Here is a 142,350-nt window from a genome sequence, read left to right as displayed (position 1 = left end):
CTTCAACATCTGCAAATTCTTTCTTAAACACCTGAAGCCAATTTATAGTTTGTACAAGAAAGCAAATAAAAGTTATTTTTTTAATTGTTAAAAAAGGTTTCTTCTTGGTTGACATGCTTGGAAGAAATGTACCCCAATGTGATACAAAGACTGGCCGTGGGGACAGAGCTGCCCCACAGATCGTATTAGCTCACAGCCCCTTGGCTCAAACGTGGTCACATCACCACGTGTCGTTACAAAGGAGTTTGGGAAATGTAGTCACTATTCGAGTGCTCACACATCCAGAAAGAGGGGAGCAGGGGGCAGTTTGCCATAATGTCATACCTTGTCAACACCAGCAGAGGCCTGGAAGAGGAAGATAAAGTCACCAAATGGCATCCTAGCTGTCCAGCCCTGCCGCGGTAATCATGGAATGCTGCTATTTATTGTAGGATATAAATCACTTTAGTTACAAGGCGGAGGGGGTAATGCTGTAGACTCCTGAACCAAAGAGAGGCTTTTGAATGATGTTACGCTGAAGAAAGATTTTAGAGTGTGCACTCTTCTAAGTAAAATAAGGTTGCTATTGCGCTGTGGGTACGGCCCGCCCCTGCCCCTCAGCTACACAGCAGGGCTTGAAGCTTCTTTCTACTAGTCTGTAACGGGAACAGAAACTGCACTGTTCCCTAACCCAAGGTGTTGGCATCCTTTACACATTTTTGGCAAGTTTTTTTTAACTGTTAACACAGCGTGGTTTTGCCATTTGCGCGTGCACACAACCCACCTGAGCTGGTTGTGAAGCCGCACATTGTTGGAATTCCCCTCGGAGACTCGGTCCGAGGCAGGGGGTCCGAGGCAAGCCCCAGGAATAGCCTCTGAGCAGGAGCTCCCACCGAGGCAGAAAACCCCGGGGCACATTCTGAAAACCTCAGGTACAGCCAGGTCTGCAAACCTGTTTTCCAGTGCTCCAAGAAAGACTGTTCTTCTGGGCCGCAAACCCCGGCCTCGACGAGTTCCCTGCGTTACCTACCGTTCTCACTAAAACCGTCCATCACCTCCGGCTGGAAAACTGGGGACAGAGAGCTGGTGTGATGAGGTGATGATGCGGCAAACACTTTGATCCACTTAAGATTAGGGTTGTTCTGCTGGTAGATGTTTGTATTAACGCTTCTCACCTTGTCTGTAAGTTGTGTGCCTGATAACATTGAAAAGATGTCCTTTGGGCCCTGGCTGGTGTAGCTCAGTGGACTGAGTGCGGGCTGTGAACCAAAGTGTCGCGGGTTCGATTCCCAGCCAGGGTACATGCCTGGGTTGCAGGCCATAACCCCCTGCAACCCCACATTGATGTTTCTCTCTCTTTCTCCCTCCCTTTCCTCTCTAAAAATAAATAAATAAATAAATAAATAAATAAAATCTGAGAAAAAAATGTTCTTCCATTTTTCTTTTTTTTTTTTCTGCTTTAGAGCATCTATTTTCTTTTTTCTTTTTTTTTTCATTTCAATCATTGTTCAAGTACAGTCTTCTCCCCCCTACTCCTGTTCCAGCCCATCCACCCAACCCTCCCCCCTTCCCCCCATTACCCCCCACCCCTAGTTTTTGTCCATGTGTCCTCCAAATTTGTTCCTGTAATCCCTACCCATTCCCCCCTGAAATTCCCTCTTCTCTCCCCTTTGGCCACTGTGAGACTATCCCCTATTTCAGTGTCTTTGGTTATATTTTGCTAGTTTTTTGTTTTGTTTTGTTTTGTTGTTTAGATTCCTGTTAAAGGTGAGATCACATGGTATTTGTCTTTCACTGCCTGGCTTGTTTCACTTAGCATAATGCTCTCCAGTTCCATCCATGCTGTAGCAAACGGTAGGAGCTCCTTCTTCCTTTCTGCTGCATAGAATTCCATTGTGTAAATGTACCATAGTTTTTTGATCCATTCATTTACTGATGGGCATCTAGGTTGCTTCCAGCACCTAGCTATTGTAAATTGTGCTGCTATGAACATCAGGGTGCAAAGGTTCTTTTGTATTGGTGTTTTAGGGTTCTTAGGATAGAGTCCCAGCAATGGAATTGCTGGGTCAAAAGGCAGATCCATTTTTAGTTTTCTGAGGAAGTTCCAAACTGCTTTCCATAATGGTTGTACCAGTCTGCAGTCCCACCAACAGTGCACTAGGGACCCCCTTTCTCCACATCCTCTCCAACACTTGTTGTTTGTTGCTTTGTTTATGATGGCCATTCTGACTGGTGTGAAGTGGTATCTCATTGTGGTTTTAATCTGCATCTCTCTGATGGCTAGCGATATTGAGCATCGCTTCATGTGTCTTTGGATTTTCTGTATGTCCTCCTTGGAGAAGTGTCTGTTCAAGTCCTTTGCCCATTTTTTAATTGGGTTACTTGTCTTCTTAGAGTGGAGTCGTGTAAGCTCTTTATGTATTTTGGAGATTAAACCCTTGTCTGAGGTATCATTAGCAAATATGTTTTCCCATACAGTTGGTTCTCTTTTTATTTTGATACTGTTTTCCTTAGCTGTGCAGAAGCTTTTAATTTTGATGAGGTCCCATTTGTTTATTCTTTCCTTTATGTCCCTTGCTCTAGGAGACAAGTCAGTAAAAAAGTTTCTGCGTGAAATATCTGAGATTTTCCTACCTACGTTCTCTTCTAGGACTTTAATGGTGTCACGCTTTATATTTAAGTCTTTTATCCACCTTGAATCTATTTTTGTATAAGGTGTAAGTTGGTGCTCAAGTTTCATTTTTTTGCACATAGCTGTCCAGTTCTCCCAACACCATTTGTTGAAGAGGCTATTTTTATTCCATTTTATGTTGCTGCTGCCTTTGTCAAATATTAATTGACCGTAGAGGCTTGGGTTTATTTCTGGGCTCTCTGTTCTGTTCCATTGGTCTATGTGCCTGTTTTTATGCCAGTACCAGGCTGTTTTGATTACAGTGGCCTTGTAGTATAGTTTAGTGTCAGGTATTGTGATTCCTCCTACTTTACTCTTCTTTCTCAAAATTGCAGCAGCTATTCGGGGTCGTTTATGGTTCCATATAAATTGTTGAAGTGTTTGTTCTATGTCTGTGAAATATGCCATTGGTACTTTAATAGGTATTGCAATGAATGTGTAAATTGCTTTTGGTAGTATGGACATTTTAATGATATTAATTCTTCCAATCCATGAACACGGTATATGTTTCCATTTGTTTGTGTCTTCCTTGATTTCTCTCCTCAGTGTTATGTAGTTTTCTGAATATAGGTCTTTTACCTCTTTGGTTAGGTTTATTCCTAGGTATTTTATTTTCCTTTTTGCTATTTCAAATGGGATTTTTTTCTTGATTTCTGCTTCTGCTGTTTCATTGTTGGTGTACAGAAATGCCTTTGATTTCTGGATATTGACTTTGTATCCCGCTGTTTTACCAAATTCATTTATTAGGTCAAGCAGTTTTTTGGTGGAGTCTATAGGATTTTCTATGTACACTATCATGTCATCTGCAAACAGTGACAGTTTTGTTTCCTCCTTTCCGATTTGGATTCCTTTTATTTCTTTTTCTTGTCTGATTGCTGTGGCTAGAACTTCCAGTACTATATTGAATAGAAGTGGTGAAAGTGGACATCCTTGTCTTGTTCCTGTTCTTAGTGGAAAAGATTTTAATTTTTGCCCATTGAGTATAATGTTGGCTGTAGGTTTCTCATATATGGCCTTTATTATGTTGAGGAATGCTCCCTCTATTCCCACTTTACTGAGTGTTTTTATCATAAATGGGTGCTGTACCTTATCAAATGCTTTTTCTGCATCTATTGATATGATCATGTGGTTTTTGTCTTTGCTTTTGTTTATGTGATGTATTACATTTACTGATTTGCGTATATTGTACCATCCTTGCATACCTGGAATGAATCCAACTTGGTCATGGTGTATGATCTTCTTAATGTACTGTTGGATGCGGTTTGCCAGTATCTTGTTGAGGATTTTAGTGTCAATGTTCATCAGCGATATTGGCCTGTAGTTTTCTTTCTTTGTTGTGTCTTTATTGGGTTTGGAATTAAGATGATGTTGGCCTCATAAAAAGAGTTTGGTAGTCTTCCATCTTTTTGGATTTTTTGAAATAGTCTGTGAAGGATAGGTGTTAGTTCTTCCTTAAATGCTTTGTAGAATTCTCCTGTGAAACCATCTGGTCCAGGGCTTTTGTGTGTTGGGAGTTTTTTGATTACTGCTTCAATTTCTTTTGCTGTTATTGGTTTGTTCAGGCTTTCTGCTTCCATTTTATTGAGTTTTGGAAGGTTATATTTTTCTAGAAATTTGTCCATTTCATCTAGGTTTTCAAATTTCTTGGCATACAGCTCTTTGTAGTGATTTGTTACAATCCTTTGTATTTCTGTGGTATCTGTTGTAATCTCTCCTCTTTCAGTTTTGATTGGGTTTATTTGGGTTTTCTCTCTTTTTTTCTTGATGAGTCTGCTTAAAGGCTTGTCGATTTTGTTTATCTTTTCAAAGAAACAACTCTTGGATTCATTGATCTTTAGAATTGTGCTTTTAGTCTCTATGTCATTTAATTCTGCTCTGATCTTGGTTATTTCCTTCCTTCTGCTTGCTCTGGGCTGTCTTTGTTGTTGTTCCTCGAGTTCTTGTAGACGTAGGGTTAGGTTGTTTGTTTGAAATGTTTCTAACTTTTTTAGGTGGGCCTGTATCGCTATGATCTTCCCTCTCAGGACTGCCTTGGCTGTGTCCCATAAGTTTTGGGTTGTTGTGAGTTCGTTTTCATTTGTTTCCAAAAACCGTTTGATTTCTTCCCTAATATCATTCTTGACCCATTCATTGTTTAATAGCATCCTTCCATTTTTCAAAATGTTCTTTTTCTTTGCTCCCTGGCTAAGACTTGAATGTTCCCTCAAGCCTCCATCCTGAAAGGGTCAGTCCAGGTCCCCCGCCCCGGACTGCTCACGACCCCATCAGGCCAGTTTCCACCCCGCTGGACTGCCCAGGACTCAGTTGTCCCCCACCTGCTCGGCAGATGGCAGCTCCATTGGAACTCTCTCCCACCGCGCCCAACAGACACCTGGCACCAGCCACAGTGGCCAGTGGCCAGGCTGACCCTTCTGCACCTGGGAACAGCCTGCCTTTTACCTAACCCATTGTCCCAGCTCACATCCTGGAACCCTGAGGCACCCGCCTGGAAGAACAAGAGACTTACCCCTCCCCTATCCCCTATCCCCCCCTGCAAACCCCTCACCTCTAATATTTAACACCTGCCACACTTCCCACAGTGGGTGGGAGGAGGGATGAAGCAAGGGAGGAGGAAATACTGCTAATACCAGGCACATCAGTTAATAGTACAGGTATCCTCCTGTCACCCCAGCAGGCTGAAATGGGGGACAGAGTGGCCAGAGTGGCTTGAGGAAGGGCGGCGTTAAGGGACAGGCCGAGGATCTGAGAGGTGCAGGGTCAGAGGATGGAAGGAGAGGAGGAGGCCCGAGTGCTGCGGTGGGTGGGTGTGGGCGGGTGTGGGCGGGCGTGTTCCCAGAGGACTGCAGACTGCCGGAGGCACTGGATCAAATTGGAACCAGTTCCCCAATCTGTGGGCCAGACCTCCTTTTCTGATGCTTGTACGATAAAAGGTGAGATGGAAATTTCAGAAACTTAAGAGACAGACCTGTCAAAGGATGATTCTGTCGCCTCTGTGCTCTGCCCAAACCGTATTTAGAGTTATCCAAATATGACTCAGAGAGTTTCCGTCTGGGGCAGGCGTGGGCGTGCCCTCTGGCTCCTCCCTTCACCCCGGATCGTGCAGTGAGGATGCAGCTGCGCCCCCGCCCCCGCCCCCGGGCCCCGCAGCTGGCCCCCGCCCCCGCCCCCCCCAGCTGGGCTGCCCCGCGGATCTCAATTCAGTGCGGAGTTCCAGACGCCGCATCCCGGGCGAGCTGCTCTGGGCCGGCGCCTGAGCGTGCAGGGCACTGGAGCGGGGCCAGGCCTCCCCACGAGGGGGCTCCACCAGGCAGTCCGCGCTCCGGGGCTCCTCGTGGGTCTCCGTCTGGGAGCGGCGCTGCAGCCGGACCCTTCCTCCCCAGCCCTGGGGTCCCTGTCTCTGTTCCCTTCCCAGGTGTCCGACTGGAGGCTCTGCGAGCTCTCCCCACCCTCCCCGGCTCCCTCCTCCCTTTCGGCTTCACCGGCTGCACCTGCCCTTGAACTCTGTCTCAGCAACTGCCTCCTTGGAGGACCTGCGCGGGCACAAGTTCTTTGTGAAAAATGTTTCTTTTTTTTTTTAATTTATTTTTAGAGAGGGAAGGGAGGGAGATAGAGAGAGAGAGAGAAACATCAATGTGCGGTTGCTGGGGGTTCTGGCCTAGCAACCCAGGCATGTACCCTGGCTGGGAATCGAACCTGGGACACTTTGGTTCCCGCCCGCGCTCAATCCACTGAGCTACGCCAGCCAGGGCGAGAAAAATGTTTCTTCTTTTACCAATGTCTGCCACCCCCCTCCGCCCCCCACCCAGCGCCTCTGTGTGAAAGCAGACCCCGGGGAGTATGTCCACAGCTCTGAGAGTCTGCTGCCAGGAGGGACTTGCCCCACGGGCTGAAATCCGAGGCGGGGGGGCCCCGGAATCCGCCCGGTGCGCTCCCGCCTCCTCCCAGCTTCTCCGTGCTGGAAGGGTGAGGTCTCCTCCGCTCGTTCCTCAGTGCCTCGCATCTGGTCATCTCAGATTCCCTTAAAAGAAGAGAACATAAGAACAGGGACAATCTGTATAATTTTCAGATTTTCCTACTGCAATTTTCTCTCTAAAGTTTAGGAAAAAGCATCCTTATATTGCCATCTTCTGGGTCTTGAGAATGCCAGCAGGGAGCCACAGATACTTACGTCCGGCTCTGTTCACCTCTCTCCCATCTGGGGCTGACGTATTAAATACACTTCGTATAATTAAAATTATTTATTGAGTTGATTTGGAAAAGTTCTGCAACAACTTAATACATATCTAATATATCCAGAGGTCAGTTGTTTGTGTTTGCAGAAGATGGAGGCAAACATATATGGTTAAAATTTACAAGGCATTTGGCAGTCACCTTTGGCCATTAATTTCAGACTCTTCCAATGAAAGTTTCCGAGATTAATGCTAATAGAGGCATTGAGTAAAAAAGCTTTTTCATTGCTGGTGGGGGAGTAAATTAGTCCAGTCCTTTGGGAAAGCAATTTGACTGCATGTATAAAAAATAAAATAAAGCCCTGGCTGGCGTAGCTCAGTGGATTAAGCTCGGGCTGCGAACCAAAGTGTCGCAGGTTCAATTCCCAGTCAGGGCACATGCCTGGGTTGCAGGCCATGACCCCCAGCAATCGTACATTGATGTTTCTCTCTCTCTATCTCTCTCCCTTCCCTCTCTAGAAATAAATAAATAAAATCTTCAAAAAAATCTCTGTAACTTTTACTCTAGTGAATTTACTTTATATATTCATCCTACACCTATTCCTGTTAATGTATGCAAAGATGCATATGTGTAAAAATGAACATTCTTATGTTGTTTTTGCAAAGGGCTAGAAAAACCCAGAATGTGTAAGAAAGTGATGGTGCTATACCTATGCAATGTAGTTCTCTGAAGTTGATGAAAAATAATGTAGTTCTAAATATGCTGGTGATAATAACTGATACTTTTTACTGGCATATGTTTATGTGGGAAAAATGACATTTGGATTTCAGCCACTAGTCGAGTGACACAGTCAGATTTTAAAACTAGCACAGGAGGCAGTAAAGTACACTTTTAGCTTCATAACCTATGATACAATACATAAAATGAAGTAATTCCAGTGTAAATAATGTTGGGTGGTTGCTCCTCAAGAAACATTTAAACTAACAGGAAGAAAAACCATAGTGCTCTGTGAAACCCACATCATGGGGCGAAATTTACTGGCCAGTGTCATTTACTTACATCGACTATTTAATAATCAGGCATTACATAGTCATAGTGATCGTGCCTGGTATTGGTTGGGCCCTTTCCCTGATGATGTGCTGTCCTACACGCGTGGCGTGTGAGCAGTCAGCCGGTCCTCCCCGTGACTCTGGACAGTCGGAACACCGTATTCCTGTCTCCCGAGACTGAGAGCGAGGAAGACCGCGTGAGTGAGTGCTGGAGATGACACAGCCAGCCAACGGTCCAGTCGGCCGTTGTGTCCAAATCTTCTGCACTCGTGTGCCATGCTCTTTCTATCACAGCCAAATGGGGCCACGGAGGAACATTATTGGTGCCCATGCTGGCATTAGAATGCTTAGTAATGTACGTGAAGTGCCAATCACTCAGCCTGGCACATGGGAAGCACCCAAAAATGTGAACTCTATTTCTCATTGTTATTATTCTTACGTGGAGTGGAAAGAGGACAGGTCTTTTTCCTAGCGACAAGCGTCCTTCCCGCCCAGCACTCCCACTGAGCCCTCCCAGCTGCGTCGCTGCGCCCTGGCGCTGACCTGCAGCAGAAGCCCCGTGAAGGTGGGGGTTGTGTCCGTTCTGCACACTACTGTCGTCCTGAGGCCGAGGAGAGAGCTCCTGCTAAATGCTCAGCAGACATTTGGCAACTTGATTGAGAAATCATAAGATTCTCTTGTTCCTTTTTTTTTTTTTTTGACGGTGATATTGGTATCATTGACCTTCTCTTGGCCTCCTGGTCTCTAGAACTGGCGTGCTTTGAGGTGGTGCTTCTCAAGTTCCAGTGGTTACGAAACCTCCTGGATCTTGTGAAACACGTAGCTGCCGGCGAACAGTGAATCCCCAGAAAGCTGTACTGTGAATTTTCTCACCCTGTTGCGTGGCCTGCCACCCTGAATTTGGTTTGCACGTCAAGACTGGTGATGTCACACACATACCGCAAGGGTATAAAAATGCATCATGAAACTTTCTGGACTAGAACACCTCGAGGGCAGGCTTCCCAGCCGGTCCGAACGTGGCTCCAGAGAGCAGGGAGGGAGCGCTGGCGGGGGGTGGGGGGGGTGCATTGTAGTTCCGGGTGGGACTGGGGTAAGGCCAATGCCAGGCAGTGGCACACATCACTTTTGCTGATATCCCTTCAGGGGCAGTTAGCAATCCGGTCTCACCCAACTGGGAGGGAAGGTGGAAAATGTAGGCTTTATTTCCACACCGTCATGTGCCCAGTTCAACATCAGAGCTCCGTGACGACAGCACATGGGACAGTGAGCATCGGGGCTGAAACCAGCCTGTGCTCCAGTTACTAAATAGGCATTGGATGGGATAACACCAAGGGTGTGAAGTCATCTGCGTATGGTTTAGCACTGTTACAGGTTCTGGCTCCGGTGCCGCAGGTGGCTGTAGCTGTACCTTATGTAGGGGTTTTCATATGTTCCGTAGCATGCCAGGTGGGCTGAAGGTGGCCCTTAGTGGACAAGGCAAGCAAAGTGACATTTATTTCTGGCAATCACCAGGCACCCGATGGGGCACCTTCACACTGATTTTCTCATTCAGAAGAGGCAAGAGAGGGAAGAAGAAAGGGTTCTGCCCGCCAGGGCCAACCGTCACTGAAATGGCAGGGAGGGTAGTTTTCCGTTCCTAATGCGTGCTTCTCCTTCCAACAAGGCTTTGCCAAGGAGTGCTTTACGTGTGTGCGGTTTTGCAACGGAATGTGGAACACAGAACATACACGAAAATATTCATCTGTGCTGAGTGCTACATAGGGCTGAAGGACAAACGGAAGTGTAATTTGTTAAAATAAATACCTACACATCCTTTGGGGCCTTCCAAAACCTGGATTCACCTGCATGGTCTGTAAATCTGATTGGTTCCGCTGCCTCACCGCTGGACCCCAATTAACAGTCATTTTTTCTCTGCCCAAACTGCACTAATAATCCATACGTGAAGGCAAAAAAAGCCAGGGATCGGGTGAGATCACAGTTGATTCCTTTTCCTAGAGCTTTTCCCAGCACCATGGAAATATGACCTGCTTCGGATTAAAAGATACTAGAAATTTCTCGCAGGCCAGAGGCTCCTGTGGGAAGTACTCTCGAGTGTCCCCCATGACCCCTCCGTCCCCATGTCTAGTTAGCCTGCATCCAGGTGACTTTCTTCAGGGTACCCTGCAGCACGAGCGCCAGGGTTCCACCCAGCTGCTGACGGTTTTGCATCATTCTCCTGGAACAAGGCTCTGTCTACCCAACGATGTCTGCTACTCTTCCTCCAGCCTCCGACGGTTCTAGCAAACACAACGTCAGCTCCTTCGAGCCCACACTGCCACATCAACCACTGGCTCACAGAAAATTCTGCTTACTTGGAATATTTTTCCAGCATCAGCTGCCAAATGGATTCTGGGAAAATCTAATAAGTAGATGAAGGAGAGTGAAGTGGCTACAGCTGCTCCATGAGAGATCGCGTTGCCAGCAGAACACCCCGGGCGCATCGCGTGCCTGCCGGTTCTTCCCGGGAACAGCTGCTGGCTAGCCAGATGGGCGAAGGGAAGCGTTTGAGCGGGGGAATATCTGTTGACACTTGTCGTGACGCCATTCCAGAAGAAAAACACCTGCTGCTTTTCGGGAAGACAGAATGTACAATCCACGAAGCTCGTCCAAGAAACCAGGAGCAACCTGTTTGTTCTTATGTGGCATCCGCCACCGCAGCCTCGGCCACGTGTCCGGACGCAGCAGCCCTGGAGACGGCAGTGATGAGGCCGCGGTGGAGAAGTCCCTTGGGGAGTCCGTGACCTGGCGGCAGAGTCCGCTGGGGGAGGGGCGAGGCCCGAGGGGGAGCTGTGACAGCCGAGAGGGTGGGCATCACCGCCTGGACCCTACCACGGACCGAAAGACCAATATGCAGCTTAATTTCTTTCCCATTTCTTTTTCCTTAGCCTTTTTTTTTCCCTTTTCCTCCACAGAGTCTGCGCTCTTTTCCAGTAGGACTTTTTTCCCCTTTAGCCTGGAGGGTTGTTGGAGGCCAAGAATACATTGTTAACGCTCCACTGCCAGGCCTCATGACAGATAAATACTTGGGTTAAGGGCATATAAAAAATACGCCCTGAGCCCTGGCTGGCATAGCTCAGTGGATTGAGCGCGGGCTGGGAACCAAAGTGTCCCAGGTTCGATTCCCAGTCAGGGCACATGCCTGGGTTGCAGGCCATGACCCCCAGGACCTGCACATTGATGTTTCTCTCTCTCTCTCTTTCTCCCTCTAAAAATAAATAAATAAAATCTTAAAAAAAAAATACGCCCTGAATAAGTGCACGAAAACTGGCATGTGGAACTTTCTTGGTTGAAAGAGAAGGGCAAAAGGAGAGAGGGCAGAAGACGGGGGCTGGGCACGGGGAGAAGCCTCCGCGATGTGGCAATGGGGTGCGTCGCCCGATTCCTGAGAAAGTGCTTCGCTGCTCTGACTCTAGACAAGAAGAGACAGGCCTAACAGCTCCTCCTTCCCCGGGAGCGGAATCCATCCTTGGCACTCCTCCCATATAGCTTCTGAAGGCTTCTCCCAGATGGAATATAACATGCTTTAGAAACCCATTTTCATTATCGGCAGCACCCTGTATTTCATAGGCTTGTTGGAGGGACTTAGGGTGAACAGAAGGTCAATTTTATCTTTTTTTGTTTTTTTAACCAGAAGGGACACATCACTCCACAGAGTACTTGATGGTTCTGGGAGTGAAAAAAAAGTTGCCCTCGGCATCCAGTGCGGGGGAATCTGGTGGATTAAAAACTAGACGCTCTCTTCATTGAAATAGGCCCAATCAATATAGTTGATCGTACTTCGCTGGGACATCGATCAAAAAGGGATCAAACACTAGGCTGAAGCTGTTCCTGAGAGGGTTGGAAACTCTCCGGCTGGAGTCATACCTGGGGGCTGCAGTTGCATCTAGGAATGTTATTTGTTCTGCAAAATGCTCCGAGCGCCCATTGTCAGGCCAGATGCAGCCTGTCCTTGGGTCTTGGGGATGCACTTGTCTGAGGAAACATCTAAATATCTCGGCTGGCACAGGGCCACACAGTGAGTCCATCCTGCAGTGCTCCGTTGCAAAGCGGGTGGAGAACATGCAGGCACTAAGTGCAGGGTTCTTCCTAAGCAGAGATATTTTTAAGGCCGCGAAGCCTGGCTCCTCAGGTTTCCACTGGGAGTGGACAGGATGGGCGCCGGGCAGTGAGTGGGGGGGGGGGGGCTGGCCTTAGTCAGGGGTGTGTGGAGGCTGTCTGCGGTAACACAGGCTGAGGCAGAGTGTCCGGGCACAGGTGCGGGCAGGTGGGCCGATGCACAATGGAGGGTGTAGAAGTCCTCTTACAGTGGATTCCGTTTTACCCGTGGAATAAGAGTCCTTGGTTAAGAATGGATGTGAGACAGCAGACGTTGGCGGAAGGAGGGGAAAAGTAAGCATGAGACGGTTATTCCCAAGTCTCTCCATGTAAGAATTCTTGGATTCGTTTACTCTGTTAAACTCATCAACTTCTTCCATTCTACCCCCTACCTAGCCCTAGCATTCCAATTATTATTATTAAGTAGAAACCAGTGAGGACAGATTCACGCCAAGATTAATGAGGTGAAATGTCTCCGGAGACAGTGATGTGAGACAAACATCAGTTACGCCCACTATTGTTTCTACTAAGGCCCATGGGCCTGGGAGGGAGCGCTGCTCCTGCCGCTTAAAACCTCGGTAGCATCACCCTGGCTGGCGTAGCTCAGTGGATTGAGCACGGGCTGCGAACCAAAGTGTCGCAGGTTCGATTCCCAGTCCGGGCACATGCCTGGGTTGCAGGCCACAGCCCCCGCACGGCCACGGCACATTGATGTTTCTCTCTCTCTCTCTTTCTCCCTCCCTTCCCTCTCTAAAAATAAATAGATAAAATCTTAAAAAACAAAACAAAACCTCGGTAGCATCAACTCACCCATCTTCGCGTCCAACCCTGTGCTCCTGAAGACACCGCTTCAGTTCCGGGGGTGAGGGGGGGGGGAGAGGCTCCTTGCCTATCTGAAAGTTCTGCCCAGGAGCATTCTGAACCACGTTGCTCTGACAGGTATCCCAGCGCCTACAGTTATGCCTTTCCTTCTCTTCAGGGGTTCTAGCAGAGAGACGGGAGGTAGAATTTCTAGCCACTGAGTTTAGAGTATAAAGACACAAGGTCTATAACCCGAGGGAAAACAGAATGCGTTGGCTCAGTGGGAGTGCATGGAAGCTCTCCTTTTTGGTTCAGTTTGTTCAGTGAAGTGGAGATCAAGGGTATTAGCGGAGAGTGAGTTTGTGGGAAGAGGTCTGAAAGAACAAGTGTGAAATAGTCATAGTGAACAAGTGAACAGACTTAGGCAAAATAGTGTGATTACCACGTAAAGGCCCAGCTGAGGTTCATGGTCATGAATTTAAAGTAAGACCAACCACAGAGGATATAACTGGATTTAACTAGGGTTGTGACTTTGACAAACATGTATATATGCTGTTACATACACACTAGGAATAAGTGATGGGGTACAGTTGGGAGAACTGGGACGAGTAGCTTCAACGAAAAGAATCCAAAAATTCTTACGCTGAAAGACTTGCAGGTAAGTGTTTCATCCTTCTCTCTTCTCATACATTCAGTTTCTCTCTTCTTCTCAGCACACAATTTACGTATGTAAACTGCAAATAATGTATAAGTAATAAAGAGAGAAAATAATAACATGTATTTGTATTTTCTTCTGTTTGCATGAAGGAAACACTGGAAATATACCCCAAAACTAACACAAATGGTTACTTATACAAATGCTTACTAATAGAAGGTTAGGGGTCAGAGATGGGACCCTTCTAACCCTTCACAAACTCTTCCAAAAATAGGAGAGGAGCAAACAGGTTGCCAGACATTCTATGAGGTGAATATTACCCTGGTCCTAAAACCATAGAGAGATATTACAAGAAAAGAAAACTACAGATAAATAACCCTTATTAGTATAGACACAAAGTTCCTCAAGGAAATACTAGCATCATGAAAAAAGGATTGCATATCAGTGACCACATGGGGATTTATGCCAGGAGATCGAGATGGATGCGACATATGAACATCGATTAATGTAGTACACCATTTTAAAAGTATAAAGGGCAAAAAGCACATGATCATTCCAGTAGATTCAGAAAAAGCTTCTGACAAAATCCAACATGCTTTCATGATAAAACACTTAACAAAATAGGAGTAGGAGGGATCTTCCTCAACATAAGAAAGAGCATTTATCAAAATGCACAAGTAACATCACACTTGGTGGCAAAGGACTGAAAACTTTCCTTCAGGATGAAGAACAAGACAAGGGTGTCTGCTTGCCACTTCTCTTCAATATTGTACTGGAGGCTCTAACCCCGGCAATTAGGCAAGGAAACAAAGGCATCCAGATTGGAAAGGAAGAAGTAAAATTATTTCTATCTGCTGATGATATGGTGTTACATATAGACAATTATAAGGAATCTATAGGGAAAAAACCTGAAAACTAAAGAAATCGACTAATTCATCAAGGCTATGAGATACAAGATTTAAATATAAAATGTATTGTATTTCCACAAACTGACAATAAGCAATCTGAAAAAATTTTAAAAGTCCATTTACAATAGCATTAAAAAGAATAAAACACTTTGGAGTAAATCTAACCAAGAAGGTTCCAGATCTAGACACCGAAAATTTCAAAACATTGCTGGAGAAAAAACCCCAAAAAACCCAAGACCTAAAGGCCTAAGTAAACAGGAAGGCACACTGTGTTCATGAATTGGACGCCTTGACACTGTTAAGATGGTGATACCACCCAGAGCAGTCTGATGATTCAATACAACCCCTATCAACACCTCCCTGGCCTTTGTTGCAGCAATGGGAAAGCTGAATTGAAAATTCACATGGAATTACAAGTGATCCAAAATAACCAAAATAGTCTTGAAAATGAAGAACAAAACTGTGAGACATATTTCCTGATTTCACAACTTGCTACAAAGCTACAGGAATCAAAATAGTGTGATACTGACCTAAAGATAGATCAATGGTTTAGAATCAGGAGTCCAGAAATAAATGCAACCATCTGTAGTCAACATATTTTCAACAATATTGCCAAGAGCATTCAACAGGTAAATAAGAATTCTTTTTTTTTAAGATTTTATTTATTTATTTTTAGAGAGGGAATGGAGGGAGAAAGAGAGAGAGAGAGAGAGAGAGAGAGAAACATCAATGTGAGGTTGCTGGGGGTCATGGCCTGCAACCCAGGCATGTGCCCTGACTGGGAATCGAACCTGTGACACTTTGGTTTGCAACCCGCGCTCAATCCACTGAGCTACGCCAGCCAGGGCAGAATTCTTTAACAAATAGGACTGGGACAACCAGATATCCATATGCAAAAGGATGAACTTGGATCCCTACCTCACACTGCCATACACAAAATTAACTCTCAGTTAATGAATACCTAACGAGAGCTATGAAACTCCTTGAAAAAAACAGGTCTAAATCTTCACAATTTTGGATTTGGCAGTGGATCCTTAGATATGACACCAAAATCAAGAGAACAAAACCAAAAAATGATAAATTAAACTTCAAAATTATAAGCTTTTGTTCATGAAAGGACACTATAAAGAAAGTGAAAAGACAACTTACAGAATGGGAGAACATATTTATAGATTATATTTCTGATAAAGGTCTAGTATCTAAAGTATAAAAAGAACTCTTACAACTTAATAACAAAAAGACACAAGAAACCCAATGAAGAAAATGTGTAAAGGACATTCCTCCAAAAAACCCCCCACAAATTCCCAAAGGTACATGAGAAGATGCTCAACATTATTATTAGCATGATGAAAGTTAAAACCTCAGTGAGATACCCTTTCACCCTCCCTTGTAGCTATAATGAAAGAGATGGACAGCAAGAAGTATTGGAGAGTGTGTGGAGAAATTAGCGCTCCCATACATTGTTAGTGAGAATATAAAATGGCACAGATGATTTTGAAAACAATTTGGTGATTCCTCAAAATGTTAATCAAAGAGCCACCGTATAACCTCGGAACTCTGTTCTTAGGTATATGAATTGAATAGGTGTATGTCTTCAAAAGAATTGAAGACATATGTGCATACAAAACTTGTGTGTAAATGTTCAAAACAGCATTATTTACAACAGCCAAAAAGTAAAACACTTAGATGTCCATCAGCTGGTGAATGGATAAAGTGTGGTTTATCCATAGAATATTATTCTGCCATGAAAAGGAATGAAATACTGACACATGTCCCAACATAGATGAAATTTGAAAATACGATGCTAAGTGAAGTCAGACACAAAAAAACGCCACATTGTATCACTCTCTTTATACCCAATGTCCATACCAGGCCAATCCATAGAGACCAAAAGTAGACCAATGGTTGCCAGAAGGGAGGGGACATGGGGACTGACTGCTAAAGGGTATAGCATTTCTTTTGGGGATGATGGAACTATTCTGGAATTCTTTAGAGGGTGGCGATTTCACACTCCTGTGAATATTCTTTAAACACTGAATTATACACTCTAGAAGGGTAAGTTGTATGATGTGAGGATTCTATCCCGATAAACAAATACACCAGACAGGGGCTCGGGGAGGGCCTGGCTATCCACTGACCGTAGACTGGAGTGAGCTGAGGTATGAATCACAAGTACCTTCTCCATGCCTTGACTGATGACGTGTGGGAAGCACAGGGGTGAAGGAAAAATTCAAGAATGATTCAGAGGTCCCTGATCACCTTGGATTCCATTGATGTGTTATATATTTGCCCACTTCATTAGAATATATGTTCCTTGACATACATTGACTAAAAATATAGGGCTTCTTGTGGGGGGAGCAGAGGTGGCAACCTCAGATATACTTCAGACAAAACGTCCAGTATGCCCCCTTCCAACAGTCTGTTTTATACACTCCAATTGCTCAATTTCCCCTGTAAACACAAAGGTTACTTCCTGTGTTCGGACGGTTTTGAAAGACTACTTCCCCTTTTGAGTTGGTTTCCCCATTTTAGTTGCTTTTTAAAAAAAATTTTTAAAATATATTCTATTGATTATGCTATAACAGTTGTTCCAATTTTTCCCTCTTTGCCTCCCTCCACTTGGTACCTCCTTCCCTCCAGCAATCCCCCCTTAGTTCACATCCATGGGTCAAGCAAATAACTTCTTTGGCTTCTACATTTCCTATACTATTCTCGACCCCCCCCGCCCCCCCCCCCCCCCCGTCTATTTTGTACCAATTATGCTTCTTAATCCCTGTACCTTTTCCCCCATGATCCTCCTTCACCTTCCCAGGTGATAACCCTCCAAATGATCTCCATAGCCATGACTCTGTTCCTGTTTTGCTTGTTTCCTTTGTTTTTTTTTTTTTTTTTTTTTTTTTTTTTTTTAGATTCAGTTGATAGTTTTGCATTCGGTTGCCCTTTTAATGTTCATAGATTTGATCTTCTTCTTTTTCTTAAAATAAGTCTCTTTAACGTTTCATGTAATAATGGCTTGGTGATGATGAATTCCCTTAGCTTTACCTTGTCTTGGAAGCACTTTATCTGCCATTCCATTCTAAATGATAGCTTTGCTGGATAGAGTCATCTTGGTTGTAGGTCCTTGCTCTTCATCACTTTGAATATTTCTTGCCAGTCCTTCTTGCCTGCAAAGTTTCTTTTGAGAAATCAGCTGATAGTCTTATGTAACTCCTTTGTAGGTAAATCTCTGCTTTTCTCTTGCCAATTTTAAGATTCTTCATCTTTAATCTTTGCATTTTAATTATGATGTGCCTTGGTGTGGTTCTCCTAGTGTCCAACTTGTCTGGGACTCTCTGTGCTTCCTGGATTTACACGTGTATTTCCTTCACCAGGTTAGGGAAGTTTTCTTTCACTATTTTTTCAAGTAGATTTCTAATTTCTTGCTCGTCCTCTTCTCCTGGGACCCCTATAATCCAGATGTTGGCACATTCAAAGTTGCCCTGGAGGTTCCTAAGCCTCCCCTCGTTTTTTGAATTCTTTTTTCTTCCTGCTGTTCTGAATGAATGCTTTTTCCTTACTTATGTTCCAAAACGTTGTTTTGATTCTCAGCTTCATCCTCTCCACTGTTGGTTTCCTGTAGATTTTTCTTTATTTCACTTCATGTAACCTTCATTTCTTCCCTTATGTTTTTGTTGCACTCAATGAGTTCTTAGAGCATCCTGACGACCAGTGTTTTGAACTCTGTATCTGATAGGTTGGTTATCTCCATTTCGTTTAGTTCTTTTACTGGGGTTTTGTAATGTTCTTTTGTTTGGACCATATTTCTTTGTCTCCTCATTTCAGGGCCTCCTTGTGTCGGTTTCTGTGTATTAGGTAGAGCTCCTTTGACTCCCTGTAAAAGGCACCTGTAAATTGTGTGGGGTGGAGCCTTAGGGAATCATCCGGTGGGACAACCCACTTCCCTGGCTTGTGGTTCTGTGTAGGGAAAGGGCTCAGAGAGGGGACAATGCCACTGCCTGGCTTCTGGAGGTTTGTCTGGCACTCACCCCATTTCCAGTCATTTCACTCATTTTCCATACGCGACGGGCACCTTTTTAGCTGCTGCCCTGGTGGTGAATCCCAGAGTGGGTGGGTTTGCGTCCATTCTAAGTCCATGCAGGCCCTTTAAATGAACTCTCCTGCAGCTCTGGCAGCTTCTTCTGCTGCGCCAACTCCCACTCGTGTTTACAGCCAGAAGTTATGGGGATTTATATGCCTGGTGCTGTAATCCTGGCCTTCGTGGTCTGGCCTGGGGCTGGGATCCCTCCTTCCCAAGGCATCCCTCCCAATGTGTATCCACCACACGTGAGTGTGGGACCGCCCATTCCATTGCCAGTGCCTCTCTCTCTGTGCCACTCGGCATCTCTGTGACTCCACCCTTCCCGCCTGTCTGGGTGCATGCGGCTTCTCTAAATCCTTGGGTGTCAGACTTCCACAGAGCCCAGTTTTCTCATGGTTCTTGTTGTTATTTGTCCTGAGAAAGAGTTGTAATTCTCTCTGCGGTTGCGTGAGGAGGTGAAGCGCGGGCACCTATGCCTCCACCTTCACCGGAACCCCCGTTTTAGTCCTGATGAGAGGAGCCACTCACCTCTGCCGACTCTACATTCAGAGTTCGCCGTTCTGCGGAGTTCTCGTCGTTTTCACAGACGGGTGGGCGCCTCTCGCCCTGAATTGGGGCCACAAGTTTTGAAATATTTTTTCCAGCAATAAAAGCATTTGTTAACATAATCGGTTTCACTTTTTGCCCACCAGAGTCGTCCTAAATGCAGCTGTGCGTTGGATGCCCTCCTTGGCGTGCGTGGGCTGTGCCGCCACCAGCTCGGAGATGGCGGGTACGATTTCAATGCGAAGACAAGGGCCTTGACACTTTGATAAGCCTGCACCTTGTCATTGAAGATCGGGTGCAGTTAGGGCAGTAAGGGAGCTCCAGGTGCCCCAGTGACTGTCTCCGAAGGCCCATGAGAATCTAAACTCACATAGTCAGTGTTTGTTAACCAGGCTCATTCTGGACTCAGTGTCTGCAAGTGGATTTCTTCTCCTCGGGAAGTCTGGCACCCAGACTGTGTGTCATTCAAGGGATATCTTTGGATAAACTACTTCGCTGACATTCTTCTTTGGCTCACATTCACTTACAAGTATTTTTCGAAAAACTCATTTATTGTTCACCGGTGTGGAGGGTGTGGAGCCTGTGTGTGTTCAAGACACTGCAGTGTGAATTTTATACACATTGAATTTCATCAACCCTTTATAAAATGTTTCATTTTTTATTTTATTTTTTAAAAAAGATATAAATAAAATCTCTCTAATTTGATGGAACGCCTGTGTCCGTCAAGTGCCGGTGTGATCACTAGATGGCACTCTTGAGCTAGGAAAGGTAAATGGGCTTTTTTAAAAAATTCAAACTTTTTCATTATTTACTTTTTTAATTTCAATTTTAATTGAATTTTGGGGGCGACATGGATAAATGAAATTATGTAGGTTTCAGATCTGTACACTGCATTGTGTGTTTGCCACCCCGAGTCACGTCTCCTGCGTCACTGTTTATCTCCCCTTTACCGTCTCCTTCCTCATTATTTTTAAGTAAGAACATTGAGGCTTAAAAGAATAACACAGATAGAAAATGGTAAAGCCCAGCTTCAAGACAAGATTCGAAACAAGATTCATCTGATGTTTCTTCCTGGTAAGCCATACCGTATTTTTCCGATAAGACACACCCCTTGCAAATTTGGGGGGGAAAGGGGGTGCGTCTTATAGTCCGAATGTAGCTTACCTGACTTGCTGTGGGGTGGCGGAGCAGGGTCATAGGTTATTAAATATTTTACCACATTTTTTGCTTCAAAAAATGTTCCCTATTTTCCTCCTCTAAAACCTAGGTGTGTCTTATGGTCTGGTGTGTCCTATAGTCCTAAAAATACGGTCCTTTCTCCCAGAAAGCAGGCCCACACACTATCAGAAGCTTAAGAAGGAGCAAGAAGATAGTGGAAGTAATCTCTGCATGAGTCTGGGTAAACTTCATACATCTTCGTGTATGTGTAAACACACGTGGTCAGTGCACTTCACTCAACTGCTCACTCTGGAAGAGCGTGCATTTAGAAACGTGGCCACATAAAAAATCGAGGACCTGTACCAGCAGTCACTAAAGTGGGCATCTTTGTATCCCTAGGCCTGCCTTGCCGCCAGGTCGGCCTTTCAAGAAGCCCTGCAGCAAGATCTGTTGCTGCCACGCACATCCTCACGGTATCACCTGGTTCCGCCAGACGAACGGATGGGCAGAGAAGCAAACAAAGGATGGAGAACCTTTAGAATGCTTGTTCTAGCACACCTGGAATGACACAATAACAGCAGCTAACAAACTAAAATGAAATAGTTCAAAATTTTATTTTTAAATAGGTAATATGTTCATTAATGCATTAAAATATAAACCGTTATAAGGTAAAAAGTCCTGGTTCCATCTCCTTTCCCATCCATCCTGTGTCCATCTTTTCACCCAGCCCCCTTCTGGCATGCATGCCCAGTCAGGCTACGTGTTTGCTGGTTCCCTGGGCGTCCTTCCAGACTTTCTTCATGAAAATGTGAACGTATATAAATGTATATTCTCCCCATCCTTCCTCCTTTTAACTCTGAAGCAACTTACCGTTCTGTATCTTTCTTTTTTCTTCTTAACAATATATTCTGTAAATCTTTTCATAACAATGCATAGAGAACATCTTCATTTTTTATAAGTGTATAAGATTCCATTTAATTGTCTACTATCGTTTACTGAACCCATCCATGATGGAGGCACATTTGGGTTGTTTCTCATCTTTTGCACAATAGCTCACATTTATTGAGCTGAGCTTACCATATTCCAGGCACAGTGCTAACTGCTTTCCTTGGACTCACTTCCTGTAACAGCCCTGTGAGTTCCACAACATTATTTCTGCCTTTTAAGGAAGGAAGAAAGAGCATCAAAGTAACAAAGCAACTTGCCTAAGATGTGAACCCAGACTTTCTCCCCTTAGAGCACATTTTTCTACTACTGAAACATAAATCAGTACCCTTCATTGATCTTAGAAAAGTTCCTTCTTTTAAGAAGTTTTTACTTATGTGTTTGTGACTAAACACCACTTGCTTCCAAGATTTTTTCACAGGCGTTTGAAGGGTTTGTATGATTCAGGATTCTGCTTCTTTCTACCGCTCACTCTCCATTCCTTCATGGCCTGTAGACTATGTAAAGATGAATCTGACATCAAACTGCGTCTGTTAGAGGGAGTCTAAGGAGGAAATGCCTAAAATTACGGAGCAGACTGATATTACCTGAGACTGATTAATTTTTATTTCGGGGCTACAATATGCTGAACGCTTGATCTGGAAAAGAAAAGCAAAAAGGCCCCAGACAGTCCCAACCGTCTTTGCAGGCACCACAGGTTTAAAGTGTAGCATAAATAGACGGCCTTGTCCTTTGCCACGCACCCTTCCTCTGCAAGGAGCCAGGGAAATCTTTGCATTTAGTGTCTTCCGTCTCAGGGCTGTCTGACTTCATTCCGACGTGAACCAGATGATGTGTGTCTTGGACTTGCAGGCTGCTGCTACTGTGTCCATCGCAGAGAATGGGAAACCCCAGATGGCAGTTAGACACCCCAACAAATGGGGCCTTCTCCTACATTTAGCAAGCGCCGCCCGCCACTACTGAAAATCTTAAGACAAACCCGTCTTACTGCCTCCTGATGGTAGTTGGATCCTTGTTTGGGGGTGGAAGGAGGGAGGGAAGTCAAGTGTAATGTTGCCAGGGGCAATGACTTCTGTCTAAAAGAGGAGTGTGAGGCCCTATAAATATCCCTTACTCCATTTCAACCTTAAGCAACTTCCATGGGAAGGACTGGATGCCAACAGAGGCTAGTAATAGCGACCTCACTTTAAACTAATGCGCCAATTACAGTATTTAATGCAGTGTTGCTGGCAGAGATGGGCGGAGTCTTATTAGGTATAGTGATAAAACGTTTAACAATCATTATTTTGCTGAAATACTGATTTGTAGAAGGCATTGCCTGAAAGTCATTTTTCACTATTCACACAGTGACACTTCAATGGAAAAGGAGACACCACGTGGAGCACTTATCAGCTTACCAAGCGCTTGACTGGGAGCCTCAGAAGATTCCGTGTTTCTCACCGCTTCCAAGTGGTTTAACTCCAGAGCCTCATGTTCTTTTACCAGAAGGGACTGAGCACACCGGCCACTAGGGGGTGCTGTTGCTTCTTTGCTCCAACCCCTGGCAGTTTTAATTCTGATCTTACCAGTCTCAACAGAAGAGAGAGAAGGAGGCTTTGTCCTTCCCCAGTGAGTTCATTGCTCCCGTGCCTCCAGAGTCAGCGGAATCTGTTGGAACGCTTCACAACAAAATGCAATGACTAGTAAATGAAACGGGCTTGTTAAAATGAATGTTTTCAAATATCTCCCCTTAGATGAACCGGAACAGCTTCTTGGTATCATCAGTGGTCTAATAGTTTTACTAGGGTCTAGGGCTGTTGACAGATTTTGGGGTGCCACCAAGCAAAGTGAAGACTAACTGGGAAAAGGGGGTGTGTTGTAGCAGGAGTTGGGGAAAGCGCTGGACTCCTGAGGACCCTCCCCCAGACCAGGAGAAATCTGCTTTCCCCTCTACCCATTCAGTTTGGGCAAAGATACCACTTGCTGGAGCATGATACAGAACCAGTTTTAGGGGGTTATTAGAAATGCAAGTTCTGTGGCCACATGAATCCGGGAAACTCTGGTCTGAGAAAAGTTAAAAAAAGTATTACTTGGTGTCGAACTTTCAGGACATTTAAATGGCCGTGCATTTAATTTGCAAAACTTCCCGAACATTTGCTCTGTAACGCACTGTGCACTGTGCTTGTGACTCGAAGGCTGGGCATTTGCCAGGAGGAGACACATTCCAGTGTTCCTCAACGGAGGCCGGTGTGACCTTGCCCCCAGGGGACTTCCGGCAGTGTCTGGACACATTTGTGATTGCAGGGACCGTGGAGGGTGTTCCTGTCATCTCGTGGGAAGCTGCCGAGTGTCCTCTGTGCACTGCGCAGCTCCCTCTCACCCCCTCCACCAACAGGGGATGATAAGGCCCAACGGCCCCATAATTCAGCTGCCGAGAAACTCTGCTCCGTAATACACACAACCTCTTAATCTTGGTTAACTTCAAAGTTAATGATTCTCAAGTGCCTTGCAGCACAGAGCAGGAAATACATGAGGGAATTCTGCCCTCAGTTCAGGCACGATGCTGTACATGCCGGGCGGGGTGGTCTTCGTCGGCACTCCCTCTCTCTGACCTCCGCATAGTGCCCCCACGCTTCTCCCGAGATTCCCCCCAGTGGGCTCCATGTGCACTGCGCTCCTTTTCCTTCTCGTCTGCACCCTCTCCCTCTCCCCTGCCTGGCTTTTCCCCGTCTTCTCGCTCCCCGAGTAGCAGCATTTCTTGTGGTTTTGTACTTCACTGTGATCAGTCTCCGGACCCTCCAGCCATGTTTCCTCATGCCCGTGGCTTTCCCTCTGTCCCTTTCCGTGACACTTCTTCCCGAAGATGCTTCCATTCCCAGTTATATGTGGGATGTCTTCTCCCGCTTAGCACTTCCGTCTCTCCTACTCCTAACACGCCACAGCAAGTGTCAGATTGTCGAGCCAAACCACGCAAAGAAAACTGTAGCTCAGCTTCCTAGAAAGCCGAGGAGCTCTTACCAAACACGCAGTGTTTCATGAAACCTGTGAAAGCGACGCTGGAGAGCTGCTGGAATAATGCGAAGCCACGAACAATGCGGATCCGGCAGAGTAAGGCAAGGCGACAGCTGAGGAAGAGAAAACGGACTTGGGTGGCGACCGTGAGAAGAATTTTCAGACAGAGTGGTCTGGCTAGCAAAGGGTTATGGGAAGCTCTTGGAAAAATTAGTGGTGCCTTTTAACATATTTGCAAAAAACCCCACAAAAACCAATGTTCTTTTTGATCATTCTGTGAACCTCAAGCATGGAGGATGGGGATGGGTATCATATTGTTTTAGACCATATATACTTTTTTTGGGGGGGTGGGGGGAGGCTTCCACTCCAGAATGTTCCATTTACATTTTGAGTGACAGAACTGAATTTAGATCTTTTCTCCCACAAAGTGTTTAATCTCTAAGTCTGGCGTGTAACACCCTTTAAAAAAAATCATGTAAATGTTTGCTTAGTTTAGTAGATTGAAACAGGATGAAGGCTTATTCCTTATCTCACACACAGCCTCCTTTGGTTGAGAAGCTCATAAACGCTGAACAGAGAACATTTTTTGCCTTTCTTGATTTACAGATGTTTCTTCAAAACTACATATGCAACCAGCCCCAGCTGGCTGGAGCTAAGCCTCTGCAGATTGATACAATGCATCTGGCTTCAAGACCCGGACTAATCCCAGGGGCAGGCTCCTCTCTCCCGGAGAGTCTGGCTGGGGTGGGAGCTGAGTCTATATAAGTGGACCAGACGCAGCCCTAACCCAGCCCAGCGGAGAGGGCGAGCCTGGGAGGGCGCGCTCTGCTGGGCTCCTCAGCCGCTGAGAACTCACCGGGCACTCACAGGAGAAGTTTCCATCCTCTCTCCTGCCCTGAATGTTTTCCCCAACATGGAGGTGAGATCATTATTTCCTTCCTTTTGTAAACAGAGCTATCGCACGAAAGACTAAGGCTTAGTGGGAATAACTCAAATAAGGAGAGGACATGGGAAACAGGGAAGATAGAGGTGATTTTTAACATCCTTAAATACATTTAACACTTCAGCCAAAGCGGGTTCCTTTTTCTTGACCTGGGATTAAATGATTGGTTCAGAGGTCTGGGAGTCAGAAACTAGGGACAATGTTTATGAAAGACCCGAGAAAGCCATTAGGAAATACAATAGTACTACTGTTATTTCTTAGGGAAAAATTCCCTCCAGTGTATTTTTGTGTGTTTGATTTGGAGTCAGGCAGCGAGCCCTTGTGATCCGACTTCTGTGAGAGCTTCATTGAAAAAAGAGACTTCAGAGACTCGGAATCTCAGAGGGTCAGGACTGTGACAGCGGACGGCACAGGTAGATGGAATGAAACTAAAGGTTTAGCAAATACATGTGTTGGCCCAATGCAAAATGGCCACATGATGAAAAAAAAATTCCTACTCAACCAATGAGGGGACCAAAGACAGAAATCACTCTCCGACTATATTTCTGGGATGCAAAAATAACTGGAAATTGCTATTATACTTTTCTTATTGAAAGCTTTGGTATTTAAACTTTAAAAGTTTTGCAATATAATGCCGACACAAGAATTCCTCAGTCCTACCAGCTGCTAGGTTGCCTTTGTGGCTGCTATGCTGTCCATTTGTGATGGTGAATCTGTGTTCAGTTTCCGATGGGGCTGGAGCAGGGCAGGACGATGGGCCTGGGGGAGCTCAGACCTGGACTTAAGTGACTAAAAATTAAACACAATCACAAAGTTAATTTGCCTAATGTGATGATGCTGGAATACCAAGTAACCCTACAAAGTTAGAATTATGGTAAAATCTAATTTTTATTAATGTCTTGTATTTTTTGTTTAAAATTTTAGGATATTTGTTAGCTCAGAAAGAATATGATGCTTTTCTTAGGGTCAGTTAGCTAATATATCTCTTCCTAATATTTGTATTAGCCATAAGCCAATTTCTTTATTTATTTTCTAATGAGACAGCTTAATAATTGTTTTGTTTTTAAAAATTTGCCCAGAGTCATTGATTATTATAGTATTATTCTGCCATGACAATAAAGTAATTATTTCCCTGCAAGTGGTATACAAAATTCTATATTTGAAAGTATTTGTTCATATTTTTTATGAACAAACCTGAAGGGAATACTTTTGCGATACAAAAGTTCCCCCCAAGGGGAACTTGGGCTGTGAAAACAACACCAAAAATGATTTCCAGGTCTGGCCTTTTAAGGGGCAGCATGTGCTTTTGCCCTGTCCTCCCAGCCATGGGAACGAAATTCAGGGAGGTCGTCCCAGAATCCCCTGGTTCTTTCTGTGTCCATTGGTTAGAAGACAACTTGAGTCTGAAGTGCTTCAGAAGTGTTTCAGAGCAAAAAGGGCTTCCCTTTGACCTGGCTGTGGCCCAGCCTTTTACGATCTCCTCCCCCAATGGAGATGAGCCCAGGGTTTATGAACCTCAGGCCTCATTCTCCTGGGGCTGGCATGTGGTCCAGCACCACGATGTCTCAGGTCAGGGCCTCTCCCTTCTCTCTCTGCACCCGGGGCTGATCTGATGTTCTCAGCTGTCTTTGCTCAACAGATGGTGTTGGTATGTGTGCCTTTAAAAAACATGTCTTTCCTGGCTTGTGTAGCTCAGTGGATTGAGCGTGGGCTGCGAACCAAAGCATCGCAGGTTCGATTCCCAGCCAGGGCACGTGCCTGGGTTGCAGGCCATGGCCCCCAGCAACTGCACATTGATGTTTCTCTTTCTCTCTCTCTTTCTCTTTCTCCCTCCCTTCCCTCTCTAAAAATAAATAAATAAATCTTTAAAAAGAAACATGTCTTTCTCCACATTACAATACTACCTTACTGGGAAAAATAAGTTAAAAGAGAAGATAACAGATATTATTTCTCCACCCAGTGGTAGCCACTAGTAGCATTTCAATCCATTTCTTTTCAGACTTTTATATGAACATGTTCAAAATATACTTTATTAAATTGCTGTCAAAACAAATCTGTGTCTTCTTACTCATTATATCATGAGCCTGTTCTCCTGTCATTAAAATCTATCACATCCTTCCAATGGCTGTGGAGTACTCAATCGTATTATTGGACCATTGTGCATTTATTGTTAGAAGAGTTGCAAATTGATATTTATTTCTAATAAAGATGTAAGTAAATTGATGTTAAAATCTACCTTCTTCATTTAAATGGTACCCTGTGTTCAAAAATGTACTGACCAAGATATTAAATATTAGGAAATGCTAATGAATTAAGTTTGATTTTTTCCTACTTAAAAGAGTGGACATTGAAACCCAGTGTATGCTACAGAAATTATTTTATTTTTTTACCCCAAATGTGCTCATGGTTCAATAGACAAACACACATGCCCAGACTTGAAGAAATTAGAAGGATGAAGATGATGGCTGTAGCTGGAACAGGTTAGAAGAAGGAAGTAGCACTAATGCTCAGGCACTGATAAGAAAGAACAAAAGAGAGAATTCTGGGAAATGTAGTTCCAACTTCACCATAACACACAGAATAAGGACACCACATCTTTTCGATTAGGTAATTTTTTTATAGAGTCAAAGCAGCTGTATGTCTATCTTTGTCTTTAATGTGTCTTCTAATGTGTCCCTTTGGTAAGACTCTTTCCCAAGGCAAGAAATGACAATTGCTTCATTTTCAGGTCCGCAGCTAGCAAATTCTTAAGAAATTCTTTTGGTCGTTAGGTTCAGCTTATGTCACTCACGAACAGAACCTGACTTTGTAATAAGCCGGTGTTCGTGGGTTATAATAAGTAGTATGTATATGAGGAAGGTGGTGTCAAGGGCATTTTTGATGGAAAAAAAAGATATTCCCTAAAATACAGTTGAAATCCTTTTAAGACATATGTAACAGAATCTGAAAAAAATGTTTTTTTTTTTCATGGTTCCTGGTTTGGCTGGAAGTCAGAGGCCAAGAACAGTAAGTGCTCAGTGACCCCACATGTTAAAGTGAAATATCAGACATTCAGTGCAGTCTTACAGAAAGAGGAGCCCTGACTCTGTCTAGTGTCCTTCAACCACCTCCATCCTCGAGACTATGTAAGACTGTGTCCCTTTGAGTATGAAGGATATGGAGAATGACACCTCCTCATGTCTGAGAAAATCTAAAGGCACGGGCTGGTTGACCGACCTGCCTTTAGCAGAACAAGCTACCACGGCAGTAGCAGGTGCGTCGTGGCCGTTGAGCACCAGTGAGAACGAGAGCCTGTTGCAGCATCTCTCGGGCCAGATGTGGCCTCTGCCCGAGAGGCTGTCTGTGGGTAAGGCGATGCCCACAGACAGCGTCAGCACTGGAGCGGCCCCAGGGAGCAGCACCGGTGAGAGTCAGCAGTGACAGCCAAGAAGATGAGTCATTTCTGCCGGAGACCAGTGGTTGCAGATCCCCATCTCCGGTGGGGGTGGGGGGAGGGGCGGCATCCAAAAAACCACGAAAACGCTGCGAGAGGTAAAGAACTGGTGTTTGAACATCCAACACCCCCCGATTTACCATCACCAGCCTCCCGCTGAATGAGTCAAGCAATGTCACCCCAATGACTCTAATAATTCAAAGAAGTTTGGGGAGGCTCTCTCCTCTTTCACTGCTGCGGCTCTGACTTTGAAGAAGAAAGAGGCAGCTTGGGGAGGGGGCAGGGCGGGGTGGGGAAGACAAGCGGATGGTCACTCCTCCCCCTTTATAAGCATCTAGGAACTGGGGCTAGGCGAGGAATTTAAAATCGGATGATACATTGAAATTTGACTATTCAGTTGTTCCACAATTTTTATTTTCTGAAAATTTGTTCATCCCTGGAAGTGACTCATAAAGCTATGAGATAGGCTTCCCCAGGGGGAGGAAAATTGAGAACACAGAGACATATTGAAAAAAGAAAAAAAATGTAGTTTATAATTAGGGAAGAAAACCTTTAAGAGGTGTTGCTTTATATTCTGTGCTTCCCACGTTTGCTGAAAACTCAGGATGTGTCCCAGCCTCCCCCCTGTACCCCCCGCCCCCCAGCCAATTTACTCATCTCCATAGTGCTCACAGCTACTCCGCTGTGCCAATCAGAATGAGAGGCAAGAGGGCGTGCAGAAGTATGGAAGACAGAGGTAGAGGTAGGTGAGAAGGATTCTTAACTGAAGAAAGATACCTAACATGAGGACAGGGGGTCTCGGAGGGTGAAAGGAAGGTCCTGAGAAAAATGTTGGGAAGCCACTCCCCAGCAGCAGTGACAGAAAAGAGTTTGGGGGCAGAAGAGAAAGAATATTGGCCTGTTAACCTGAGGGGATAAGATGATTTTAAATTGGTTATGCTGGGTTATGAACAGAATGCATTTGATAGGCTTAGGGCATCTCCAGTAAAGATGTGAATTGTATTCCCTGCATCTTCAGTTGTCACATGAAGTAGGAAGATATTTAAAAGGAACGGTAAGGTGATAGAAATCACCTGCAATTTCACAACCGGAAATAAATGATTATTCTGTGTTAGATTTCTTTTTAGATTTCTTCTCGATACACGTCTGATTTTTCAAACAAAATGTGTCTGCCGGTAGTGAGGTTTTACCCACAATATTTAGCGGGTGTTCTCAGGGAAAGACGAGGATCAAAGGCCTCAGAGGCTTTCAAAGGCCAATAAGGAGTAGGATGCACATGGCTGCCTTTCTGGACGGGGCTGTGTCTCCAGTTCTGCTTCTTCGTTGATGAAGTTTATTCCCCCTCTAACTCCTCATCCCTGGGCACTGCACTGTCTTCTGGAATTTTCCCCTTTGGCTGTGGTTATGGGTGTTGAAGTTAGAGAGATGGACAGTGGAGAAAGGACTTCCGAGATCATGGGACCGTAATGAAATGCTTGCGACAGCTTCTCGCTCTAGTGAGAGTCTTTAATTTGTGCGTGACATCGCCCAGCTCCTAGCTGTTCTTATAGAAATGAATCGCGGAGGTGAGATGCACAGAATTACATTAAACGCTTATTTTTTTTCCTTGCTCCCAATCTTTTTTTTTAAATTTTATTTTAATTGTTCTTCAAGCACAATTTTCTATCTTTTACTCCCATCCCAGCCCACCACTCACCCAGCCCTCCCCACCTCCCTCCCATTTCCACCCCCTGCCCCCAGTTTTTGTCCATGTGTCCTTTATACTTGTTCCTGTAAACTCTTCCCATTCTCCCCTGAAATTCCCCTGAAATTTTCTCCCCTCTCCCCTCTGGACACTGTCAGCCTGTGCTCTATTTCAGTGTCTTTGGTTATATTTTGCTTTTTTCTTTGTTTTGTTGTCTAGGTTCCTGGTAAAGGTGAGATCATATGGTATTTGTCTTTCACCGCCTGGCTTGTTTCATGTAGCATAGTGCTTTCCAGCTCCATCCAAGCTGTTGCAAAGGGTAGGAGCTCCTTCTTTTAAAATGGGAACTTAAAAGACAAGTTGAGTCATCAAGCCTTTTCTGTGGCTCTCTCACTCTTTGTATTCCTGAACCACAAATCTTGACTTGCACAAAGGAATTTGCCTTCAACTCATGAAAGTAATGCAAACTAAAATAATGCATTTATTTTCCCCAGGCAATAAGTTTATTCATCTTGGTGGGATTTATAGGAGAGTTCCCAGTTTTTTCAAGGTAAGAATTTTTTGAATTGTGTGTGGAAATCATTAAAAAATATTTGTTTGTTAGGAAATTCTTTAGCATGGCTGATTTTTACATTGCAGCCTGAGTATGTTTATCTTTTCAACAGGCAAAAGCTTGTTTTATTCTTATTCTTACTTTGTTTTATTCGCTGTAAGGAAGAAAGCTGAAGATGAAAACCACCTCAAGGTTTTGTGCTTGTCCCAGTTGCACGGTTTTACCTGCATTTCGGAGAAGCGCAGCTGCACCACACAGCTCGGAGCAGGGTCTGATCTTTACATACAGTCTCTGCAAAACATCCTTTGCATTTTAAAGGTTGAGAGATTTTTAAGAAACTAGTTGCATTGGCTCTTGAAACCTGGAAAAAAAGCAGTGTCGTTTACCGATGGCCTTGCTTTGCTTTCGTGGTCAGTTTGGTGGGACCAGATCGGGTCAGTTCACTTGATCAAACATTCCGCATATGTGTCTGGCTCTGTGCTAGTGACTGGGGACGCAAGGAGGGCTGAGCCAGCGCTGAGAGTCTGCCATGCGACTCAGAGCTGGAAAGCGGTGGTTTCAGCACAAACGTGCTCAGGGATCTCTCCATAAGGGGCCTGGACAAGGTGGGGGGCGGGGAGAGCACAGAGAGGTTCCGGCCAAGCCAGCATCGCTCATTAAGCCTCGGTGTTTGCGCTGCAGCCGTGCCTGGGGCCCAAACCAGAAAAAGAGCGAGTTCAGATTGTTTAAGGGTCCATGATTCCAAGGCATTTGGGTCACTGGTGCCACGTCAGGACTGCAGGTCAGCAAGGTCGGCTCCACAGAAGCACGGAGGCACACGGATGGCACAATGGGACTCCTTACATTTAAAGTTGCCTGATGGCCTGAGACAAGCGCAGATCGCCTTAACTTGAGATGTTTCCAAGGCTAGAAATGTGCTAGAACTCCAGAAGTCAGGAGGCTTCTTTCCTTTACCTGTTGTCAATGTGCTTTAAGGTGAGGCTGCGTTAACTTCTTCGGCCTAAGCCATGCCACAGCCGGAATTTCATCTTGCATGAGCATCAACTCCCATTTTCCACATGCATTTTTTTTTTTAGTGAAATTATTTAAGCTCGAATTTCCCCTCTGTGGATGTGTGCTTCAGAAGTGACCTGAATGAACAGGGGAGCTTTTAAAAATACATTTCCGTCCACTCAGCCTTGGCCAGGTTTCAGTACCCCATTTCTCACTTAGTGCTCCTGGTGTGAGCACTCCTGGAAGAGTTTCTGAAGAACTCTCCCATTCATCACCCAGAATCCTTTTGAAGACCATAACTCCTTCCTCCTTCATGTTCTCCCTTGTACCTCTGAACTCTGGACACTCCCATGTCTATGTTTCCTTGAAACATCACAGTGTCCACACTTGCTATGGAATCTTTCAAATTAGGTATACTGTAGTATGAAGTATGGCTGTGTTATTCTATCATGGTTATTTGTTTATATATTTATATCTTAGTCCTCCCCTCTGCCCGTGGTTCATGACCTATCTCTTTTAATATGTCTACAGCTCCAGCGTCTAAATAGTGCCTGGTGTATTATAGGTGTTCAGTAAACATTAATCTCCAAAAAAGGGGGTCCCTTTTACATTTTTTTAAAAATGTAGTTTTGGATACTTTTGGTTTCTCTGACGAAAAGAACTGTGAAGCAATTTTTAACTGCATTTGCCTGTTTTTGAGTATTCTTGGCTAATGTTTGTGTGCCCTCTTGCTTCTTTCTCTGCCTGCACGATGATGAACCATCGGACAGCCCCGCCAGTCCGGTCAACTGCCAGTGGGATTCCTTTGGCCCTTGGTCAGAATGCAACGGTTGTACGAAGTCTCAGGTAGGACCGTGCAGAAAGTTTGTATTTCTTACTTATGTGCTGAAATAGCTTAGGTATAGACAGACTGGCATTAACTTTTGAATGCTATTTTTGTTTCTTGAAATTATAATTAGTAATTTCAAAGGAAAAGAAGTATAACTTGTATAATAATTAAATTTGCAATAAAGTAATTTTTGCATTCTAATTTTTTTCTCACAGAACTTTTATAAATCCTATATCTGAGCCTAGAAATATACGTAGGGTAAAAATTAAAAGCAACTCACTAACTCTTGAGCTACTAGAGAAATAAGAGTAGTATGAAATGAAATTAGTGGATAATTCAAAATCTGTTTCGTGTTTACTGCCTTTGATTTTTTTCCCCTTTTAAAAAAAGTTTTCATATGTAATGAAATTACGTTGGAAATAATGTATATTTGTATGACACCAATAGTATGGTGTTTGGAGTCACATTCAGGTACATAGAATTACATTAATAGTCAATATGAATGTCAACATTTTGGCTATAATTTTTAAACAATTGTATTGATTTTAGAGAGAGAAACATTGATTTCTTGTTCCACCAATCTGAGCACTCATTGGTTGATTTTTCACATGAGCCCTGACCTGGAATTGAACCTGCAAACTGGTATGAGCTCTCACCAGTTGACCTACCCAGCCAGGGCTCAAGCAGTAATGTCTGTTACATGGCAAACAACTTCCAGAAAGTGACCATCGGACAAAAAGAGACGGACCCGTAGTTTCAGACAAGGCAAACCGCAGGAGGCTATATGAGAGCAGCCACAGCTTCGGCTGAGGGTTTCTGGCATAACCAATGAACAAACAAGGCTGCCAAGACTGTGCAATCCCAGCGCCAGAACCAGCCACTCCTGCTGTTGCCGCACCTGCACCAGTGAATTTGTTTGGCAGCAGTATCGACATCTCTGCTGATGGCACTGGTCCGAAACTCCCTTTGGGTTGGCCGAGACACACCACTCGGGGCCCCGTTAAATACCGAGAGCCCATTCCAGTCCTCGCCTCTCGTTGAGAGAGCTAACACTGATGCAGAAACTGGTCTGGGCACAGCTCTGGACCCAGCTGGGATCAGAGCCGGGCTGCGGCCAAGCTCCGCGCTGGCCACGGGGCCTCCTCTCCTGCTTCCTCTCATCCTGGGAGGTGGTGGCCTCGATTTTTCTTCTTCTTTCAAATGAACACTAACAAGTAGCAAAATTACTGCCTTGTTTTGCCTGACAAATAGTGAATGACCATGAAAAATCAACTATTTTGCCATGTTTTAAAGTTTAATTTTTAAGTAACACAAATAAAATACCAGACCTGATCTAGAGATTATAGAGTACTTCTAAAAATGTCCGCTTTTTCTCTTGCTATAAATTATTTATTGGAGAAAAAACAGAAAAGTATAGATAAAGAAAATACAGTTTATAATTCCACCATTTAGAAGAAACCAATATACCAGCATTTTGATATTTATTTCTCTCATATTAGTTTCTTTGTTAGTTTATGATGTATAAAAATAGGATTATTTGATCACAGTTTTGTGCTCTACCATTTTAACCTAACATACTATTAGCAAGAATTCCAACAGTTGTATTACATTCCCGTATATAAATACATCAAAGTTATTTATCTACTACCTATTGTTTGATATTTAGATTATTTACATTTCTGGTTATTATAAAAAACTTCAATAAACATTTTTAAAAGATTTTTTTACTTACTTTTAGAGAGAGGATAAAGGAGAGAGAAAGAGAGGGAGAGAAACATCAATGTGTGGTTGTCTCTTGCATGCCTCCCCTACCAGGGACCTGGCCCACAACCCAGGCTTGTGCCCTGACTGGGAATTGAACCAGAGACCATTTGCTTCACAGTCCGGTGCTCAATCCACTGAACCACACCAGCCAGGGCTAATAAACCTTTTTATACATAGTTATATATTCTCTTTTCTGATAATTTTATCAGACTAAATTCTAAAACTATAATGCTTGTTTTAAAGTTTCTGAGTATTTGAATGTTTAAATTTTTTTAATAGAACTATATTGACATGTAACATTATAATAGTTTCAGGTGAACCACATTAGTTGATATATGTAAAATATTTTAGAGGTGATTCTGTTTGGATAAAATGTGTACTTAAATTTTATTTTTTAATTATTAGAACAGCAGAAACATATTGCAGGAGATAATTTTGAAGCATCATTATAATCACCATTTTCATCAAGCGCATGTATTTAGTGCCTTCATGAGTGTTAGTCACAAAATAAGTCACACAAATGCAGAATGTGGCTCCTGGGAAATGTAGCAGATGACAACTCTGATTACAGGCTGAAAAGCACACCAATGACAAGGCGAACACCCAATAAAACTAACCATAGACAACGTTTGTGTAATTTAGGAAAGGACACTGAAGACAAGTAGATGGGACATATTTTTCATGTTAGCAACTTTTTTCCCTTTGAGCAAAGGCCATCATGCAATGGATTCATCCCTGGTTTATAAAATCAAAATTTTCACTGAGAAAGAGGCAGGTGAAAATGAAAAAGGGGCCATAAGGTCAGAGTTTGACAGGTGAGAATGGGATGCTGAGAACAGACAGTCATCAAAGCGGTGCTGGTAGATAGTGCGGAAAACGTTACATGTACAGACAACACAATCGGTGCTTCGGAACTTCAGGGAGTGTCAAATTAATAAGCCAAACGTGAGAGCTGTCTTCATCCATTAAATACAGAAACTACAGACTTATCCAGAAACTGGTACTGAGTTCCATTCCCCACTGAAAAATGCCAGAGCCATGCCCAGGCTAATAGAAAAGTGCTTAGAGTTCTAATCATGTGACGGTGACCCTTCGCCCCCACTTCTGACCCAGTTAAAGATGGACAAATAGATTCAACGTATCTCGTCTTCACTGTTGGTCTTTGCTCACGGTTTAAAGTCTCTGGAATCTCGGATGCAGTTCATTTTTATTAATAGGGAAGAGCTGAGCATAAAAGATGTACCTTTCATTGCCTTGGCTGGTGGGGGGAGGCTTTTGTAGATCTTTCTTTTGCTTAAACATTGAATACGTTTTAATTCTGATTAGTGCATTTTAGGATGACGTGTTTCTCGCTTGGCTTGACGATGTCCTCAATGCCCCCTACTTTCCCCCACGGAGGTTTGCATTTAACCTGTTTTTCCATTTCAGAAGTCAGTGATTTTGATTATCTCATAAAATTTCTTTGTAGATGTAGCTTCACCTTTGGACTACTTAGGCTTCTATTAACATATTTCTTTCTGGATTGTTTGGCCTTGCCTTGCCTTCCTGAAATAGGTTAGCATTTACCTCAAATCAACTGCTGCCACTTTTCTAAAGTTTTCCATGACTGCACTTCATCTCAACCCCCTTCCCAATGCCATTCCCCGCTCTCCAGCCAAATTCATTGTCACTTTTCTAATTAGCTTTTGGTACACAGCTTTGGCCAAAATTAGTCATTCGACATTGCAGTCTTTTTGTATATATATTTACCCAGCTAACACTTTCAGGTTACTTTCTTAAAGGTTCACTAATGTATATTTTTTACTACTTACTCCAGACAGTAAATGTACATAGTAAATAAATATATAGCAAACACACATAGTAAGTTTACATACAGCCTGTAATAATAATCCGAATGTCACTGGATTCAAGGACACATGGGTCTGTGTGTGGGTTCATTGCTTTAGAGATTTTGCTTCTGCAGGGCGCCAGAAACGTTTCCCAAACACAGCTCCTCCAACTGTCTGGATTTTTCTCGGATTTCATTTCCCAGGCGAAGGAATCTGTTTTTTTGTTTAGACTCGCAGGCGGACCATTGCGGTTTACGCGCAGTTTGGCGGCCAGCCTTGTGCCGGAAGTGCTTTCGAGACCCAGGCGTGTGAGCCCACCCGAGGGTGCCCCGCAGAGGAGGGGTGCGGAGAGCGCTTCCGGTGCTTTTCAGGTACTCGTTTTCCGCCGGGTCAGCATGCAAAGTGCAAACTCGAATGCTATTTGTTTAATTTGCTCAGTATCTATTGGTTGAATTTGACTGAATTATAGTGACTGATAAGTTAATTTCCCCCAAGTATCGGTGTCGCTTTTCTTGGTATAATAGTCACACACTCAACGATGATTCTTTCAAAATCAGGAGGAAGCATATGGTAATAAAGGCAGGGATACCCTTTGTCTTTTGAGAAGAAATATGACTACTGACAGGCCCAAACAGTACTTGACGTTGCGTTTTTGGTGAAGATCTGGCATGAGCACTGAGATTGCGCAAAAATGATGTTACAACCAAAATTACTATATTTATAAGAAAAGCAACTGCGATAGTTAATCAAGAAGCAATACAGGTCACCCCAAGGCAAGGGTGATTGAAACATAGTTTTTCAATTTTTGATTTATTGTCTGTGATGCATTCATGCAATCAAATTAGTTCAACAACCTTTAGCAAACATTTGTTACTCTTGTTATGTCCCAGATATACTGAGGAGGGTTGCGGGTTTAGAAATGAAATACATAGCCTCTTCCCTAAAAAGTAATTAAAGTTTTATGAACAGAATACTACATAAATAATCTCTGTGTTAGAAGTGCACCTCAACACGACCCGTCAAACTCCTATTTTACTTTCAAAACCCAAATGAAATGACACCTCCTTTGGGAAGCCTTCCCTAAGCTTGAACCGATAAAGCTAATTAACAAACACTTCTCTGTGTTCCCTACACACCTTGCACCATCTGTATTCGGGAGTATTTGTCGGCCTGGATGTCTCTCGGCAGACTGTGAACTCTGAAGACACAGAGGGTGGGGCAAAAGTAAGGTGACAGTTGTGAGCATGCAAAATACAGAGTTGGTGCCTGTGTTATTATTTATCTATTAATTATTGTACTTTCCATAGGAACAACTGTAAAGCTACTTTTGCCTCACTCTGTGTTTTGTAGGGTTTTCACCCCTGGAGTGCCTAGTGCATAGTTGACTCCTGACAAATGTTGGCTGCATTGGGTGGAGTGACAGCACAGTGGGGTGCGTGCTGTGCTGTCAGGACCGAGTGTGCAGTGCCTGCCTACTCTGAGGACGAGACAAAGCACATGCATGGTAGCCTGTGGGAGAGGGATGGTTTCTGAGCGGAGATCGTGTGTAATTTGATTCTTGAAGATAAGTGGGTAATAGGCAGAGAAAACCCATGTAGGCTGGGAGACTGTAGGTGCAGGGTCAAGGGCAATGACAGAAGGCCTGGCCTTGATTCCTGTAAGACTAGGGCATGGGGAGCCGGCAGGATGTCTGGAGACGATGTAGAGAGGTGGTTGGGGGCTGGGTTGTTTGCCCTTCAGTGTTGCCTCAGAACCCTGCGACAATGTCTACTGGGACAATGACCGTGTTGAATGGCAGTGATCCATGTCTTCACAGTGTTCCCGTTGCTTTGTAAAGGATGTTAAAAGCCTGACAGAGCCCCATTTTATTCATATCTGAATCCCCACACCCAGAAGGGTGTCTTGCACAGAGTAGGTGCTAAAGAAACACTGAGTGTTAACCTTTGGCTCAGTTCCTGTGCTCTCAAAGCTGGCGCATCCGCATCACCAAGAAGAGCTGGATTTGTCAGTGATTCCAGAAAAGAAACCGAAAGTTGGAGGGCAGGTGGGCACACTACCTTCCCAGTGGCTGGTATTGTATGATTTGGGAGGATTCAGACAGACTGCCTGCTCAGGTTTTATTTTCGATTTTGTGTCTGGCCAAGGTGAGAGTCAATTTTGCGTGTTGCCAAATGAGGACAAAAATAATCACCAGTTTTCCCCTGGACATGCTGAAGGTTTAGGGCAAATTCACGCTAGCAGGCGGGTACGGTGCTGGGGATTGGAGGCAAACCCCTCTGACCCCATGGGGTGGTTCCTTCCTTCCCTCTTTCATCTTCGTGTGGCGGCGTTCCTCGTGGGCAGGGCAGTGCATCAGCAAATCCCTGGTGTGCAATGGTGATTCCGACTGTGACGAAGACAGCGCTGATGAAGACAAGTGCGAGAACACGGAGAGCAGACATTCCTGTGACCTCGATAAACCTCCTCCCAACATCGAACTTACCGGAAAAGGGTAAGGTGCTGGGCACCCTCCTGTGCACACTGGTGGGTTATAAGTCTTCGTTTGGTTTTGCTTTATTTGTGGTTTTTTTTTGGTAAATCTAATAGCAAGTCATCTGATAGTCAAGTCTTTGGCTCAGAGTTCTTTGCCACATCCCGAAACCCCCTTTTAGTTCCTATCTGTATACCTGTAAATATATATATATATTTAGTAACCAATTGTCCCTGGACTGTCCTGGTTTTAGCACCAAAAGTCCTGCATCCAGGGAAACATCACAGACCCTGGAAATACCCGAATAGCCGGTCACACTACGGGAGGGAGGGTGGGGGGGAGAGAGAGAGAGCGCTGATTCAGTGAAGTAGGGCTACTCAAGAGAGTGAAAACAGTAGCATGAGAACAGGGAGAGGGGAGATGTGTGTTGGGAATATTCAGGCTGAAAAGTGATTGCTCAAACTAGCTGAGAAATTTCATTTACAGGTAAAGTTGGGACTAAAAGAAATTCTGAAGAATGTTTAAGGGTCAGAAACCCAAGTTAAAATTTCAAGGCTTTAAAATAATCTATTATAGAATGATAGATGTGATTTTTTTCCTATGATGTTTTAAAATTCATTGCCAGAGAAGTGATAAAATTACTCTAAAGGGTCAACCAGTCGATTGCTAAGAGACAATCCATTGAAATTCGCTGTAGAATGCTCTCTCTGAGTAATCTTAATTGTATTGGCTTTATCTACAGATTCAATTTAAAGCCAGCTGCCGCCAGAGATCCAAAAGGGCCGTGTGTTGCCCAAACATGTTCTTACGCTGCAGAGATGTTGGCTTTTCCCGGATGTCAGTTTTAGCTCTTGTACCAAGCAAGGGAGGCTAGATAATGAACGGTGTACACTGGGATGCTGTTCTCGTCATCTGTGCTCTAAGACATCCTTGACCGTGATGTATTTCTAGAGTTCTCTGATGGTGCCTTTTGCAGCAAGTGCTATTTCTGATTTTAGCCATCTTTTCTTCCTTACAAACAAAACCAAACCACAGTTACAACGCCCTCACCGGCCAGGTCAGGAACAGAGTCCTCAACACAAAGAGTTTCGGCGGCCAGTGCAGAAAGGTGTTTAGTGGGGATGGAAGAGATTACTACAGACTGAGTGGGAACATCCTCTCCTACACATTCCAGGTACTTTGTGACTTTGGTTTTACTTATTTCTAACCCGGGACTTGCTGCTAGAGATCATTATTGTATGATGTTCGTCTTTTTGGTATTTGTGGAGAATGTACCTGTGCCCGCTACGCAGTCATTCTTATAAATATTTTATATGGACTTAAAAAGAACACATATTCGTCCTGGCTGGCGTGGCTCAGTGGATTGAGCATGGGCTGTGAACCAAAGGGTTGCCAGTTCGAGTCCTGGTCAGGGTACATGCCTGGGTGGCAGGCCAGGTCCCCAGTGGGGGCCATGTGAGAGGCAACCACATATTGATGTTTCTCTCGCTCTTACTCTCCTCCCTTCTCTGCTCTCTAAAAATAAATAAATAAAATCTTTTAAAAAAAGAACACATATTCTATAACTCTGGGCAGTGGTACTTTCAGCCATTGCCATGTGAGCTGAAATGTCGGTTTGCCTCATTTTCATTTTGCCTCTGCTCCACGTGGGCCTGGGACCTCATGGTCTGACCCTGCATGGGTGTCAAAACTCGGGTCCCTGGCCGTGCCTGGTACGATCATTTCCTTAGAATTGCCACAGTGTCCCTTAAAAATGCTTTTATTTTTAACTTGTGAAATATTTCACATATATACAAAAGAGTGTGAATAACAAGTCCATGCAGTTGAAAAAAACTAATAAGACAAATACCCATATATGCCCATCACCCAACTCCAGAACTAGAATATTACCAGTGACTTAAAGGTTCTCAGTTACCCCTCTCTGATCAATTCCCCCCCACTCTCCAGGCAACCATTATCTTATATTTTATATTAATTATTTTGTTATTGTTCTGTATATGTGTATCCCCTATGTCTTCATCTCTGAAAATTTGTGATTTAGTTTTGACTGTTTTGGCCATTTATATAATAACTCATATAGTATATAGACTTCTATGGATTTATTTTCACTCAAAATTATTGTGTTGAGTTTCATCCATGCTGATGTAGGTGGCATTTACAGTGTTGTCCCCTATAGTTTCTTATGCAATGCCTTGAGCATTCTTGTGCACATGAGTGCCATGCCAATGAGGGAGGATTTCTCTAGGGCACTCCTGGAACTCAAGGTGCTGCCTGGTCTATAACATGCTTCACTAGGTAAAGGTTCCGACATGTGCCAATTGATGGCCCGCCAGCAGTGTGGAAGAGTGCTCTGCGCTTCCTGCCCTTCCCGATGTGGTCCGCATTACCTGCCTTTTACACTTCGCTGATGGCCTCAGTGACAATCTCCTCTGGCTCCCGGCTTCTGCTTTTTCACATGCTCTTTCTATCAGACACACTGAAGCTCACCCTCTTCCTTGATTTTAGCACAAAATGTACTGATGCAAAAGCAATTAGGGCTTTGGAGCACATTTCTGAAGGTTTGCAGGTAATATAGAGGAGAAATTTTTCTGTTGCAGTAGTGCAAACACGTTCAACAAAAGCAGTTCACATCCAGCCCTGGCTGGCACAGCTCAGTGAATTGAGCGCAGGCTGGGAACCAAAGTGTCCCAGGTTCGATTCCCAGCCAGGGTACATGCCTGGGTTGCAGGCCATGACCCCCAGCAACCGCACATTGATGTTTCTCTCTCTCTCTCTCCCTCCCACCCTCCCTTCCATCTCTAAAAATAAATAAATAAATTCTTTAAAAAAAAACAAAACAGTTCACATCCTTTGTCTTAAAACATTTGTCCTTCCACAAGCTCAACTACATGAACTTCTGGTCTCATGCCAATTTAGCTCCTTCCTTTCTTTCTTCCTTTTTTTCTTCTTCCTCTCCTCTCCTTTCCCTCTTCCTTCCTTCCTTCCTTCCTTCCTTCCTTCCTTCCTTCCTTCCTTCCTTCCTTCCTTCCAACTGTGGAGATTGCTTTTATTTTGTCCTGGAGGCACTGAGCAGGTTCACAGTTGCTCTTCTTCTTGTCCTCTTCCTTGCTGTCTCCTTCCAAGTTCTCCTCTCTCAGTGCTTTCCTCCCTTCTTCCCGGAATGCCCCAAATTTCCAATTCATTGCTTCCTACCTATTATTCCAAAATTTGTAAACTGAAATGATTAGGATATTCAGACAGAGGGGCCCTTGCTTATTAAAATTAACCCTCTCCAGAAAGCAGTTTTGACTATGAACAGCAATCTCACCATCCTCCAACTCACAACAGAATAAATTACAGTTAAGCGTTATTGAATCATGAAACTGATATGGAAAATAGTCATAGTTACCAATTTGAATATCTCTTGTGGCACCTGCACTACTTTTGTCAATTTGTATAGGTGTGCTCCTCACAATATCTTTGGAAGACAAGTGATATTTTATAATTTTATCCATGTAGAAATTGAGGCCCAGAGAGGGGACTTTAGCTGGTTTATTTGAAGTAAAAAACCATTAAGCAGTAGGGCTTGGCTCCAGCCTGTCAGACTTGGCAGCCCTTTATTTTTCTACTCTATTTTACTCTCCCAGTGCGTTGTATTTCATCGCACTTCAGTTCTAAATTCTACATGGTGAATAACACATATTCAAATTTAACCTGTGCTTGGAAGGGAGAATGTGAGATAGGCATTTGTAGAAGAAGTTTTCTCTTTCTATTCCTAGAAGGATGTGTTGATAATTCTTTCACAGTTATAAGAGGGAGAAATGAAAACAAGTATGTATGTATTTGGGTATAATTCAGGAAGGTACAGAACAATGAGAACAGAAAGGAAGAGACTTTGTGCCGTGGCTGGAAGGCAGGCGTGCCGGGGTCCCCAGCTTCTGAAGACGAGGGATGATTTGGGAACAGCATGTCCTGACACTGGTTTTTCTCGGCATGGCCTGGTGCCGGGGTTGACACCTAAACACCTTTCCAGGCACTGGATTTGTAGTTGTTTGTCACCGTGGAGGGGAATGATAGGCTGTTGGCGGTGAAGAATGTAGATGCTTTGAGGATCCAGCCTAGGGGAAGCCAGAGGGGAGCAATGGGTGGCAGGTCGGTCGTTAAAGTGCTAAACCCAGGAGGGGTGTGGGCTGGTGACCATCCTCCACAGTTCGGAGACTGACCTCGGGCCACGGGGGTCAGCTCTCGGCAAGGCAGAAGGTAACCTCTGGTTTGTTGGAATGTAAATATTAGTAAATAATTGTATAACAGAATCAGGAAACCTCTGTTAGAAGCTCTGTTTTGGTTATCAGCATTAGAGTTTATTCAGGGCAAACCCAGAGTCAGCCGCTTGCTTTGCTGACATGAGGCATAATTTCTCATTCCTCCTGCGTTTCACACCACAAGGAAGCTTTGGAAACATAAGCACATTCCTGCCCCAGGCTCCCTCTGGGAAGGAGCTTAGTTTACCCTGGAAGGCGGCCGAAAGACTAGTGCTGAGTCTCAGCATGAAATGAGTTGTGAGTAAAAGGTTAGGGTGGAGAAAATAAATAACTTCCTGGATCTAACTGTATTTGGTCTTGGATGTTCTTTATTATCTTTTGAAGAGAAATCCTATCTGCATATCAAATGAATAACAAAAACATACTCCAAAAGCAATTTTAGCTACTGCTTAATTATTTTATCTTCTGCGTCCCCTGTTTAAACACTGTTGAGACGTCTGGGATCTCTAAATCTGGCTTGTTAACCAGCAATCATTTAGATAATAATAAAAGTATGTGCATTAAGAAGCATTTATATATGAAGCACGATTTTAAGCGCTTTACATCCATTTTCTTCTTTAGAATGACTCAAAGTAGGTCCTGCTATTTCAATTTTACAGATGAAGAAACCGAGGCAAACAATGCTGAAACACTTAGCCCCGGTCATAGATAGAGGTCGCAGACGGCAGGCGTGGGGCCTGAGCTCTGGGGGTGCTCGTGACTCCAGAGTCCCTGCGGCGCACTCTACTTTGCTGGGGTCAGAGTACGTGTAAGTGTTGCTAGGAATGAGACGGTAGGGAAAGAAAAGCTGACGCTGTAGGGGAGGGAATACCCAACTAAATATGTCCTTTGAAGAGGTGGGAGGAAGTGAATACTGAGAAGAGACAGAGAAGTTAGCCTTAGAAGGGAGGAGAGACGTTTGTGGAAGAAAGGCAAAGAAGAATCGTCAATAACTTTGTAGCTGGGTTGGCCAGAAGGTTAAGAGGACTCTGTCTGATGACAGGAGTGTTTGTGAAGAAAGAGGTTAAGTTCATCTTCTTAGAGGAAAGGAAGCGGTTGTAAGGCTGGAGGATGGAGGTCCTTGCAGAACTTCTGGAACCGTTACTGTAGGAAATGGGAGAGACAGACAGCATTGAATAGAGAAATATAGGACTGCTAGACTGTGTTGAAGGTTCCACTGAGGCTGGAAATCGTGAATGGACTTACAGGGGCGGTGACCCATAGTTGTGTGATTTTTCTACGGTGGGGCTAAGCAGTTTGGCTGCAAGCAGTGAACCAAGGTCGGGTGTTGGCCAGACAAACATCATGGCAGACACATGCATGCAAGGAAGTTAAGTTCATTGGCAAGAATGGTTGAAGTCATAACTGCAACAGGAAAGAGGTGAAAAAGTGAAGGTGCTGATAAGGAGAAAAGAAAGGAAGAGAAATGGATGAGCTTGCCTGTACAAAGCTGAATGACAGAGAAACAATAGAATGAGGGTCAAAAGAGTAAGCAGTGTCAGAGTGTAGGATGTTTGAATTTATGATTTCAGAGGGAGCCCAGAATCTAAGCTGGAGGGGAGAAGTATTAAGGAGAATTTAAGATCACACTACTTTGAAAAAAGATGATTTTTGCAGTTGTGTGTAGAGGGCGTGGGAGTGAGGAGATGCTGACCTAAGCGGCTAAGAGGCGTCCTTGCATAAATCATAACAGACCTGGAGAGTTAAGCCTACTGCTGGCTCACACAGAACATTCCAAAACAAAATCCAAATGCTTTCATTGCTTCATATAACCTATTTCTATTTCTGTCCTTCTCTGTTAGGCAAAAAAAAAAATCAAGAACCAAATGTTTTGTGCTTTTTTCATTGTAGCCTTGTTACTTTGTTCACTTCGGGGCCAAACATTAGCATCAAAGGAAAATGCAAGATGTTTGTACACAGATGTATTTCGTGAATCATTTGAAATTGCCATTATTGATACCATGTCTCTTGCTTAACGAAGAGTCGTTACAGAATGAACTCTGTTCCTTATACTCCCACAGGCCTGGTCTTAAGGACAGACACCACGGCTTTGTGTTAGCGAAGACCTTAGACCTTTGGAGATTGTATGAAGAAAGTATCCATATGAAAGTGTCTATGATAAAAGATTCTTGATTATGTCCAGACCTTCATTTGCTTATAGCAAACCTTTTCATTTTCTTTATAGGTGAAAATAAATAATGACTTTAATTATGAGTTTTACAACAGTAGCTGGTCTTATGTAAAAGAAACATCAACAAGCCATTCATCATCTGAAAGAAAAACAGCCTTTTTTGGACTTTCAAAAAGTTCTTCTGTTTCTTCTGCTTCTAGTCGAAATTACTATGAAAACCAGAGGAAAAAGGTCAGTAGGAAACGTTAGTTAACGTTTCCATATTTTACTGGTTTGGGGATGTATAACATTAACGAGTGTGTTTGCCAGAAGCACCAGCTTTCCTTTTACCAATGGGGCAATCGTGCCTTCTCCAGAGACAACTCTATATATTTCTCTAAAAGGTACAGTCTCGTCTTGTTAACTCTCCTTGACTATTTGTTTATACTTTTATTTTTTCATTAAAGTGCCTTTACTTATCTCAAAACCTAAAAAAAACCCTTACTTCCAAATCTTCTAGGTAAAACTTAGTCCTAAGTTTCTCATCCGTGATTACTGATGCTACCATTTTAAGTGTTGTAATTTTAAAAATCCAATTAGTATGTGCTTCCTAAATGCTAATCCTAGAAAAACTTTAAAATACGTCATTGCTCTTGAGATACCAAAATTTCAGATAAGGAAGTGAAAAGACTTAAGACACTTTGTCGATTTGAAATGTCAAAACTTTCGTCTTGGGCAACCCGAACAGTGACATGAATCGCACTAACTGATATACACTTATTGCTGAAAACAATTTCAGGCTGATGATCATTCACAATTTGCATATTTTATCTCATTCCTAAAGTCATTACCTTGATTAATAAACCACACAAGGGAGGTATAAAAGAGTATTTTGTTTGTTTTATGACTAAGAAGCCGTGGCAATGTGAGCTGTAGAAACGTGTATCATATTCATATTGTTTCACGTAAGTGAGATTTGGGTAACGGTAGATCTTTCATGAACATCACGAAACATGCTTAAGAAGTAATGAAAAGACCTCATCATAAAGTGGCTTAACTTGTCAATACTTCAGTATGGGAGCTAATTATACAGTCACCCTACCCGTAAGTCATCCCTGAGAGGGGGGTCCTAGGGACACATTGTTTTATATACTTATTTGTGAGATTGTTTTGCAGCTAATGAAGTCAGTTCTCTCTCTGTGGTTGAGGAGGGCATACCAACTTGGTCATGGTGTTTTCGAGGCCGTGTACAGAAGACATTACCAGCACATCCCTCAGATATTATTCCTACTTGGGGTTCCAAAAATTCCTTCCATTGCTCCGAGTGAGTGGGCCCAGAAGACACCTTCTCATGCATCAAAATTAAATCTCCTGTAGTCTGGGGTTGAAGGTGGCTATCGAGGAAGACATTGGACAGGGCCATATCTCCACGACCTTTTCACTTCGACCGAAAGCCCCCTTCATGCCTTTTCCTCTTCCCACAGAGTTATCAGTTGCTGGTTCTCCAGAACACTGTGGAGGTGGCTCAGTTCATCAACAACAACCCAGAATTTCTACAGCTCGCGGAGCCCTTCTGGAGGGAGCTCGCCCACCTCCCCTCTCTGTACGACTACAGCGCCTACCGGAAGTTGATCGACAACTACGGGACCCATTTTCTGCAGTCGGGATCCTTAGGAGGAGAGTACAAGGTTCTATTTTATGTGGACACAGAGAAGATGAAACAAATGGGTATTTTTTTAACTTTTTTTATTTTTACATTTTTAAAAGATTTTATTTATTTATTTTTAGAGAGGGAAGGGAGGGGGAGAGAGAGAGAGATATCAATGTGCAGTTGCTGGGGGTCATGGCCTGCAACCCAGGCATGTACCCTGACTGGGAATCGAACCTGCGACATTTTGGTTCGCAGCCCGCACTCAATCCACTGAGCTACACCAGCCAGGGCGCGGTAGAGTATTTTTAAAACACGTTATAAAAAACCATTGCAAGGATTGCCATGGGGTAATTACATCTAGTTAATTTAAACTTTCGAGCTTTAAAATAAGACAAATAGAAATGAAATGGCAGAGGAATCCTCAAACTATAAGAATCCATTGTACTCTAACTCAGAATCATATGGGCTTGAAGAGAGGCCTGCCTATCCTTTTAGACAGTGCCCTGAAACGTGAGTTAAACCATTACCAGTCTCGGCTATCTCCAGAGGGTGTTGACTGGGTTTTTAGGATACTTTCTAAGCTTTCCCATTTCTCAGATTACATAATAATCCTCAGGGGAAATTAATGAGGAATTGACTGTTATTGCAGAAATCAAGATGGTTTTAAAGAACTATTTTATTCACCCCTGTTCTTTACCACTCATATTCCTTTAAAAAAATCTCTGGATATCACAAGTTTGCTTGCTACGTAACACTTACAACTGCAGCTTAAATTCATTGGCTGCCTTCTTTCCAACGGGCGAGTTCTGTATCTTAGCAATGACCCTCACTGTCACCCAGTGAGGTGGCCACTAGAACTCCTGTCTCACAAAGTGACACACCGAGACTCAGTGCCATGAGACACATCAAAGGGCATGTAGATCGTAAAAAGATCTAACCAGCACCCAAGTCAGCATAGCTTTGGCCTTCCGCCGTGTGGCTGATGGAAATGCCTGTTGTTTATTGGAATCAGAGCGTGCCGCTCAGTTCACGTTCTGTGGACTTCACACCGAGGTCCTCACCAGCTGCCCTAGTGTGGGATGGAGGGGAGGGAACCATGACTCACTATCCATTCTTCCTTCGCAAAGATCTTTTGGCCCTGGTTTACTAACGTCCCCAGTCAAACCCGCTCCTTCCCACCTTTGTCCTTAAGCTGATGCCCACGCTCCCTTCTCCATCCCAAACCTTCGCTTCAGGGTGCTCCTCATCAGTCAGGATGCCCTTACGACCTTGGAGGAGAGTAAGCCTTCTTTTTTTAAAAAACATGTTTAAATATTTCATTAAAGCAGCAGTTTAAAAATGTGAGGGAGCACACTTTATTTCCTTTTCTGTAACAAGAAGCAGTGACTAGCTGCTATTCAAATAGGATGGTAAAATCAGAGCAGCAGGTTTAAGAGACTGAGACCGCAGCAGCCAGGTCATATGCCTACTTGATAAAACTGTCACTAGGAGATTGGAGGGAGATGACGCAAACTATCCAAGTACATCTCCGCCAGAGGGGACGCAGGGCAGCTTCCCGGACTTACAGCAGTCGCCTCCATTATGGGTTGGAGGGTGGTGAAAGGCTTCCTCCCTGACATTCACAGGAGGTCTTGCAGCTTTGCCCTGTGGGGGAACTACAGTATTTTTCTGTTTCCATTGGCTGAATTTTTCCATTGGGCTTAATGTGTAGCAATAACATTGAGACAGTATTTGAACTTGTCTAACTTCACAGGTTGGATTACATTGCAGAAGCACAGGTTTTTGTAGAAATGACAGAGGTGATTTTTCTCGGGAAAATTAATCCGGAAGGTGACTTGATCTGAACTCAGTTTCACCGTCCCCCCCCTCCGCCCCCTCCCCTCCTCCTCCTCCTCTTTCCTCCTCCTCCTTTTCTCTTCCTCCTCCTCCTCCTCTTCCTCTTCTTTAAATTTAGGACTTAAAAGAAATGGAGAGAATTTTTTAAAGCTTTTTAATTTCATAAAAGTATTTTTTGAGTAAAACGTTACTGTTGAGCAGTTTCTGTTCTTCCTGAATGTTTTAATTTAAATATAATCAAATTTCCTGGGACATAATACAGGGTGGGGCAAAAGTAGGTTTATAGCTGTGAGTACAGGAAACACAGTTTATTCTTGTAGTACTATTTGTTAATTATTGTATCGCTGTCCATATGAACAATTGTAAACCTATCTTTGTCCCACCCTGTATATGCTCCCTATTGTTCTTTAAGAAATATTGAGGTTATTATCCTTAATAAAATTATGTAAGAAAAGTATTTTCCTATACTTTATTATTTTCTATCCTCATTTAAAAAAAGAAATACATGCATTTGATAATGAGTGGTAACTGTCACATACTAAGGCTATGTATGAGTCAGGGGCAGGAAATGTCAGAAACCAGAGGTGTTTAAGATAACGAGATGTGGAGGCTGGGAATTAATTGCTGTAGAACCAGAGCCCAGCTTTGGGGTGTCCAGCAGATGGGCTGGAGCCGCCCCCACATCTACTTTTACTTACTTGCGTCATGCCCGAGAGGCTGACTGTGAATTAGTGAAAGCTATCGCTCCTTGAGGTGTTTTAATTTCTGCTTCCTCCACTGTTTCATGTAGAAATCACCCCCCAGCTCCTTCTCTCTCTGGTCACAATGAGAAGGGGCCTCTCTAAATCACATATTCCTGTTTCTGACCTTGACTCTTCTAGAGCACTTGAAATGCACCCATCATCTCAGTCTTGATTAGGTGGGCTCAGTAGCAGGAGACAACCTCTTGTCCTTACTCTCACACCTGGCAGCATCTCAAAGGTCTTCAACAAAATTAAGCACCATTTAATTTTTTTCCACCAGGTCATAGTTCAATAAGTACGAGTAGCTGTCGTTCCAAAAGTATCAATATCCTGCTTTCATATTCTTCAAACAAATGCAAGGAGCTGAACGATGCCTTAAAAAGAGCTGCAGGTAACTGGGAAAGGGGCAGTATGCATTATAAACTTCACCTACATCCCTCTCTCTTTGGTTAATTCCTACTCATCAAGGTCCTTTCGATTTTTTGCAAGTGTCCTAGTTTGAGTTTTTCAAGTGTTTGGTTGTTTTTGCTTCTGATCTCTCTTTTGTACGTGAAGGCAATGAGACTCGTGCAGAGTGAGATTCACTGGGTGTCTCCTGTGGACTGTAGGTGTGTGCTCAGTGTGTGCTACCTGTCTCCCCTATGGGGACTGTTGGCAGACAAGTCTAGGAAAATGTCACCATCAGGAGAAGGTTCAGGTTCTCTCTGCGACCTGGATGCTCAGTGAGGGTGGAATCTTCGGCGCGTGCTGTGGGCGATGGTGGGGGTGGGGAGGTGGGGAACCAGAGTGCTAGTCTTTGAGTAACAGGAGAGTGAGCTGATCCAGTCTGCGTGTAGATGGCAAGCGAAAGAGTTGGGGTTTAATCCTGATGCCAAGGGGTGCCGTTAAAGGGTTTAACACAAGATGTGATTAAATGGACATTTACAAGGATAAAGTCACAAAGAAGGAAGGAAGACCGAGGGAGAATAATCTGATAGGATAAGAACCAGAAAAGATTACTGACATGGAAAGTAAAGGAGGAGAGGTCGACAGAGAGAAATGCTAGAGAGCAGGTGAGTAAGAAAAGGACTGAAGACTCTTCATTGGATCTGGCGATGAACACTTAATTGCCTGCAAATGGAGAGATTCTTCGCATGGTAGAGATCAAAGTGAGACTATGATTCCGGCCAAGATGGAGGTGTAGGGAGAAACCCTTTGCTTCCTTGCACAACCAAAAGGAGGTAACAACCCATCGAAATCAATGACAACCAGAAGTGCCAGAAAATCAAACCGCATGGAACTCCAACAACCTCGGGATTCAAGAAATAGTCCAACAGAACAACCATACCAGTAAGGCGGTGGATGGAGAGAAACCGCAGTGAGGTGGTGGACGGAGTGGGCGGGGCTGGCTGAGTGGGAAACTGAGACTCAGAGCTGACTGTGGACTACGGCTGTTGCCATGGTGGGGGAAACTCCCAGTCTCACACGTTGGAAAGTGCACTAGAGACAAGCAGGTGAGCTGCCTTGCTCCCTCTCTGATCCCTCCCCCACAGGCAGTGAAGCGGTGCAACAAGGAGGGTTGCCCCACCCTAGTGAATACCTAAGGCCCTGCCCCTCACAACTTAACAGGTGCCCTGAACAAAGAAATAGGACCCAAATGAAAGAACTGAGCAAAAATCCAGAGAGCTAAGCTAGGAGGAGATAGCCAGCCTATATGATGGGAGAATTTAAAGCCCTGGTAATCAAAATGCTCACAGAACTGATTGAGCTTGGTCGAAAAATCAAAGAACAAATGAAAGATACTCAATATGAAATACAGCAAAATATTCAGGGAACCAACAGTGACAAGAAGGAAACCAGGACTCAAAGCAATGACTTGGAATAAAAGGAAGAAACAAACATCCAACTGGAACAGAATGAAGAAATAAGAATCCAAGACAATGAAGAGAGACTTTTGAACCTCTGGGACAACTTGAAACATTCCAATATCTGAACTATAGGGGTGCCAGAAGGAGAAGAACAATAGCAAGAAATTGAAAACTTATTTGAACAAATAATGAAGGAGAACTTCCCCAATCTGGTGAAGGAAATAGACTTCCAGGAAGTCCAGGAAGCCGAGAGTCCCAAAGAAGTTGGACCCAAAGAGAAACACACTAAGACACATCATCATTAAGTTACCCAAGGTTAAATATAAAGAGAAAATCCTAAAACAAGCAAGAGTAAAGGAGAGAGTTACCTACAAAGGAGTTCTCATTAGACTATCAGTTGATTTCTCAAAAGAAACCTTGCAGGCAAGAAGTGGGTGGAAAGAAGTATTCGAAGTCATGAAAGACAAGGACCTACATCCAAGATTACTCTATTTAACAAAGCTTTCATTTAGAATGGAGGACAGATAAAGTGCTTCCCAGATAAGGTCAAGTTAAAGGAGTTCATCATCACCAAGCTATTATTATATGAAATATTAAAGGGGCTTATCTAAGAAAAAGAAGATAAAAAATATGAACAGTAAAATGACAACAAACTCACAGCTATCAACAAATGAACCTAAAAAAAAAGAAAGAAAAAAACAACAAAAACAAAAACGAAGCAAACAACTAGAACAGGAACAGAACCAGAGAAATGAACATCACATGGAGAGTTTTCAGTGGGGAGGGGGAGGGGAGGAATGGGGGGAAAAGTACAAGGAAGAAGAAGCATAATTGGTAGGCACAAAATAGAAGGGGAGAGGTCAAAAATAGTATAGGTAACAGAACTCAAAGAACTTATATGTACAACCCATGGACATGAACTAAGGTGAGGGAATGCTGGAAGGTTGGGGGATGCAGGGTGGAGGGGGGATAAAGGGGGGCAATTTGGGAAAACTGTAATAGCATAAGCGATAAAACAGACTTAAAGAAAAAGAAGTGAGACTGCAGTGCATTGTGTGAGGCCGTGGACTGAGCGGTATGGAGATGAAGTCCTCCCTCCTGGGGTGATGGCAGAGATTGGGGAGATGGTGAAGACTGACCCAGGAGCCAGAGTTCTCGTGGAACAGGAGGAGATTCTTATAGAATATTCTTATAGAATATAGATGACTGCAGGATGGAGGCAGACAGAGTAGTGACGCCAACTTTATTTACTCACTTCATTCACCAACGGTTTATGAAACCCAGGGTATGTGCCAGGGATCGTCGTAGGCCCCGGGCTTCCGGCAGTGAGTTTACCAGAGGAAGTGGCTGCTCCAGGAGCTGACATGACAAAGGAGAAGCCCACGTTTTGAGCGAGAGGGAAATACACTGATCTGGACACGGAGATGGAAGTGGGAGCTTGGGGAAGGTGTTGACATCAGTCCCCAGCTGGGTTGGTGACTGGAAGCTATTCACTGATTTGATTTGACTTTGTATTCAACAAACACATCACACTATGTGTCCAGCACACTTTTCAGTGATTCACAAAACTTAACCAATATACTCTGCCTACTTAAGAGTTAGGTATTGTTCACATTCCCATTTTACAGACAAGGGCACTGAGGCACAGAAAGGTTGCCCAAGATCAGAGTTGGTAAGCATCAGACATGAGCTACAGATACATGACATCTGGCTTCCAGATCTAAGTTTTTCGCTGCTGGACCAGGCTGATTGTCTGGGGGAAGGGGACCTGCCATAGAGCTCACTGTGGCATGGCCAGCAAGGCTACAGGCTTAAAAATAGACATAAACACTGAGTTTTTAGGATCTGTAGTTCATAAGTAGGGGTTTCCATTAGGGTGATGATTCTCAAACTATAGCATGCATGAGGATTACCTGGGGTAGTCTGTTAAAATGCTGATTCCCACAGAAATGGAGATCACATGGAGGGGTATCAGCAGGGATGGGGAGTGGGGAGAATGGGGGAAAAGGTACAGGGAATAAGATGCATAAATAGCAGGTATAAAACAGACAGGGGGAGGTTAAGAACAGGATGGGAAATGGAGAAGCCAATGAACTTACATGTACGACCCAGGGACTTGAACTAAAGTGGTGGGAGAAGGGGTACAGGGCAGAGGGTAATAAAGGGGAGAAAAAAATGTGATAACTGTGATGGTATAATCAATAAAATATATGTAAAAAAAATAAATACAATGCTGATTCCAAGGCTATTCTCTCATGGGCCTTGGTCGGGCTCAGGAACTTGCAGTCACTCCAGGGGATTCGGACTCAGGTAGTTCAGGGACTGAACTTGGCGACACCCTTCATTACAAGGGTGACTGCAGATTAAACATGTGCTGACAATGAAGATGAGGAAGCACTCAGGCGATTTATTGAAAATGTCAGGCTTTAATACTTTCTGATGCTAAAATGCCAATTTTTGAATTGGCAAAACTTTCTGAAAATTTTATGAAATTCAGCTGAAGGAAAGGAAATGAAAGTCACCCCAAGTCTTATCTGCCAGTCAGGACTTTCTGATCACGACCAGTGGAAAACTCAATTATAAATGGAGATAAAAATATTTCTGAAAATTATAAGGCACATAATGAAAAAAAAGGATTCAATTAGTATTCAGACTTTTCAGAACACTTCCCATGTGTTACTGTGTGCCTGTTAACAGCTTTTTTGCTTATTTTTAGTATTCCAGATGCAAGGAACTCTTCCCGTCTTATTAAGAAAAATTTTAAACATATAGGAAAGTTGAAAGAACAGAATAATAAACACCTATACACATACCCACTTCCTCTGTGTAATAGTTATTATTTTGACCTTTTGCTATATATCTACATATAGTGTTTATAATATGGACTACTTAGCAACATGTATTATGTATTTAAGACATTTGTAATGTGTGTCGAGCCATTTAGAAGAAACACCATGAAGTTTCACCCCAAATATGCACATGTATCCTCCCAGACATATCATTCCTGTATAACATAATATTCTTATTACACTATGAGTATTAACAATATGAATGATAACTCCCTAAAATCATCTGCTGTCAGGTAATGACTGTTTTTCTTTTTTTTTTTTTACTTTAATGGATATCACTCTTTAGAGTAGTGTTAGGTTCACAGTGCAGTTAAGCCAGGAGTTCAGAAGACCCCCGTATACCCCTGTCCCCACACAGGCTCCGCCTTCCCCGCTGTTAGCGCCCAGCGCCAGGATGGTCCATTTGTTACAATGGATGGACCTACCTGGACGCGCTATCGTCAGCCCAAGTCCACAGTTCTCATGAGTGTCCGTTCTAAGTGTTGTACATCCTTGGGCTCAAACAAATGCACAAGGACACGTACCCGCCACAGAGTACCACAGAGGATAGTTTCACTGTCCTAAAAACCCTCCGCGCCTCACCTGTTCCCTCCCACTGCACATACCCTGGCACACACGGATTTTTTTCCTGTTTCCATGGTTTTGCCTTTTGCAGAATATCACAGAGTTGGGGGGGCTGTGTTTTAACACGTGATAGACTTTTCACCTTTACGTTCCCATTTCGTGCATCCTGACTTCCTTCCCTTGACTTCTCCTCACGTAGGAACCTCGAGCAATAAGCTGCAAGGGACGCCCTTTGTCAGAGGGGGCAGTTCAGGCTTCGTGTCCGGCCTCAGCTACCTGGAGCTGGAGAACCCAGCCGGAAACCAAGAGCGGTACTCTTCCTGGGCAGCCTCTGTGACTCAGCTCCCCCAGGTCATAAAGCAGAAGGTACGTGATGCTGTGCGCGAAGCAGCAGAAAGCAGCCGTGGCGATGCGCGCTGGGGAAAAGGAGATTGCATCAGGGGGCTTCAGCAGAGAAGGCTGGGATCAGCCCTTTCCGAATCCCAGTTTACGTTCTGTATGAGAAAATGAAAGCGTATCTAATAACAAGGAGCAGAAGGTCTGTTGCCTCGTGTGTCCGTATTTCAGTGAAAATGTCTTGTAAATCCCAAGAGAAATGAATGACAATATCAGCATTTTAAGCTGTTGCCTGAAATTTGATGGACTTCCCTGTTCCCCAATTCGGAGGAGCTGTAGATTCTTTCAAGAGGAAGGCACTCAGGCTTGTTACATTTGTCGGACCACCTCTCTTCCTGTGCGCTTGGCTTGCACACTCCTGGGGCTGTGTCCGTACAGCTGGAGCCAACGTGGCTGGCAGAACTGTAGGATGTTCTATGGACAGTCAGTTCTCTTTTCATGCAACGAAGGTGTCCCTTAACACTCAAGAGCTGGGCAAGATTGCACAGTAAAAAGACCATAAGGTTTATGGGGAAAAATGGGTTTAGGGACACAACAATCAAAAGTTTAAACTGTGATATTTATTTTTTTATGTTTTGTTTTAAAGATTTTATTTATTTATTTTTAGAGAGAGGGGAAGGGAAGGGAAGGAAAAAGAGAGAGAGAAACATCAGTGTGTGGTTGCCTCTCAGGTGGCCCCCACTGAGGACCTGGCCCACAACCCAGGCATGTGCCCTGACTGAGAATCAAACTGGCAACCCTTTGGTTCGCAGCCCATGCCCAATCCACTGAGCTACACCAGCCAGGGCTAATCTGTGACATTTATTAAAAAAAAAAAAGATAGGCACCAAAAAGATCAAAGCCAAAGCAAACCCAGCTGCACAGTTCTATCCACGGTAAGTTGTTAAGCAATGTGGATACTGTCGTAAATGCAGCACACTACCTATAACGAGATCTGAAGCATGCTGGGTGCTGGAACAGTTACGGCTTGTGAATTGTTGCGAAGTGGAGGGAGAACAATGAGAAATGCCAGGCAGCTGTAGCACCGGTGTCGATGGGGGCGGTGTATCGCACGGGCGGTGAACCAGATGGATGTTCGAGGCACGTGTTTGTGTGTTGTGTACCCTCTGTGGCTTGGTTCAGTGTGTCCAGTTTTCTGTGGTCAGCTGGTGTTTCCTGTGGACAAGACTGCATGTAAAAAAAAAGGCAAAACTTGCGTGGTATGCTTCTATTATTCCTTAATGCAACAATCTCAGCAGAACAAATTCGTATCTGCAACACAAATGCTACAGCAGAACTGATTCGATGATCTGTGCCCTGCCATGGGAGTCGGGCAATGTCCCAGGTGAAGTGACTTTCAGGGATTAAGACGCTTGGACTCAGCTTTTCAAGTTATCTCCCTAATACCACGTGGCACCCACCTGCCCTCTAATAAGGGTGATGGGGGCGGGGGAGGATTTCCCCCAGAAGTCTCCTCTTCAAGTGCTATTCATTAGGATTCGAAGTGGCTTATGTTCACTGTCAGTACCCCGTATACCTTTTAAAAACCCTGCATTGTTGACTAGGGAAAAGCAGACATGGTTTGCTGTTCTCAGCTGTGTGCACTTTTCCACATACCGCCGTAACTGTCTCCAGCTAGCTGTGCCAGCTCCTTAGTTGGACAGGAAAGGAGGAGAGAAAGTGGAGGTGTTTCACAGCTCTCTGGCCACACAGTGCCACCCAGGTCAGAAGAGCCTGGGCAGTGACGGAGGGCAATGTGACCGACTTTGCATTTGTCACAGTCGGGTGCTGCAGCTAGGGCTCACTGACTCTCCAAAGCCAGCGAGGCGCATCTCTTCCTGCTTCTGTGCCCAGTGGCATCATGGAGGTAGCCCCAAATCAGCCATCGTGACAGTAGTTACACTCAAGAAATCAGCAAATGCCACAAATCAGAGCCTTTCTGTTCCTGGGAGAGCAGGTTGCTGGCACTTAGCCGGCACGTCTGTGGTCTCGAAGCGGCGGACACGCCCAACACAGAGCAATAACGCCTACCTGGTTCAAGTGTCTTCAGGGAGAAAGAGTGACGGTCCTCACTCGAGGGACGTTAAGTCTCTCAGAGTCAAGAGACGTACTTTTAAAGTTAATTGCATGTGCTCCTTCACTCTAATGTGAATGCCTTTCCTTTTCTTCTGTCCTCTGCAGGCGTGGGCATGTGCTGTCTTCAAAATAACATTTCAGTAACTAGAACATGAATGTCCTGTTGGTTTTTTTTTTAAATTATGCATATACACAAGATATGAAATATAGGCCTTCCCTAGCTGGTTCTAATTTCCCCAGACTTGTCTTCTAAAGAAAGTGAATTGCTTCTTAAAAAATGTGAACGAGAAATAATGGGAATTAACATGAGGGTGGCTTTTGATCTTGTCTTAGTGGGGATTGAGCTTAAGTGCCAGAAGGAACATGCTGTCGCATAAGAACCCTGATGTCTGATGCTGACGTCTCTCCCCGCACAGGTGACACCTTTGTATGAGCTGGTCAAGGAAGTGCCCTGTGCCTCGGTGAAGAGACTCTACCTGAGACGGGCCCTGGAGGAGTACCTGGATGAATCGGACCCCTGCCATTGCCGGCCTTGTCAAAACGGCGGCCTAGCCACCGTGGAGGGGACCCAGTGTCAGTGCTCTTGCAAACCGTACACGTTTGGCGCCGCGTGTGAGCTAGGGGTCCTCGTGCAGGGCGAAGCAGGTCAGTGAGCTGCATTTTCTCTGATTGCGTGGGACCGTGGGAAAGGGACCTGCCCCTCTGCACCTCTGGCCCCTGAGGTGGCCCTTCTTGCTGTACGGAGAGAAGGAAGTCTCCCCGGGCATTTCAGTTCAGGATCTCCCACTGAAGGGATTGTAGGTGCTGGGGCCGAGACCTGTGGCTGTCTCCATATTTCTGTCTGAATGAACAGACCTGCTGTACCCGCCTCCATCACACTAGATCAGCGCCTAAAACACCTCTGTCCTTCCACAGTCATCTCATGAAGGTTTTGTCATAGCGTAGGTCTGTGGAGCAAGGGTTTGCATTGCCTGACCTTTCTGACGGCAAGCTCCTTGAATCATCTTTATTTCTATTTTGTATTGCATCCCATCAATCAATTATTCGCACATGGTCATTGAACATCTGCTCCACGGCGTGCTAGGTGTTTTAAGCACTTTAGCACAGGGCTCTGTGAAGGTGCTTTATGAGCAGGCGAAGTTTGAGATAATTTATGTATATTTATTTTTATATGTGATTATGTCTCCCTCCTCTAGAAAGCTCATTTCTTTAAAAAATTTTTTTTTTTAAAGATTTTATTTATTTATTTTTAGAGAGGGAAGGGAGGGAGAAAGAGAGAGAAACATCAGTGTGCGGTTGCTGGGGGCCGTGGCCTGTAACCCAGGCATGTGCCCTGACTGGGAATCGAACCTGCAATGCTTTGGTTCGCAGCCTGCGCTCAATCCACTGAGCTATGCCAGCCAGGGTGAAAGCTCATTTCTTATGATCAGGACCGTGTGATTTATTTCCAGAGCCTGACACAGAGCCTGACTTATAGAGTCACTTCATAGATGTTTGATAAATGAATAAATATATGACTAAACGGTGGTTGCTTCTAGACAAGCATCAGGAAGGCACCCTTGCCCTTCGAACATCTCCGCAGGGGGCCTGTCCTGGTAAATTAAAATTCCACCACTGACTCCTTTGGGGCTTGGATTTCCAGTTTTTTGATAAAAATGGCAGCGCCCCCTGCTGGGAAGGAGTGGAATAGCAGTCATCCTACATCAAGCTGTTATTACCCCCGTATTGACATAGTCAGGGGACTGCTTTATTAACTCAGTTTCTAATGATGGAAGAAAACATAAAAAGATCATAGGAAAATATTACACAAATTGGTTTCAACAGATGGTACTGAGGAATGGGGGTAGAGCGGGTCGTACAGTAGAAATAGCCCAGGAACATACAGTAACATCCCCGCCTGTTATTACAAAACAGTGTTTGGGGGAATGGTTTCTGACATCAGTGTCTAACTAGTAAAGCTGAGTTCTTAGAATATGGTTCAAGTTCTGTCTTGCCTCCCCCAGGGAATGTGACGGGAGTGGGGGGGAAACACTAAAGAGCTGTGAGTCGCGCATCAGCCCCAAGGTGGAGGGCGGCCAGGGCGAGCCGAGGAGGAGCCTTGTGCAGTCAGTAGTGGAGAAGGATGCTGGTAGGGGGTGGAAGCATGCCACCCGCTTGCCTGCTCCCTCTCTCTGTAGAGCCCCAGCCCCGGCCCCGGCTGGGCAGCCTGGAGTACCCAGGACACTATGGCCTTCTCATCCCCTACCACTGCTTAACGAGAGGAACTTACTGTCTTTATTGAGACACTGTGTGGGGTGATGGAAAAGACCTGAACTCAGGTCTAAGACCGGGTTACAGTCTGGATGTGGCTCTGAGAGTCATTACGGCACGGGGCATGGAATTCAACCACTGTGTGTTAGCTCCCACACCTAGCAAGTTAGAACGGTACCTGACTGCCGGCTCACCTGGATTCATTCTTGTGAGAAGTAAATAAATGATAGAATATAGGTGAAAGAGCTTTGAAACAGTTGTAAAATGATGAACAAATTTAAGATATCATTGTAAGGCGTGTGTGAAAGCAGTCTTGCTATGGACAACCCCGGTCAGTGCATAGCGACCTCTGGCCATGTGGAAGGCCCCAGTGAATGCGGGAGGTAGGAAGTCCCCAGACTGTCCTCTCCCCCGGCACCCACCTGAGCAGGCAGCTGAGCACTGAACTCCGAACTCTTCCTCTCCGAGTGCACTTTCTGACCAGCCTCTCTCTTCTCGCACAGGGAAGGTGGATGGAGGTTGGAACTGCTGGTCCTCTTGGAGCTCCTGTGTTGCAGGGAAGAAAACGAGGCGTCGAGAATGCAATAACCCGTCTCCCAGAGGGGGCGGGCTCTCCTGCATCGGGGAAACGTCGGAGAGCAGGCGGTGCGGGGAGGAAGACGAGGAGCTGAGGAATCTGCGGTAATGGGGCCCAGACCTGCTGGCAGTGGCATGACACCCATTGCCCACTGCTGTACGCGTGCTGCTGCTAAAAAATTTAAAAGCGAAATGGTGATCTTTATCAGTGGCTGCTTTTTTACCCTTTAGCCCTGGGCCCAGTTGAAGGACCGGGGCATGTCATGGCCACCTGGCTCTCATGTTCCAAGTTTTCCTGACATTGTTACAACAGGCTGGGGAACTGGGGGGCAGGCTGGGCTTGTGGACGTGAGCAGCAGCTCTGGCACTGAGTAGTCAGCCACCTCCTTGCTGTGTGACCCTGGGCCAGTTACTTGCCACACCTCTAACATTAAGATAATCACAGTAGATAAAACGGTAACTAGCTTTGGTCAGCATTATAAAGGATGAAGCATGTAAAGTGATTCGTCCAGTGGCTGGCTAGGCTCAGAGTAAGCATTCAAGAGCAGTTGTATTACTTTTCTGATATGCGTCTTCTTATTTATTTACTTATGTATTTAGGGTTAACCATAAGGTCAGATGCTTGAGATGGCTAATAGCTTTTTTTAAATAGTCCATACATTTGTATTTAAGGATTGTCACATTGCAATTCCTTCCACCAACTTAGTTCCTCCTGGGTTGGGGTTTAACATTCAAGTTTGCCCTGTCGCTCAGTGCACAGGTGTCTTCTCGGTCAGCCCACAGCCGTTTAAGTGGAGCTTCTCTGGGAGATCAAGTGGATTCTTTGGGAGGATTTAGGAATTTATGCAGCATAAACCAAGACTAGGCATTCCTAAGGAAAGCAGTTTGGTCGGCCTGTAAGATGGGCGGGGGCCGGGGTGGGGGTGGGGGTGAAATCTCCTGGGATCTCCAAGGTGGAGAGCCTGGTGTCAGCCAGGTTGACAGGGTCTCAGATGTGGCAGAAGCTCGCTGGCTCTGTGACAGGAGGGTTTAGAAAAGGGAGTCCTTTCAGATGCAAATGAAAAACTTGCTATAGTGCAAAATACTAATTCTACTGTGGAAATGTATCACATTGATGGTATTTTGTTTCCTTTCCCTTCCAGGTTGCTTGAACCACATTGCTTTCCTTTGCCTTCCGGTTCAACAGAATCCTGTCCACCACCCCCCGCCTTGAACCACGGATTTGTTCAAGTTAGTTATGAGAGAGACGTATCTCCCCTTTACGTATACTTTTTGCTTCAAGTTCTACCTCTCTTCTGTGGTCGTGATCCATGTCCTTCTCCGAGATGAAACGGTGCTAAAAATATTTTATGTGTGCAACTCAGTTTTAGTGATGGGGGTTTTAGATCATGGCTTTTGTTCTTTGGCCCAAGGTGATCAGAATTCTGCAGGAGGCGGTATATCTTCCGTGGCGAGGTAATCAATACTGCTGCCCAATGAATTAGAAGTGTAGTCGTGCCAGAGGGTGGCTAAATGTTTCCATTCCCACTAAAATAGAACTCTGTAAGCAAGTTCTTCATAAGGAGGACTTTCTCTATTCTTGCCATTAAAAAAAAACTTTTTCTAAAACACATTTTTTCCCCATAAAAATGAGGCTTGTGATGACGTCTTACGTTTATTCCAGGAACCGATCAGACATTTAGCCAGTATTGGTGAGACACGAATCATTATGCTTTGAGCACTTTTCTGGTCCAGGAAGCAACACGGGTTGTCTGCTACCTGTCATTCTAGAGAATTTTCCTGGCTTTGGGACCCTGCTCCTCTGGGCCCTTCTCACTCCTTGTCATGGTGAGGCGTGGGCCCTGGACCCAGTGAGGTCTCCTCCTGGTTCACGTAGGAGATGTTGTTCATCCGGGTTCTCTGTGTGCGGCCGGCCTTGCTCTCTCCACGACCGAGTTTGCCTCTCCCATTGCAGACCTTCGAACACACACGCACTGAGATTTGCTGCAGCTTTCCCCAGTGGAGGTGCTGGTGGGAGATGGGAGAGCATTCTGTGTGTGTGTGGAGAGGGAGGGGGAGAGAGAGAGAGAGCGCACGGTGGACCTAGTACTACGAACACTTATATGGTCCCACCCAGGCACCACCGTCCGTGAAGTTCCCCATGGTAGCCTAGGCTCAGAGAGTGAGGCCAAGCAGACTAACATGCTTTAGCGAACCATGAGGTGGTGGGCCCAAACCCAGTGCATGTGGTGTCCTTCAAGGAGCCTATGGACTGGCTACCTCAGAGTCACCTAGGACCTTAAAAATAGAGGTGACTGCGTGCCCCTTGTTTTTCATTTTTCCTCATTCTGTAGGTTTAGAGTAGATGCTGACAGTCTGTATTTTTCTAAATTGCTACTAACAGTTCTTACAGAGAGCCAAGTTTACACACAGCTGAGTTCCACCTTCCCATAGAGGATCCCCTTTTGTAAGGCCCAGGAGCTAGAACAAAAAGCCAGTTGAGTGTCCTTCCCCATTTTCTTCAAACCTCCATATCAACCTGGGCCTCGGTTTCCCACCAGCTTCCATGAGGGAGCCGGCCTGGGCCAGGACTGCCAATGGGGAGAAGCAGGCACCGTGGAATCCTGCTCTAATGCCTGTGGCCGTAGCCAATCCAGCTCCAAGCCCTGTCCCAGGAGAGGCCCCACGCGAGCCTGGTTGCCCACTCAAGGCTCAGACTCGAAACTCTTTTGTGCTTTACCAAGAAGGGCCACCTCCTGGCCTTAGAGAGTAATGACATGCCCTTGAATCTGACCCAGCCCGGCAGCCCTTTCCCTGCAGGGCGGGGTGGGAGAAGATCAACATTCTGCTTCCCCTGGAAGTCACCAGGGGCAGACTTGACTTTCGTGAACATGCCGACGGGATCTGAACCTGTCTGTTCAAACTGGCATTCATCAGGCAGTGTTGCCAACGAACAGCCCCTAACACCTTACCACGAAGGGTTGACCAAAAAGGACGTTTCCCAAATCTGACAACAAACTGCCTTTAACTAAAAGTATAAGGGAGAGAAGTCACTTGGACAGTGTGCACTAAAGTAATTTTAGCAAAAATGCTTAGCACAGTGCTTGGTATTTTGAGCACAATCAATAAATTATGGTACAGTGACATCAATGGCTTTATTTCAGTTGATGGTGGGACAAGTGGTGTTGGCTAGGGCTATCAACAAAAACTATTTTTATAAGCAATTATTAAATCAGTGATTGCAATGTTGGTTGCCTGATGATTAAAAGAAGGCATGGTTTCTAGACCAAATATATCTAAAGAAACATTTTGGCAAGGCAGAACAGGCATGCTCCTTCCCTCTCTTGTATTTCTGTTTAGGGTGAAGATACCAAATTTCCTGTTGGGAAAAACATCGTGTACACCTGCAACGAGGGATACTCTCTTGTGGGAAACCCTGTTGCCAGATGTGGAGATGATTTGCAGTGGCTTGTTGGGGAAATGCATTGTCAGGGTGAGTGGCCTGGGCGGCAGCCTAAACTTTACGATGAGATAATAACGTGGAAGAGAATGAATCCAGACACATAATTGCTCATCGAGGGCCCCGTGTCTTGACCTCCCTTCACTGAAAGGCTCATGGGATCCTGAGTTTCACGAGTGCCCGGAGGAAGGCCTCAGCTTTCCCTAGTTGACAGAGCTGCGGGTGGGTGCAGCACGTTTTATTGTGATTTCTGGAACCAATAAGAATTGGCCAGGGAGCTCCGTTCTGGCAAAGACCATCAAGACATCTTCTAAAGTTCAATAACTAGGAGTGTACTGCAATCAATACCACAGTCAATCTCTGTCCTGTTCTGTTTCAGTGTAGACAAATTGTGTGATGTTAACACTACCCTTTGGCTTCCGTCTCAGCTGCACTGCAGTAGAAGTTCATTCGGCAGATGGATCGACAGAGTATAGATATATTTTCCCTATAATGCTTGGCCTGTGCACATAAGGAATGCCTTAGTGAACCCAAGCACATTTTCTGTCTTGCATGTATACCTGTAAGTGAAAGTTCTGAGTCACAGGGTATATCTGCATTTAAATCTAGAAGATGCTGCTAGTGTTCCGTGCCATCACTACCCATTGGCATCCCTACCAAAATCTGAGGAGTTAAGAGTGCTCTGAATCCTCACTCACGTCATCTCTAAATTTTTTTAGCTGTGCGAGTATGTAGTGATGTCTTTTCATCTGTATTTCTTTCTGATGAATAGTGATGCTAAGCCTGTTTTCACTTGTTCATTGGACATTTGGCTATCCTCTCTGGTGAAGTGATTGTGCAATCTTTTGTCCATTTTTAAGGTCTGTCTTTTTTCTTACTGGTTCGTAGGGCGTCCTCCCTTCCTCTTTGCCTGTCTCTGTCTTGTCTTTCTGTCTCCGTCGGAAGTTCTTCAACAGAAATTACTGAAATGGGATATAAGCAAACATTCCCTGGCTGGGGGTCATAGAGCCCCAAACTGGTTCGATGAAAAGATTAATCAGATGCTTCTGCTTGAAGAACTTCTTTCCTTTTATTGTGAAACTATTGGTGAAAAACAGTCCCCGTCTTTGTTAGTCTTAAAATGTCTTCATTTTATCTTCATATTGGAAAAATATTTTTATTGGGTAAGGAATTATAAGTTAGCATTTATTTTCTCCAAACTCTTTAAAGACTTCATTACATTGCCTCTAGCTTACTGGAGTCGTTTGTCTTTGCTTTCCAGCAGCAACTCTGCTCTGATGTGCCCTGGTGTGATTTTCCTTGTCTTTATGCTGGCTGATACTCACAGGAGTTCTTGAACCTGTGCTTTAAGGTCCTTTGTCAATGTTAGAAAATTCTTGACCATTGTGTCCTAAAATACTGCAACTGTCCCATTCTTGCTCACTTTCCTCGTGAAACACAAAGGATACATTTTTAGACTTCATATATTACTACATATGCACTCTTTGTTTTACATCATTTTCCTCTTTGTTTCATTCTACATTTTCTATTGACCTATCTTAGTTTGTCAACTCTCTGTACAGTTGTATATACTGTACTTTTAAGAACTCTATTGAGTTCTTTTTTTTTAACTTTACCAGTTCTTTTTTAAAAAAATTTTTTTAAAGATTTTATTTATTTATTTTTAGAGAGGGAAGGGAGGGAGAAAGAGAGAGAGAGAAACATCAATGTGCAATTGCTGGGGGCCATGGCCTGCAACCCAGGTATGTACCCTGACCGGGAATCGAACCTGCGATGCTTTGGTTCGCAGCCCGCGCTCAATCCACTGAGCTATGCCAGCCAGGGCAACTCTATTGAGTTCTTAATTTTATTCTCCAATTCTAGATATTCCATTTATCTGCTTTTCTATACTTTCTAATTCTCTGTTGAAATTCCCCACCTCGTCATTTATTTTTTCCCCAACATAACTGTTAATCACAGTTATTTCGAGGTCCATGTCTGTTCATCCCATTATCTGGATCTGCTGTGGGTCTGCTTCTAAAGCCTTTTTATTTCATTCTGGTCAATTCTTATCTTTTTTGACTGTTAGACTAGCTTTGATTGAATGCCAGACTTTATGTGTGGAGAGTTAAAGAAATAATTTGAGGCTGTGGGGGATATCTTCCTTAAGAGAAGATTCGTTTTGTCTCTGGCAAGTTGTGAGGCTGGTTTACGCCCAGTTTGCGTTTATTTCCAGTGCGTAGCTGTTAACGGACCCCAACTGAAATTGTGATAGTAATATCTACGTAGGTCCCTTCTTTTCGACAGGACTGGGTTCTACATTTTTGTCTCTTAGCCCCGCAAGACTGCCTAAAACTCTATTCAACTTTTCAGCCTTTCAGCTGCATTCTTCTCAACATTCCCTCCCCCTACCCCATTGGCAAATACTTCAAGGACAGAGGCATTCCTAAATGCTGTCATCACCGCTTCAGACTTCCTTTCTCTCTGGAGCTTGGACCTTCAAAACTTGACTTGTATCTTGTGTCCTCAGCAGCACACAACACACTTGGCAAAATAGAGGCACTCAGCGGATGCTGTTTTGAATGGATGAATAAATGGACTTTCTGGTGCGGAAATAGAGCAGTATTTTGTAGACTGTCGTCCGTTAGAGAGATCTCCAGGATTTTTTAAAATTGTGAATTCTGACTCGCTTTCCATCGCTATGCATGCATCTCATTTTTCTCTTGGCTGTTTTTTCAAGTAGAAAATTTGAACTAATGAACTAATCAAGCAAGAAAGAAAAGAGATGAGAAACAGCATTTCACACTTGTATGGTTGCAAGGTTAAAGGCAGCTCTTCAAAAATTCCGGATAGTAAAATATCCAACTGGATACATGCTAATCACACAACAGCGAGCATAGTTCTTGGGAAAATTCTAGCGGGGCTTAACCGGACCGGAGAGATAAGTGGCAGTGGTGAAAATCCTAGTTTTGGCAGCAGGCTGAACTATAGGGTTCTGTGTATAAGCTAATTTATTTTAGATCGTCACATTGCTGTGAGGGTAGGCGTGGAGGGTGGGAACTGTTTTGGCCTTCAGTCATTCCTTGGTCGATTTCATGTGGGACGCAGTGGGGAGTGTCTTGTCTTCTCATGTGAAAAAGCAGAGCACGTCCATGAGCACCATGCAAGGCTGCCCTGCTTTTACACAGATGGTGCAGGACAGCCATGACCGTTGTGTTCTGTGTGTGTGTGTGTGTGTTTATCTTCAGAAATGGCCTGTGTTCTCCCTGCACTGAGGGATGGCCTTCAGAGTCAGCCCCAGCAGCCTTCCTACACCATCGGCGATAAGGTGACCTTTTCCTGTTCAGACGGCATGTCCTTGGAAGGGCCTTCGACAGTTCTCTGTGGATCCAGCCTCAAGTGGAACCCGGAGATAAAGGACATCCGTTGTGTGCACAAAGGTGAGCGGTCCAGGCTTGTCCAGGGATGCCCGCACTCCAGAGAGTGACGGTCCTGGTGGCGGTCCTTGGTGGCCCTGAGTCACCGTGACTGCTGAGTCCTTGCCTCCACCCCTGTCCCTCCATGGGAAGGAGGTCAGTTCATAGACCAAGTGACAGGCTTCGATACGTGGCACACGTAGAGTCACAGGATGAAAGGAAGGCGAGAAGAGCCCTGGTGATTCTAAAATTGTAACAAAACCCCTTATATCATGGACGGGCTTTGTATCACTGATGGTGCCAAGGAAAAGGATTTTTAAAAGCAAATTGCTGGTTTCTTCCTGATTCTAAATACACTTTTATTGAGTACAAAATTGACATAATAATTACATGAAGTTCTGTATGTTTTATTTATGGGCTTTCAGAGAGTTTATTAGTATTTTTGAAATTAAAATTTTAAAAGCATTTACATTTAACATTGCAAAGCAGAAGTGATGAAGGAAAAGTACTGTGGTTTGTGAAGTTGTTCTAAATAGTGTAAATCCAAAAAAATGCAGCGTTTTGAATATTAAGCAAATTAAAACAGTGTTTTGGAACTTGAGGTAGAAAAAGATTTGGAAAGCCAAGTCATTTCTTTTTTAGAGATATTTAAGATGAAATGGATTTTTTAAAAATTAACCTTTTATTTCTTCTTTGTTTACTTTTTTACAAACAAAACTAAAAAATGTTTGAAATGATTAAAACGGGAAAGAAGAAAAACCCTCTTGCATCCCATTTTACATGGTGTTCTTATTTCCCTTGGCTGTGATGTTGAGTTTGGTGCTGAAACCTGTCCTTTCTAGTGAGCACGAAGCACTAGACGCCATGAGAGATGCCGTCGAGTGAGTGAGGTGGGCACAGCCGCCAAGAGCAGGCCGCGTGGTGCGCCCTGGGACCGCCGCCGTGGGCAGTGGTGTGAAAGGGAGTGGACACACGAGGAAGGCAGCCTGTCCCATGGAGTGCCCAGCACCCAGCTGCCACGTGCAGTCCAGGGTCGAAGGTCCTACCAGAGACGGTTGCTTTTTCTCTCCGTGCACGGAAGCGCACACACCCATTTACTTGCCTGTTTGCAATTTGTTTGCACGTGTGAAGGAATGCACCTGCGCCAGTGACTCTGCCGTTAGAGAGAGCAACGCACGATGGATGAGGTTGCTCCTGAATGCCAAAGGAGAGGGCGTGCCTGTCTCCCTGAAGTGTCTGCTGCGGCCGCCTCGGAGCACAGTGTGGCATGAACTGTCTCCCACGTAGCAGCACATTCTATTTAAGTTTTAGTTAAGAATGTTTTTCAGACCCGCATGGTTTCAGAAGGTGTAGATATGAATAACTACCTTTTTAAAACTGAGCCTATAACTAACAAAAATCCAAGTTTGTCAGCCTCCAAAGTGAATGTGTTAAAATACCTGCTGTGTCAATATTTAGTCTTTTTTTATTGTGGCAAAATATACATACCATAAAATCGGCCACGTTAACCATTTTAAATGTACAGTTCAGTGGCATTAAGTACATCCACATGATTGTGTAACCTTCACCTCCTCCATCTCCAGAACTTCTCATCCTTCCAAACTGAAACTTGGTACCTATTAAACACTAAACCCTCATTCCCTTAGTATTTAGTCTTGATGAGCAGGTGATTTGGTTTTAAAATAGTAAAGGTCCACACTCTATATGGGCCCTAATTGCATGTTTGTTTGATTAATTGAGCTACAAAGAAAACAAGGTTTTCTTTTTAAACGCCAAAGCCTTTGGCCTAGGTAATTCTATAAGGAATTTTCACAAATTATAATAAATATTTAGCAAATATTTAAAATCTCAAGTGATTAGCAAATGAGGTTCTAATCATAATGCAGCAATAATTTCCATGGCTTTAGCATTGAACTTTAGATTTGGTGCATTTTAGTTTAAATTTTCTCAACTCCAGCACTGTGGAATTCGGGGCCTGATCATTCTTTGTGGTGATGACTCTCTGTGCTATGCTCTGTGAGAAATTCAGCAGCATCCTGACTTCCAGCCACTAGATGTCAGTAGCACCCCCAGTGACAACCAAACATGTCTTTAGACATTGTCAAATTGTTACCAAAGGGACCCGAGGGGGGACGAGATTCTATTACTGAATGGACATGCCCCTCCTCTTGGGGTCCCCCTGTATGAGGTCCGCCTTGCCCACCACCAGGGAATTATAGCTCTTAATGTCAGAGATTGGTGAAAAGGAAAGGAATTATTTATTCAAAAGTTATACAGACTTAAGAGCAATGACCTAATGTCTTCATCAAAATCCCAAAGTCCCTTAAAACGCCCACAAACACACACACAGCCCTTCATTCCCCGCTTTGCCCAGTCCAGGGTACTGCATCTCAGGAAAAGAAATAGAAGTCCATGGCTCAGGTAGCCCCTGGTTCTTACCAGTAATCCGTGCTCGGCTGCAGGCTTTCCATGGTTCCCAGCACCATCGGCTGTGTCATCTGGATCTCCACTTCTTAATCCAAACCCACGTGGCACCTTCTCCTGGCCCACCAGCAAGAGTCCTTCCGCCCCTTTCCTTCCCACAGCGTCTCTCCTGCTTTCTTCCAAACTGCTAAGAGAGAGCGCTGCACCGCTGCTAAGAGCTCTGGCTTGCTTTCTTGTTTCCTAAGCTATGTGGCAAAAAGACCCCCAAAACCGTGTGGGTCCCCCTTCTCGTCAAAGCTCCATAGTTCTCCTCTCCCAAGGCTGCCTTTCTCGGGTTTAAATCCCAGCGCCAATCTTCCTCTGCAGCCCCATTTCTGACTCCTCCCACATTTGGCTACACCTGCCAGCATTCCCGTATTTTTTTTCCAGCTTTTCTGGGCTGCCACAGTAAGTCCGGGCAGGCATGGCCCCGTGGTGTGGTGCCAATCATCTCCAAACTCCCACGCAGGTGCTATGCAGGTGCTATAATGAGGGGGCGTTGCTTCCCAGTTATGTCTTGGGTGGAAGTCACTCCCTTCTCCCTGGCTCAAAGCATGGCCACAGCTATTTAACATATCCATGAAACCAGTTAAAGGTTATAGTTATGTTAAATGACCATTCCTGAGTCATTTACAAAACTGTTACAAAGCTGTTGCTATATAAAACAACTCTCAATAGGCCTGCTCCATGTATCCCATTCCCCCCGCCCCGCACCCCCACTCTAGTTCAGACTTGTGGGGATGAGGATATCCTATATTTTTAATATTTCCTAGACACCCTGAGTTCTGGACCCCATTACAAATCCCTCTTTGGGGGGCCCCCCTGACTGCACTCCATTACATAATGTCCCTGGGTTGCAAAATTGCCACTGGTGAGAAGCACCAATCTAGATAATACCATATATATATATATATATATATATATATATATATATATATAATTTTAGGTTTCAGAAAAATTGCAAGTATCTTTTCTATATACCTTTTACCCACCTTTCCATAATGTTAACATTTCACATAACTTGACATAATTTAGTTGGTCAAAACTAAGACAAACTAAGACAATATTATTACAGTACTATCGGCTAAACTACAGACTTTGTTTTCACATGACCAGTTTTTCCACTAATAGCCTTCTTATTGCCTAGGATACGATTCAAGGCACTGCACAGCATTTCGGGTACACCGCTCTAAAGGGAAGTGTTCAAAGAGGAAGTGCTCGTGACGGAGGGCGCGGATGTGGCAGGTGTTCTGCACATCCTCTAGTTTACAAATGTCTGGTTCAGGAGGTTGTCCTGTTGTGTCTAAAAGCTCCCAAGCCTTCCAAAGTTAGGACGTATTGCATGGTTTGTGCATCCATGAAAACATGCTCTTCAGCCCTTTCTTACTGCTTTGCAGGTGTATTTTTCAACAGGTAACTGGTTTTATAAGGCACTGAAAATTCCATTGTAAAGAAGCTGGTGGGAAAAGGAATATCAGTGTTGTAGATTATTGCCATTGCAGTCAGTACAGCCAAAGCAATGCAGGTCAAATGATGCTTTTATAATTTGGACCATGGTGTTTTCCCGTTGAAACTGGAATGATGGCTAACTGCCGATCAGTTTGTAGAAAACCTAAAACAATGGGAAGGTTTCTATTCATGGGAGAACCTCCAGACATCTACTCCCTGTTGAAGGGAGGCCGCTTGGACATTACACGTGAGAGGTGGTTACAGATCTCCTGGAGATTCCAAGGAATTCTCCGTGTTTAAGTGAAGTCATAGTTCTGTTGCCTAGTCCTTTGAAGGGACACTGGGCAAAATGCTGTCCAGCAAACACCAGCTTTTTAAAAAAATTAAAAATTGATTGGAGTAACATTGGTTGATAACCTTATATAAATTTAAGGTGTCCAACTTTATAATACAACATCTGTATAATTTGCTGCATGCTCACTGCCCAAAGTCTAGTCTCGTACTGTCATCTGTGCCTATGACAAGTTTGTGTGTCATTCTTGTACAGGGCCTGTGCTAATCTCCTTCGTGTCATTCTACTATTGCATAATCTACTGTGCAATTTTAGCATATGCGCTGTCGAAGTGAACACTAACCACCAACTTCCTGCTAAAAGGGACCCTGGCCCACCAGCCTTGGATTCGGACAGACGCCAACTTGAATCCTGGCCTGGCCAGTCTGTTAAATGTGTGAACGGGCACCAACTTTCTAACTTTTCTGATTTTTCACTTTCTTCATCTCTTAAGTGGGCATTTGTTAAGGGGAGTTGAGTATCATAGTGTATAAAGGGTGCATAGCTAATAGTAAATGCTCCAGAAATGGTAGTGACCATGACCGATGACATGATTTTTAGGGTGCTCCATAGAACGCTCTATCTCTTGTAAAATGCTTTCCAGCATTTTGTATTTTTACTGTACACACTTGTGGCAGTTGAGACTATTACCGAGCCAGGTTCAGCAATGAAAATGATATGGTGTTGACCACGAAGAAGCTGTTCTCCCGATGACCACACCTCCTGTGTCTCTTGCTTCTTAGATGCTGCCCCTTTGACATCGGCAGCACCTGTATGTCAGCCCTGGGAGAAAGTGAAGAATTCAAGATGTGTTTGTAAACTGCCCAATGAATGTCGGTAAGCCCCATCTTTGCTCGAGTCTCTGTTTCATTTTACTCAAGATAAATAAAACGATTCCTTAGGTGCTAGTCTCTGTTAGATCCAAGGTGCTGCTTACCACGCATTAAGGATCTTTGCTTGTTAATCTGCTCCATCTGCTGCCTGCTGTTTGCCGGGGTCGCCAGAGCTGACGGCCGGAGGCATCTAACCTGGCTAGAGAGGGGCTGAAGGACTCCTTGAGCGCTGCCTATTTTACATGTGAAATGGTGCAAAAAGACGAGACTGCCACCCGAGGATTTAGAGCTCGAGAGGATTGGGACCGAAATCCTGAGACAGAAAGCCATGCCCACAGTGAGAAAAGCAGTGGGTTTCTGATCCCTGAATGTCTGTCTCTAGATAGCTTTGTAAGATGCCACCCGGCTGAAGACCAGTTCATGGTAGAAGGAGACCCGAGGGAGTTCCTAGATGTCCTCACCACGGTCTTAGCCAGTACCGCTGGCATGATTAAATTAAGACAGAGGAGGATGACACGTGGGACTGTTAACTGGAGAGTGGAAACATGAAGGACAGTGCCAGCCACAGGGCAGTGTCCTGGGCGAGTCACAGGGTGGGTACTTATCCATGCCCAAGCCCAAAGGAGCAAGGGAGGAGCCTTTACAAGACCCTAGACATAAAGAGGGTGGAGATGATAGCTGAGGAGGGACCCAGGGGAATAACCCCCACCTGCCTGCCCCTCTCCTTCCAGTCTCCTGCCACTGCTCCCACTGATTAAATGCCCCCAAAGCGAGAGGACAGGGAAGTCTGTTGATGTGTCAGATGCAGCAGCCATCCAGGAAGGGTAGGCAAGAGGGAGAGGGACGCCAGAGAGGCAAGTGGGAGAAATATGTCCATGTACCCGGGCTTAATCAGAACACAGATTTACAGGCCAATTACTTGACTTTCAATTATTATTATCGACACATCCAACTCCATGAACCCCTGCAGTGGGTGGCGGTGACTCTGGTGGTGTCTGACCTGGAAGAACTTCTTGCGGGAAGGAGAACACAACGAAATAGTGTGACTGGCAATGCTGTTGGGCCTGAATGTTCTGACGGCTGTTATTTTCTCTCAAGCCTCGCTTACTCTGATTCACTTCCATCGGCTTTCCAACTTCCCCGATTCACTGACTTTGTCTGCAGTCTGCTGTTTGTAGACGTGGTGTGTGTGAGTTTACAGGTCGGATCCCATCAACACGGGGGCCTCGCCAAGTCTCTGTCTTTGAAGCTGTTTTGGGTAGTTCTATTTAAATTTTAAATAAGCCAATGGAAAAGAGATACGAAGATTGGTTTTCATTGTGTAAATAAATAACTCCAAGTAAATACAGCACTTGGTCAGAGAAGAGAAAATTAGAGCTAAACACAAGTACAAGTAAAGATGGACATTGTCTACTTTACAAAAATGCTTCATTGTCTAAGCTTTCCCTACAGTAATGCCTCCCTTATCCATCCACATTCTGAGATGGAGCTGTTTTCATCAGTGACATTTCTAAAAGCTGCATCTCATCATTTTGGCACCAATGCTTAAGGAAAAAAGGAATCATTCTTTTTTTATTTTAAGATTTATTTATTTATTTATTTATTTTAAGAGAGGGAAGGGAAGGAGAAAGAGAGAGAGAGAAACATCAATGTGCGGTTGCTGGGGGGCCATGGCCTGCAACTCAGGTATGTGCCCTGACTGGGAATCGAACCCGCGACGCTTTGGTTCGCAGCCCATGCTCAATCCACTGAGCTACGCCAGCCAGGGCTAGGAATCATTCTTTATGGAACTACTTCTCGAGTATTTTGTAAATGCAGACACTAAAACATAGCCTCAAAGCAGAGTTTCATCTTCCCTTGAGGGTTTGGGCACCGACCTCTGGGCTGGAAGGACCCGTACGTCCTGTGGTCCGTGGCCTCACCTAACCATGGCTTCTGAGTGTTGGATCTCAGCGTACTCTCTGTCCCTCTCCTGTCATCAGCCTACCAGTGGTCCCTCGCACATCTTGCCTTCTCTTCTGATTTGCGGTATCTGATCTGTTCCAGATGAAACTAGGTTGGCACTAGCTGTCTCAGCTCTCTAAACATCAGGAGCAAATACAGAGCAAAAAACATTCTTTTAGAAGGCTGTCCAACTCACAGCCCGCAGGGTTGCATGCGGCCCAGGGTGGCTGTGAATGCAGCCCAACACAAAACCATACGTTTACCTAAAACATGATGAGACTATTTTGTGCTGTGTATTTAATGTGCGGCCCAAGACAACTCTTCTTCCAGTGTGGCCCAGAGACGCCCCAAGGTGGGACGCCCCTGGTGGGGGTTGGGCCCGTATAAGGAAGGGCTGTGAGTGTCTGTTTCACCTTTTTGCCACAGAGTTTCACCTGTCACTTCTCACCCTCAGCTCTGAAGGAATGAAAAGAACATAACTAAAAACATGCGTTCCAGGTCTTCCTTGGAGGTGTGTGCTCGGGACGAGAGGAGGGGCCGGGTGCTGCCCCTGACGGTGTGCAAGCTGCGAGCTGTGCGCTGCCAGGGCCTGCAGTTCACGCTGACGGGCGCAGACACCTGCAGACACCCTGCCTCGGCCACGAAAGCATGCGGCGCGTGCCCACTGTGGGAAAAATGTGACGGTAAGGGGCATTTCTTTTCTTCCATTTAAAAAAAGTATGGAATGGGCCCCCAGTGTGCATGCCATCGCTGCCCAGGGGCCGTGGTAATCTCTGCATCGTTCCAATGTTAGTATTTGTGCTGCCAAAGCAAGAAAGAGTTTTTTAGTTGAAACTGTAAAACTGCTAAAGCAATAGTGCTGAGGTTTAGAGAAACGTCATTTTCTAGTTCTGCAGAGGATCAGCACAGACCCCTGAGGGTGTCAGAGGCTCCGGCTGGTCTGAGGGCAACCTGGGAGGCAGGTTGGGTCAAGTACCTGGAGGCCAAGAACCCATCCCTGCTGGTCTGAATGTCTTCCCGTACCTCAGGGGGTCCCATTCTGCCTTCATGGTTTTTGCCCTGTCCTTGTATCATGCATATTGTGTACCTGGAGTTTTGGCTCTTCCAAGAGGGAAAAGCTGGGGCCGAGTAGCCCTTTCCGCAGCCCCCTTGTCCCCATGCAGCCATGCACCCATGCACCCGTGCGGAGCGCTAGCCAGGGGTGCTGTACCCAACAGTGCAACCAGCCGGCCCTGTGGCAAGGGCTCAGCCCTGAACTACTTGTGCCAGGGAGTTCTACCCGCACCTTTGCAAGTCCTCATACTGCTGGGCCAGCAGAGAGCCTTGCCCGTCCCCGAGGGGCATGTCTGTGTCAGGGGCTGAGTGCTGACCTGAATTTGGCCAGTTTTCTCTCTCTACTTGGAGCAAGAATTGGGTCAGCTGCTGGGGTCCGTGGTACAGGCTACTGCCAAGCTCTGGACGCCATACCAAGTGTAGTACCTTCAGGGACGGGGCTGGGTGTGCAGCCGTGATGCTAACACCCGCCTTGGAGCTCACACAGGCCCCTCCTTGAACGGCCTCTCCATGTGGCGGCACCAGCCCCAGGGCCCACTTAGGCACAAGGGCCACAGCACCCTCTCCAGTGTCATGTGAGGCCATTGGCACCAACGGGGAATTCAGACCAACCAGGCTACATCTGTCACAAGCAGCTAGCAAGGCCACTCGTCTCTCCCTCCCAGAATTTGCTGAGTCCAGGTGCTTTCAAAAGTCTCATAGCCTTTCAGGCCCCTGGTCGCAAAAGTCTCATGGGCCGTTTCCAGAAGAAAATATGCCTTCCTATGGCGAGTCTCCGGCTTGTTCTAGAGGTGGCTGGACATTCCTGTGAGCATAGGAGACGTGGGTGCAGGACCCTGGCCTTGAGGTCACTGCTGACCATGGACAAGCTCGATCCAGACAGAAACCACACAGCGTGTGTGTCCGTGGGGTCTGCGCAAAGAGAGAGGCCTGCCATCCATCCAGTCCACTGATGAGGGGTGATCAGGGAGGACTGAGTGGGCGGCGTGGACTGAGGCTCTGGCTGGTGCTGGCCCCCAGGCAGGGAGGCCCAGGAAGAGGCGGAGCGGGGGAGCAGAGTTTGGCATCCAGTGCAGCTATCTCCGGGGCACAGACCGGCCCCACACGCTCTTCCTGGACGGAGCTCTGGGCTTCCAGCCGCTGTGAAGGCCACCTGAAAGCACGGTTCCCTGCAGGCTGGGTAGCTGCCTTCTCCCGCTCTCTGCAGTTGGGGCCGTGGAAGGCATAGCTGTGTGTATTGTGCTGTACTATTTTTAACATCTCGTGACTTCGTGCTAAAGTGTTCCATTGTTAGTAGAACCCCTTCGGATCAACATAACTCAAAAGCACATCTGCATGTCAGTAAAAATCTCAATTTCATAAAAAATAGACTCATAATAACTGTTTTTTTAAAAAAGAAACTTTATATCATTTTCTTAAAAGGAAGCCTCACTTGCTATAATATAAGTATCAAGGAACTATCAAAATACTTGAACTGAAACAAAACGAGGGTGTGGCCTCCACCAGATGCTGCTGGGAGCTGGAGGGAGCCCGATTCCTTGGGATGCAGGGAGTGCAGGGCTGGGGAGGTGTTTCAGACCTGCCGGGCCAAGCTGACGCTCTCTCCTGGAAGGACCCAGGGATTTGGGGAGAATAGAAAGAGGAGGTACTTTCTTCAGTTGCCATTCCATATTTCTGGTGCTGTGTCCAAGGGCACTCACAATGACCTTCACCACCACCACAGGCATGGCCCGCCTCCCTTGGTGTCGGCTGTACCCCCAAGGGCAGAGGGCTAGGTCACTGCCCTCAGTTTCCCCGTCTGTCTCCAGCACAGACAACGACACCCGTAGCTCCAGCTACGGTCCCTTTGGGTCCGGCAGTCACCACGGCTGGCTGGCAGGCCTTGTCGCTTCCCTTCTGGAGGCACCTGGCTGCTGTGTTCCGGCCTCGACACTTCAGCGCACACGGTGCTACCCTCCACAGCCTATTTCTCTTCCGTTTTTATTTTTATTCTTTTTGCGGGACGTGGGGCCCTTTGTGCTCCATGTCCTTTCTCCCAAACCAAGTTTGAGTGTTTGGCTCTTTGTCTCCCTTTGACCCTCGCCACTCCGCTCTTTGCTGAGGTCTCCTCATTTGGCGATGGGGTGGTTGGTGGATCCCACTGGGATTCTGAGTCACAGGGACACAGCAGCCTGGACGAGGAGTGAGCTGGACTCCTCTCGCCTTGGGAGAACCACCTTCTGTGGTCCCAACAATGACAGCAGCCCTGGCACCAGCTTCCAAACCTGCTTCTTCTGAGTGGAGCCAGCAGGGGGCGGTGGGTTCCATCCCCGGAGGCTGGAGCTCCTATGGGTTGCTCACCACCCCCAGGTCGTGACTTTGGAGATAAAGGGCCTTCACTCGACCGTCTGCACCGCGTGCCAGTAAGCCCCTCTCGCTTATCTTTGCAGACCAGGGCACCAACTGTGTCTGCAGAGAGGCCTCGGAGTGCGAGGAGCAAGGCATCAGCGTCTGCGCGGAGGTGAACGGCGAGCAGAGGACGATGACGGAGTGTGAGGCCGGCGCTCTGAGGTGTCAAGGGCAGAACGTCTCGGTCACCAGCATAGAGCCTTGTGAGGGGGACGCCCAGTAGGCTCCTGGCCGCCGGGGGGCTTGCTGGGAATCCGGCAGAGGCTGTGGCCCGTGGGGACGTCCCACAACTGAGCCCTTCACCATCCCCAGCGGGGGGCGCATTCTGTCTCCTTCCCTCCAGGGCCCCTGCGCCCTCAGCCCCCAGCTGCCCGCGGAAGCCAGACCTTCATCCGATAGATACTCTTTTTCCTTAAAAAATAAAATAACAATGATTAAAATAAAAAAAAAATAAAAAATAAAATAAAATAAAATATCAGTCAAGTTGAAGAGTTTTCATGAACCTCTGCCTGAGTTAACTCTGTTTTTGGAGAAACTGCTCACTTCTCTGGATTTGAACTTTTTCATCGGAAAATTAGAGAGTTAGGCAGAGAAACGCAAATGCTCCCTTTAAGTCTGGGTGACCCCGCCCACGGGGCCAGAATACCCTCTGCAGCTGGACTAGGGGACAGAAACGTTAGAGAAGCAGCCCGCTCGGTGAACCCGCGTACAGATAGGGGACCTCGGATGGAGAAAGACGGTTACAACGATTCATCCCGGGAAGGTGACTCGTGCGCCACGCTGTTGGCTCCGGCACAGCGGACAGGGCTCCCCCCAGTCTTGTCGGGAGACGGAAACACCGACTCCTCGGAGGGAGCCGAATGCGTCACGTCCTAGTTACGGGCACCTTCTGCCTCTTTGAGGACTTACATGATTCAGTCTTGCTTTGGGGGCTTTTTTTAGTGCAGGTCACACCCAAGACCTCCAGTTTGCCCCGCCCCCTTTTCTTTGGTGGGAAGCGCCAGTTCCGGGCTGAGCCACGGGGTGATTGCTCATTAGAGAGAACGTTTTTTTTCCGATGTGGGTGCGCGCTAGACTCTTCAGGGCCCGTGGAGGTAGATCGACTTGAAGCATTGGCCTCCAGTTTGCTCCTCCTTCATTCTTCATCAAAACGAAACGAAAACAGCTGTGGGAGATGAAATGCGTGGGCTTACGTGGAACTTAAAATATGCTTTCATATACAAATAATATCTCTGTATTTTTCTGATACTGATAAATACCTTTCTGCAAAGCTTGCATTAAAATGACAATGATTAAAATACTCCTTAAAGATGCTATCCTTTGCAATGTTTTGATTTGTATTATGTTTCATTTTAAAGAATCCATGAAGAGTGGTTAATGTGCTGTTTTAAAATATATTTTTATTTTTTGAAACTACTTTATTGAATATGATTGACATTAAAAAGCTGTGCATATGTCATATATACTACAACTCGATGAGTTTGAGGAGAAGTATACTCCCATCGAGGCAATAAATAGACCCATCATTTCCCAAAGTTCCCTCCCACTCCCAATATTATTATTATTATTATTATTATTATTATTATTGTATGCATACAGGGTAAGATCTTTCTTCTTAGAAAACCCTAAGCATCCATGAGTGTTGCTAGCCAGATGTGCTACGGCTGGCCGTGGCTGGAGCTGTGCCGTCAGGGGGTCTCTGGAACTGACTCACCTTATGTCACTGACACTCGGCACCCTTGATCATCATCTCCCCGTTGCTGCCTCTCCATAGCCCCTGGCAACCACCGTTCTCGTTTCTACTTCTATGAGCTTGACTATCTATCCTAGGTTCCACATATAAGTGAGATCAGATAGTATGTCTTTTTTTGGTCTGGATTATTTCACTTAGCACAATGTCCTCCTAGTCTATCCATATTGTCACAAATGGCAGAGTTTTCTCCCTTTTATAAAGGCTGCATAGCGTTCCGGTGTGCATCTGTACCACATCCCCTCATCCGTTTGTCCGTGGTGGAACTCCTGGGATGTTTCCGTGTCTTGGCTGTTGGGACTAACCCTGCAGTGGTCGTGGGAGGGCAGATATCTCTCCAAGCTTCTGATCTCAATTCCGTTGGATACAACCCCACCAATGGGGGACTGCTGGGTCATATGATAATTTTATTTATGATTTTTGGGGGGAACCTCCATACCGTTTCCCACGATGGCTGTACCCAGGTCTCACCCTGCTGAAGCTTTACATCCCAAATTGTCCCTCGAGTGACATTTCAGAGATAATGGGTGGAAGTTACGAGGAGGTAGGGTCAAGCTGATTGAAAACAATAATATTCAGGAATGTTTAACTGAGGCCAATGATGTTTTTTAGAGTTTATTATGGAGCTGACTTATACCCTGGGTGGGGGAGATAGATTTGAAAATGCCAGGCCAGATGCAACTCTCAGAACAAAGAGTCGAACCTGTCATTTATGTGGGAGGAGACAGCTCAGTCTCTTTTGAGCCGTACGCTAGTCTGGAGGTCGGTGTCCACTGCTTCTGCGCCGCCACTCCCTTCCGGGCTGAGGCAGAGGGCGCGGGGGGCATTACGGAATGCTGTGGGAGAAGGAGGCCTGGAAACCCGCCAGCAGATTTGACAGCTCCAGTCTGAGAAAGAAGTTCCACAGAGAAGAGTGAAGGAGAAGTAGGGGATTAACGACCAGCTGTTGGAGAAGGAGGCGAGCAGTGAAGGAGGTTGTAGAAAGAGGCTGCCTTGAAATACGCAATTGCATGCTTTCTTCTTGTTCTCTTTTGAACATTCTTGTACTTGACCTTTCCTCTAGTTAGACAGAGACACTCACGACTGTGTATAAGAGAATTGGGTTTGTTACAGTGGGTCTGCAAGGAGAAAGTAACTTTCAACGTTATGTCTTTAAACGTATTTGAGACTTCCAAAATAAGGTCTTCCATGGCTAAGGAGAGGGCTTTGAGAAAACAAGGACTCTTTCTGCCGTGAAAACTGATTGCAGAGAAAATTGAGGGGGTGTGAGACCTTCCCTGCTGCCCTTCCCCTTGCCTCAGGCCAGGTGGGGGCCACCTGGTGAGGATGGGGCGGCACCTTGGGGGAGAAAGCAGAAGGTGCTCAGATTGAAGTCGTCCTGACCCTGGTGAGGGGAGGGACAGAGGGAGAAGAGGGGATTGGCTGGTACATGAGCCTTCACTAGCTTCCGAGAGACGGGGGAGCCAAGCCACACCCCCCAGATCACCGCTCACAATGGAAGTGGACCCTGTAAGTCACCTGGGCAGAGCAGCTGCTTCAGAAGGTCTCCTGACTGTGCTGGCCAGTGTCTTCCTGTGACGTGGCACATATGTCCTGATGATGGACCGACAGACGTGCTGCTGTCATTCCCCTGAGACCCAGTGAGCCCCATCCCAACAGCTCGGTGCGCAACCTGCCTCCCCGCCCTCCCCAGTGCAAGGCACTTGTAATCCCCTTGAAAGAGAGAGAAGGTTCTTGGTGTTCAGGTGGGGTGTGTGGGGGCTGCAGAGTAGCAGGCAGGAACATCTGACCGGAACTCTAGCCAGGGACTGGCTAGACCGGGTGGCTCATCTGAGTGAGACCCTCCTCTCCACTGGGCAGCTGGCTTACCCAGCGTCTCCTGCAGCAGCTTATTGGGTGTCTGCACATAAAATTGTCAATCATTTTTGCTTTGGGTTAAGATAAAGATGTGTATTAATAAAGAAATTTGAACCCCACAATTTATTATTGGATCTATACTTTCTACGCCCACCGAAATTTCTTAGAGCCACAAACTTGCACACCCACTAACCCACCGTAAGCATCTGGATTGTATGTAAGACAAGTGTAGCAGCTAGTGGAGGTGGTCATCATAAACTTGAAAATTAACAAAGATGTTACATACTTTGGATATAAGATGAAGTGCATGTTCTACTACTCTCTCTCTCTCTCTCCCTCTCTGTGAAGTAGGAAAGAGAGAGGAAGAGAGGTGAGGCAAGAGAAGAGAAATGAAAAAGAAGAGGGGAGAGCCCTGGCTGGTGTAGCTCAGTGGATTGAGCGTGGGCTGTGAACCAAAGCATTGCAGGTTCGATTCCCAGTCAGGGCACATACCTGGGTTGCAGGCCACGGCCCCCAGCAACCGCACATTGATGTTTCTCTCTCTCTCCCTCCTTTGCCTCTCTAAAAATAAATAAATAAAATCTTTTTAAAAAAGAACAGGGGGGAGAGAGAGAAAGAGAAAGAGAGAGGGTGGGGGGGAGAGACATTGGGCCATTCTTGTATAGGATTAGCCGAACTGAGTGCCCACAGGCCTATTATGCACCAGCCCACTGAGATTTTTCCTCCTTGATGAGCCAGTTAAAGTGTATTCACTACTTGTGCTAGGAAAGCAATGATCTGTTTCTCATTCCGAACACTGAGCCAGAAAGCAACCACAGCAGGAGGCAATTTCTGCTAATATCCGAGAGACCAGAGGTATACGCACAACTTTCAATTACCTTGGTCTTGCAGGCAGTTCGCACACTCGGGGACATGAAAGCTGGTGGCGAGGCAGGAGCCCCCGCTGGGACAACCGAAGCACCTACAGTTTGTCTTTTTATTTGTTCCTGCCGGGCAAAAACTCCAGACTTACAGTCAAAACATCAACCATGTAGGAAGATTTCCTTTTTCAGCCAAGGGTTAACAGGACCAGTTAGAAAGAGTGTTGTCTCTTCACAAGGCATGGGCTGAAGGTGAGAGGCTGAGCGGGAGGAGAAAAACAATGTCCCCTTGGATTCACAGGCTGCGGCCAGTTGCCTGTGAAAGAACCAACATAAAGAGCTGTCCCTTAAACCCTGGCTGGTGTAGATCAGTGGATTGAGCGCGGGCTGTGAACCAAAGTGTCGCAGGTTCGATTCCCAGTCAGGGCATATGCCTGGGTTGCAGGCCACGGCCCCCAGCAACTGCAAATTGATGTTTCTCTCTCTCTCCTTCTCCCTCCCTTCCCTCTCTAAAAATAAATAAATAACATCTTTTAAAAAACCCTTATTAAAAGAACTGTCCCATCATCCTTAGGTGAGGGATGTTATTTCCATGCACTGAATTCCAGGGGAGAGTCCTCAGGCACATGACGGATCAGTGGGGTTTGAGACAGACAGCCATTAGCTTGAAGGGTGAAGCCTATGCAACACTGAATGAGGGACCATTGTGTAGCCATCAGCTGGCCACGGGGGCTGGGAGCACAGAGAGGTGTCCGAGGAATTTCCCATAATAGTGAAAAGGAGTTTCCGCCCTGGCTGGCATAGCTCAGTGGATTGAGCTCGGGCTGCGAACCAAAGTGTCGCAGGTTCGATTCCCAGCCAGGGCACATGCCTGGGTTGCAGGTCATGACCCCCAGCAACTGCATATTGATGTTTCTCTTTCTCTCTCTTTCTCCCTCCCTTCCCTCTCTAAAAATAAATAAAATAAAATCTTTTTTAAAAAAGAGGAGTTTCCCCATCAAAGGAGAGTTTTACCAGACGTTCCTCAAAAGAAGGTGCTTCCTGTGAAGGGGTCTGGGTTGGTGTAAAGTGAGACCCACTTGATGTGCAACCCCAGTGTGCATTGTGACAGCGTTTGATAAAGGGCCCTAACTGAACTCCCGGGTACAGAGCACCAAGGGGAACTCCTGAAACCGGGTGCGGTGGGAAACTGTGGACAAGCCCATTCACTGGATGATTGCAGCCCTATAGGATCAGTACCTGGGTGTGACGAGAAGACTTTCTAAGGATCCCGAGTCTCCTAAAAGTGCAGTGATTGGCTGTTTGCTATGGACGTGGTGCACAGATGCACTAAATGTGAGAGGAAGGCACCTGTGAGCATCTGGTCCCAGATCTCCTCTCGACTGGTGAGGAGTCGGGTGTAGGGAACCGTTTCTCGTGATGTGGAAATGTAGCTCAGCCTCCACGTGGAAAACCAGTGGGGAGTGAGTGGCACGTGGGACCATGCCCACGGAGAGGTTCTGCAGTGGGGAATCAGGCCTGCATTGTACCTTGACTGCGATGAGGCTTGCTTTTGCTAAAACTCCCTCACCTTGAGTTGAGGCAGTGAGTGCTTACTGTAGCTTCCTAAAGCCTGTGCTAAACCTCCCGAGTATGGAGTGTGGCCAGTTCAACCACTTTTCCCCCTGATCTGTAACATCCTTCTCTTTGAAGTAATCAGCAACATTCTTTCCTTTGTTATCTGTAAAAGGTAATCACCTGCAGCAAACCTGTGCACAGTAAATGAGGATTGTCCTCCATGTAGTGTACCCAGAGAAGCAATAAAAGCCTGTCTGGGCAGGGGCTGGGGCAAGAGCACCCCCTCTCACTCTCTCAGAGAACAGCCACGCCAACCCTTTTTCTCCACAGGACTTCTGTAGTCCATGTGCACTTGTTCATAACAACCACAACACATGGACCCTGCAGGCCAGGGTCCGCATCAGTTGGAACTTGGATGGTTCCGTGCCCCTTCTTGCTCAGCACGCTACCTGGATGTATAATGTCCAGTTTCCACAGTCACACAGTCTCCATAGTCCTCAGCTAGTTAGCAGAAGACCTAATCTGCAGATGGCTCCTGTGGTTCCCAGGGGAGTGCCCGTCCTGTGTCACAACAATGCCGGCCTCTCTCCAGTCCTACGGGCCTGGATGTCATGTCTGAGCTGTGTCTTCCTGGACAGGGCAGAGTTAGCGAGCGGTGAGGGGTGGTCTCTTGCTATCTGTACAGGGCTGCTATTCTGAAATGCTAACTGGGACATGCTTCCAAGGCACAAAAGACAAAGCATAGCTATTTGAGTCCAAGTTAGTTGCTGGGAGGTTTTTGATTACTGTTTCAATCTCCTTACTAGTAATTGGCCCTGTCATTTTTTTCCTTTTTTTTTTTTTAAGATTTTATTTATTTATTTTTAGAGTGGGAAGGGAGGGAGAAAGAGAGAGAGAGAAACATCAATGTGCGGTTGCTAGGGGTTATGGCCTGCAACCCAGGCATGTACCCTGGCTGGGAATCGAACCTGCGACACTTTGGTTCGCAGCCTGCGCTCAATCCGGTTCGCAGCCTGCGCTCAATCCACTGAGCTACGCCAGCCAGGTCATTTTTTTTTCTTACAATACTTCCTTAGTCTAAAAACCCATTGCCTACTCCCTGATCTACAGAGTTTATCTACTCTGTTGGTCGTATGCCAAAGCACTAATTTTATCATTTCACTACCTTGACCAAGAAGTTTTTTGGCTTCCCATTGTTTTCTAGATACAATATAACTTGATTTGTCATTCAATGTTTGTGCCTTACTATGTAGTCATCTTTATCTATTAATAAAACCTTTCTGCTGCTGTCACATGGGGCTTCTTTCCATCTTGCATAGAATGTTGTAGACTAAGAAATGGCTGTATAGCCCTGGCTGGTGTAGCTCAGTGGATTGAGCACAGGCTGCAAACCAAAATATCGCAGGTTCGATTCCCAGCCAGGGCACATGCCTGGGTTGCAGGCCACGGCCCCCAGCAACCGCACATTGATGTTTCTCTCTCTCTCTCCTTCTCCCTCCCTTCCCTCTCTAGAAATAAATAAATAAATCTTAAAAAAAAAAAAAAGAAATGGCTGTACCCCAGGCCCTGCCTGCAGGCCGGGCACAGTCTCACGATCCCAACCCTGAGCAGAGCCTTGGAGGGTTGGAGGTGGGGTAATTCACGATTTTCTGATGACTCCACTGGGGTCGGGGTAAAGACAAATTCCAACTCCCGTCTGCTCTCTCTGGCAATACAACGGCCCTGGCTAACCTGTTCTGCGGGCTCCTCGGCAGTGCCCCAGGGTCTCCAGCTACAAGGGAGAGCCTCGTTTTGACCGTCATGCAGTGAAGAGGGTGTTAGAGCGTCGGTCAATTTAACCCTCAAAATGTACCTCTGAGAACGGTCAGAGGAAGTGGTAGGTAATGCAGAAGGAAGGATTTCTTATCTTGTGTTTTTTGGTGGCTCTGAGATCGAAAAAGAAGCTATGAGTCATGGATATTTATAAAACTGTGTTTCCAAATGTGTCTTGCTTTCAGGACAACCACATAATTCAATAAATAAAATCCAGGACGGTTCATCCAAAAGGAATAGAGATAAGGGAGGATGCTTTGTTGGATGGATGGTCGGACAAAGTGGAGGGGAGACGCCAATGCCGTTCCTCAGGTCGCAGCTTGGGGATTTTACACACACACACACACACACACACACACACTTTTATAATAAAACCCACTCTCTTTCCTCACGTTGCACTTGACTCCCTCCCTGTCTTGTACTGTCTCAGTGTAAGGACACCTGCAGCCAATGGGAAAATAAAAAAAGGCAAGAAGCAATCATTCCCGGTTGCAGCTGTGTAAAATTGCTGGTCAGAAGCCTCTCTCTCTCAGCGGCCTGGGTCAAGATGCCCGGTTAGCTGGAGGTGGCTGCCAGCTCTGACTGGCCGTGAGCTCTTCGACCCTGTGCTCACGTCCGATGAAAGGTAACGGTGGGATGGAGGATGAAATCAGGCAATGATGAAACGCTATTAGAAAACCTTTACGATGATCTCAGAGCCTCTTGAGGGCTTCCGAAGAAGTGGCTAGTCTTGTATTTTATCCTTGAAGATTGTGGTCCCACAGGGACAGTTCCAGTTATGCAATCCCCCTGGCTTCGTGCTCTGGGAGCTTGTTTCTTTCTTCTCATCTCTGGTCTCTGTTCTCCTGTGTTCTGGTGACACCGCCTCCACAGCAGGGTCAGCCAGGCTGGACATCGCTGATTTACCAGCAGAACCCTGGCTCTCACTCATGGGTCAAAGGGCAGAAAGAGTCCTGAGTTGCAAAACGCCGTGGTTCAGAGCCCTGCAAAGCAGGGCTAGCTCACCAGGCAGTCTGTGACCATCGCAGACCCTCTACCCTCAAGTAAACATGAGTCAAAAAAAAAGATTACATGGACTGCCAACAGTGAGGCAAGCAACAGGAGGGTGACTGAACACTGAACAGAATCTGTCATTTCCTCCGTGGTACTTGACCATGCCCGTCTTCTGTGGGTCTATTTCCTCGAGACCCCAGAGAGGCCTCTCTCACTTGGGTTGTACGCCTGTGTTTGATCCGTCGGTGAACTGCGGAGGCCGACGGAGGATGGACTGGGGAGACAGGCACCAGGTGGGGCCGCGGGCAACTCTTTAGAGTGAATGGCAGTCACCAGGATTAATGGGCATCACGGCCGGGGAGAGCAGGTAGATTTGCATTTCCCCTGCCACACGGCCTGCCTGTGGCGTGCTCCGTCTGATACGAGAGCCAGAGAGAAGGCTCCGCCGGGGCACTGCGGTAACTCAGAGGCGGCCAGAGCAGCAGGGCGAGCTGCCGAGGGGGGACCCTCTGAAAAGAGGGGCTGCCTCATCTCCAGCCTCCCAAGAAGGCGAGGAACACGGGAGATCAGATGGTCACCTGGCTTTCTGTACCAATCATTGGGTTCATGTGAATACTTGTGATCCTAATAATAATGCGCTTGTTAATTCGCTCGCACTTCTATTGTGTAGTTAACATTTACTTAACGATGAGGCTGTGCCACGTTTTGAAATGCCTTATGTGTACCAGAATATATTTAATCCTCACAATAGCATCTTGACGTAGATAATTATTATCCTAATTTTACGGATTTTTTTTTTGTTGTTGTTTTAAAGATTTTATATTTATTTTTTAGAGAGGGAAGGGAGAGAGAGAGAGAGAGAGAGAGAGAGAGAGAGAGAGAGAGAGAGGGAGAAACATCAATGTGTGGTTGCTGGGGGCTGTGGCCTGCAACCCAGGCATGTGCCCTGGCTGGGAATCGAACCTGCGACACTTTGGTTCCCAGACCGTGCTCAATCCACTGAGCTACGCCAGCCAGGGCGACTGCCCGGATGTTAAAACTGAAGTACAGAGAGGTCGTATGATGTTCCAAAGTATCGCGGCGGTTAGAGGTGGAGCCAGGCTGTGACTTAAAAAAAAAAGTCTTGGAAATTCTTGTCAGGGTGAAATTTTCTAATTTTCTTGACAGGGCAGCTGGCTTCCCCCAAAGTGAGTGACTCAAGGGAGTGCGATGCCGTGTGTGACCGTGCCTTGGATCTAAGATTAGGGTCTAGACAGATAAAGGTTTGGTGGTGAGGTGTATGACCTGTGGCCATTCTACCCAATTTCCATCAGTAGATGATGAGGAGGATTCTTCTCTGGGAGCTAGGAAGGGTGGAGAGTAACAACGGGGATTTATAAAGAAGGATCAGTCGAGGTCTGCTGCCATTTCATTTAGACGTCCGCTGAGAATGCCTTCTAGTTCTTGCGTGGCTCCGCCCACATTCTGTATGACCCTTGGCCCCACGTTCTGGAAAGGTGTTGTGCCATATTGTAGCTATTGGCTACATATGGCCACTTACATTTAATTAAATGTAAACATACAAATTTAATTCCTCGCTTAGACCAACCACATTTCAAAAAGTTCTGAGTCGCCGCATTTGGTGCGTGGCTCCGCCTGCGGGTCAGTGCGGGTGTAGAACTTCCCCGTCGGAGCTGGGGGTGCTGTTGTGCAGAGATATTTTGAAAAGTCATTTGACTTAAAACAACCTGCCCAAAGGGGTCAACTAAGCCCGTGCCTCCTGCCTTCTTTCCTTGCTCCATTTCACATGTTAGCCTTGGGACTAACTTCTGACTCCATTAAGTATTTAATGAAAGCTGCTACCCAGAAAATGCCCCTATGCAATTACACATGGAAATTTGCATACCTCTTTGGTGGGATCGTGAACCCTCTGTGTAACAGTTGCCCACGGGCGCATGGCAAATTGCCTCAAACTCAGCGGCTTAGAACAAGAAAGATGTATTATTTCATACAGTTTTGTGGTTCAGGAATTCAGGACGAATGTAGCTTCGTGATTCTGGCTCAGGACCCTCATTAGAGTGCAGTAGGGCGGTCAGATGTAGCAAATAAAATACGAGATGCTCAGTTACATTTGACTTTTAGATAAAAAAAAAATAAAGAATTCTTTGCTCTACATATGCCCCAGGCAATAATCAGGACATACGTTTCCTGAAAAAATATTGTTTACCTGAAATTCAGATCTAATTGAGCATTCTGTATTTTAACTTGCAATCCAGCCCACGTGCCAGGCTTCCCTTAGCTGAACACTTTCCCCGGGGCTCACGGGTTTATTTCCGCGGTGGAGCATGACAAGGCCCGGGGAGTTCGCCCTGGTTGTTTGCAGGAGGCATCTGTTCTTCGCCCGGGAACTCCTTTTGGGCTTCTTGGGGTTCCTCTTGCCATGGCAGCTGGCTTCCCCTGAAGTGAGTGACTCAAGAGAGTGCGACGCCCTGTGTCCCACTTGGGAGTTCCACTTTGTCATTTCTGAAATATTGATGGCCCAGGTCATTTCCATTTTTCTAGGCATTGTGCGGGAGGGCACTGCACGAACCCCAGGAGGCCAGGACCACCGGAGGTCCTGTCTTGGAGGCCGGCTCCAGCCTCTAGAATTTATACACTGATTTCATAGAATAAGCTCCATGAAGGTAGAATTTTAAAATATTTTTTTCCGTAGTTGCACCCCAGTGGCTCTAACAGCGCCTTGTAAATTGTAGCACTCAGTAAATATTTGCTAAATGATTAAATAAATGAATCTTTGACCTAAAAGGTTCCTTTGGTCCTTAGAGGGTTTTATAAGAACAAACGATGCTCTGTCAGAGTCTGAGGATGGAGAGATTAGAAGGTAAGGAGCAGGGGTCTGTAAAAGGGACGCATCAACGTAATAAAGCTGCAAATAAATCATCGTGAAGGCGGTGCTTGCTAAAGGGGTGCCAGGCGCTGTGTTAGAGACTCCTCTTTCCGTACACAGCTCTGTGTATGGCCTCTCGGGTGTGCACTGCGGGAAAGGGCCAAGAGTCCCATTTCAGATGCTACACAGAAGTCTAACATATGCACATGTGAACACACGTGTGTGCACACACAATGCAGAGGGAAGAAGCCTCTGGGATAAACATGGAGAGGAGACCGTGAGATTTAACAGAATGTCAGAAAGCGTCTTTGGTGGAAAAGTCGCTGGCACAGTCCTGACCCATACATTATAACCAGAAAGGACCTGACAGGTTCAAGGTTATCGTTAGGTTGCTTATTAGAAAGAAAAGCGTGTGGGCAGTAGTTTGGAGCTGGCTAATCTATGACACAAAAGGGCTGCGTGTGGAGAAGAGAGTGGCCCTCTCCCTCACGGCAGCAGAATCGTTTCACACTCTGTCTGTTGGGGCGTCTGCAGGCATTTGAGCTCCTCAAGATAGGGGGCTAGCCCGTGGCCAAGGCACGTGGCTGTTGCCGCTCAGTATATTTGTGGGATTGACTTCTGGCCGGTAGAAGCGCCCCAGGGATGCCCTGGAGGGAGAGGAGTCCACCACCCGTTCCGGGCCCCACCCCAGGCACCCCGTCCCTCCTTCGGATGCTGCGAGCCCACGAGTCACGAGGAGAAGACAGGAGTGGGTCACAGAAAAGCCTAGCCGTTTATTTCCTGGTGGCTCAGGGAAGGACGCTTATCTCTTTACACCTTCTCAGGAGGGTCTGCAAGGCAGCCTCGGCTGCCCGCTGGACACTGATGCAGGGGTCTTGCCGCAGTTCTTGGAGCCCTGAAATGGAGAGAATGGCCAGGCCGGTGAGTGAGGAACGCCCAGGCCGAGCTGGGCTGTGCTGTGCGGCTCCCTGCTGGGGAGCAAGGCGGGCCTCAGGCTCATGTGTGGCCGGGAAAGGCAGGATTTGGGAACCACAAGCTGAAATAAGCTAAGAGAAGATCCTGACCCTGAGAGCAAAGGACCACTGGGAAACTGTAGTCTCCTGGGTATGATGCCTGCACAGGCGTGGAGCTGGGATTATTTTATACCCTGGGAAATGTCCAGGGGGCATCTAGGGAGTTTCTGGGCGAACACGCAGCTTGGAGCCGCATTGGTTCCTCCGTCTCTCAGAACGTGCCGGCACACCGGGCAGAAACTGGGGTTGGTACTCACGCATGTTCAGTTGTTCTCTGTCTAATGACTCCACGTATTGGTTGGTCAAATTGAGGACAATGGCATCTAAAATCAATAGGAGAGAGGGGGACTGAATCATCATAGAGGAGGAGGCCATGCGCCTGGTCCAAGGTTCAGTGGTCTGGCTAGTAAACGAGCAAACTCCAACTCCCCCTGCACCCCGGGGTGACGCGAGGCTCATATGTCTGGGCTCCTGAGTGCCATGTCGGGAATGGTCACTCCCTCGATGCATATTTGAGAAAGCTCACGCTATGTCCTCCCAGGGAGTGTGCCATTCATTGTCAGGGTTTCCGGCGAGTGTAAGATATGGCCCCCCATCTTCAAAAAGTGTACAACATAATTGGGGGTCCTATACACGATCCAGTAAAGAATCCTCACTCTTTAAAGTGGCCGGCTCGTGGGCCTGTGCGCCGTGGGCCTGATCAGTTGGAACAGGCATGATGCTAAGGCTTAGATTGTCCTGACAGGAGGGTCCTTGGAGACGCACTCACTTTCCTCCCTTATTTTATAGGTCAGACAAAGAAGCGACACTGATGAGAGAAGGGAATGGTCCAGACTCACGCAGCAGAGCCAAGGTCTGCTGGCGCCGGTCCCAAGGCGCCTCCCCCTTGTATTGTGTTGCTGCCAAGGCCCTCAGCTGCACCTGAGCTTGAGCGTGTTGTTTTATGACAAGAGGTGATACAAAGGAAAACATTTAGGCAGGGGGCAGCAGGCTTGGAGCAAGGACTTGGGGAAAAGAAGGAGCAATGACTTGGGACCGGAAGAAGCACAAAGGGCCCAATATGGAGAGTGGGGGTTGGAAAGACAGAAGATACTGTAGGCTTTCATGCACAAAAGAGCACAGGTTTGCTCCTTGCCGGGGAGATGTTGCAAGACAAAATTTTCTTCCTTTCTCCCTTCCTCCCCCCCTTCCCTTCCTCCCTCCTTTCCTTCCTTCCTTCCTTCCTTCCTTCCTTCCTTGTCATACCTACTGCTCCAGTGTCCATGTTGGGGCAGCTGCAGTCAGAGAGCAGCTCTGGGGGCAGATGGCAGACTCACCTGAGTGGGGGCGTGGCCTGCTCTCACCTGTGAGTTTGATGGCCGAGCTCCTGATCATCTCCCAGCTGCTGCTGAAGAAGGGGAAGGAGTGTGTGTGCAGGATCCACAGAATTTCCTGGTTTTTCTTGGCCTAGAAGAGAAAGAAGGGAATTGCAAAGAGGGAGACCGGAAGAGGACCCTTTACAGAAATCAGCAGCCTGGAGTTCCTAAGGAGGAAGCTCTAAAGGCCAGTGCAGCTCACACAGCCATTAATGATTCTCTCAGGCCGTTCCAGCCTAAGTTGAATAGGAAAGGTACTGGGCTTATGGGACACATCAACAGAGGTGTCTCAGGAATCGAGGAGAACAGAGTCCAGCCAGGCCTTGGGAACTATGGCAGGATACCAAGGATCTCTGCCATCCTTCCAAGATACTTCTGTGTCTCGCTGGAGCTCCCTTGCCCTGTTGGTTGTCTTTCTGGGATTGGCAGGGACCCTTGCCTGCATTGTTCTCCAGGCAGCGCTGACAGCACACTCACCAGTTTTGCACAGAATTGCCTATAGAAATCTCGGGCCCTTGGTGGATCCTGACCATCAAGGAGATTATCTAACACCCCATAGAGTTCCTGGAGGCCCAGAAAGGGGATGGAGACTGTCAGGACATCGCGGCAAGCCTGCAAGACAGAGTTTTCTGCATCACGGTCCGTAGCGCTGGCTCCCCTTCCAGAGGGTGAACTGCTGGCTAGTGTTGGGAAAGGAGCAACGTCAGTGATGGGAAGGGCTTCCTGGTCCATATGGGCACCTTCCCAGGGTCAAGGGAGGAAGAGCAAACTCGGGAAGAGCTGGAGAGGGAGAAGCCGGGCGTGGAGAAGTGGCTTTCTGGGTCAGACGGGGCACACGGGCACATCCGGCCGCGGGGGAGGAGAAGGGACAGTTGTCTGCGAGGGCCACTTACAGCTCCAACTTTGGGGTTGGGATCCCAGAGGTGGAGAAGGAACGATATCATGCTCTTTTTAATTTCTTCCGCAAAAAACATCTTCCACCTTCTTCCTGTTAGGGATGCCAGATTCTCAAATAAGACGATGGCAGTCAGTCTCACATCGTCCTGCTCCTGTGGCGACAGATGCAAGTCCTGGGTGAGTCCCCCTTTCAGGCCATCTCCATCCGGCACGCCCAGCTCCACCCCCACCCTGCCTGGGGCGGCCGGGTCACAGCCCCGGCCGTTCCTTTTCCGGCAGCCCTGGGACCCGCACTCACTACAAGGGTTCTGATGGCCGCGGGCCGGGGTTCTAAGTGATACCGTGCAAGGGGAGACATGGTTGCTGCCTCTGAGTGGCCGATGGGGAAATGTGACCACAGGAATGAGAAGCAGGGAGCGGAAAGCCAGGACAGGAATGCTCTTTATTTTTTATTTACACAAGTCAGCCCGACCGCCGCAGGGGCGTGAGTTACGGGGCCTCTAACCCTGATTCCCCAAGGCCCGGGACCTTCTCCAAGATTCCAGATACTTTCTAACGGAATTACAGGCCGCTCAGAAATTCGGACTTTGGGTCTCAGAGAGAAGGGACAAACAAAAAATGTGTTTAGCCCCATTCTTGTGTATGTGGAGTGAAGGAACTTTTTTGCTTGTCGTCCTGGATGGCCCGCCATGACCCTAAAAACGGAGGGGTGAAGTGGTGGAGAAAGATGCCCTTCTGTTGTCTCCGATACTTGGCTGATGAGGTTCAGAGTTGTAACAGACTGGTGAATTTTCTGGAGAGCTTCCCCCTGACCCACCCAGGTCTAGAAAATCAGTGTAAAACACCTGTGTGGGGGCACGGGGGTGGAAGAACAAGTCCCAAGGAGTACAATGTTGTTTATAGACCAGCAGTCAACACGAGCGCTCAAGAGCTTTGCCTGAATGCAGGGGCGGGAGACAGAGGAGTTCGTTTTGATGGCGAACTGCCCATGTGCGAGGGCACGCAAACCAGATGCCGCGAAAAAGGAGCCTAATGAAGATCCCCCAGAAAAAAGAAAGATGGGCTGTTGCGAAAGGGCCAGAAAAGTTAAACAAAAACACGAGACATGACCTCGTATGGTAGAAATATTCTTTACATGTACTAGGGATGCGGTCAGGATACAGGTGTTTAAAAAGCGTCATTTTTTAAAAGAAAGCAGACCAATAACAAAGTACCCAAAAGGCATTCACTTTAAAAAGAATCTGAATTTTTCAAAACTGATGACCTGAAGGTAGGTTAAGGAACAATCGGGTGCCGGGAGAGGCCCTGGAGTCCGATGACCTTGTGGGAGTTGGGGAGACGGACTCACAGAGCGTGGGGAGATTGCTCAGGGTGACGGTGTGGGAGAGAGCAGCGAGCTGGGCCTGGGCACGGGGCAGCGGCCACACTTTCAGTTCCCCCATTTCACCGAAGTGTGGCCGTGTTCTGAGAAGTCCAGGAAAACACTTAAATAATGGGAAAAAAGGAGGGGGGATCTGGAAATTACAAAATTGTATGTTTAATCTACAGACAATATAGGGGCAAGCATCACAAAGTAGAGTTACATGTATTTGCAGCAAGAGAGCATTGCTGGAGAGTAAATTGCATGTCATCGCTAAGACTCAAGTTTCATCAAACGTTTATGCAGACACAATAGGAACTGATACCTGTTAGGAATGAGAAAGGTCGAACCTAACAACCTGCAAGACCTGAGACTTTATGTTCTGCAATAAGAGGGAAAAACACTATCTTTCCATAAGTGCCCTTGTGATTGATTACCGGAGGCTCAGATCCAAACAAACTGTCATCGCTGAGTCCACAACACCCGAGGGAAACCCAGCAGACAGATGGGGCTCCGCAGGGGCGACCCGAGCCCCTCGTTAAAGATCGTCACCAGCTGTGTGTGCGATGAGAAAGGAGTAGTAGCTGGGAAGGAGCAGAAAGCTCCTTTCAAAGGGCCGGTTTAAGCTAGCGCGGGAGTACACAAGGGCCACTGAATACCCACAACGGGAGAGTGAGGGACTGCGGGCCTGGAGCGCAGGCCGGAATCCAGAGGTCTGTATGGCCAAGAAACTGTGCCAAAGAGTCAGGAAGAAAGGACGAGATTTAAAGGAAAGACATGGAGTGAACCAGAAAAGTGTGGACGTGAGAGGTAATTTTTTCTTTAGGTTCTATTCCATACTTCTCAGGCCTCGTGCAGGGACACAATATACAATTGCTGGCTTATAAAATACTTAAGGAGCTGAAAAATTGGGTTTGTGATGGATAGCGAAGGAAACGAAGGCTTTCCAGGCTGGAGACTGGAGGGAAATAAGTCACGTAATTAAGCCTTAATGTTTCCGAAGGAGGCGGCCAGCAGCCTTCCGTCCCCTCGGACAGTGCAGAACACAGGGTTGGACCGCAGACGCAGACATCGACGTCAGACGTGGAGCCGATTTGTACACCATGACGGTGCACAGGCCCCAAACACACAATCAAACCAAGTTTCCCAGAAGTTCTAAAGGAAAATGGCCTTCCCTGGCCCCAGATCGCTGCCTGGTATTTTCTGAGATCAGGGCTACGGACTAGATCAGGGGTCGACAGACTCTTCCCTGAAAGGCCGGACAGGAAGTCATCCGGCCTTTGCGGGGCACCTGGCTCCTGTAACAGCTAATCAGCTCTGCGGACGGGACCAGACGGGAAAGCCGCCACAGGCGCGGCGCAACCAGTGGGCGTGGCTGTGTCCCAGAGACACTCAATCTGCGGGGAGATGCTCTGGGCTAACGCTGGCCCTCAAGCTATGGTTCCTACTGACTCCTGGATGAAAGGAGCCACAGGAGCGTTTGGAGTCTTTAACTCTCGGATGTGGAAACGATGGGGTTCGAGGGGACAGCACCACCCCTGGGCCCCTACCTCTGTACCGAGTGTAACTTACAGTCCTAACGTGCGTTCCCCCCAAAGCAAACTTGGACAATGAGGACGTAGGTGTAAGTAATTATTTGGGAGGCGAGCCCAGGCAGCATAATGGGACAGGGAAGAGACGAAAGCCATGAAAGGGAACACTGATGAGTGTGTTAGCCTTGTAGGAAGGTGGAGCTCAGGCCCGAGGGATGAGAAAGCTGGGGAGTTTCCCTACAAACTCCTGCTTCTTATCATCTGAGGGTCCTTCCCCAACGTCGGGCCCAGCCTGCTCAGACCCGTTATGATTCCTGGGCCAGAGAGTAAGTGCCCTTAGACGGAGACGCAAGAAGCCGACAGCCTGCTCGGGAATCATTCAGGTGACCCCTGGGCAGGTGACCTCAGGGCCAGGACAAGGAATATGGGTGAGATGCTGACATGGCCTGCTACTACCTGGACCTCTCGTGTCCGCTCACTTCTCCTGGGGAGGGAAGGTTCCTGAGCAGGCTCACTTACGTCTTCAAAGAAGGTTCTCGTTTGCAGCACTATCTCTTTGAAGTAGAAGCTCACGTCTCGGTCCGTGAGCAGCTCCAGGATCTTCTTCAGGGCCTTCAGGCTCTCACAGACGACCTCGGTGCGCGCCAGGTGGTACAGGCCTCTGATGATAGACTCCAATATTATCTGCTTGTGCTTCTTCACCTGTTTTGAAGTAAGCTCTTTTAGTGTCAAAGGCTGTTGTATGCGTGTGCCGGGAACAAGGGGAGGAGGCCCCAGGGAAGCGGACTGAAATTCTGTTAGGGTCACAAGCCCTTCAGATCAAGAGCTACAGGTTTAGCCATTTATTTGGATTTGTGCTTGATCGCTTTGCGACCACAGACAGAAGGTGTGGGTTAGTCCGTAAGTATTTCAAACTCTGCTTAAATGAACGATTCCCCTCCCAACCACCCCCCGCCCCGTTACCTTGTGGGGGGCGCCGGAAGCTGTGTTGCCGAGCCCCCGGATGGCCATTTGCCTGAGAGTGGCGTTGGAGTCCCAGGCGCTCTGGTCCATCAGGATGAGCACGTTCCGTAGATTCCAGTGCTTCCACAGGACCGGCTCCTTCATGAGCTGCAAAGGACACAGTCCTCCCCTTCAGGTGAGGGAGCGGCTGCCCTCAGGGGAGTGCCGGAGGCCTCCCGACTCCAGCTGGAGACGGGGCGGCTACCACCCGCCCGTGGAGCAGAGGATGAAGAGCCCGCCGGTGGGCCAGCCAGTCCTGCAGAAACTAAGCTCCGGGTGGGAGCAGCCCGCAGGTCGAGGTTCCCCAGGGATGAGAAGAGAACCCCTCGCTAAGGAGAGGCTTCTGATGAAGGTAAGTGGAAAAAACAGGGCAGGGAAAAGGGGGGTTTTGCTTCTCTGGATCAACTGGGACTGCCTTTACCCCAGAGGGTGGGTGGGGGGCAGTAACAGATGCCTGTTGGTTACTTTTTGTGCTGTCCCTCTTGTGTTTACTCTCTGCCCTTCTGCGTGCTGGGAGGCTGACTTCTGCAGGCTGGAGGACGGGAAGGAGTTGGGGTGGGTTCTTTTCTTTTTCCCTTCTCACTCCCTGCTCAGGTGACCAAGGCCCCGGCCGGTCCCCTGTCTCCCCCGCAAAGTCCCTGAGAGAAACACCCCAGGGGACGCCCCGTGGAGCCCGCTGGGATGCGGCTGGCCTTGCCTCGGAGAAGAACGCCATGCCCGTGATGCGGTAGTTCTCCGAAGAGGAGGTCAGCGACCAGTGCAGCTGCTCCATGATGGCCAGGATGATTCTGTGCTGCCACACGGCCATGCTCCTGGAAAACCCATGCCTCCGGCTGTAACGCAGGGGCTCGCTTCTTCCTCAGCAGTGGGGGTGGGGGGGGCTCCTAGCCTCTGTCTCTCCCAGGAAAATAAACCCTCTAGACAGGGATGTTCAAGGAAAGAGCTCCAAGGCTTCCACTTTAAGATTGCCTACTGTGCGCCCAGTTTAAGTGTGGTTGGCCTAGAACTGGTCAATATTTTGCTTTTTTTTTTTTCTTTAGGGAGTGGTAAGTTCTGGGCTGATCCTACCCCCTCTTCCCAAACCCCTTTGCTCCTTCTTCTCTGCTTCTTCTGCTTGGCCACATGCAAGCCTTTGGTGAGGCAATTGCTCTCAGTGAAGTCGCCTGCACTGCATTTTTTTTTTTTTTTACTCCATTTCTAGCGTTCTCCTCTGCAGCCAGCCTGGGATACCTGCGCGTTACCTGGCCAGTGCGCACACTCCGAGGTGGTGGGTACTGGGGCTGTGGAGCAGCGTCCACACGTTGTCTCCTTCGTCCGACTCCACGGCGAAGCCCCCTCTCACGGCCTGGGCCTGCACGCATTTCAGGGTGGCCGTCGAGAGCCTGCGGGAGCCGGGTGGCGTCACCAGAGGAAGTCAGCCCTGTACCGTGAGCCGCGGCTTCCCCAGCCCACCCTTCCCCTCCCCCCACAGCACTCCCTGGCTCCTGCCCGAATGGATGGTGCACAAGGGAACAAACGGGCGGGCCAGCCGGCCTCACGCTTCTGTCAAAGGGAACGCCAAGGGGATTGGAGCTGGCAGATAATGCCACTAAATCTTGTCAGCCTCTCCTGAGAAAATAAAGTCCTAAGGATGGAAGGTGAATTCCGAGTCGCATTTCGCTGATTTGGAAACAGCGCCTCGGGGATCAGGACGCGTCCTGCAGTGGACAGTGTGCTGCCGTTGGTGGCCAGCTGGTAGCTGTGACATGGTTGCTGTTGTCTGTGCATGCACATGCACACGCACGCATGCACATGCATGGATTGGGGGATGGATTTTTATACTGATGCCATTTTAGTGAAGTTACATGTACCGTGGAAACTACACAGGTTGTGCCTAACTGCAATTTAAACCGTCTTTTTAATGTTGATTTGACCTTGGAATGAAAAGTTATGCACAAGAGCAGGGAAACAAAGCAATGTGATATTTGGAGAAAAATGTATGTCTAATAATCCTAAACTAGCTCTTGGGATACAAATAAAATACAATTTTAAACTATAAGAAAGCATTGATCCATGGCTTAATTGTTCTGTTTTTTTCCTTTCTCAATAGCACACAAAATCAAGTTGCTTCCTTCCATGGGCAAAGTCTTAGCTTTGCTGAAATATGGTTTTTGTTTTCCTTGTTTCCCTGGTGGCCTTGCGTGCTGTAGAATGCCAGCTTTCCTTGAAAGGTCTCAGTGAAAGAAACCACAGGAAAGAGAGCGGGCCCTCGGGGGAAGAAGACGCAGCCGCTTGTTTGTGCTGTGACCTTCTGGGCAATCACACTGGGTGTCGCTGGCTCAGGAAGAATCGCTACGGGGCTTAGGGACGCAGAGCGGCGGACAGCGGAGCAGTGCAGTGGCGGAGCGTTGCTTTCTCACAGGTAGCTGAGGCCGTGCCAGAAGGCGCAGGCCTTGACTCCTGCATCCCGGTGCTTCTGGATCTGGGACAAGGACACTCTGGAGGGCACGCCCGCCCGGCCACTCACCTGCAGGGGTCCGCGACCTGCTGCCGCTCCCCTTGCTGCATCACCCGCCGCCGGAAGCTCAGGCTGGAAGTGGGCATGGCCTGGCCCAGCGTGCAGCTGACCAGCTTCAGGAGCAGCGTGAACAGCTCTGGGTACAGGCCTGTCACAGGGGTGCCTATCGACACGACTTCGTGGATGGCGCAGGCCACCTGAGGGGGGAAAGGGCCTTGTGGTGGGGCAGGCTCCTTTCCTCCAAGGTCGTCCTCTCGCTGGGCCGGTTGGAAACTTTGTCCCCCCCTCCACCCCGTGACTGCCTCCCGAGTTGCCCACGTTCACGGTAAAAACACAGAAAAGGGGGGGAGGGATGTGGGGTCTGTCTGGACACCTGTCAGCTCGGACTGTGTTTCTCTCTCAGAATTGCCGTGTTCGGCGACCCCTGACTCCAGGGGCCACCAGTCGAAATGCTTTCCAGCAGTGGGGGCTCTCTCAACACAAAAGGGTACCTCAGATATCTTGGGGACAAATTTGGAAATACAGACACCCAGATTTCCTTTGGGCTGATGAGAAATTTGCTTCTAACAATGGCAGCTGCAGGCAAAACGATTGCCATCTTTGTCCGGACTTGACTGAACATCAGGGCCCGAGAGGACACGCGTGATGAATGAATGAACGGCACGTCCCCAAGCTCCAGGCAGGGGCAGTCACGGAGTGGGGCCCGGCTCCAGACACGTGACGGGCTGTCCAACTCACCGCGATCGCGTCCATGCCGGCCAGGTCATCTTCCAGGCTGTTCTCCAGCTTGTCTGTCAGGGCTCGCAGGAGCTTGCTGCTGGACGCTGGGTTCTCTGCCAGAGCCTTCCACAGTGTCTTTGTGTCCCTAGGGCAGTGAGGCGGGGGCTGGTGAGGCACAGCTCCTTGGAGTGCGAGCTGTTCCCTCCGACTCACTCTAAAACCACATAATGACTAACCAAAACCTCAAGGGCAGATGGATGTGTCAGCACGCCGGGGGATAATGAGGATTTTATTTAACAACCCAGCATTCCGGCCTCCGATTCCTGTTACTGTCCATCAAGACAGAAACCTATAAGTAGGTGTATTCTGGGCAACCAGAAAGAGGAGAAATACTCGCTTTTTAATACTAATTCCTATGGTGTGTTTAAGAAAAATCTCATTCTCATTCAAGGAGCATATATAGGGAAAACATCACTTGTGATTCAAACTCTAATTTTTTAAAAATATTTTATTTATTTATTTTTTAGAGAGGGAAGGGAGGGAGATAGAGAGAGAGAGAGAAACATCAATGTGCGGTTGCTGGGGATTATGGCCTGCAACCCAGGAATGTACCCTGGCTGGGAATCGAACCTGGGACACTTTGGTTCCAGCCTGTGCTCAATCCACTGAGCTACACCAGCCAGCAAACTCTAATTTTTAAATTATTATCCAGCCTTGATTTAGTCCCTTCCTCTCACAGGACGACCCCTTCCCAGTGCCTTGCAGAGTGCGGCCTCACCCTCCGGGAGAGGGGTTAGGGCTGGCCGGGCCCTACCTGTCGAAGGGCAGGGGCTTCTGCAGGAGGCTGGTGACGACGGCCTCCGGGTGGAAGCTGGCCATCTGGGAGATGGCGTCCAGCATGAACCGAAAGCTCTCCTCCTTCTGCCTGAGGACCGGCATGTGGTAGTAGAGGATGCTCAGGATATCCAGCAGCTAAGAAGGAGAGGCCAACACAAACACTCAGTTGCTGTTTTCCTTCTCTGTGGAAGGCTCAGGGCTTCTCTGGTCGGCACATTGGTGGTCAATGAATTATAAAAACTGTTAAAAATGATCATCCATTCTATGCACAGTCTTTCTCTTATTTGGGAGAATTATTGTTGACTTGGGTAATTTTTCTTAAACACTTTGGTGACTATTTTGTGAAAGGCTGCTTGATGCCAGGTGTGGCGCCAAGTTGAGTGCTGTGCGGAGTTGACCCGAGACAGGTAAGATGCAGCCCTCCCCCAGAAGAAACGGGTGGTCCGATAAAGGCCCTTAGGCACATACTCAAAGGCTTGTGCAGAAGACGGTGTGTGACTAGTGGCACACAAGCAATGCACAGGCCCGGCAGGGAATGCAGAAGTAGCTGAGGTTGCTATGGAGAGAGCCCTGGTCTGGGTCTCGGGGGACACACAGCAGTTTCAGAAGGCAAGGGGGAGTTGGTGGCGAGAGGCAGCCACATCAGAAAGAATACAGGTGAAGATGTAAAATCAAAAAGCAGGAGACCAGGTGGAGCACAGAGGGTTTTTTAGAGCAGTGACACTGTTTCGTATGACACAAGAGTGGTGGACACGTGTCATTATGTATTTGTCAACACCAAGAGTGAACCCTAATGTAAACTATGGACTTTGGGTGCTTATATCATGTGCCTGTGTAGGTTCGTCAGTTGGGCCTGGGTGGGGGCGGGAGCTACAGGGGAACTCTGTGCTTTCTGTTCAACTTTTCTCTGAAAGATAACATCTACATCTCGAGCATATCATGCTGAACAACATGTCAGACAGAAAAATTTAAGAACCATATAATTTTACTCATATGCTAGATATAAAACTGAAAGCAACAAACAAACAAATAAGAAAAACGAACAAAAACTCACAGACACAGAGAATAGGACGGTGGTGACCAGAGGGAGGGGGCAGGAGGGGCCGTCACGGGGAAAGGGGCTGAAATAGACGGTGACAGAAAATGGTTTGACTTGGGGTGGCAGACACACAATGCAACACACAGATGACGTGTCACAGAATCGCACACTCGAGACCTGTATAATCCTATTATCCATTGTCACCTCAATACATTTAATTTAAAAATGAAATTTAAAACTCTCTATAAAAAACAGCATGAGATCACGGGTACAAGCAAATGCAGAAAAGACCTCAGGAGCCGCGGAATGGTCTAGTTCAGCGTGCAGAGAGAATGAACGCCATAAAAACAGGGCCACGGCGAAGAGGAAGCCAGATCCCAGAGGGCACCAAAGGCTGCCGTTACAGATTTGGGTGTTACTCTGCAAGTAGCATGGAATGATGTTATATATTCAGATGGTTGACTTGGGGAAGGGTGTGTCTCTATGGTAAAGTAACTTGGCTTCTCGTAGTTGTTTCCCGCACTTATTTTGGATAGAAAGTTTTAGGTTAAGCATAACATGATTACTACGGAGTCTCATTTCAATGATTCTTGGAGAAGATTTGAGTCCCTTTTGTATCCTTTTATGTATTGTGTGAGTAACTCTCTTTTATGCTTAAACACCCAAATTCATGAACGTTCTACCTTTATTAACCTTTGATTCTCCCATGCCTAGCTCAGTGCCTGCCAATTGTATGCAGTCCATAAATGTTTCTGAAATAAAAAAAAAACTGACTGGGAAGTAATTAACACAGAGGCCGTTTGTAAAAGTCATGTGTTAGCAAATTCTTTGACTTAGGATGGTGACGCTGGGCTGTGGGGAGCATAGCTTATTTCTCCCAGTCTCCTTGGAATGCCTGCATTGCGTTAAAGAGTCTTTTCCTTCTTACTAATCTTTGAGTTGTTTGTATTCTGCTTCCGACTCTAAGAGACAGACTAGAACATATCCATTTGGAGCTCTTAGCCAAGCTTCCTTAATGGAAACCCTGTTTTCTCAGCTTCCCTCTCCGGCTGGGAGAAAGGATGGAGGACTTTCCCCTCAATCAGTCCCTCAAGGACAGCCCTCCTTCCCCCAGAACAGGCTCTAAGGAGGGTGGAAGACCAGCCAGCAGAGTGCCAGCGGCCTTAGAGACCGTCCTGGCCCTCAGTGGCCACCCCAAAGGCATTCACACGGTCACTCTCATGCTCGAAGGTCTAACAGCCCAGTTTTCCATAATCCAAATGCCCCTGGGTCAGAGCTGCTTTCTCTGGCCAACAAAGGACAGTTTGGGGGGTGTTTGTGATGACAGATCAGAGAGGCAGTCCGCCAGCACGGGCCTGGTTGTTGACGCGCGGCTGGGGCCCCTGCGGAGACGTCCTGAAGATGTCTCTGTTTGCTGCCCATCAGGGGACAAGGTGAGAAGCGACCACCGAGCGGCATTTCAGAGGTGCTGCAGTTTGGCTCGGTTGCCCGACCGGCCGTCAGTTTACCTGGTCCTCCAGAGCAGCTCCCTGCTCCTTCAGGGCGGTGGTCATCCACACACCACAGGCCGTTGTGCACGAGGGGCCGAGGGTCTCCAGCCCGTCCAGGATTTCCTCCAGGAACACGACCATTTCTTCGCTTGGGATGAGCTTAGTGACCATCTGAGAGGGTACCAGAAACACTCATGTTACCAGCGCCACCCTTCATGTCTGGACACATACAATGTGCTGTTACTCCTTGCTTTCGCATATTGGAGACCGATGGCCTTGGCAAACAGTGAGCATGGGACTGGGGCCTTAGACACTGAAGACAACACTCAGAATGGACACAGACATGACCTTCGACCTCTAAGCAACATTTCCCTGGAGTTGCCTTTTTATCATTTTACACGTATCCAGTCCCAGGCCTGCGGATGCAATATTCTCTCCACACTAAGGTCGCAGTACGCTCCGTAGGGGAAAAATGATGCGCAATGTGTACATAGTAATTTGTATGTTCCAAAGTACTTCACAGACCTTTCCTACAGCATCGAAGTGAGTCTCGTGTCTGCCAAAGACTAGCTAAGACAAACCATTACGAGCCCAGTATTTTGCTCTTCTGTCTCAATATTAAGAGTAGTTGATCAAATGTCCAGAAATGTAAAGCTTTGCAGTTTGGTCTTTACATACAAAAACTATATAGAATGTTGCTTGATAGCAGTGTGTGAGTATGAGGGCATGTGAGTGTGTTTGTGTGAGTGTATGAAAAGTTTGAAAGAATTCCAGGAGCATCGCCCGGGGCTTTAACCAAGTAAGGCGGTCATAATTACGGGACTTTGGTATGGAAACATTCCTGTTCACAGCCGACTCCCCCGATATTAAATGGGCTGAGGATGCTCGGCAGAACCACCCTTGGGAGGAACTGAGTTCCTGTTCGTGAGCGCTGGCATGTCCTGGCCAGTGTGCGACTTATCACTGTTCCCAGATCAAAGGGCGGGGCTAGCGTGTCTGTTCTACGTGGCACCAAATGCCAAGGTCAGTGGCTATCTGTTTTCCTTCCTTCCTTCTTTCTTTTTTTTTTTTTAATAACACATTGTGATGGGTGTTCGTCTAGGAAGAAAGGGAATTTATGTCTTTGAGCCCCTATCCTGTGTCAGATACTTCCTTAGGCACGTGACCTATGATCTCCCCTAATCCCCACCTTGCTTCTCTCCCATATTCTGATGTTTTTCTCACTGTCATCACTGCTAGTCCAAGTCACCTAATCTCACACCTAGATGCTTGTAGTTTTCTGCAAAGTTGGCTCACTAATGTCACTCTTGCCAGCCTATTTTCTGGGGTAAACACGGCAGTTGGACACTTCAGAAATCAAAATTTAGTTAGTTCCTCCTCACAGAACTATCGCTAGCCCATAAAAGGTTTTTTTGCAAATTAGATAAAGGCGTCCTGTCCTCCATTCTGACCGGTTTTGTTGGACTCTGCATTGCCCTTTGTGAATCATCGCCAGGATACACACAAACCCACAATGTCTACTTTAGAGCAGATGCCGCCTCCCGTGGGGGTGCCCTTGTGCGTTCTTCTCAGGTGGCGCAGCCACAGGGAGTCGTCCTGACCCTTCTGCTCCTTAAATCTGAAGCCTCCACTGGCTGTAGATTTTAATTGCGTAAAAGCCAGGGTCCTTAACGAGGCTTGGCACGTTCCTGACTTGGCCCTGGGCTGTCTCTTGGATCTCATTATCTACTTCTTTCTCCAACACCAGGCGTTTGCACCTGCCACTTCCTCTCTGCCTGGAGTGCCCTTTTCCACTGGTCTGTCTGCTTGTCTCTTTCAGAGTGACAGTCTCGGGGGGATCACCCCTTCCTGACCTGACTATTTTGCTCAGCACTCACTACCTGACATGGTGTCTGTTTGGTGGACTCCCTCTACTAGGACGTAAGCCTGGTGAGCGCAGGCATTTTGTCCTTTTCTGTTCTCAGAGCTTAGGCCAAAGTCTGGCACATGGTAGGTGCACAGGGCATGTTAGGTGAATACATGGATGATTGACTAAATGGATGATCGATGGACTCATCCTCATGACAACTCTGACAGGTAGTCCAGGAAGTTTTTTGGAGATAAGGATTCGGAGCTTCGAGCAGTGCACACAGAGTCCACCTGATTGACCCCACAGCCCTTGTCCCTTCACCTCCACCCCACCGTCTTCCTCCACCTGCAGAGGACCGCTTGGCTGACTGTGAAATGAGCAGTAGCAGGCATCAACTGGGCACACATCAACCCAGAGCTCGCAAATGACAGGACAAAGGTCTTCTGTTTGGCCTGGGTGGCTCTACTACTGCCCTCTTCAGTAGTGAGACATACACACTCACTCACTAGAAAGTCCACCAGAATCACCTTGACATCCCTTGGCCAGGCCTCCGTGTCTATTACCTTTGCTATTTTAGAAGAAATCTTGACCTGGACCTGCACGTCATCACACTGCAGCCCCTCCTGCAAATCCTGCAGCCTCTCCATCTCCAAGCGAATACCTACAAGCAACGGCAGGAGACACAGGTAAGAGTTCAGGGACCTGAGAGACCTTGAAGAGGCTGGCTATATTTCGATGCAACGCTCATTCGGCTGTGGGACACCATGAAGACTGTCTGACGAGACAGCGAACGTAAGAACAGACATGTACTCAGTAGTCTCTACCTGCCGGGCACCGTGTGGAATCCTCGCATACAATGACCTCACTTATTACTCAGAAAGATCATCTCAGGTAGACTCTCCTGTTACTGCCCCCATCTTGCAGCTGAGAAAGCTGAGGCAGAAATATGAAGCCATTTGGCCACATGGTAGTGAGTAAACAGTAGGGAAGTCAGGGCTTGCACCCTGGTCTGCCTGACACCCTGACAGCGATGCCCAGGCTCTCGCTGCTGAGTGGTCCTGCTAACCCAGTCAGCCTTCCCTCCTGCAGTGAGCCGCTGTGGGGGGGCTGCAGTGAGTCACTGTGGGGGGACTGCAGCGAGCCGCTGGGGGGGACGGGAAGGTCACTGGTAACAGGAGCATCAGCACCTGCGTAGGTGCTTGCTGATCTCCATTATAAAAGCAGGCCTAGGTTGTAATGATTTTCTGTTTGTTGTTTGAATATAGAGTGACTGTGGACACCCACACCTGGATGGCTCGGCAGAAGGCCACCTGGCCCGGCAAACACGCGAAGACTTCCGGGCCACACAGACTTGAGCCCACAGCCCAGTCCCGCGAGTCCAGCCGGAGTCCAAGGTACCGGCACATTTTCGACCTCAGAGACCTCATCTCAAACTGACCGAGTCCCACCCATGAGTGTCAAATGGGTACTTGATTTAGTATTACAGTCATTAGTTATATCTAGTAGGTGTTTAATATTCATGTTCTTCCTTTCTACTCTGCTTACTTAATTAATCAGGAGAACGAGTTAAAGTGAATCACAAATTAGGGCATTTCTTCTTAACAAAGAGTATTGGAAGACCTGAATTTTGCGTCTTTCAAGGACATACAGGAGGCTAAAGGCAGAAGAGGTAGAACAATAATGGAATCCACATTCCTTCCTTCCTCGGAGGTGCCTGCTCGAACACATTGCTTCTCTTACTGAAATGGTGCCTCCCTTCCTCGGATATGGATGAGCTGGGGAGGGAGGGAGGGAGGGAAGGAGAGGGAGAAGGGGAAACAGAGGAGAGGAAGCAGAGAGATACATACGCACAAGGAGGAAAAGCTGAGAGCGGTAGTTTCTGTTCCTTTGCCCCTTACTCACCTTTCATACAGAACAGGGCGATGGTGGAGCTGGCGGCGGCCTGGCGGATGGTGGGCAGGGTGTCGCAGGAGTGGGGGGCCAGAAGGCCCAGGAGCGAGCCGATTTTAAAGTTCCCTGGCGCCTGCGGGACAAAGGAGGCCCCCAAGGCAAGAGGGTGGCTCGACAATCCCTCCGCATATCCCCAACCCTGGATATGCAGTCCCTTGTCTTCTCTCTGCAGGTCCTTAGAATGACATCGAATCTCGGACTTACCCCTAAAGGGCGGTGGGAAAATAATCAGGCGAGCGTGCAAAGACAACTAGATGCTGTTCCCAGGGGCTTGCCGCCCCCACCCCGCCGGCGCTGGGAGACACCTGTCTGGAAAGCACTCCGGCTGGGACTGGAGACCCATCCTGCCTAAGACTTTTGGATTCCAGGGGCCTCGGTGACCGCTGCTCTTAGCAAGCGCTGATGCCTATTCATTCTAGAAGATGGCTCACCTCGGCGTCATTCGTCAGCACTGCTGCGGTGACCTGGAAGGCTCTTTCTCTTTCCCAGTCTTTTTGTGAAACGAGCCACATTCGGAGAAGCTGTTGGTCAGAGGAGAAGTGTCCTTTCCTCAGTGTACTCCACATGCACTCATTCGCGTCCTCCTGCTCTCGCTGCCACTCTCTCTCAGTCCCACCCCCTCTCTGCCTCATCTGGAGCGGGGGCTCCCCTCCCCACGAACTATTTGTAACTGCACCAGCCCTACATGGGCGGGGGGGAGGGTGAGTGGGTCAGACTGGACACCTCCCTGCGAAGAAGATGATGCAGTTTTGCGTGGTGGATTGGCACACAGATTCGGGGCGATGGGGGTCAGTTTGAGCAGCGGCCTTACTCACATTGAACATTTCCTGACAGTCCTCTGCTTTCGCGTTATCCCACATCATGGTCCTCAGCAGCTTTCCCAGAGCATCCATGGACCGTTCGTAGAGAAACTGAAACCAGATGCGAGCGGGAGGGTGAGGCCGCGGTGTGAGACGAAGGTCCCACTGGGTTCTTCCTTCCACTTGGGCGTCACTCCAGCTACCTTGATGTGTTCCTTGTCCTTGTCCGTCTCACCCTCGTTTCTGAGATTTTCCAGAGGTGGAAGGGGCACCAGCCTCCGAATGTTCTCCTCAAGAATGTTAAGGTGGTCATTTAGGGAGAGCCGTGGTTTCAGTTTACTGAAATGAGAGCCACGTGGAGGAGTGGGCATCACGATGACACACAAAACCAGACCCAGTCAAGTCCCCCAAACTGCCTGTCATGTCTGGAGGGGTCAGAGACACCCTCTGACATGTTGGGGTGCTGACGGAGGAGGTGACAGAAGCAGGGAGAGAGCAACTGGGGACAGGGAATGAGACTGCACTGGTGACCATCATCAACACGCCTTGAGTGTCATTCATCAGAGTTACAAGCAGCTTGCCACTTGCTCTGCATTACTTAACCCTTTGGTAGATGACCTGTGATAACACCAGCCGTTTTGTTTGCACTAGTGCTCGTGTGTGTGTGAGAGAGAGAGAGAGAGAGGGAGAGAGAGAGAGAGAGAAAGAGAGAGAGAGAATTTCTAAGTTTGGAGCAGTGAGTTTACCAATTTCATCTGTTTTCTCAGGTTATCTATAGTGTCACGCATACCAAAAGCTCTTATAAATGCACAAGTGAGTCAATGACCCCTTCCTCTCTCCCTTTTTTTTAATATACATGAGGATATGAACAAACCTGGATACACCTTGGCAAAATGCAAATGTTCAAATAAAACGTGAACCATTCCATTTGTTATTAAATAAATGTAAATTAAGACAACCTGATACGACTTGTCAACAACCAGATGAGTGGGAAAATGAGAAGTGATGACACTGCCCGGGCGGGCCGTGTGACGCTGGCCCCCACAGGGAGGAAAAGCCAGGAGCGGCGGGCGGGGGCAGCTCTGTGGGAAGGGGTAGATGCGCGGATACCTGTGCAGCAGCCTCTCATCGTTGTTGTCTGGCTGACGTTTTCAACATCAACTGGCTGAGATATAATTTGGGCACAACAAACCCCTTCCGTTGGAAGGGTGCACTGAAGTGATTTTACATCCGTGGAACAACCATTGTAATGAATACAAAGCATGCCTAACCCCCCAGTGTTTCCCTATGCCCCTTGGCAGTTCGTCTCGCCCCAGGCAAACACCCATTCGCCTCTGTCATTTAGACGTTCTCTCTGACAAGTGTCCTGTCCAGGTGAGGGCCGCCGCCAGCAACCTGTGGCTGCCGAACACTGGCGCTGTGGCTAGTCCGGGTTAAGACACCCTGCCATCCTAAAACACACTGGGTTTTAAATAGTTAGTAAGGAAAATTATGCAGATTGGCCCATTACTATTTTCTATATTGAATACATGTTGAAATAATATACTGGATATATTGGATTAAATAAAATAATTGTTTACATTCATTTGTTTCTTTTTATCCTTTTAAAAGTGGCTACTAGGAAATTTAAAATGACGTGTGTGACTTGCATTGTGTTTCTACATCACAATACTGATCTGGAGTTGGGTTAATTCTGAATTCACATTCAGGCTTTATTAATTTGAGCCATGTGCCAATTTTCCTCATTTTGTAAACGTGGCAACCTACGCCTTCCCTGATCTGGCCTCTTCCCACACTTCGGAGCAATCACATAGCTGTGGTTCGCATCTGTTGTGCCCAGTGGGCTCAAACTCTTTCAGGGCAAGGCCACATTTTGTTCTTTATTGTCTTTTTAGAATCTGGCTTAATGTGTGACACGTGCACAGACCTGGAGGACGCTATTCTAAGTGTAGTAAAGAAGGCACGAAACCCCAAATGTTGCATGATTCCACTTATTTTAGGTATCTAACATATAGAATTCGTGGAGACAAAAAGTAGAAAGACGGTTTCCAGGGCCGGTGGGAGGTGGGCACGGAGGGTGGTTTAACCAGTGTAGGTTCCACAACGCGATGCTGCTGAACACCATAGAACTACGCACACTCCGAAATGACTAACGGGATAAACTTTGTTATGTGTATTTCAGCACAGTTAAAACTTTCAAACATTTTAATTAAGAAAATGATGTTTGTGAAGAATTGGCAATAATTTGGAAATACAAAAGGTGAAGTGAGGAAAAAGCAGGGTGGAAAAGCACATGCAGAGTAGGATGAGAACTAATCGATAAGGACCACTGCGTATAAAGACTTGAAGAAAACACATCAAAATGTTGAAAAGAGGGGGAGGAAATAGACGTGATTTTATCATTTTTTTTAAAAAGCTCCCTCTAGTTTCCAAGTTTTAGCAATGAACTTACATTTCTTTTACTGCAGGGAGGAAATATTATGTTTTAAAATTGACTTAAAACTAGTTTCTGCTTCAGGTTTGTTGCTACTAACCAACCAGAATGTGATTAGAGCTTTTGCAATTGTGTTAACGGGAAGATTAAAATCTGCCTACAGGCCTAGACCTGGGAAGAAACATTTCCTCTGGAAAAGAAATTTTAGTCTCTCTGTGTCAACAAACACGGTTCCTCTAAGTAGCTCTGCAGTCTCTGGTGGCCACCAAATGATGACCAGCCTGTCAGTTCTCCGAGTCTGGGAAGAGAAAAGGCCCCTGTTTGCAGTGACTGGCTGATGGACCGTGTGCATGCTACGGGGGAGGGGGCACTGGGACCTGCACTGATCTGCAAATCCGAAGGACATGGGGGAGGAAATGTTTGTTTGTTTTTTCCAATGAGAACAACAGAAAGTTCTCTACCTGAGGTACCTGATGGCGATCAAGGCTTTCCACCGAACGGGGCTGGCTAAGGCGTCCAGGGGCTCGTCCCTGATGAGGTCCTGCCGCACAGACAAGGAGGCGACACGGTTCAGACAGGACCGAGCGAGCGTCCGGGTGTAGCCGCAGCCTCACGGGACCCTCGGGCGCCCTCGGGCAGAAGTACAGCGGGGATGTGTTCCTTGGGGCCGGCGAGTCCGCGTCACCCGTCTTTACAAAGACAGCCCTGCGCCCTGGGGCACGGACTCCTCGGGGCGCGCCCGCGTCCTCTCTGCCCACTCACCAGCATGTGACCGAGCAGCTGCTCCTTGTAGGAAAACTTGAACCCCTGATCCCCGGTGTCCTGGACGGCTATGCCGATCTCCGTGATGCTTCTTGTGAAACTCAGCTGCAGATCCATGTCCTAAAGCACAAACGATTCAAGGCATGAGCCGGGTCTCAGGCAGCGCTCCCGGTTCCGCAAACGTGTGGCCGAGGCCCGACACGGATGCCCAGGGGTGGGCAGCTCTGGCCCTATGGCCACCTCTACCTCAGTTCAGGGCGGAAATTGCAGGGAAAGTGAAAAACACCTCCCTCCCCCCCACCGCCCGACAGACTGAGCTTTCCCTAGGGTTGTGGCTTTCAAGCTTTCTGACCGTAAACCAGAGCAGGGAACAGTTTACAACTCCACCCAGCGCCTACATGAACCGTATCTCTGTATCTATCCGTCTATAAAAGTTTTAGGATACTTCTCGCTATGTGCAATGTTCTCTTCTACTTCTTTGTTATTTCACTATAAAAATGTTGCTGGTTGAGATCCACGAAACTAATTCCCTGGTATACTGGCGGGTCACACTCCACAGTTCACAGCCTAACTGCCGAATCCCCTGGAACCAAACGGGGCAACCTGTGTAGTCCTAGCTTAGGCTCTGCAATCCTGGCTGTGGAATCGGATTCATGACTTATAGGCTGGGATGCTTTCCTCCAGAATCCAATCAAGAGGAATCTATGGGAGCAGCGTTTGTGTTCAAATATATATATATTCAAATATGCCACGCACCTTGTTCATCACAGACATGCCCAGGACCTGGAAATTCAAAGGCAAAAACAGATACTGGAGCAAGCAGTCCGAGAGTTCCCACACCCCAGCAAAAGCCCCATCCCTCAGCCTGAAGGACACGGAGAAGCAGGACACCCCGTCTCGCCAAAGGGCGGGGTCTGCTCACGTCCTCCCCCATTTTCAAAGTGAGGCTCGTTTGTTGGCAGAAGCTTTCCCTTGGGTGGGTCGTGGCTGCTCTGCAGGAGGCAGCGTGAGGGTTCCAAGACACTGGTTTTCAGGCTCCGCGGTTTGGTAGGAAGGTTCTTGGTGAAGTGAGCAGTGAAATCTTCTAAAAGGAAGGTTAATAGAGCAGCGCACTTTGGAACTGGACACAGTCAGTTCTGCTACAACGTTTGTGTTGAGAACACAGATTCGTTTTAGTGAGACTGATGTATGGGGGGGACACTTGTAGCAATCTGAGGTTGCGTGTGCACGTGCACAATTGTGTCTGTGAGAGTGGAATGGTGCCCTAGTTGAACCAAGCCACAGAAAAATGCTCACACTCACCCCTTAGCACATCTCTGCCCACTGCCTCAGCTTACTGTCTTGTGAGCACTTCCCGCCCAACTCTGGTGTTACAACTGTCCGCCAGACTTCAGGTAACTTCTCTTTGCCACCCTTGCAAAATATTTTACAACTCTCACAATTGACTTTTGGTGTTTTTCAAGGAAGAGGGCCATAATTTTTTGTTATATATACTTAACTATTTTTAAAAATTGTTTTAAACATAGATTCTTGTTTCTTTTAATATGTCATGGATGGATTTTTAAAAACGTTGTGCCCCTCCACCCATTTTCCTCATCATCCCTGTGGTTGTTCTTGTACTGCCCGGTGCCTGTGTCGTGTTACAGGAAACCCGACTGTCCCTTGAAAGTGGACAGTCATCGTTACCCAAAACATCTTTATCTCCTTTCTTCTTTTATTTTTACAGTAATTTCCCTCAGTGACGGACTGAAAATGAACGTAACATAAAACATCTTTTTTTAAAAAAATTATGTTTTCTAGTCTCATCCTTGTGTCTCAGCTTTTGGGTATGCCAGAATCGTCTTCTGAGGAGCATGGTGAGAAAGGACAGATTCAGCGATCCCTCCTGCGAGACGGTGATTCACTAGGGACCTCTATTTATAACAGACTCCAGACAAAAACTCTCACGCGGCTGAGGCGTCAGAATCACCGCCCTGCACCGTCCCGCGGGCATAGGTTTATATCTGGATCTCACGAGCTCCCTGCGATCCCATTCTTCTCACGTACACGCATGAATAGAGGTCAAGAGCACAGAGTTATCAAGCAGGTGGCTTCTGGAAGGCACCGGAGAGGAGATAAAGGAGCACAAGCTCCAATCCCTAAAGTCGAGATGCCAGCATCGAATGGGGGGGGCAGATGTGTACGTAATCAGTGAAAGCTGCCCGAACCTGGCTACGGATAAGAATCGTTCCTGAACCTTTGAAAAAGGACAGATGCCATATTTCACCCAGACCGACGGAATCGGCCTCCCTGGCAAGCGGCTCTGGTGGCTGGTTTACACTTGATCCCTAGGCGATTCCTAGGTGGCTACATTGGCACTGGTTAGCAAAATGGCTGAATTGACAATACGTACGAAGCCCTTTACTGAACATCCACAAAGTGCTATGGGGCGCAAAAGTGACGGGATGCATTCTAACTCAGTTCGGTGGCTCTGAGTTAGAATCAGAACATTCTTGGCATGTGTGAGGAGTGGCAAGGACAGTCGGGTGGCGGGGACGAAGGTGGAGGGGGAGACAGGACACTGAGGTAGATCGGGCAGGCTGGTGAATGACATACCATCGGTGACATTCTAGAGGCTGTTAGAAGCAGCTGACACACCAGCTGCCTTAAAGTAGAAAGGGAGTAAGTGCTGGAAGTTCAAAGGTGGGTAAGACCACTGTGGGTACCATTGGTCTTGGAGGGCATCACGGGAGCGGTAGGACATAGGAGAGAAACAAATTACCCGACTCCGTTTCATAGTAAACTTTTTTGCTCCCACATGTTCTCATCTCCCACACACACCAGATCCTGTCTTGCCTTCGGCCTGTCCCTTCGAGCATGGAGATTCCCAAGGACTGAGCCCCTCCCGGGCTGGGGAACCCCACCCTGGAAACGGAAGGCGCCTCTCTTGGCCGTTACCTGCGAGCACTGGCCATAGAGAAACAGGACCTGGGGTACGATGTCTTGGTCAAGCCTGGCGAGGAGCTGGGCCTTGGGAGCGTGGAGGGCCACGGCGCCGTAGATGACCATGACATCGGTCTTGCTCAGGCTCTTCTTCCCGGAGAAAAGACCCTGCGGACAAGGAGAGGCATGGAAAACACGGCAGAAGGGGGTTCTTTTCCTCGTACGTCTTTTCCCAACCCTACGGATGAGCACAGGGGTTAGGAAATGAGAGTGGGGTGAGGAAAATTTGTCTAAAACAGATACTCTTGTTTGTCCAGATTTCAACACCCTGGACTGTATTGTCGATGGGTCAGGCGTTAACGGAACTTCCTGCGAGGAGGCTTGGGTTTCTTTTGACTCGTTAAATCTGTCTCCTTCAGGGGAGGCCGGGCGTACACAACGGGAGCTGTCTGTGAGGCCGGGGCAGCTGGCAGGGACCAACCTAAGCACGTACAGGGCTACGGAGGACCGTCGGGGTTGGCGTTAGTGGCAGAAAATAGGGCAGCCTTGTCACCCAGCGGGTCGCTCTGTGGGGCCTGGGCTCCCGCAGCTCTGACCTGGAACAAAGGCCTGAGGGCTGGACTTAAGTACAATATGACCAAAGGCTTCGGAGAAGAAAATCGTTTTTGTTGTTGTTGTTGTTTTGTTTTACCTTACATCGATTCATGAAACTCTTTTCCCGATCTTGGAATGTTTTAAGAACTTTTAAAACGGTATCCAAGTGGTTCTCGGCACAGTGTCCTAAAATAGATGTCACTCCCTAAAATCAGAAAAGATAAGATTTTTGAGTTTAACCCTTCACTTATTCGACAAATATTTACCGAGCACCTATTATGTGGCAGGCACCTTGCTGGGTCCTGGGGATGCAAAAGTAAAAAGACATGCACCCAACTCCTGGTCCTTGTGGGGTACACAACTAAGGGAAGTGGCAGGGAAGGGGCATTAAATAAACACAAACTCAGTAAATGTAAATATAGTATTTTGCTAGCAATAAGGATGTGATGGAGAAAAGAGAAACAGAGAAAAAGGTGCAGTTGCTGCTGGCTGGGGAAAGTTTGCAATTTAAACATGGTGGCCAGCGAAGACCTCATTGGTGGGGTGACACGGAGTGGAGCCCTGGAACGAGGGAGGGGGTGAGTCGCTGGACTCTGGGAAGGGGAGCTCCAAACAGAGAGAAAGCAAGAGCCGAGGCTCCGGGCCCACCGAGGAGGGCTGAGTGGATGATTCAGGAGGAGAGCAATGAGAGATGAGGTCAAAGCAGAGGTGCAGGCCGGTTCCAGTAGAACCTTTTAGGTAATATTCAAGATTTTAGACTTTTAGCCTTAGATTGGTGGGGGTTTTTGAGCTTGAGTTGACTGACATTTTTTTTAAAGATTTTATTTATTTATTTATTTTTAGAGAGGGAAGGGAGGGAGAAAGAGAGAGAGAGAGAAACATCAATGTGTGGTTGCTGGGGGCCGTGGCCTGCAACCCAGGCATGTGCTCTGACTGGGAATCCAACCTGCGACACTTTGGTTCACAGCCCGCGCTCAATCCACTGAGCTACGCCAACCAGGGCTGAGTTTTAAAAGGATCGCTCTGTGGTTGAAACTTTGTCTTAAGTGGTTAAGATTTTGAAAGCCACAGGCAGCTCTTGTTCGGCATTCTAAGGCTATGTTCCCCCCTACCCACCTTCCCTGCTCTCCGCCTCTCTTGCCCCGGGCTGATTTCACCACACTACCTCCGTGGTGATTTGTTCACGCATCCCGTTTCATTTGGTTTGATCGCAGAGCCCTGCTAGAGAACCCGGGGGCCGGACCACTGTCACCCTGGTCTCAGCCGGCACCGCTCTTAGTCCTCAGGTACCAGGCCACCTAGCTTCCATCACCAGACGGTGCTTGGAAAAATCCTCCAAGGCTTGTGGTCTGACACTGCTCTGTTCCTTGGTCATGGCCAGAGATGTAATCCTCTCTGCATTTTTTGCCTTTTTGTGTTCTCACCCCATAACGCTCTGTGTTTCTCCTCTCCCGCTCCATCTTCCTTCTTGGTTCTTCCCCAACTTCTCTGTGTGTCCTTATCTCTCTGTCATGTAAGCCTGGCAAAGCCCAAGCTCTGCAATAATCTGACTCTCCAACTTACCCGTCACCTATGCATACACCTGGTCCTCTGGGTGCTAATGAAAAAAGGGTGACACCGCAGAGACGGTCGGGGGTAAGGTGATGGTGATTGCCACCCCGGTAGGGCCCTCAAATCTGCACACATCCCCGACTGTCTTCGCATAGTTCAATGCCTCTCTCTAGTTGCTCATAGCAATTTTCAATTTCAAACCTTTGTAGGGGACCCGTTTGTTTCGGCCTGGCAAATGTGACTCAGCTCTGGATGGAAAACCTGCAGAAGTGAGGTGGTGGGCAGGAGCCAGACCTTCAAACTGAGTTTTCCCGTGGGAATCAGGCCTAGAAAATGCATACAGAAGGCTATGGCTCGCTCTGGCTAAAGCTCCCTCACCCTGGTGTACAATAGTAAATGTGTATCGTCTGTCTTCAAGGTACTTTCCAAAGCCTGCGTGAACTTTCCCAAAGACGGAGCTAATCAGCTCGCCACCTTTCCCTTCTGCATGTGTTATTTTCAGTTCCTTGATTGTACCTAAAATGTGGACAATAATATTCTATGAAATAGATAATAAATCCTTCTTTGAGGTAAGACCCAAGAAAAACGATAAAAGCTTGTCAAGGCAAGGGTCGGCGTGCTCTCTCCTGAGAGAGTGGCCATGGTGTCCCCCTTTTCTCCACAGGATTGCTGTCACCTGTGCATTTAGTCTCGTCTTCAGTCACAGCAGGTGGACCCTGCTGGCCAGAGTCTGCCACAAACCTTCTCTTCCTCTGAAACTGCTCACCAGGAGCATTTTATTTTCCCTTATTTTACTCCAGGGACCCTGAGGAGGACAGCCAGTAGATGGGAGCCAAGATTTGGGTCCAGCTGGTCTGACGCTCTGTAATGTGAAGTCTGGTGTCACGTGAGTGAGAGTTGCACTTAGGAGCCGGAAAGCCGACAGGCCCTGGGACTACGAACGTCATGTGCTGACACGTTCCCCGTTCAGAGATCACTTTCTAAGCGACGCAAGTGTGTGGGACGCTCTGAGACTTGAAGTGAAGTTAAGCAGAAAAGGAATTAAAGACGCTCAAATGGGTGTCATCAAGTTTGTCTTTTAAAGTTTGTAAACCCCCCAGACCCTGAAGGAGAGCCTTCCTGCATGCTTACATCTAAAATAAACTTGCTTTATCTCCTAGCTTACAGCAGAGCTGAAACAGCCATTGGTGTAGGGAAGATGGTGTTAGCAAGAATACCGAGGGCAATAGTGGATAACTAAATCTCTGACTAGGACAAAAGAAATAATAGCAAAAAAAAAAGCAATGTCAAAAGTTGAGTAAGCCTGGTGGTATCTGGACATTTAATATGGGGGAAGGAGCCCTAAACACCTCGGAATTCCTGAGGAGAGTAGATAACACAACCCAATAACTGTTTTATACCAGGTGATCCTCATTAACCTAGGGAGTTGTTGGGTTTTTTTCTTTTGTTTGTTTGTTTGTTTGTTTATTTTAAATACGCATCCTCTCCTTCTTCCATACTCAGCTGTGCTCCCCAGCCCAGGCTAGGGTAAGGGCAGGTAAAAGTGTTTTGCAAACGCTTTCCAGGTTATACTTACACTCTCCCTAGGTTGAGGACTGTTGGTATGTAAGTTTACGTTAAGCTTGTAAACTCAGTGCTTTTGATGTTTGTGATCATATTCAAGTTATAAAGCCAATGTCAAAATATACTAAAGATACTCTTGTGAAGTAAGAATGATACAACTCATTTTCTAATACTTTTACAAACCTGGTTAAATAATAAGGCACTGATATTTGGACAGGGATGTGTCATTTTTCCAAAAAATTTTGCTGGGCTATTCTGAAGGTATCCATGGATAATTCTAGACATGTAAGACATTATCATGAGATGGACAGAGGTTTTTCTGGGTGGACTTCATTACCACTGTCAGAAGAGGAAATTGAGAGAAAGGGGTCCTACCTGTCGTTGATCCCCCAGCTGGTTGGGAGCAGTCAGAAATTCCTTAATCTGTGAGCCTACAAAGTTTGTATCTTGGCAGGATGCTAAGGTGGTCCCTAAGGCTTTCCAAAGGAATTTCTGGAAAACAAAGGACAAGCAACAGAATGTTAAAAATCGGAAAGCAAGACTCTGATGACTTTACGTACTTTATCTCATTGAATCCTCCTAACACCTCACCCCTGGGAGGTGGGAATAATCTCTCTTTTGTTGGCGAGTATACTGAGGTTAAGCAACTTACCTAAAGCTACAATTGGAACAAGCAGCAGAAAGTGGATTCGAACCCCACTCGAAATGGATGGCTACAGTGAGGAGGGTTAGGTAAAGGCTCGTTGGAGAAAGAGGAATGAAAGAACTAGCCTTTGAGCATTCTTTTAGCTCAAAGTTTTTGTTAAACTCTAGTCATTTTTTCTGGACACAAGCTATGTGCTAAGTGCTGTGGCAGGGCTGCTATTTGCCTTCCAGTATTCGTTCTTCTTCCTTCTCCAGAACAGAACCCCTGAATTTTAGTGAGCACAGATCTATCCTGAAAGCACAATACGTCTCAGTTGTACTCTCAGACAGCTGTGGCCCCGTGAGTAACTTTTGGACAAGGGTAAGATAAGAGAAGGCAGCATTTTTCTAACAACTCCTCCCTTGTTTTGATGGCAGCGTAGACAAATTGGAACTTGAGCGGCCATTTCGCAGTACGAGGTGCAGCTCAGGCCCCTCCACTGAACACCGACCTTCTCCACAGAGGTGTTGCTGTAACTGCCCATTTGCTGGCTGAAGTCCTGGCTCAGCTGGATGGTCCAGGCCACGTCATCGATCTTCCACAGCGACTCTTTGAGCAACTGCGGGAGGAAGTGGGAGTCAGACACACACACACGTGCCTGTTTAGTGTGCTGCTTTCCTGGTCCTTTCTCGTTATCTTATTTTTCAAAAGTAGAAACATATAGTAAATAAGATTATTCCATTTCTCATTAAAAAACTATTTACTTTGGGACTTTTCCTCTTCATTTATTTTAAAAGCCACATTCTGTCATGTTCTGAATCCCCATTAGGAATTAGTTACACAGAATGTAGAAGTAATTCCAAGTCAGTGCCTTTCTTCTTCTTAAATAAAAATTGTTTAAAAACTTAAAAAAGTAATCTATCCTGAAGCTTAAATTGAAGTTAAGGTTTTCCAAGTTGTGAATAGATTTGGAAAAACCCCATTAGTCAATGTTAGTTTGCTTTATTATATACTTAAAAAAGAGGGACATTTTTGTAACAGAGAAATCAATGTCTTTAAAAACCAATTAGATACACAGGCACGTTTTGCTAAGTTCAGCTGTAAAGGACTAAATATTCCCAGTTTCACCAACTGTTCGGAGCCAAGGCCGCAATCCGTCACCCGAACCCATGTCCTTCCTCATTGAAGAATTGCATAAAAAGGGGTTTGTGTCTTTTTGGAGGACAAAATCCAGTGCAATTTCTAAAATCTATTATTTTACCTGTATTTCCTCTAAGCCTACAAAAGGACACTTAATCTCAAAGCTAATGAAAAAGCCTGTTTGCATTTTCTTAATAAGAACTCATTCAGTGAGTGGGTCCTTCGAAGAGAAAAAACATTCAACAGCCCCGGAAGTTGATGGGGAAGAAGGTACACGCGAAGAGTTTTGAAAAAAGGCTGGTATACACAAGACAGGACAAGGAGGGAATAAACCTCGTCCTCAAGGCTTCTCTCTAGGGAAAGAAACTTTCTTCCTAGTAGGAACAATTAGTGTAAAATGGCCGCAGGGGAATACAAGGTAGGAATCTCAATGGTCAGGGGCGGTGGGTGGAGGGTAAAAGAAACACGAAGGTGGGGAAGAGGTAGATCCTAGGATTAACAACCAGCAGAGTAGACAGTAGCTTTTACCGTCTACTGGACAGTGGGTAAAGATCACGGTGGGAGCCTTTACAATTTGCCAATTCTCACACCCACCCACCTTCTGCCCTGAGAGTCTGATTCTGGAAGGGCTGGTAATGGGCAGTGGAGGTGCTGTGGAGAGGCCACTGAAAGTTGGCGTTTTACAAGAAGCTGTATGTCAGTTACAAAACAGCCAGAGGGATGTAAACTACAGCACAGGGAAGAGCATCAGTAACATCGTAATAGCTGTGTATGGTGCCAGTGGGGGTCTGAAAATATCAGAAGGAACACTTTGTAAAGTATGTGACTGTCTAACCATGCTATACACCTGAACCCAGCACAAAATAACACTGAAAGGAAACTGCAATTTAAAAAAGAAATCCCTGAAAAATAAAAAAATAAAAGAAGAACATGTAATTCCTCTGCTAGATCAAGAGCTCCCTGCTCATGGGCTCCTTGACCCCTTGTGGGCTCCTTGACCCCTTGTAGGCTCCTGAAATCAGAATCCTCCTTGTAAATCCAGTGTATAACTCTTGTCTGCAATTGACCATTTTGGGAATTTGCATCATTGGGGGCTCTGGTTAGTTGCAAAAGTCCAAAAAGTTTTTCATGAGAGAGGGAGATTCTTTTTCTGATGACTCTCCAACATGGCCCCTTGGTTTTTAGAAATCAGGAGAAGACAGTGAGAAGCCAACATAGAAGAGGAAACGGAGTTGTATTGAGAAGCATGGGAGTAAAAATTGTTTTAGTCTGTGCTTCTTTAGATGAATGGCAAAAGAATGCAGCTGTAAGGAGAGAAAAACAAAAACCCTGAAAACTGGAGACGAGTTAAGAAAGACACAGAGAAAAATATTGATAAGTGAAACATTCCAAACTGTCTTAAACTCTTAATCAAATTGGAAACTAAAGATTGTTGCTCAGATTATGGTGATTTAATGAGCATAATTCTTAAGTGATCACCTTAACATTTTAGCCCTTTTCGTAAGAAAGGAAATATCGCCGACTGCCACTTGGAACCCAGATGGGTAACTCTAGCTGATTTTATCGCCCCATCATCAACAATGAACCCAGGTGTTACCCTTACCTGAAGCAGCATGGTTTCCCATAGCACGATACTAGTGTTCTTTCCTGGAAAAAGAAATTAATGCCATAACTGTCCCAAACTCCAGAGTCAGTCGCTCCCTTCCAAGGTCCCCAGGGGATGCCCGAGTTCCATTGCAAGCTCTGTTTCCACACGGGATGGTTATGTCAGGTGAAATGTACCATGTTGCCCACTCTCAAGTGCTAGTCAGGTGGGAGGGGGTCTTCCATCCATTTAAAAATCTAGACGTTTTGCTACTGTCAACAGTAACTACTGAAATGACCATTATTTCCATATTCTAACATGAACTATAACTTTTTAGAATAAAACCAACACAGAGTTTCTCTGAGCACAAGAAAAAGACTGGGGCAAGAGGAAAAGTTCCTGCTAAGGACGTTAGCCACCAGGTCCTGCTGCAGTATGAGGTGTCTGACAGAAAAACAGAATGTGAGCAATCAAGAAAAATACAGTGGTCCTCCTCGTATATCAAGTTCATTGTTTTTTTTCTTTTTTTTTAAAAAGATTTTATTTACTTATTTTTAGAGAGGGAAGGGAGAGAGAGAGAGAGAAGCATCAATGTGCAGTTGCTGGGGGTCATGGCCTGCAACCTAGGCATGTGCCCCGACTGGGAATGTACCCCAACCTGCAACACTTTGGTTCGCAGTCCGCACTCAATCCACTGAGCTATGCCAGCCAGGGCTAGAGTTCATTGTTTTGATTGCTTAAAATGAACACAGTGGCTTTATTCAGAGAAGTGATGTCTCATTTCTTTGTGTTCTTGTTTCCTCGGGTAAAGGCTGAGCACAGTCCCGCGTACCTTCCAGAGGCTTCAGGAGCTCGGGTAAGCAGGTTTTCCACAGGTTGACCAGTTTGGGGTGGATTAAGTCGGGCAGAATCTTCAACAGTCCTATTGCTCCAGCACCACGTAACTGCCCTAAACTGGCAAGCATGGATATGACCTGAAGGACAGAGAGAAAACGCTGGTTGACTCAGGGTGTTTAAAAGGCTACCTACTTTTATTGTTATATATAGCAGTTATATATAGTTATAAATAAATATATATGTATATTTAACTTAAAAGATAAATATTACAAGGAAAAACTTTTTTAAAAAAGGCCACCAGCACTTGGCTATTGTAAATGGTGCTATGAACATTGGGGTGCATAGGTTCTTTTGGATTGGTGTTTCAGGGTTCTTAGGATATAATCCTAGCAGTGGAATTGCCAGGTCAAAAGGCAGATCCATTTTTAGTTTTCTGAGGAAAGTTCATACTGTTTCCCACAGTGGCTGCACCAGTCTGCAGTCCCACCAGCAGTGCACTAGGGTCCCCTTTCCTCCACAGCCTCTCCAACACTTGTTGTTTATTGCTTTGTTTATGATGATCATTCTCATGGGTCTGAAGTGGTATCTCATCGTGGTTTTAATTTGCATCTCTCTGATGGCTAGCAATGCTGAGCATCTTTTCACATGTCTCTGGACCTTCTGTATATCCTCCTTGGAGAAGTGTCTGTTCAAGTCCTTTGCCTATTTTTTAATTGGGTTGCTTGTCCTGTTAGAGTGCAATTGTGTGAGTTCTTTATATATTTTGGAGATCAAACCCTTGTCTGAAGTCTCATTGGCAACCTAAGTTCCCATCAGTAAATGAATCAATCAAAAACTGTGGTACATTTACACAATGGAATTCTACGCAGCAGAAAGAAAGAAGGAGCTCCTACCCTTTGCAACAGCATGGATGGAACTGGAGAGCATTATGCTAAGTGAAATAAGCCAGGCCGTGAAAGACAAATACCATATGATCTCACCTTTAACAGGAACCTAATCAACAAAACAAACATGCAAGCAAAATATAACCCAAGACACTGAAACTGAGAAGAGGCTGACAGTGACCAGAGGGCAGAGGGGAGGGGATTATAGGAGGAAAGGCTGAAAGGTTTACAGGAACAATGATAAAGGACACATGGATGACAACAAGGGAGGGTGGAAACAGGGGAGGGAGGTGGAGAGGGCTGGGGTGGTGGAGAGGGGTGAGGGAAAGGGCAGAAAACTATACTTGAACAACAATAAAAAAAAGTTAAAAAAAAAGGCCACCTACATTTTCCCTTTTACCATTGTCCTGGATTCCCTTGATTCCTACATTAGCTAATCTTTTTTTTTTTAAGTAGTTCCATCTTTGTGGTTTTTTTTAAGATTTTTATTTATTTATTTTTAGAGAGGGAAGGGAGGGAGATAGAGACAGAGAGAGAGAAACATCAATGTGCGGTTGCTGGGGGTTATGGCCTGCAACCCGGGCATGTACCCTGACTGGGAATCGAACCTGTGACACTTTGGTTTGCAGCCCACGCTCAATCTACTGAGCTACGCCAGCCAGGGCCATTAGCTAATCTTTTAATAAATTATTACAGCCCATTTTCACTTATTCTAGAGCAGAAATAAATAAAAGGTGCTTGCTTAACAAGAACTTCAGAGTGAGAAGGTAATCTTGGCAGTTATAAATTTCCATGAGTATCATTAGTATAGTAGAACATTTATTATGCCTTTAGTGTTTCTTTTGGTTTGGAGCATCTATAATTTTTATTAGCATTTGCTCAGAACTGAGTTACCGATATTGGCTTCCATTTATCCCACACTTTTATCTGTAACTCACTCACCAGGAGTCTGGCCAGGAGCTGCTGCGGTGTGGGAAGTTTCACTAGAAAGAGAAAGCAACGTTCGTTATTGCTGTGGGGGCTAGAACGTTTCAGGTCGGGGCTGGGGGTGCAGCCAAAGCTCTGCAGACTTTCTGGACATGAGTCTCAGACAAGAGAAACGTTTTGCTTTGTTTGGGAATGTACAAACCAGCGCCTGTAGAGATGACGAGGGCTGTTGACTCCACGGCATTCCGCTTCTTCCTCTCCTCCGCCATGATCAGAATCCTGATGATGTTGAAGAGGTGGTCCAGTGTTCCCGTGTATTCCGCGGGTACCACGAAAGTCAGGATTCTGGGCCAGAGCACCTGCGGAAGCCATAGGCCAAGATGCAAGGATTGCTTATTCGTTTCCATCATTTCTCCTGGGCCCTCACTGTGTGTTTGCTTCTGATTTAAAACAATTTTCCCACTTATTATTTTGCTCTTCAGGCCAAATCAAAACGAAATCATTAAACAGAATCTCTGCACGGCACGTTCACTTCCAGCTGCCGGTGGTAGTGAGGGCTGATGGGTGATTCTCCGTGGGTGGTCGCTAGAATGTGGGGCCGGATGATTGGTTCTTCATTGTGAGGAAGTGCTTCCGGCGCCGCCTCCCTGGGTCCACGCAAGTGCCCCAGCTAGATAAAGCCTCTCGTCCACTTATGTTGGTCTTGCATCGTCTCCTGGCTTTACCACGTACTTCTGACCACTAAACCCCTTCTCTAGTTGTTTAGCTTAAGCAAAATACAGATGCCAAGGCCCCTCTCCTGAGGTTCAGACTATATTAGGCTTCAAGTGAGGCCTGAGAATATGAGCTTTTAACACGTCCCCAGATGAGTGGGGATGTTTAGCATTCACTGCATTAGAACCACCGCTCACCACTTAAGAACATGCCAGGAATGTTAGGGGGAGAAGAGGAGAGATGTACTAGGGTGCTTAGAAACTGTCATTTGCTCTCCCAGTTATAAGAGATTAATTAATTGAGTAATTCCATACCCATCTTTGAGGACCTACTATGTGCTGGGCCCTGGGCATCACAATCACCTTCCTGCAGTCAGAGCATCAAAGAGCCGATGACACACCCTTGCGTCTTTGCTCCCAAATGGGCAGACCTCTGGGAAGGTGGTCACAGTAACTGTAAGGGGTGACCAGGACCCCTCACCTGAGGCATTCCAATGACCAGTGGGTCCAGCGTTTTTAAGACCTCGAGGCTTGTTTCCCGGACAGATTGCTCCCCCTTTTCATCCTCTTGGGAGAGAGGTTTCCTTGGTTTCTCCTTTAAGAAACAGGAAAGAAGCGACTTGTTAATGCTTTCTCCTGTGGGTCCCCTCTGACTGCACGGGGGTACACTCTCAGACCCTGGGTGCAGAATGCAGTCATTCAGCGGCAGAGGCTCCGGGGGGCCCAGACACCTTGGTGTCCAGCATCCAGTCCCTGTTTTGCAATGCTTCTCGGAGGGATGGGTTAGGAAAAACACCCCTGGCTGAAGCTGAAAAGCAAATGGCGAGGCTCCTTGAACCATGGACATTCCCTCGGCCTCGCAGGCCTTTGCCATGTTCTCTGGGACCAGAAATGTCAAAGTCCATGCTCCCTCGTGGAGTGGACTGCAGTTTCAGCTGTGACAAACTTGCTAAAATCACTGAGATCTTCCGAACACAGCCAACCCCGGTGCAGCAAGTTCCGTTGCCTCTTATGCTCTCTAACAGCTCATTTTCTCCGCCTCTCCCCCCACCACCCGCCAGCCTTGGGGGCCAGGCTGCCTCCTCCTCGGGGAAAACTGTGATTTAACTGCCTTGTGTTTTGTCCAGGTCAGAAGTGATGTCAGTGAAAGGGAACTGATAACGTTAGAGGCTGAAAAACTTATGGTAAAAGTAATGAGAGTGAAATACTACTTCTAACTCAGTCGTAGCGTCGAACCCCAGCCCTTCCTCTCAAAGTGCAGTCGAGTCGCCCGAGCTTAGTACGGAGCAGCACTCGAACCTGCTCCCTCTTCATACCAGACTCTTGTTGGACACTGCAAACTGGGAGAAGACGTAATGGATCAGCGGCCATCCTTCCCTGGCTTCGATGTAGCATTTTTCACACATGGTTTGGATGAGGAGGAGGGTGGAATTTCTCACCTAGAGTAAGACAAATGCATTTGCAACATTTTACTACATAGGGCAGAATGGAAATTTAGCTTCTATTCTTGAACCTGGATGGATCATTCATTCAGTGGGAATCTTTTTAAAATAGGGCATACATGGAAGGATGTTACTATAGTAGAGCAGTAAATAATTTGTAGGTTATGATGAAAAGGTCACCAGAAAAGCTCTCTTTAACCAAAAGCTTTCTCTCTAGCTCCCAAGACATGTCCCCTGATCATATAAATGTGCAATGATGGTGACTTTGGTGTAAAACACCGCCTCCCTTTAAAAATCCCCAAAGGAAGATAATACATTGAAGTAAAGTTCCGCAATCCCTTATTCACAGATTCAAAATCCAGCACCTCTGAAAACTGGGATTTTAGTTTTTAAATTTGGTGCCCACCCATTAGTGGCAAAAACCCAAACTGAGCTGTTTTAAAGCTGTTTGTGGTCTTATTTTATGTAGTGTGGATAGCCATACATTTTCTTGCAGAAATATTAATGGTTCTGACTGTGGGCTATTGTCATGGTAATGTTTTTCTGAAATCTGAAAAATTATGAATTCTGAAATATGTGTGGCCCTAAGGACTGGAATAAAGGGTTAGGAATCTGTGTTACAAATTTTAAAAAATTTGGCTTCAATTAGTTTAGTGGTTTGCTTCCCTGGAGGATAAAAAGCTCAGATCTAATCCTTGAGTGAGCAGGTCTTTCAATGGCAGCTGGGAAGGAAGGATACTTTGGACAGGGAGGCAGAGCTAAGTGGTGGCAATTAGCACAAAGGTCACCCAGCAGTCTCACAGGAGGAAGGAAAAGGAGGCATGCCTTCTCTCTGCTTCTGCCCAAGGAGCTGCCCTTCCTTAAAGCTTCTGTGCTCTTTTATTCTACCCTAAAATCTACTAGTTCTTTAATTGGCTTGGCCAATTACTGGGCTAGATTTTTCTATTTTCTATTTTCAATAAATAACTCTATTGTTATTTATTGCACAACTTTTATTTTCAACACAGTCACAGTCAATCAAAGCTTCTTAGGGAAATTTTTTCTTCTAGATTGGCTTCTGGGTAGGGCTTTGAGCCAAACAAAATATGGTTTTCATACAAAAAATGCAACAAATCCTGATTTTTAAAAATTTGTATTAGCATAAACTCTGTATCTTTCCTAACATGAAATACTTGGTCAAATAATCTGGAAATATTGAGCAATTTATTATGTGTAAGTCTTGCTCTACTTGCTCCCTGCTTGGAAAATAGAATGTCTATTCACAGAACAAGGTCAGGGATTATTATTTTTTGGAGGGAAGTATATTATTTTTATAATTAACGACTTATTTCTAAATGCTCTATTTGAAGAGCATTGCACGACGATGCTGTGTGCAAAAATGCTTTTTTCTGCTGAGAAGCCCTTGAACTGAATGAACTTTAGAACTGGATCTTAATTGGGTTAACTGTTTTTTTTTCAGGGAAAATGGAGTTCTTTTAAAAATAGAATTGATCCAAGTTCTTTACAAATAGTCTCATATGTAGATCCTTAAACCATCAAAACTGTTTGGTTTACTCCTAAAACGACCACCTACCACATAAAAATCCCTGTTAATTCTCTTACTTTCACACTGGGGTCACCCAGGACGATTTTGACTGTCTTTTCAACTGAAGTGATGTGGTCTCTCAGTCTGGGCTCTGGAGGGCAGAGGAGAAATGGAGAGGCACGGTTCAGTAGGAGCACGGTATGTTCTAGGGGTGATGACAACCCATTAGAGTTGCAGGACAAAATTGCAAAGTCTCTTGCCCTTAACATTGTGTCCCCATTTTATCCTGGTATCCTCTCCTTCTCCAACTCTTTAAAGATGTTGATTCCATTCTTAGCTCCTTATTACATTTGGTTCCATCTTGTGTAAAACTAAGTTAGAGCCTAAAGTGAATTCAGTACATTCAGCTTTAAATTTTGTGAAACTATGTCATACTTCTTGTTAGATTTCTCAGTAAATTCCTGTGCTAACTGAACTGAAAAGCTATTATGATGTAGGGCAAAAATAAATTATCATACTTTATTAATCCAAGCAATCATTAATGTTGTGAAGCACCCTTATTTTATATTGCATCAAATAAAGGAAAAACTATAGTGGCTGATTATAATGAAAAATGCTGTCCATCATAAGATATCTTCCAATATTATGAAAATATGTGCTTCTGGGAATTAATGAAATATGATAGTTTATTAAATTCTGCTCTTCCCTATATGTACTAACCTCTAAAATATTGTGAATTTTTCTCACGCACTGCCTGTTTATTGGGCCACTTAACCAGCTTACTAGATCTTCCGAATTCTAAATTAAATTCTCAAATAGTTTACGTGTCTTTGTCAACTCAGTGCATCCATAAATATAATAAAAGAAGGGAGGTAACTGAAAAAATGGCTGTGTAAAATCAGTAAATTGTAGACAACCAAGAAGACAGAGTTTCACTGGAATATGATGCTGTGTAAACATCCCAAAGGCGTGGGAGGGGATTAGAGCATGCGCAAACTTCGGTTTTCTTCTTGAGACAAAACCAACCACTCTGGCTTCCTCCCCATGGCTCACCTTCAGCACTGATAACCATTCTTAACAAAGCCAAGATTCCCCTCCGATTGGCTTCATTGTTACTTCTCATTTGTTCGTCAAAAAACTCCATCAGGTCTGCAGGGTTGGAATGGGCTGCAGGTGTGAGAAACACGGGCATCATAAGAACTCATTTTCTCTTCAAGGAAAATATTTGTGAAGGGGAAGGGGGAATTCTGTCAGGGTTGTCAAAGTCACTCTCAGGTTCATAGTTGGATTTTATTATGTTCTTTCTTCTTTAGTATCACAGAATTAATTAAGTGGTTAATAGCAAAAATATGCCCGGCACTTTTCTGGTTTTACAACTGAGAGTTTTGTGTCCAGACGACCAGTCACCCTGTATATTGCACTCATCTGGGAACAGGTAAGATGAGGACAGGCAGGGAACACTGTGAGATGGGGAAACATTGTGTGTGTGTGTGTGTATGTGTGAAAGTAATGTTGACAGTTTGCACACCCTTCATCATTGTCACCATCATCACCTGGAGACATTTCTATTAGGAACCCTCTGCGTGTTCGGTCCTACCTAGGAGGAGGAAGCAGCTTGAAGCTTCGACTTCATTTTCCTGCCCCAGAGGCTCTGGGGCTCTGCACACCTGAATGAGGAGGGAAAAGCGGGCAGTGGATGTTAAAAACAGAACCTGGTGCGAACAAAACAGTCAGATTGGACGGCGTGGCCTTCCTACCTGGTGGAGCAGATTGACGAAGATGCTTCTTTTCAAGTCCTTTGGAAGGCCAATGTCATAAAGGACGGCTGCAGCCAGTATTTGCTTGAGGCTCTAGAATCAAAGGGGAGGTGGAGGCTGCCCATGATGCAGCAGGCACAGGATGTGGAAGGCAAATAATTGTGTTTTCTCAGAACAAATTCGTAACCTTCCTGCGGTTACCACTTTTGTTTTGTTATTTTAAGTGACCTACCCTTCTACCTTGTTCAGTGCTTCAGCAGGCTGAGAAAAGGAATAATAATCCCTTCCTGGAGTTGGCGTCATCCAGCTATGCCAGCTTCCCGCTGCCTGACATTTCCAAAGAGGTATTTTTAAATCCAGCTGCCCAGAGAGGCATTGACGTTCTCTAGGCCCTCCCGAGACCGTGTGTGCTCTGAGACGGTTACCAGTGGGCTCTCTGAATCAGTTCCTTCAGGGCGTGGCTCTTACCTGAGTGACGTGGAAGTCAATCTCTTTGTCTTTGTACTGGTTCAGGAGCCAGGGCACCTGGCCCAGGGCATGTTCGCAGAGGTCTTCCCAGTGGAGCAGCAGGCTCACTGTGGGGCCGTGGGCCTTGACGATGGACAAGGTCTGCAGAGGCGGCCGAGAGAGAGCACTTCCAGTGCTTTGTTATGCTTTTCACACATTTCTCAGAATACCAGGAGATGGAGAGCCCCCAACCCCTGCCCCCCACCCTCACCCCCCAACCCCCGTCCAAACTTTACTCACTGCTTTCAACCAAGAAATGTTTCTAAAAATTTTTAAAATGTTTAGGCTAAGATCATTGCATGAGGCAGTTATATTTACATTTCTATTTCTACTTACATCGACATCTGTATCTATGTTGATTCTCATCTCAATATTTGCTCCTCTTATTTCTTTAACCTCTAATAGTTACTTTCTTTCACTATACCAACACATTTAAAATTTTCCTCATATTAAGAAATTATTTGATTCCATATGACTTTGACTATTATCCTCACTCAGTGTTTTTTTCTTACTCTCAGAGCCAAGTCTTTTGAAGGGGTGGTTTCCATTTGCTATATCCTCTTCCCCCTCCAATTTATCCCCCCAGTCCACTATAATCTGGCTTCCATTGACATACGAAATGAACAAATATAAATGCAATATGTATCGATGACAAAAGTTTAGAAATCCCACAAATCATGATGAAGAACATATTGTACCCACAGTTCTCATAGATAATCACCGCCTGGTGAATGTTTTAATACGTTCTTTCTTTCACTTTAAAAAAATCTTTTCTCTAGGCACTTCCATTTTTAAAAAGTTGACATCATTCTTTAATACATAGTTCCATATTCTACTTTTTCTGCCTAATATCAGATGACGAATGGTTTTCTACTGGCTAAATTTTGCCGTACAGAAGACTACCTCCAAAGCTAATGCGAATTACAACCTCCGTTTATTTCACTCAGGACTGCGTGTCAGCGGGATTGTTCTTCTAGCGCATTTCTGTGAAAGGAATACTTTTCAAGATTTCTCTTGCTTGAACACTATGTCGTGGATCCTAGATCTCTCTTCTTCTCTGACAAAGCCTCCTTTCTTCTGTCGTGAGAGCTCATTCCACTGGGTCCTCCCCCTCCTTTGGCAGCCCGTTCTCTGTTCTCCATTGTGAGTGCTTCCTCCTTTGCTTTTCCTTAAATGTTCCTCCCGGCAACCCCGAACTCGATTTTTGGCATTTTTCCACTCCCCATACTCTTTTTTTACCTTTTATTTCTCAATTAAAGTTTGAAATCAACACTATTTTGCCTTAGTTTCGGGCGTGCAGTACAGCCTGTAGACATTCACTACAGTTACGAAGAGTTCGCTCTGATCGCTGAACCGCAGTCTCCTTGAACAACTCCGTCCACAACCGCCTAGGCAGCTGTCACTTATATAAAGCCGACACCCAGATCTGTGCATCTGGTTTTTGCTAATCTTGAGTATCCCCAAGCCTATTAATATCTCTGCTTGGATGTCCCACAGGCATTCAAGTCAAAATGCCTATAATTAAACCCATTTTTCCTACTGCCCCAGATATGTTATTCCTTCTGTTTTTTTTTTCTCATCTTGATTAACGGCCCCAATATTACTCAAGTTGGAAAGCTAACAATCATCCCAGATTACTCCGTTTCCTCATTATGGATGCCCAGTCCTGCTGATCCTATTTTTCAGCATATGACTTGTTTGAGCCCCTTAGTATTCACGACCTGGAATGTTTCTATAGCCTCCTAACTGAGGCTATACCTTTTGTCTTACTCCACCCCTGTACCCAATTCATCTCTAGCATGGATATCATAATGATTTTTCTGGCACTTAAACCCTTGTTTAAAATCCTTTCAAGGTGTCTCATTTCTTTAAAAAAAAGTCCAAACTCCTGAGTAGCCTTCAAGGTTCTTCATTATGTAGCTAAGACCTTTCTGGTTTCATTTCTTTCTGCTTCCATACTCCCTTCCCCCGTCCCCTTTGCATTCTCCCGCCAGGCTCACTCAAGTGTGCATGCGGCCCCATCTCTGACCTCTGCTTCAGTAGGTTCTATTCCCTCTTTAGGGAATGCACCTGCCCCGTAGTCAATGACTCCAGGGGCCAGAAGCTCAGTGCCAATGCCACAGCCTTTCCAGCGCTCACCACAGCAGTTCAGCACTTCTCTCTGTGCTCCTTTATTACTTCACATGCCTTCTTATCACTGGCTTAGCTCTCTTGTGGGAAGCTAGGAAGGCAGCCATCGAATTTGTACTGAGTTTTGTTTTTCAGGTGTCCCGAAGAAAAGACTTCTATAGGATAATTTAGAAACTGCACGTTTGTGAGAAATTTAACTCATGCAGCATGTTGAAAATAAATGCCTTAATGGCTTCAAGGATAGAAAAGAAACTGAATTAGAAAAGGTGGCTAAGTGTTAACTCTTTTAAAATGTAGCCATAGGAGATTAAATAGAGTCTAATTTAGCCTACTTTGAAAAAATGATAGCAATTAAGCAAGATAAGGATACAATTCATGTATACGTACTTTGCGAACTAGTCTCTACAAAGCATTGCCATATTTTGAGGCAGTCAACCAAATTCTTTACGCATTATTTTATTTCACTGTGATAGCCATACACACAGGGAAGTTCTGTGGACTGCTGTTTTTCCTAACCAGTGACTCAGCCCAATTATCGGTTATGATATACGACATGAAGGAGCTAACATTCCATGTATTTTTTTTTTGTTTTAGCTTGTTTATCGTTCTCCCCACACATTGGAATGGCAGTTGCATGAGAGTGGGGATTCTGGGTTGTTTAACCTCTGCCGTGTCCCCAGCACGCAGAACTGTGTCGGGCGAGTCATGCCGATTCAATAAATATTACTTGGAAGAATGAATCAATATTGATGAGCACTAAGAAAAATGGAAGTTTTGATAAACTTCATAAAACACAACCCATAGCTTTCTAAAAAAACAAACAAACCAAAAAACAAACAAACAAACAGAAACAAATGCAGTTAACAACCCTGTGGGAGAAAAAGGAGGAGGCTGCGCGGGCACAGGAGGAGAGCTAGGCGGAGGCCCCACTCACCTGCTCGGGCGACGCGCCGGGGGCCCACTTCTCCATCATGTACCGGAACAGCATGAGGATCTTGTCCGACAGCCGGTTGGCGTCCAGCCTGGGGTAGGGGAAGTCTCTCCAGTGGTTGATGTACTTGTAAATGGCCTTGCTGAACTTCTCAAGGGCTGCATTTTAAAAACAACGACAGACTGAGCAAAAAAATATAAAGGCGGAAAGGACCATAAAATAATTTGAAAAGAGAGTACTGATGATTAGCGAATATAGTGTAATAGTCTATAAGATCTCACGACTATACCAAGTAAAGATATAAAAAGTGTTCCGTCACATTGGTAAAATGTACGTTGAAACTATAATAAGATACTATTACATAACATCACAAAGGCTGAAATCGAAGACAATGTCCAGTGTCGACAAGGCTAAGGTGCGGCTGGTGCTTTCACATACGGCTGGTGGGATTATGAATTAATACAAATACTTTGGAAAACCATTTGACAGTATCAACCAAAGCTGAATACGTGACCTCTGCAACCCAGATTCCACTTCCAGGTAAATACCCACTAGATGTGCATACATATAGGCACTAGAAACTTGTACAAGAACATTCATATTAGGGTTTTTTTTTAAGATTTTATTTATTTATTTTTAGAGAGGGAAGGGAGGGAGAAAGAGAGAGAGAGAGAAACATCAATGTGCGGTTGCTAGGGGTTATGGCCTGCAACCCAGGCATGTACCCTGGCTGGGAATCAAACCTGAGACACTTTGGTTTGCAGCCTGCATTCAATCCACTGAGCTATGCCAGCCAGGGCTAGGGTGTTTTTTTGTAATAGCTCCAAAGAAAACAGTCCATATGTCTGCCAAAAGTTAGACTGAAAAACTAAATTTTCCTGTAGACATGTAATAGTATACAGAAGTGAAAACAGACCACAGTTGCACAAAGCAACACATACGAATCTGACAAATGGGCACAGTTGATCTGTGGTGGTAGGAGTCAAGATTGGGAGAGGGTGGAGAGGGGGAGGGCTGGGAGGAAGATGAAGGGAGGCCTCCGGGGGGTTAGCAATGTCCCCCTGCTTGACCTGAGTGGTGGCCAAATGAACATGTTCACTTTGTTACAGCTCAGCAGCCTGGAGGACCTTGGGCCTGTAAAAAATGTCATTTGGGCCACTAACCCATACGTGTATGCATCAAATGTATTAAATAATATTATTATTTTTTAAGATTTTATTTATTTATTTTTAGAGAGGGAAGGGAGGGAAAGAGAGAGAGAGAGAGAGAGAGAGAGAGAGAGAGAGAAACATCAGTGTGTGGTTGCTGGGGGTTATGGCCTGCAACCCAGGCATGTGCCCTGACTGGGAATCGAACCTGGGACACTTTGGTTCCCAGCCTGAGCTCAATCCACTGAACTACACCAGCCCAGGCTTAAATAATATTATTTTTTTCCTTCAGCCCTCATTCTACCCTTTTCATGGATGATACATAAAATCACAGTTTCCCATGAAAAGAAAACTCTAGAAAAGGTGCCAAGTATCTTAGCTTTAGAGCTGCCATTCTCTCCAAACTCCTCCTGAGAATCTCCGGCTATGCTTTATCACAATCTTTTGTGCATGTGTGTGTGCTTGTGTGTGTGTGTGTGTGTGTGTGTGTGTCTCACACTGGCCTATAAGTAACATGAGAGACAGCATGATGTCTTATGCATGGATGGCATTCAAAGCAGCAGATCCAGGGTCTCCTTATTTGCTGATTGATTGAATGAATAGATAGGTGGGTAGACAGACAGCTATTGAATGTTATGCCTTTTCTTCAGCGGTAGCTGGGCAGAAGTTGCCCTAGGGCCAAATGGCACTAAATCACATTACAACACAAAGACAGAGAATTCCCTTATTCGTTGCCGTAATGATTTCTGATTTTCGTTTCTTGTGCTTTTTTTTTTTGCTTGCTTATCTTGCAAGTAAAAATGCTACCAGAGGTACCAAAGTTTATTTACAGAACACAATGTGAGCTGTCATTGTAAGCAGGGATAGAAAACAGTATTGAAAAGTGTGCTAATCTAGTGTAGTTGCTCAAGTCCTTGAGTCAGACTCAAGTTATAGTTTAAATCTTGGCCCCGCCACACAGTAGCTGTGTGGCCTCAGGCAAGCTATTTACTCTTTCTAAGCCTTAATTTTCTCATCTTCGAAATGGAGGAAAATGTTATCTACCTAATGGGATTACTGTGAGGGGTCAAGGAAGCACCCCAGGAAGTGCCCAGGCACACAGTCCACTCTTCGTGTATGGCAGATGTCAATATTACCTTCCCCGAGGACAGAACAATAGGAAAAGGGCAAAAAAGGAATAGAAAGTAGGTAAAGAAGGTATTTCTGATGGCATGGGCTTTCAAGTGATACAAAAATAATCATATTGGGGATGTTAAGGATGGAAGGGATCTTAGCACTCAGTTTATTTGATGTTTTTTTTAAGATTTTATTTTATTTTATTTTTTAGAGAGGGAAGGGAGGGAGAAAGAGAGAGAGAGAAACATCAATGTGCGGTTGCTGGGGGTTATGGCCTGCAACCCAGGCATGTGCCCTGACTGGGAATCGAACCTGCGACACTTTGGTTCGCAGCCCACGCTCAATCCATTGAGCTATGCCAGCCAGGGCTATTTGATGTTTTTGGAGGTGAAACTGAGATTGAGTGAAGGGTGGAGGCGCCTGATGCCCCAGTGGCCAATCAGAGACAAGAGTCTGGGTCTCTGGACTCACGCAGGAAGCCTCTCACTGCGCTGTGAATGCTCCTTCCTGGGCATTCCAGGGCATGCCGGTCCTGCAGACCCTTCATCACTGTAGGTGCATTTCAGTTTGAAGGTGGAGGGGGTGCATGACCATAATTTGTTTACCTATTTTCCTTGATTTTAAGATGGCTTATATTTAATTGGATTGTTTACTTATCATGATTACAATACTGCATTATAAAGAGACGTTAAAAATTAGCCAACTGGTAAGAGCAGCTAAGCCCTCGTAATCATTGTAGACAAACTGTGGCCCAATGAAAGAAGGAGGCCAGTAGAAATGGAGACCATACAAGGCAGCGGAAAGAGTATAGATCAGGTGTTTATATAGACCTAGGTTTGAATGCCACCTCTGCATCTCATTGGCTCTGTCACCACCTTGGGAAAATTGCTTAATTTCCATGATTCTTGTCTGTAAAATGGTCTGATAAGTACTCACTGTGCAGAACTGTCATGAGGATTGATAACGCTCTGCAGAGGGCCTTCTCTATGGTAGGCACTCGGTAAATGGTAGCGATTAGAAAGGGAAAGACTGGAGTAAAAGAGAAATGAGATATTTGTTCCATTCATAGTCTGGTCCCAAAGCAGAAAGCATGGGGTACCCACCGACACAGAAAGCGGCCTTCATCCTTTCCTCCTCGGCCAGCCTGAGCATGGTTTGCATGGTGAGCAGGGTCATCATCATGAAGGGGATGCTCTGGGACGCTGCAGGCAGGGGCCAGAGAAGAAAGGCATTACCTTCCCACATGGGGGAGTTCTGTGACTCCCCTCAGGCTAACAACAAGCGTGTCCAGAGGTGCAGTAGGAAGATGCTCTCCATCCCGCCCCCTCCATAATGCCAGGCTCTAGTTAGAGAATTAAGGAATCACTGGCTTAACGTAAGGTACTAGCTATACAGCCGCCTGTGCCTAAGTTTAGTAGCAATTACTTATTTGGATAATTATTTCATTAACGTTCATCCCTTCCATCAGAACTTTCCTATATCCTGAGGGTCTAGTGTCTTAAGAAACCCTTGCTTCGTATAAGTTTTCATTGGTTTGCAGCATGTACCTTGTGGAAAATGTGCTTCTGCAAACACAAAGCTGGATGGCAGAGAAGGTGAGGTTGGTGGGGGGAATCCAGCTAAAGTCAGAGCAGCACGGACCAGTGGCGGTCAGCAGGTTCATCTTGGCCCATACACAGCGGCCCAAATCCGTCTATCAATATTCTTTAGTTCGGCACGAGGTAGAGAAACTCTCCCTGCTGCTGCTCCCACTGGGGGTTTCAACAATTAGTCAGGGGGTTGTTTCCCAGGAAGACATGAAAAGCGTTCCCTCCGTACCGTAGCTGGTCGCCAGCTCCGCCAGGGCGAGCACAATGAACTCATTGGGTAGCTCCAGGATCCTGAAGTTACTCTGCACTTCGTACATCACAGAGTTGAAGTCGTGTGAAGCCAGAGACACCAGAACCTCACCGGCCAGCATTCTGATCTCCCTGGGCACCTGAGGAAGAGAAGGAAAACAAGAATGAGGGCAGGAGGAACAGAGTGAGTCTGCAGAGGGGAATAGAAGGCATAATGTTTGTGAGGTCTCCTGGCTTTGAGACAGCTGGAGAACGGGCTGTTTACAAACCCAGGGCAAAAGCTCCAGGGTAGCTGTCAGTAGTTGGGAAATCAGGGGTAATTTAAAAACTAAGTTATAATGGGATTCATGTACACTTGGGGTAAATCCACACTTTTTCGCTGATAGATGAGACACTGTAAACACAGGATTTATGTGTTATGTCTGGGTGTTATGAAGTACTGTGGTGGAGTTACGGTGGTAGAAAGGCCATGAGGAGAGAAAACTGGGGCTAGGAGTCTAGAGCTTTGGGTGTTAGTGCTGTCTTCATCTAATAATGTCTTCATTATCGGGGATACTTGCAGGGATTTCTGCTCTTGGTAATGGTGAACTAGGTAAATCTGGTCAGCCTTACTCCTGAGAAGTTGCCTACACGATCTCAAGCTCTGAAATTTTCATCATAGATTGTTGGTGCCCTTGGCAGGTAAGCAAGTAAAAAAAATCCTTTCTGGAAGAAAATATCATTATCCCAGGACTCAAAATAATTTCTGCAAATAATTTTTCAGTTACAATGCTTACGTATCTAGGTAAGTAGGCACATAAAAAGATAAAATTTATATGGGAGCCAGGAAAACTCAGTTCTAGTCATTTGTTCTGTCAACACATAGGTCATTACTATGAAAAAAACCCTCTAAACATCAACTGCCTCATATAAAAGTAGATGGGATAATATTACCTCTAATGTCTTTCTTAGCTTTGCCTCAGTTTCCTCATCTGTGAAAGGGTAAATAACAGGGACTGTTACGGTACCCAAGTTACCAGGAAGAACAAATAAAAGTAATTCACGGCCCTGGCAGCGATGTGCAAGAAGCCTGCGCATGTCTACATGGTGCGGTTGGGTCACTCAGACCCCTGTTGCTGGCTGTGCTCCCTGATTCATTGTCAACCACCAAACTTACATTATTGTCTCTCATGTCCTTAGAAGCATAATAAATCAGCCTTTGGACGATGGCGTCATCCAAGATGTCAGTGTTCTGAATAACGGAAGTCAGGTGACTGTAGATCTCTTCCTGTGAACATACCAGGGATGCACAGAAATTTGAGTTGCAAAACCAAAGGAAGCGGAGGAAGCCCAAATGAACACCACCGTTAAACTGAGCAAGGTATCTCTACCACACAATAGATTTTTGCATATCTTAATTTGGGCTTCCTGAACATAATATGCATCTTTAGGAGCTGAAGGCTTTTAGGGTAGAGCAAAGTTCGTTCTAAAAACTATTTTTTAAAGATTTTATTCATTTATTTTTAGAGAGGGAAGGTAGGGGGAAAGAGAGAGAGAGAGAAACATCAATGTGCGGTTGCTGGGGGCCGTGGCCTGCAACCCAGGCATGTGCCCTGACTGGGAATCGAACCTGCGATGCTTTGGTTCGCAGCCCACGCTCAGTCCACTGAGTTACGCCAGCCAGAGAAAAACTATTTTAACTTGACTACATTTCTGTGGCAAAGTCTAAATGAAGGCAAGGGTGGACTACCTGACAATCGAGGTCTCTTGAAATCACTGTTGTGGGGCACTCAGAGGTAATGGAAATGCCCATCAACTTAACTATTGCTCTTACTACCAGGGAGTGGCCATAGTATTTAGGAACAAACGGGATTCCCAAAGAGGCCACTAAGCTACCACACTTGTTCCTAAGGGAGTTTTATAGGCTTTTGCTCCATTCATGACTTTGTGGGGAGAAAGTTGAGATTTATTGTTGTTGTTGTTTGGATAGAGCTACAGACTCTGAGAATTGTACGGCTTGACCAGATGCTGTATGAGAAGGCTCCTGCAGACAGCTCCGTGGTCTTTGGAAGGTGAGAGACTGGGGTTCTGAAACCTCCATCGGCCCCAGCATGCCGCCTCAAGGTACTGTGTCCATACTTCACATGTGAAACAACTCTCGTTGAATACAGACCCTCACAGGCAGTTGGGGTAGAGAACCACTGGACTCTAAGAGAGAAAAGACCAGGCATCGTGCCTCTCAGGGCGGCTACACTGAGTAAGAGTCAGGAGCCTTACTTTGGGGGCAGACAGGCTTGTGTTTGGATGCAGTCCTGCTGTTCCGAGGCAGAGCGTGTAACTTCTCTGTGCCTCTCTTCTCTCAGGTGTCAAATGGAGATCACAATACCTACCTCGTCAAGCTGTGAGGAGGGAATGTACTATGATGCACTGTTGTTTGCAAAGCTAACGATAAGTGTACATCAAAGGGTAGCTGTTGCTGTTTTACAAAAGGTTAATGAAGCCAGATAGCCTTCACATCCCAGGGGAAAGAACGTTTAATTGTTAATTAGCATTGTAGACAAGTACAGGAGATCTTCTGGGATTTTCAGAGGAGTGCTAAGATTATTCAGGAGGAGGCTGCAATCCACAGGCTTGTGAGTCCGACATCCCCTTGTCCACACACTCCTCGAAAAGATTATGGAAAGGGGCATTTTTTGCTAACTTCTAGAGCTGGGTACTCTGATTCCTCCAGCGCCAAATGTAATTGTTTAGAGACTATGATGAATTCATTGTAAGTGCATTTTCTGACAAAATGATTACCACATGAGAAACCAGAGAGAAAAGAGGGGGTTGAGGCAAAGAAAGACAGATGTGAAATGCTGAAATAACCAAACTAGGAAAAGTGAACGGGAAGGGGATTTCTCTCTATTTTCCTTACCTTGCTGATAATATCTTCCTTGTTCAGCATGCCAAGAGTGAGGTTAATATCTCCAAAAGTCTCTGAAATGCATGGAAAAAAATGAATTGAATCTATGCTACAATGCCTTCCTGTTCACTTTAATCAATAGGCACAGAAAAATTTTCTCTCTCCTTCCCTCTGTCACCCGCTGCCCCCTGCTTCTTAACTGCCAGCTCTCGGTTGGCAGGAACTGTGTCTCATTCATATTTCTTACACTTGACATACTCAAAACTAGCTGATGTGAAGTATTTTTCCCAAACCTAAATTAAATGTGGAGGAAGAGAGGAAAGATGCCAGATTTCTACATGTCCCTCCAGTTCTGAGGGCATCACCTGCCTGACATCCTTTCCAGCAAGGCTCAGCCCTCGGGTGCCATGAGCAGAGGCGCTGACACCCGACAAGAGCCTGAGACGGCAGCAGGGGAGACGGTCCCCCCTCAGCACATGTTCCGTCTCCCCCTTCCACACCCTCTGTCCTTCCCAGCCCTGCCAGTCCGCTCTGTGGCCCCGCTGTGCTCATGGAAGCCTGCTCTTCCCTGATACAAAGATTCTAAAGGTTTTCAATGCGCATGCCCTGGGAATATTTGTACTTGAAGACAGCTCTCTGGAAAACTGAAGAAATGATCGAGTCAAAGAGATTGAGTAATTTTAGGCCCCACAGCAAGTTGGCGGAAGACATACTTTTGGAGACGGTGGTTCTCCACAAGCCTCCAAGTTCAACAGCAGAGCCCTTAGCACAGTCTTTTCTGGCAGAGCAGAAAGCCAACCACATTTGAAAATTAGGGAAAATATTTCCAAAGAATTCTTAATGAATCAGTATTTAAGGTCAAACAGTGTGGACATAAAAAAAAAAAGGGCTTCAAAGAAGTAACCTCACATCCACAGATCAGGGTGATCTGATCATAAACTCCTAAATGGGCAGGTCATGGTGGCTAGTCACACCTCAGGGGTGTGTGTGTGTATGTGTGTGTGTGTGTGTTGCCTTTTAGTTAATCCCTTTACTTTTTTCACCCAGCCACACAAGCCTATCACTTCTTTTTTTTTAAGATTTTATTTATTTATTTCTAGAGAAGGAAAGGAGGGAGATAGAGAGAGAGAAACATCAATGTGCGGTTGCTGGGGGTCACGACCTGCAACCCAGGCATGTAATGTACCCTAACTGGGAATTGAACCTGCGACACTTTGGTTCACAGCCTGCACTCAATCCACTGAGCTACACCAGCCAGGGCTAGCCTATCACTTCTTAGTCAAAGGGTTAGCTGTGCTTTAAGCAAGCCTGTTCATTGTTTCGGTGCATCTAGGTTAACACACCTTGGACATGAGACTCTACCGCCCTCAGGAGAGCACATAATCTTGTTAACCCTCCTGTACCTTAGTCCCCACCTTGCTTCCTCTCACATTTATGTAATATTTCTTAGGTTCCCTCCTTAATTTCAAATGCATACATGAAACTGCAAAACTGTGATTTTTCCAGAACAATTAAGAACTTGCTCCCCAGCCTATATCATCCATTTAGCTCACATAAGTCATAAAATTTATATACAGGTTTGGATGTTTCTTACATTAACAAAAATAAGTGGTCTTTCTTGTGTTATAGCCAGGCAGACTACATTTTAATGACTGCATAATCATCTCCAGTCTATCCTTGGTCATTTACGCTCAGTGTGGTTTTATCATCTTAGAATTAAGAAGGAGCAGAGAGAGACAGTCTTACTTCAGCACAGCTTCTCATACAACCTTTAAGGTGTGTGGACCTCCCTCCATGACACACGCCACCCCCTGCCCCACATAGGCACGTGGCCATACAGACACAAAACACCGAACTCTTCGGGGGAGCGTGAGGCTTACCTACAGACTCCTCCTTGCCCTGAGTCATGTCTCTGCTCTTTCAGGTGAAGAGGTAGCACCTGAGTATCCGACACGGTAGGCTAACAACTCGAAGAAGCAGGTTGGCAGGCTTCTCGTACAGGGTTCACATAAGATTCTCTAACTGAAAGTTCCCTCCCTGGCTTGATGGGCACAGTGACCTGGAAGCTGCAGCGACGGGCTGCTGTCGAGGAGGAGGAGGATGCTATGGGCTACCACTATGACATTTTCTCGCTTCTGAGCTGCTGCTGACCAACAAAATGGCTGCATCTCACCAAATGCTGTCCCTTCCGTGGAGGCCAGAGGACCTGAGAGGGAAGAAGTTAGAGACTGGAACTGAAACCATGTTTGCAGACCAAACGAGCTCCTCCCTCTAAACTTGGGTCCATGGAGCACAAATGTGGGAATGATTTTCAGTGGTCACTTTACAGGCTTGGTGGTGGCAAAGCCTTTATGGTGGTGACCTTGGTGATTGTTCTGCTTGGTGAAACTGGGTCACACAGACTGGGCATGCTCAGGGCGCTGGAATCCCCGCCAGGGGCAGTTGGATGGAACGTCCAACTGACGTCAGCAAAGCAAGGCTCTCTCTACGTCCCTCCCGGCTCTCCCCACCCCACCCCCTGGACGGACTGGGTCGCACTTTTAGGCTCAGGATTTTTTCTCTTGACTGCATTCTCTCTTCTGGTTTTCAAATGATTTTTTTTTTTATTCTGACTTCTTAGCTATAACGTTTTCAACTTTACTCGTTTGAACTTAAATCTGGTCTCCATACCCCCCAATCCGAAATCTATAGGGCCACAGTTTCCAAGGTGTGTCCAGATGGGATGTTGATGTGACAAACTGTTGGAGGGAGTGGGAAGCATGTCCCAGCAGTGTGTAGGTCTGGATGGGAAAGGGGCCTGGTGCAGGGGGGCGGGGTGGGGTGGGGTGCGGCTCAGCACCGTGCTCAGGGCCTGCTGCTTCTGGCTACCTCCCCTTCATTGGTGAGCTTTATTTCACATTCTGAGGTAAAACGCTTCCCACTAAATCTCTGACTTCACTGTTGTTTTCGCGGACCGATACTTTGCACTGTGCTTACTTAGGGGTCCTCAGCAGGCTGGTGTTTCAGAACATTTGCAGCTTCCAAGTCAGCGTCGCTATCTTCTGATGTGTCCACAAGTGCCCAATGACAGGAATCACCTGGCACCTCATTTAAAAAGTCCCTTCCCAGGTCCATGTCAGACCTGGTACATTAGAATGAGCGGCAGAAATCGGTATTTTTAATGAGTGCCCCTGGTGATTGTTAGGTTTGCTAAATTCTAAGGAGCACTGGCCAAGATCCTTGCCCGATCACCCATTAGCGGGCAGCTGAAAATCTGGCGGTTACCTCAAGGGCATCCACCGGGTTGGGCGCAACCAGCAGCTGCTCACCTTGACACCACGACTCAGCCACGGGAAAAGGGCCGAGAGTTGGTAGGTCAGACAGGTATGGAGGCAATGAGAGGCAGCCTAACACTCCTAATGTCTTACAGGAAAAACAAAAAAACATTGGCAATTATGTGCACTTAGAATCTGAAAGAACAATGT

The 142,350-nt window shown here is 46.2% G+C and overlaps 2 protein-coding genes and 1 pseudogene across 2 annotated transcripts in view; 1 reads left to right on the top strand and 2 right to left on the bottom strand.

Annotated features, from left to right (window-relative positions):
- Positions 1-24,862: 24,862 nt before the first annotated feature.
- On the top strand, positions 24,863-77,449 carry C7 (complement C7). The gene is made up of 18 exons (XM_028523415.2): positions 24,863-25,004; positions 30,640-30,695; positions 32,462-32,537; positions 36,343-36,484; positions 38,457-38,604; positions 39,619-39,757; positions 45,049-45,225; positions 46,458-46,701; positions 49,484-49,594; positions 54,663-54,829; positions 57,331-57,559; positions 59,668-59,845; positions 60,883-60,970; positions 63,080-63,212; positions 66,407-66,598; positions 71,561-71,654; positions 74,093-74,277; positions 77,077-77,449. The coding sequence occupies exons 1-18, from the start codon at positions 24,999-25,001 to the stop codon at positions 77,256-77,258; spliced, it is 2,547 nt and encodes an 848-aa protein (XP_028379216.1). The 5' UTR covers positions 24,863-24,998; the 3' UTR covers positions 77,259-77,449.
- LOC114514122 lies at positions 74,308-74,407 on the bottom strand (annotated as a pseudogene).
- Positions 77,450-89,450: 12,001 nt separating the features above from the next.
- The window catches only part of MROH2B (maestro heat like repeat family member 2B), an 85,726-nt gene continuing 32,826 nt past the window's right edge, over positions 89,451-142,350 (bottom strand). The window contains exons 8-50 of the mRNA XM_036020055.1: positions 142,195-142,288; positions 140,946-141,092; positions 138,899-138,960; positions 137,159-137,269; positions 135,983-136,142; positions 135,268-135,366; positions 131,904-132,058; positions 128,801-128,941; positions 128,333-128,425; positions 128,173-128,242; positions 127,629-127,742; positions 126,653-126,726; positions 124,925-125,047; positions 124,090-124,203; positions 123,098-123,254; positions 122,911-122,951; positions 121,080-121,221; positions 120,266-120,309; positions 118,034-118,141; positions 117,273-117,389; positions 113,881-113,988; positions 113,205-113,357; positions 111,024-111,050; positions 110,268-110,387; positions 109,967-110,046; positions 107,275-107,410; positions 107,087-107,182; positions 106,703-106,792; positions 106,224-106,344; positions 104,885-104,982; positions 102,491-102,643; positions 99,921-100,078; positions 99,125-99,251; positions 98,396-98,583; positions 97,131-97,271; positions 96,587-96,701; positions 95,851-95,997; positions 95,407-95,589; positions 91,992-92,147; positions 91,576-91,710; positions 91,087-91,189; positions 90,001-90,066; positions 89,451-89,625 (exon numbers count right to left, since the gene is read on the bottom strand). Coding sequence (XP_035875948.1) covers positions 89,519-89,625; positions 90,001-90,066; positions 91,087-91,189; positions 91,576-91,710; positions 91,992-92,147; positions 95,407-95,589; positions 95,851-95,997; positions 96,587-96,701; positions 97,131-97,271; positions 98,396-98,583; positions 99,125-99,251; positions 99,921-100,078; positions 102,491-102,643; positions 104,885-104,982; positions 106,224-106,344; positions 106,703-106,792; positions 107,087-107,182; positions 107,275-107,410; positions 109,967-110,046; positions 110,268-110,387; positions 111,024-111,050; positions 113,205-113,357; positions 113,881-113,988; positions 117,273-117,389; positions 118,034-118,141; positions 120,266-120,309; positions 121,080-121,221; positions 122,911-122,951; positions 123,098-123,254; positions 124,090-124,203; positions 124,925-125,047; positions 126,653-126,726; positions 127,629-127,742; positions 128,173-128,242; positions 128,333-128,425; positions 128,801-128,941; positions 131,904-132,058; positions 135,268-135,366; positions 135,983-136,142; positions 137,159-137,269; positions 138,899-138,960; positions 140,946-141,092; positions 142,195-142,288 — 4,974 coding nt within the window. The 3' untranslated portion in view covers positions 89,451-89,518. The remainder of the gene's footprint in view (positions 89,626-90,000; positions 90,067-91,086; positions 91,190-91,575; positions 91,711-91,991; positions 92,148-95,406; positions 95,590-95,850; positions 95,998-96,586; positions 96,702-97,130; positions 97,272-98,395; positions 98,584-99,124; positions 99,252-99,920; positions 100,079-102,490; positions 102,644-104,884; positions 104,983-106,223; positions 106,345-106,702; positions 106,793-107,086; positions 107,183-107,274; positions 107,411-109,966; positions 110,047-110,267; positions 110,388-111,023; positions 111,051-113,204; positions 113,358-113,880; positions 113,989-117,272; positions 117,390-118,033; positions 118,142-120,265; positions 120,310-121,079; positions 121,222-122,910; positions 122,952-123,097; positions 123,255-124,089; positions 124,204-124,924; positions 125,048-126,652; positions 126,727-127,628; positions 127,743-128,172; positions 128,243-128,332; positions 128,426-128,800; positions 128,942-131,903; positions 132,059-135,267; positions 135,367-135,982; positions 136,143-137,158; positions 137,270-138,898; positions 138,961-140,945; positions 141,093-142,194; positions 142,289-142,350) is intronic.

The sequence above is a fragment of the Phyllostomus discolor genome, chromosome 3, assembly GCF_004126475.2.
Source record: "Phyllostomus discolor isolate MPI-MPIP mPhyDis1 chromosome 3, mPhyDis1.pri.v3, whole genome shotgun sequence".
NCBI classification, from domain to species: Eukaryota; Metazoa; Chordata; class Mammalia; order Chiroptera; family Phyllostomidae; genus Phyllostomus; species Phyllostomus discolor.
The sequence above is the reverse complement of the archived record's forward strand: the minus strand, read 5'-3'. Positions and strand labels throughout refer to the sequence as shown.

Coding starts and splice junctions, on each gene's coding strand:
- C7 (XM_028523415.2), top strand. Junction 30,696..32,461: donor GAGTTCCCAGTTTTTTCAAG/GTAAGAATTTTT, acceptor ACCATCGGACAG/CCCCGCCAGTCCGGTCAACT. Junction 49,595..54,662: donor TGCCTTAAAAAGAGCTGCAG/GTAACTGGGAAA, acceptor CTCCTCACGTAG/GAACCTCGAGCAATAAGCTG.